Source organism: Rhododendron vialii, chromosome 6a (assembly GCF_030253575.1).
Source record: "Rhododendron vialii isolate Sample 1 chromosome 6a, ASM3025357v1".
Taxonomy (NCBI): domain Eukaryota; kingdom Viridiplantae; phylum Streptophyta; class Magnoliopsida; order Ericales; family Ericaceae; genus Rhododendron; species Rhododendron vialii.
The window spans coordinates 28,754,843-28,897,218 of NC_080562.1; the positions used below are offsets into that span (position 1 = coordinate 28,754,843).

The 142,376-nt window shown below is 37.5% G+C and overlaps 13 protein-coding genes and 1 long non-coding RNA gene across 21 annotated transcripts in view; 6 read left to right on the forward strand and 8 right to left on the reverse strand.

Annotated features, from left to right (window-relative positions):
* Positions 1-21,169: 21,169 nt before the first annotated feature.
* LOC131330069 (senescence-specific cysteine protease SAG39-like) lies at positions 21,170-28,467 on the reverse strand. Of its 2 annotated transcripts, XM_058363561.1 has the most exons (3): positions 28,360-28,467; positions 22,127-22,560; positions 21,170-22,024 (listed from the first exon to the last, which is right to left on the reverse strand). In XM_058363561.1, exons 2-3 carry the CDS (start codon positions 22,554-22,556, stop codon positions 21,432-21,434), a joined length of 1,023 nt encoding a protein of 340 aa, XP_058219544.1. In that variant the 5' UTR covers positions 22,557-22,560; positions 28,360-28,467; the 3' UTR covers positions 21,170-21,431. The 2 variants fall into 2 exon arrangements, with proteins under 2 accessions (XP_058219544.1, XP_058219545.1); XM_058363562.1 differs by lacking the exon at positions 28,360-28,467 and having other exon boundaries at positions 22,127-22,602.
* Positions 28,468-34,444: 5,977 nt separating this feature from the next.
* On the reverse strand, positions 34,445-35,741 carry LOC131330085 (uncharacterized). The gene has a single exon (XM_058363589.1). The coding sequence runs from the start codon at positions 35,515-35,517 to the stop codon at positions 34,939-34,941; it is 579 nt and encodes a 192-aa protein (XP_058219572.1). The 5' UTR covers positions 35,518-35,741; the 3' UTR covers positions 34,445-34,938.
* Positions 35,742-37,869: 2,128 nt separating this feature from the next.
* On the reverse strand, positions 37,870-49,916 carry LOC131330067 (replication factor C subunit 2). 4 transcript variants are annotated; one of them, XR_009200944.1, is made up of 13 exons: positions 49,732-49,894; positions 49,522-49,600; positions 48,860-48,939; positions 46,124-46,243; positions 45,961-46,030; positions 45,806-45,879; positions 44,855-44,975; positions 44,684-44,746; positions 43,510-43,569; positions 40,777-40,902; positions 40,596-40,679; positions 38,374-38,722; positions 37,870-38,266 (listed from the first exon to the last, which is right to left on the reverse strand). XR_009200944.1 is itself a non-coding variant. In XM_058363558.1 (12 exons), exons 1-12 carry the CDS (start codon positions 49,773-49,775, stop codon positions 38,618-38,620), a joined length of 1,026 nt encoding a protein of 341 aa, XP_058219541.1. In that variant the 5' UTR covers positions 49,776-49,916; the 3' UTR covers positions 38,331-38,617. The 4 variants fall into 4 exon arrangements, 3 of the variants coding, with proteins under 3 accessions (XP_058219541.1, XP_058219543.1, XP_058219542.1); XM_058363558.1 differs by lacking the exon at positions 37,870-38,266 and having other exon boundaries at positions 38,331-38,722; positions 49,732-49,916; XM_058363560.1 differs by lacking the exon at positions 37,870-38,266 and having other exon boundaries at positions 38,698-38,750.
* Positions 49,917-53,045: 3,129 nt separating this feature from the next.
* LOC131330071 (trihelix transcription factor ENAP1-like) lies at positions 53,046-58,662 on the reverse strand. The gene is made up of 2 exons (XM_058363565.1): positions 57,531-58,662; positions 53,046-53,439 (listed from the first exon to the last, which is right to left on the reverse strand). The coding sequence occupies exons 1-2, from the start codon at positions 58,378-58,380 to the stop codon at positions 53,426-53,428; spliced, it is 864 nt and encodes a 287-aa protein (XP_058219548.1). The 5' UTR covers positions 58,381-58,662; the 3' UTR covers positions 53,046-53,425.
* A 4,342-nt stretch (positions 58,663-63,004) lies between these two features.
* LOC131328594 (uncharacterized) lies at positions 63,005-64,109 on the forward strand. The gene is made up of 4 exons (XM_058361520.1): positions 63,005-63,208; positions 63,314-63,412; positions 63,531-63,611; positions 63,756-64,109. The coding sequence occupies exons 1-4, from the start codon at positions 63,005-63,007 to the stop codon at positions 64,107-64,109; spliced, it is 738 nt and encodes a 245-aa protein (XP_058217503.1).
* A 1,629-nt stretch (positions 64,110-65,738) lies between these two features.
* Positions 65,739-66,681, forward strand: LOC131328595 (uncharacterized). Its single transcript, XM_058361521.1, has 2 exons — positions 65,739-66,258; positions 66,300-66,681. Exons 1-2 carry the CDS (start codon positions 65,739-65,741, stop codon positions 66,410-66,412), a joined length of 633 nt encoding a protein of 210 aa, XP_058217504.1. The 3' UTR covers positions 66,413-66,681.
* Positions 66,682-73,728: 7,047 nt separating this feature from the next.
* Positions 73,729-82,712, reverse strand: LOC131330088 (protein LIGHT-DEPENDENT SHORT HYPOCOTYLS 10). Its single transcript, XM_058363592.1, has 2 exons — positions 82,015-82,712; positions 73,729-73,959 (listed from the first exon to the last, which is right to left on the reverse strand). Exon 1 carries the CDS (start codon positions 82,557-82,559, stop codon positions 82,041-82,043), a length of 519 nt encoding a protein of 172 aa, XP_058219575.1. The 5' UTR covers positions 82,560-82,712; the 3' UTR covers positions 73,729-73,959; positions 82,015-82,040.
* Positions 82,713-97,414: 14,702 nt separating this feature from the next.
* On the reverse strand, positions 97,415-102,896 carry LOC131330066 (protein CONSERVED ONLY IN THE GREEN LINEAGE 160, chloroplastic). 2 transcript variants are annotated; one of them, XM_058363556.1, is made up of 9 exons: positions 102,471-102,893; positions 101,692-101,741; positions 101,516-101,591; positions 101,333-101,428; positions 101,104-101,184; positions 100,907-100,998; positions 100,375-100,467; positions 98,876-98,944; positions 97,415-97,773 (listed from the first exon to the last, which is right to left on the reverse strand). In XM_058363556.1, exons 1-9 carry the CDS (start codon positions 102,798-102,800, stop codon positions 97,635-97,637), a joined length of 1,026 nt encoding a protein of 341 aa, XP_058219539.1. In that variant the 5' UTR covers positions 102,801-102,893; the 3' UTR covers positions 97,415-97,634. The 2 variants fall into 2 exon arrangements, with proteins under 2 accessions (XP_058219539.1, XP_058219540.1); XM_058363557.1 differs by having other exon boundaries at positions 97,632-97,773; positions 98,876-98,966; positions 102,471-102,896.
* A 3,509-nt stretch (positions 102,897-106,405) lies between these two features.
* Positions 106,406-107,479, forward strand: LOC131330097 (heavy metal-associated isoprenylated plant protein 28). Its single transcript, XM_058363602.1, has 2 exons — positions 106,406-106,481; positions 107,094-107,479. The coding sequence occupies exons 1-2, from the start codon at positions 106,415-106,417 to the stop codon at positions 107,477-107,479; spliced, it is 453 nt and encodes a 150-aa protein (XP_058219585.1). The 5' UTR covers positions 106,406-106,414.
* Positions 107,480-114,342: 6,863 nt separating this feature from the next.
* Positions 114,343-119,604, forward strand: LOC131330075 (14-3-3-like protein B). 2 transcript variants are annotated; one of them, XM_058363571.1, is made up of 7 exons: positions 114,343-114,578; positions 115,871-116,177; positions 116,440-116,527; positions 117,158-117,267; positions 117,350-117,498; positions 119,155-119,198; positions 119,282-119,604. In XM_058363571.1, exons 1-7 carry the CDS (start codon positions 114,515-114,517, stop codon positions 119,282-119,284), a joined length of 765 nt encoding a protein of 254 aa, XP_058219554.1. In that variant the 5' UTR covers positions 114,343-114,514; the 3' UTR covers positions 119,285-119,604. The 2 variants fall into 2 exon arrangements, with proteins under 2 accessions (XP_058219554.1, XP_058219555.1); XM_058363572.1 differs by having other exon boundaries at positions 114,345-114,578; positions 119,158-119,198.
* A 2,499-nt stretch (positions 119,605-122,103) lies between these two features.
* Positions 122,104-129,160, forward strand: LOC131330053 (bifunctional riboflavin kinase/FMN phosphatase-like). Its single transcript, XM_058363539.1, has 10 exons — positions 122,104-122,402; positions 123,030-123,216; positions 124,295-124,425; positions 125,098-125,167; positions 125,540-125,605; positions 126,494-126,648; positions 126,732-126,812; positions 127,102-127,238; positions 128,455-128,547; positions 128,759-129,160. Exons 1-10 carry the CDS (start codon positions 122,267-122,269, stop codon positions 128,927-128,929), a joined length of 1,227 nt encoding a protein of 408 aa, XP_058219522.1. The 5' UTR covers positions 122,104-122,266; the 3' UTR covers positions 128,930-129,160.
* A 2,927-nt stretch (positions 129,161-132,087) lies between these two features.
* Positions 132,088-137,586, forward strand: LOC131330089 (ubiquitin-conjugating enzyme E2 35-like). Its single transcript, XM_058363593.1, has 8 exons — positions 132,088-132,315; positions 132,501-132,528; positions 132,984-133,070; positions 135,346-135,404; positions 135,882-135,923; positions 135,997-136,070; positions 136,725-136,822; positions 137,358-137,586. The coding sequence occupies exons 1-8, from the start codon at positions 132,280-132,282 to the stop codon at positions 137,393-137,395; spliced, it is 462 nt and encodes a 153-aa protein (XP_058219576.1). The 5' UTR covers positions 132,088-132,279; the 3' UTR covers positions 137,396-137,586.
* A 1,789-nt stretch (positions 137,587-139,375) lies between these two features.
* LOC131330064 (uncharacterized) overlaps positions 139,376-142,376 on the reverse strand; it is an 11,685-nt gene continuing 8,684 nt past the window's right edge. For both annotated transcript variants that reach the window (XM_058363551.1, XM_058363552.1), the window contains 2 exons: positions 140,571-141,053; positions 139,376-139,819 (listed from right to left, as the gene is read on the reverse strand). In XM_058363551.1, coding sequence (XP_058219534.1) covers positions 139,649-139,819; positions 140,571-141,053 — 654 coding nt within the window. In that variant the 3' untranslated portion in view covers positions 139,376-139,648. The remainder of the gene's footprint in view (positions 139,820-140,570; positions 141,054-142,376) is intronic.
* The window catches only part of LOC131330116 (uncharacterized), a 1,669-nt gene continuing 436 nt past the window's right edge, over positions 141,144-142,376 (reverse strand). Inside the window, exons 1-2 of the long non-coding RNA XR_009200971.1 lie at positions 142,104-142,376; positions 141,144-141,687 (exon numbers count right to left, since the gene is read on the reverse strand). The exon at positions 142,104-142,376 is cut by the window's right edge and continues 436 nt beyond it. This is a non-coding gene — a long non-coding RNA (uncharacterized LOC131330116). The remainder of the gene's footprint in view (positions 141,688-142,103) is intronic.

Here is a 142,376-nt window from a genome sequence, read left to right on the forward strand (position 1 = left end):
ATAGATTCAGCATAACGTGAACACTCTTCTTGGAGGCTGTCGCAGCTTTCGTTGTAAGGAACAGTCGAGAACCTAAATTAATCACACTAAAGACCCCGAGGAAAAGTTTGCTCTATAACACTATTTACAAGAAAGGCAACACCATGGCATATATGCGCTCACCGACGAAAGCAAAAAAAACAAATATTGTAGTTTTTTTTTTCCATTCCCGATGCACTTTTATCATCATAGTGAACTGGTGTGGTTCCCAGAGACCTAGGCAAGTTGCCGAACCTCGTATATCTGTGTGTTCTGTTTTTTTGTTCCTCTTTCTCTTCTTTTTCTTTGGTTTGTTTTCTGTGACGATAGTATCTTAAGATCCTGAGTGTTTTTTTGTTCGTTGTGAGTCAAGCGCGAGGCTCCAATTTCCCATCACAAACATCTAACAAACACAAAGACTCCGATATCAAGTATTGAAAAAATTGCTCTATCAGCACCAACCTTGACGACATAGGTGATGGGCTCTCTAGCCAAGGAGATGGCAAAAGATCGAGGGGGACAAAATTGTAATTCTCAACGTTAAAATGTGAAAGTGCAATTGAGTCTTGCCTCGGATCATTCGACACCACGGCCGCTGTTAAATGTGCATGCATCTTTCCAAGGGCATCCGATACCATTGGAAGCTGGTGATCCTGGTATTCAGTCACAATCTAAACATAAACACGTACAGTAACTATATGTAAGTTCAATTAAGCTTCCATATATGAGAAAGTTTGATCAAATAAAAAGATCAGAATCTCTATCTCATGCACATGCACAGCTTCAGCAACCCCCTAAATCTTTGCATCCTTTGGCAAATGAAATAGAACTCCAAGATTTGAAAGCATGATATCTCATCATAGAGGTATTTAAGAGACACATAACAAGTCAACAATATTGTTGCGCCCAGGGGCGGAGGTATATGGGGGTGGGAGCCGGTGGCACGTGCCGGCCACCCCAGCCGGTTCCAAAAGAAAATTAATAATTTGCACTAAATATAGTCAATTAGGTACTTATAGGTGACCGAATAACTTGATTTTTCACTAAGATAATGAAAAAATAGCAACACAAGAATTAAACGGTTCAAATCATAACAAAAATTATATCAGTGGCGTTCATTTAAAGACCACAAGATAGTTGAATCAAGCCTTTAATCATTCTAACAAAAAACTGAAGTCCAAGACAAAGTCCATTTTTATGTATGACTTTTCTCTTTGTATGGCTACCAACAAGATGTAACATGTGTGCAACCCCAAGGAGTTCAATCGGTCTTGGCATGAGATTTAATAGTTTGCTCATTCCTAAGGCCTCGGGTTTGATTCTCGGGGTCTGCCAAACAAGTTTCTTAACTTGTACTACATTCGGGATATAAAATCTGCAACAAGCTAGATCTGAAGCTAAAATCTAAAACTTGTATCTACAACTATTGCAAACACGTGTTATATATAGATACTTTTTGGTACAAGCAAATACAATATAGGGAAATAAGATCCGAGACAATTGTTTACTGGAGTACAACAATATACATCTAAATGTAGGATTGAGAAACACTAGAGTTAAAGTAGTTTTAAAGGGTCTCTTTACTCGCATTCTGCTCGATTCACCCAACACATTGGGATTTCATCGTCTTGAATCAGTCGTTTGTTGGTTCTCTTGTCGTCAATTATCATGTTGATTAGAGGTTCCCTGCAATGGTCTCGGTCAGCTAGGGCTTCCCGGAACTCTTTGAGTCATCTTGGGATATTCAGTACTGTTCAGAAGCAATCCTAACTCCACATCTTGGTACTCGAGTGCTACTTCACTTTCATTTCCTTGTAGGTTGACCAGTGAAATTAGACCCAATAATACCCAAGAGACAACCAACAATACCACGCACTTATCAGCAAAAAAAACTCTTTGCCCGTTGTTGGCATATAATAACTTGAGACCACGACAATGGCTCTGTAGAGTTGAACGTCAACAAAGACTAGTATTGACAACATCAAAAAAGTCAAGCATTATACTCCAAGTATATAAATGGACTAAGCAACAATAATTAGAGGGTGCTTATGTGGACAATTAGGCGGCGCCTATCACTGGCCCAACAAGCGATGCTCAGCAGCACAAGTGCCCTACTTGATGAGGGCTCATAACAAGTGCCCCGCTTGATGAGGTTGCAGAATTGTTAGCCCCATTTTGGGATCTTGGGTTCATCCCACTACAATGGATTTTTATTTTTTTATACATTAGTTGTAACAATGTCTAGTGGATTTTTCTCTCTTTTTCACACAAGAAGGAGAAAAATACCTAGCTTTGGAGATGTGTTGATCTGGAGCTGATAACGGGATTGGAATACAAATTGAATTCGAACAAGCATTTCATGCTCGGATTATGTCCCATAATTGCGGTGGTAATGTTCGTTACTGTGGTGGTAATGAACTTTACCACTGCAATTACGAAACATAATCCCAGTATGAAGCGCTTGTACCAATTTGATTTTTATTCCAATCTCGTTATTAGCTTCCAGATCACCTTGAACACATCTGCAAAGCTGGGCATTTTGCTCCTTCCTAGGTGAAAAAGAGAAAAAAAAAAATCCACTAGACATTGTTACAACATATCAATAAAAAAACCCCATTCTAGTGCGATGAACCCAGGATCCCAAAATTGGGCTAATAGATTAGCAGACTCATCAAGCGAGACACTTGTATTGAGTGTCGCTTGTTGGCCTGTCCAGTGATAGGCGCCTAATTGTTTACATAGGAGGAGAAGTCCCTCTGATGAGAGTTTCCTTGCAATGGTCTCGGTCAGCTAGGGCTTCCCAGCACTCTTGAGTCGTCCTGGGATATGCATTACTATTTGGAAGCAATCCTAACTCCACATCTTGGTCCTCCAGTGCTACTTCACTTTCATTTCCCTTTAGCTTGACCAGTGAAATCAGACCCAACAATACAGAACAAACAACGAACAGTACCACACATTTATCAGCAAAAAATTCTTTAGCCGTTGTTGGCACCTGATCACCCAACGCCACGAATTTGTACAACTTCAAAACTTTTGCTCTCTCTTTGTAGAGGGATTTTCCTACGGACACAACGTTGGACAGAATCATGAGCCTGGCCTTCAAATTATCCCAAATATCTTTGTCGTTTTCAACCACTTTGTCACCCTTCTTGGCCAAATGGGTCAAATACAATGTTGTGCTCACAACAACAGTGAATAAGAACATAAACACCTTGCCCCAACTCATTGATAGTTTAGCTTGCATGCATATTTACAACACGAAATAGCAAGGATTTAGTTTCATCGCCAAAGCACCTGATTTCCTCGCGAAATGTATTGGCAAGGAAAAATTTACTTGCCAGTTTTCCTTACCTAAACATCGTTGCAAAAGGTATTCGCGAGGAAAAAAATATAATTCCTTGCTATTCTAACACAATTGGCGAGAAATTTTTTCCATTCTATATTTTTTCCTTGTTAAACTAAGGCCGTGTTTACAAAATAGGCGACGGATTTTTTCCTCCTTTGCTAGCGCCAGAACTCGAACTGTTGACCTCCTCTAAGTCAGCATTCCCTCCATTGACCACACCAACTTCCTTTCCAGTGCAAATTAAAGGTTTACAATTCTAAATATATAAACCTTTTGCACACCTTTGGAACATATTTTTCATTGCTAATTAGAATAAGGAAAGTGACAAAATATGAGGTTTTTTCACCAATTCATTGCGATTAGCGAGAGAACTATTTTCCCTGTTTGTCACATTTTTATTTAATAAATTTGATAATGATATTGAACTATGTAGTTGATTATGTGTTACCATCATGATATTACAAATACCTATGAACATAATTAATAGTGAATTATATATCAAAAATTAATGTGTCCTAAAAAAGGTGACAATATTTTCTCGCCAAAAGATAATATTTGGCAAGGAAATCTGTTTTTTCTTGCAAGAAAAAGGTCTTGCGACGAAATTGAATTTCCTTGGGGATAATGTACTTTTAGTGACGAAATCCATTTTCCTCGCCATATTTTCTCGCGATAGCCCTTTAGTGTTGTAGGCGCACCTAGCTCGTTGTCCGGGCCAGATTGTGTACACTTCGACTAATTCCAGGACGCTGAAGTTACCGATCAAGCAAACCCTCTAATGGCCCTAAAGTTTGGAATTTTCGGCTTCCATAGAATTCGAACATGCGATCTCATGAAAGACAATCACTTATTTGCTTTCTCATCCAGCTTGACTAAACCATTTGGGGTTGAATTGTCTGGTACAAATTAAGGAGTTGCTTTTCTATTTGTTCATGGGAACCTAGTGAAAAGAGGTAAACAAAAAATGAAGCAATAAGGTAATTTAGGTTCGAAGATAAACGATAATTTACTTTATTCATCAGCTGTATCTTATATAGAGATTGTAAACTAACTAGGAAAAATAGGAAATAGCTGCAAATTAGGAGATCCTTAAGACTAGGACAAATAGCTCTTATATAGAACTTGTAAACTAACTAGGAAAAATAGGAAAATAGCTACAAATTAGGAGACCCTTATAACTAGGACTAATAGCCTAATCATCAAAGTGATTCTCAACCACTGATTACTGTTGTTTTCGGGGTACTTTCGGAGTAAGTTTTCTTTGTCCCTAGCATTTCTCATACCTACAACGCCCGACCACAAAATAGGAGACCCGTAAGATTTGGACTCCAAGTTCCTACGGAAAATATTGAAAAGCTAGGACCACTAACAGATTAATCCAATGTTTTGAAAATAAAAGATAACAAGGCATAAAATAAAAAACAGAGGACTTTTAGGCTCGTAACATTATCTCGGCATGGGACCTTAAATAATAGTCTTCCGTGATTTCTCAGGTTAAAAAATGACAAATCATTTTTCAAGTCAAATTTGACACAAAAATGGTAATGTCATCTATGATCATCTCGTGATAAAAAATAAAATAAAATCTATGATCATCTCAGTTTATGACATGATTCTTGTGATCATCAAACGGTGGTGATGGATCAAACTCAAAATGATTTGACACCATAGATCGAGTTACTCTGTCAAATTTTGACTAAATACTACTGTAGCAAAAGGGGGAAAAAAACGCTTGTTTGAGAAGAATGACTAACATACCATTGAAGATGCTGAATTATTTTGAGTTTTGCAAATGCATTTTGAATTGTTTGACACAATGAATTAAATTGATGCACTACAAGGTTTCAAGAGGGAGAGAAAGGCCTCCACACATATATGCATTTGGAATTATTTGTAATTCTTGAGAAGGTATTCCAAAACGCTGTTGATACCGGCCATGACTATAATCAGGAAAATTGAAACTGATTGTCCCAAAGGCACGGCTCGAGGATGCCTGTGCCCAAAGGCACAACTCGAACATCGGCATTCAATAAATTGCTATGGCTCGAAATTTACTTTTTAGCAAATTTTAATTGTTTGTATTTAAAGGCACGATGCAATATAATCAAGATCAATTTAAAATCAATTATCCATTATTACTATTGACCATGACGAAGTTAGACCCAGCTGTTAGGTGAATGACCGAAAGAAAAGTAAACAAAAGATAGATATATATTTCTTTATTCTATCTAGGCATTCTTACAAACATCTTGAATGCTATATAAAATTCTTAGAGTTTCGAATGCCTAAAAAATTTTCAAACCCCAAAAAAAAAAAAACAAATTACTAATTGGGTTTTAAAGAATGAGTAAGAGAGAGAGTGTGTTTTGGAATCCGATATGGAATAAATATGAGAGAAAGATTAATTGATTTGCATCTTTTCAAAAATGGCCAACTGTAGGATCTACGCCGTTGGATTCAATGGACCACTCTAGATCGTTAGATTTATGTAGTACATAAAATTCAAAAAGTGAGCTAGCTTATTGTATGGATTTAATTTTATCATGACATACACACCAATGACTACCCGTCATGTTGCGGACATACACAAATTGTGAACTTATTTGCGTGCACGATCCTGATGATGTAGTAATTAACAACCAGCAAAGCCATCAAGATAGCAGGAATTTGAACCAATTCCACGATTTCGCTTTTCGTGGAGAGAGTTTGCTATGGATGCTGTTGTCGACAGGAACATGATGAAAAACACTCCGTTGAGCAACATATCCTTCTGGCGTGGTAACGTGTTACGGTTCCGCTCATGTTTGGCCGCATGTACGTTACATTGGCAACAGCTGACATGAATCACAATGATCGATAGGACAACATCAATTGCGAGCATACCCGCATCAATGAAAAACAGATCTTCATGCTTTTCCTGGGCCCTCGTTATCTTCAGGCTCTTCAGAAAATCCAGAAAAACAACTCCAGATGCGATGCATGTGTCGGTGCCATTCACATCCTCATAGCAACCCCTTTTCTTTTTCAAACAGCAGCGCTTTGCAATGACAATCAGAAGGAGCGCAGAACAGCAACAAGGATCGAACTGGGCCGCATCGATTATGAAATGATCTATTTCCTTTCCCATAGCCCTCGCCCTGCACGTTCAACAACCATTTGCAGATTAATTTCCAATGCGGAAGCTGCTCTCTCTCTTCGTAGAGGGATTTCCTACGGACGAATCAGGAGCCCGGCCTTCACATTAGCCCACAAATCGTCGTTGTTTTCAACCACTTTGTCACCCTTCTTGGCCAAATGGGTCAAATACAATGCTGTGTTCACAACAACAGTGAATAAGAACACAAACACCTTGCCCCAACTCCTTGATAGTTCAGCTTGCGCGCACCTCGTTGTCCGGGTCAGCTTGCGTGCACCTCGACTGATTCCGGGACTTTGAAGTTACTGACCGAGTAAACCCTCTAATGGCCTCAGGTTTGAAATTTTTGGCGTCCATGGAATTCGAACATGCAACTTCATGAAGGACAATAATTTATTTGCTTTCTCATCGAACTCGACTAAACCGCTTGGGATTGAATTGTCTGGTACGAATTAAAGATTTACTTTTCTATTGTTTGTGGGAACCATAACGAAAAGAGAGAAAAAAACGAAGCAATAAGATAGTAATTTAGGTTGACTGAGAAACCTAGGCCTCTGATTAAACACAAGTGTTGAAAGATAAACGATAATTTCCTTTATTCATCAGTTGCCTATATCTTATATAGAGATTGTAAACTAACCCTGGAAAAATAGGAAAATAGCTAGAAATTAGGAGATCCTTAAGACTAGGACAAATAGGTACAATGACCAACCAATATTGAGGTCGTGAACAAACTAGGAAAAATAGGAAAATAGCTACAAATTTAGAGATCCTTAAGACTAGGACAAATAGCTACAAACGACCAACCACAAACAAAATAGAGACCTGTAAGACTTGGACTCCCAATTCCTAAAAAAGTACTTAAAAGCTAGGACAACTAACCGAAAAATCCGTTGTTTAGAAAATAAAAGATAACAAAGCATAAAATAATAAACAGAGTACTTTTAGGCTCGTAACATTATCTCTACACAATATCCTCTTTATGAGCTTTATCCATTATAAGTGTGCGTGCAAATATGCACGTGATCTGTAGTATTTTTATTCGGCACGAAACCTTAAACAACAATCTTCCGTGATTTCTCAGCTTAAAAAATGACGAACCATTTTTCAAGTCAAATTTGACACAACAAATGGTAAAATCATCTATGATTTATGTACTCATACCAACGCATTTACCATTGTAGTGGATATGTGGCTCCAGAGTATGCGATGCATGGGCAATTCTCGATCAAATCAAATGTCTTTAGCTTTGGTGTCTTACTTCTTGAAATTCCGAGTGGCTAGAAGAACAACTCTTTCCATACTGGAGAGATCATAGAGGACCTTTTAAGCTACTTAAGTATGAAAATTTCTTGAAACAATGTTTACCACAAAAGGAAAAACGCATGACACTACACTTCATGAAAGAATGTAGTATTCCATGAAACCTTAAGTCACATGTTGAAATATTGTAGGCTTGGAAAACTTGGAGGGAAGCAATAACTTCAAATCTCATAGACCCCACACTAAGGGCTAATTTGGGTTCCATGCGGGAAATGATAAAATGTATTCATATTGGGTTATTGTGCGTCCAGGAGAATGTTATGGAAAGACCGACTATGGCTTCGGCTGTTCTCATGCTTAGTAGCTCCTCCCTCACCCTTCTGGTACCGTCAGTGCTACCATTTTTTCTGCATAGTTCTGAATTGGCTGTGTCGGGTCATTCTCTAAATCAAGTATCAGCTACTGAGTTGCATCGTCATTGAATTCTCAAGATGTGATATCAGCTATAAGCAAATCTTTTTGAACCAGGATGTGATTAATTTTCAACAATAAGCATATCTCTGTTAATTTCTATAAAAGGAATGCTAATTGAGTAAATTGACTATCATAATATAGCTCACCTGGCTGCTAGAATTGCTTTGCTTTGATGATCATTCTACCAAATCATAGAGGATTGATGTTTCCACCTTAAGCTGATGCACTGTCACGAGTCCTGAGTCTCATTAGAAGTTAATTTTGACAAAAACCCACCAATTTTGTACCTATTGGGAAAATTGCAGAACTTGTTTTTTGGTTACTAAATGAATCATATTTTGCTCATCTCATTAAATCCCTCATGAAAAGGGTTAACACTTGAATTTTCATGATTCTTTTTCGAGCCTATCTTCATTATCTGGAATTCCCCTGTTCGACGAAAGATCTGTTACTATATGCAATAATCACTGGTGCCTTAGTTCTAGAGATCATCGGTGACAATAAGAATCACTACAAGAAATTACACTATTCCCGACTAACAGTTTAGTCGGCAAAAGGTAGGAATTTAGTCGGCAAAAGTATTTCCTGACTAAAAAATTTGGTCGGCAATTTAGTCAGGGAATTGCGGTTGGCAAAGGTAATTACCGACTAAAAACCATTTAGTTGGCATAAAATGATTTTTCCCGACTAATTATTTAGTGGCTAATTTTAATTATTGTCGACAAAGTATTTAGTCGGCAAAATTATTCAGTCGGTAAATGTTTAACAAATTCTCGACTAATTATTTAGTCGGCAAATATTTAATTAATTACCGAAAATGTTTGATATATTACCGACTAATTATTTAGTCGGAAAATATTTAATAAATTACCAACTAATTATTTAGTTGGCAAATGTAACATTTATTATTGGCACATTACAGCTTTTACCAACTAAGTATTTAGTCGGGAAATATAATATTACATATTTTAAAACTAATTCTAAAATCTGCTTAGATTTTTTTTTTTTTTGGGTGATTCACAATAAATTAAAGTAAGCAACATCTATTCACCAATTTACTGTAATCAAGTAAGGAAATTCAAGTACAATTCATTCATAACTTCCATAAATAAATGGTGTTCACCAAAATACTTAATAAACGGTATCCGAATTCGCATAGTACAAAATAACAAAAAATCATACCACGAAAAGTGTACATAGCATCAAACATATCATATCCAAGCCCTAGAGCGCAAAATAATAGGAAAGTTCAACAGCGAGAAAACTAGATTATGGTAGAATCCACGGCAAAAATCTAATTTCTTCATATATAGTCATTAACGAGATGCCAGATACTCCAATATCCATGAAAAAAACAAAACACAATAATAAGACCCATGATATTGGTACAAACTTGACAATGGTACATCAAGGGAAGAAAAGAAACCTAACACCATGATATTGATACATGCACATACAACAACATTTCTCGAGTATGGGTTTAAGAATAAAGAGAGCCATCGCATAGTTCTACTACTACCAGTATTGTACCATTCACACTAAAACAAAACAACTCGATGATTGAACAAATAGCTCAACTCCCATACTTTGGTTAAAAAGCCGTAAAAGTCTATTGACTGTTGTTCATGCTCCCCTTCCACGAGTACCCCACTATTCTGACTTGTATGTCGATTGTCATGTTCAATAGTATGGAATCGAACGCCATTTGAAATGCACCCTGAATATGTGTCCATTAATGCATCAGGTCCATTGGCCAATGACCACAACTCATCAGTTGCTTCTGGAGATCCTTGATTCCGCAATTCATTCATCTGCATTAAAAAAAGTTCGTATTACGCTACACTAGATAAAAAACATTGCTTAATCTGAAACATGACTAATTCAATGTTCTATGCCTTACGTGCCCTTTGAACCATTGGGGGAAACTCTTTGTGTTGTCTTTTTGCAATATCAATGGTATTGTCACCCTCCAGCAAAGTCTTGTGTATCCTAGTTAACATGTACGATTAATAATAATGATAAAACATCAACTCAATTTAGAATACATTTATGTAAATACGTACTCTCAATATGGATCGACTTCAGGGCTATCGTATATGACAAACCAATGAGCCATGTCTCGTTGGTTGACAGGTACATTAGATGCTCTTTAGATTCGACCAAAGGGACGAACATTTTGATTGAATGCCGCTAACCCCATTGTGTGCTCACCACCATCATCATTCCTTTCTACGCGGTTAAACACTGTCTCAATTCCATTGAGATACATAAAACAAAAAGTTGTACATTCTTTGGATATGTAAGCCTCCACAATTGAACCTTCGGGACGAGCTTTATTGGTTACAAATCATTTCAGAACTCTAAGTAACCTATAAAAAAAATACCACTTTACTGTGTCATAAATACAACTATAAATAAATGACATAGTTAGTAGAATGGTCTCGCCATACCTCTTAATCGGGTACATCCATCGATATTGCACCGGCCCTCCAAGCCTAACCTCGTGAGGCAAGTGAATAGCTAAGTGTACCATAACGTCAAAGAAAGCGGGAGGGAATATCTTTTCAAGCTTGCAAAGTACAAGTACAATGTTCTCCTGAAGTTTATCCAAATCGCTCAGCTTCACTGTTCTTGAGCACAACTGTTGGTAGAAGTTACCAAACTCAAACAACGCAATCCCAATTTCCTTGTTCAAATAGCCACGCATTCCAATCGGGAGAATTCGTTGCAAAAGGACACGACAATCATGACTTTTAACCGATAGTTTACCACTTTGAGTGTTCATGCATTTAGAGATGTTTGCTACATAGCTATCAGGGTACTTGATAGATTTTAAGAAATCGCAAAAGCCTTCTCTCTCTTTCGGGGACAATGTGTACATGGCTCGGGGCTTCTCAAATGTCCCATTTGCACGCCTCTTTAGGTGCAACTCCTTTCATATTTCCTGATCCTCCATATCCTTCCACGCCTTTTCCTTATCCTTGTTCTTTCCATCTATGCCCAAAGATGTCCCCACCAAATTGTCACATATATTCTTCCCTATGTGCATAGGATCAAGACTATGTCGGAGATTGAGAAAAGGAGCATAAGGCAGCTCAAACAAAATGCTTTTCTTCCCCCAATTCAAATTGTTCTCATACTCATCCCTTTTTCTTTTCCTGCTCTTGTTTGGATGTTTTCCAAATGGCGGGTGTAGACACCCCAATCCGGACCTCGAAGGGTCTTTGAACGTCCCGATGATGAAATAAAGGAAGCAATACCTTCGAAAGCTTGGAAAAAGGACCCCTTCAGCCCAAAACCCCAAAATTCAAATCAAAAGTCCAAAAGCCCTGGACTGGACCTATAATACCACACGAAACACTTCTACACCGCACGGCATAATAGAATTCATTACGCCACACGCGGTCATGAGGTTAACCACACGACATTTTGGATAAAGTTCTGACTGGTTCAGCTAGCTGTCGGCCACGCCCACTTAAGTCACAGCTACAAGTTGGCTAAGCTGAAAAAGCACTTCTGGTCCCCCCAGAAAATACCTCCACCATTTGAATTCAAAATCCTTGGCTCTTGCCTATAAATACACCTTTTCACTTAAGAGAAATGGGCCTTGAACGCTCTTTCTCTCTCATCATGCTTTCACACCCACTCCTCACTTCTAAGCCTTGAGAAAATTTGCTCTAAAAACATTCTCTGGGCTTCTCCTTTCTCAAAGTCCCCCATTTTTTTCCTCATCACTAAAAGTAAATCCTTTTACTCACTTTAAGATCACAACTACCTAATATACCCATCTATTACACGTATTCACACATCTTTTCTTTCAACCAACCTCACCAACGCTCATTCACCATCATCCGTCCTCATCCAAGCTCAAGATCAAAGGTAAAAACCAAGTTTCCTTGGGTTAAATTCCGTCTTGACCCTGAGGGAGCTTCTTCTACTGTCAGACTTAACGCTCCATTGGTTAAGTTTTGACTTAAAAATCATTTTTGGAAAACAAAACAGTCATTGACCTGAGGGCACCACGCCGCGCGGCGTAGTGTACCACGCCGCGCGGCGTAGTGTATTCAGACGCACGGTCTTTCATCAGCAACTATTTTCTTGTTCAAACTGTCCGAATTAAATCCATCTTCTATAAGGCCTGTTTCTGTTGTTGAGGAAACCAGATGTCAATGTTTTCAGAACAAGATCACATCTACAAGCCATGGCCCGTTTTATAAACAAGGTTTTCTTGACCATTTTAAGTGATCAAACGTACTAAAAGTTGTTTTGCGCCCATGGCTTAAGGAAAAACGGTATTGTTCTGAAACTGGTCAGTGGCTGGATATTCCCTGATGTCTCTAACAGAGTCACGCACGGGATATCTGGAACACCGGGCGCTATTTTGAGCACTGATAACAGTCAGACAACAAAATAGGTAGACCGCATGGCATATCACAAAACCGTGCATGGTTTTGAGATAAGCCGTGTGATGATGATTCTGATCCGGACAGCTTGTTGTTTAAATATTTTCATTCCATGACACCATGCTCTTATCATTCTTGTACATATGGCACCACGCGCACGCCAATGTGATATATCTTTTCATGTCATTTCCCCTCTTACTTGTTTATTAAAGAGCTTTATTTTCCAAAAGGTCCATGAAAACTTTCCCATTTGAAAATGTTTAGTAGAGATCGGTTTCACTAGGCGAGAGAGGTGCTTTTGAACAAAACCTTCCCCATTCATAACGTGGCTTCTGGACCCAAAGTCTCGACGTTTTTCGCTAGACCAAAAGCCTTTTCCAAAGCGAATCATCAGTTTCTCGGATCATCCATCTCGAAAATTCGGGTGGCGATTCTCTCGGGCGCGCGCCGGTCGGGGAGCCCACAGTGGGTATGTCCCTAAATTAATTTGTTGTAATACTTCTTCGCCCGACAACTCCAAAGGTCTAGTCCTATCCTCAAATTTACCATTAAAGAGCTTGCTCCTTCGCCAAATATGGTGCTCGAGTAGAAAGCAACGAGCACCCAAATATCCAATCTTACTCCTTAATCTGACTGATGAGTTGTCCTCGTTGCAAATGAGACAAGCTAAATAACCCTTTGTAGACCACCCAGACATTATGGCATATGTAGGTAAGTCATTGATGGTCCATAAAAAACATGCACGCATTGTAAAATATTGTCCAGTGGAGGCATCATAAGTTCGCACACCATCCTTCCACAACACCTTTAACTCATCAACTAACAGGCGCAAGTAAACATCAATATCTCTTCCAATGGCCGATGGGCCAAGAATAAGCAACGACATGAAGCAAAAGGGCTCTTTCATGCACTTCCAAGGTGGGAGATTGTAAGGCACCATGATAACAGGCCACATACTATATGATGTACTCATATTTCCAAAAGGATTGAAACCATCAGTAGCCATTCCGAGCCTCACATTTCACGGTTCAACAGCAAAATCGGGAAAATGCTCATCAAAGTCCTTCCATTCCTGACCATCAGCTAGACGACGCAATTCCTTATCATCTACACGTTTGTCTTTGTGCCATCTCATATCAAGAGCTGTTTTCTTACAATAATATAGCCTTTGTAGTCTCGGAGTCAATGGTAAGTACCGAAAATGCTCATCGAAGTCCTTCCATTCCGCACATTTTCCCTCTCAAGATTAGGCAATCCATCGACATCATCATCCAAGATGCCACCAACAATAGACTGTTCCAACATATCATGCAATTGGTTGTCATCCTCAGGGACCTCCCGTCCTGTTTCATTCCCAATACCTTCATTGTGTTCGTGATAGTCGTCATATTGTGTTTGAGGCTGACGTGCAGGAACAGGTTCCCAATGGTACACCCAAGTCTTATAAGAAGAGTCAATTCCTTTTAGTATCAAATGGATCCTAACAACTTTATTGCTAAGTGTTTTGCTATTTAGACAATCAATACATGGACACCGAATCTTATCTTGTGCTCCTGAGTTCGCCATCGCAAATTCTATGAAAGATTCCACCCCTTGTTTATACTGCTCTGACCACCTATTTTTTATCGCCATCCAATCCTTATCCATTTCTTATGACCTATAAATAATTTTAAAGGTTATACAAGTCAATGTTCATGATAGAGTAATAAAACATGGTGGTTTGGAAGCATGCACCTCCAGTGATAATAATGTTAAGATTAAAACAAAATTATTATATGCGCTATTATGACGATCTAAAAAAAGAATTTTTTTGAAAATGAGTAATATTGGCATGTAAAACATGCAGAGAGGTGAAAGAACAAACTTCGGTAACTCAACCATTTTAGTTAAGAGAAGTATTTTGATATTCAAGAAACAAGATATAGTGCATATTTGTTATCCAGGGTACAGAGTTATTTGATTTTCTATGGCTGTGTTTGGATCAAGGATTTGTGCATGGATCGGTTATAAACATAAAAATAAAAAAGCATAATAAAAACACACCTTGAATTTGTCAAGGGAAACCCCTCAGAACATTAAATTTTGAAGTCACATCTATCTCTTGACTGTTCTTTCCTGCATACACCAGAACCATGACTTAACTCTACAGAATAGAAAAGGAATAAGGAAGCCGCGCACATTTTTTGAAAAGAACAAGGATGTAGAATCTATTGGACACATTCCACTAGAAGGCAAGCACTCACAGAGAAAAGAACAGAAAATAAGTAAAAAGAGCTTGTACAACAATTCAATGACCTAAGATCTAAAAGAAAAAAAAAGAAGAAGTGAGAAGCTTTTATGGGTCAGTCTAGACATCTCCTGAAATCCATATATACGAAAGGCTCCTATAATGTGAACATGCCTCCATACTCCAAAGTCTAAACACTGATGATTGTTTCCAGGCCAAATTTCCTATAACGTGAGAAGCTTTTAGCATGCTTTATAAAACATAAATTTCAGGTTAAGGCTCATAGTCATGGACTACAACTTGAACGGCCAATACTAATCTAAGCCTCATGTTATAAGTTTTTGATGTTGTACCATTTTTGTTCAGGCTCAAATAATAGGTCAAATAATGCATGAAATCCAATGGCCCACTGAGTATATATTGTGGGGGGTACGGTTAACGATTAGTGGGTCTAGGCATGGTCCTCTAATTCGCTCTTGCTCGGCACATGCGGTAACTGTCTTGGCCAACATTAGTCAAAACACCAAAATTCTATTTTGATTAGTCAAAAATACAACCTAAGCAAATGCCTACTCAAATCCCAAAACTCCTTTAAAAAGAAATCAATATCACAAAATCAATTTCACACATCCATATCAAATAAAAAAAAACTATCGTACATTTCTGTACAACCACTGTCAGAACTTCAACCATACTCCCACCTTCTAATTAGAAACTAGAACTGAAAACCCAGCCACCAAATTGGAAAACTCAGAAAACCCAAATTGATTTTTTTCGTTTGGAGCACTAAAAACCCAAATTGATTTGTTCATTTGGAGCACTGAAAACCCAGATCGTAGCGAAGAGAGAGAGAGAAAGAGTGAGTACCTAGCAGGAGCAAGCGAGAGAGAGACACAGCGGCTCGACCACGGCTGGAGATGCAAAGTCGGAGGAGAGGGGTTTTCGTCGGGGGGTTTGATTGACAGGAGCAGGAGGATCTGAGACCACAGTCAGAGGAGAGAGGGGTTTTCGTTGGGGGTGTGGCAACGGCGGCGGTGCTGAGCGGTGGAGACCGTGGCTGGAGAGATGGGTTAAGGACCATGGCTGGAGAGAGAGACAAAGCGTCGATTAGGAGGGGGTGAACTGAATGACAATGTGAGGGAGATTGGAAGTGTATAGCTGGATTGGTATGATAAGGTGCAATGGTGCCGATTTGTATTATAAAAGACTTGCCGACTAAATAGTTAGTCGGAAATTACCTAAATCCTGCCAATTTTTTTCGTGAAAATTTTAGATTGGCGCAAAAAATTGTTCATTCCCAACCAAAAATTAATTAGTCGGTATTTTTTGTCTTGGCCGACTAAATATTTAGTTGGAATGACTTTTACCGCGTCCAAAAACATTAAAGTCTTATAACACACCACCCGAGTCCCACTTGAGATTTTTTTTGTGTGATCAGAACTATTTCTTCTCTAATATTATCAGTTAGATCATTATTACTAATATTACAGTTGATTGTTTTCCATTAGACAATTGAACAAACAAAAAATACTATTTTTATAATGAATTCACGTCTCGAGCGTCCAAAAACATTAAAGTCTTATAATACACCATCCGAGCCCCACTTAAGATTTTTTTTTGTTTGATCAGAACCATTTATCTTCTCTAATATTATCAGTTACATCATTATTACTAATATTACAGTTGATTGTTTTCCATTAGACAATAGATCAAATAAAAAATACTATTTTTCTAATGAATTCACGTCTCGATAAAGGGATATTCTAAACCTAATTGAGCCGCAAATTTACTGGAATGAATAATTCAACAAGTGCAAGAAAATCAACGATCTTGATCGTCAAGATTGTCTCGCATCTTGTGGCTATTGCAATAACAAGTACAACATAAGAATTAGTTAACTATCAAATACATCAAACATATATATAGTTAAGCTAACTGCCGAATCATTTTTTTATAATGGTCGATCTGAACCGTTAGGATTTCACGTCTTACTTATTATAGCATTGTCACTAAAATTGGAGATCATTTGGTATTGGCGACCACATTATCGAAATATATTTAATGTGTTTGGAGACGTTTAAGTGTTATAGTGAACTAACCGAGCCCCGCCTGAGGTATTTTTTCACGATCGAAATCATCTATCTTTGATGTAATACGAATTTGAACATTCATACCAAGAATGAAGTTAACCGTACATGGATAGACACTTAATCGGACAACAAAATACTTTATATTTAAGAATTTCTGAACAACTAAAGGGGCTTCCTTGGCCCGATCGAGCAAAAATTTTACGAGAATCTTATGATTAAGAAGGGAAAAAAAATGAGCGGTAGTGATCAAAAAGGTTGCATCGCGATCAATGTAGTTGGAACAAATATTTCCTTTCTTCGAAATTTTTAAAAAAGGGGAAAAGTTTATATTCCATGACTAAATCTATTAATTGGGAAATGTATTTGATTTTTTAATTCGGATTAAATAATATTACCCAACTAAAATATATTTGGTCGGAAAATGTAATTTCATTTTTCTATTTTATTAGATCCAAAAAATGGTATTTACAGACTAACTTTACTTTTAGTCGGAAAAAAAAATATTACCGACTAAATTTAGTTTAGTCAGCATTATTTTCATCAATTACAGACTAAATTTTAGTCGGCCAAAAATTTCCCCAATCTGTCGTGAAATTTCTTCCTTTATGCCACATATTTACCGACTACTGTTTCGGCGACCAAAAATAATTAGTCGGTGATATTTTTACATTTTGCTGACTAAATAGTAGTTAGTCTCCAACTGTGTAACTATTGTCGACTAAATATTATTTAGTCGGGAAAATTAGTTAGGAATTGTGTAATTTCTTGTAGTGAATAGTTCAGCTTTTGATTATAAATCAATGAGACTCACCAATCTTGTGTAATCTTTCTAACAATAATTCTATTACACTTCAGGATTTTTTGAACGTTGTAAGATTTGTGGGCCTTCACATCTTTTTCTTCCCTTTAATAAGTTGGAGCAGAAAAATTTAAGGTAGTAATAGTTCTTTGTAGTTCTTGAGAAGATATTCCAAAAGGCTGTGGATACCATGACTATAATCAGGGAAATCGACACTGAATGTCATGGTAATTTTATTACTAGAGATCTCTGTGAAGTCCCAACGCATTTGCAGTTTAGAAGAATCGAACTTCCTTTTCACGTGGTTATTAATGGATCCATTTTTCTCAATCTCACCAAACCGCCATGGAAAAGTCGACGCTCGGATGTACGACAATTCTTCATTGATCCTACCATTGATTATTGTGTTCGATTCTCCTGTTTGTCGAAAAAACATTCTATAATATAATATTAACTATGCTTTTTCCGATAAAAAAAAAAAAGAATTACCTGTGCTTTCTGTAAGTTTCTTGACTGTAAGGTTTTCCATGTTCTAAAAAATCTAGGGACAGTCCAATTCCTGTGGTGCATTCTACCGTTTCACCAGAAGAGAAACCGGACATCGGGACATGGTGGTGTTGACAATAAGTTTCTCCAGTTTTCGTGCACCTGGGATCTTGAAGTTACTCTCTAGTGGCCCCAAGGTTTGGAGTTTTTGGCCTCCGTAAATTCGAACATGCGATCTCATGGAGGACAATCACATATTTGCTTTCTCATCCAACTTGACTAAACCGGCCGCCTGGGGTTGTACTGTCTGGTACGAATTAAGAATTTATTTTTTAATTGTTTGTGGGAACCCTAGTGGAAAGAGGTTAAAAAAAAAAATGAAGCAATAAACACATGTGTTCGAAGATAAACGTTAATTTCCTTTATTCATCAATTCCTGTATCTTATATAGAGGTTGTAAACTAACTAGAAAAATAGCTACAAATTAGGTGATCCTTAAAGAGTATTAGGACAAATAGCTACAAAAACCAACCACAAAATAGGAGACCCGTATGACTTGGACTCCGAGTTCCTACAAAAACTACTTAAAAGAGCTAGGACCAACGGAGTAAAAGATAACAAAGCATAAAATAAAAAACAGAAGACTTTTGGGCTCGTAACATTATTGGTCTCTGCAAGTGGAGTGGAGTGCGCGCAGCTGGTACCTCCCTTATTTTCCCATGCACGGGGTGCGATTTCCGTAAGCACCCATCCCCCTCCCGAAATCCTCTTGGGCTCGTAACTAGTTTTTAGCCAGCCGAGACCATTGCACGTGATATACTGGTGAGATGAAAAATCGCAGGCGTATCGGCCAGTTTCTGTTTCGTATCGATCTGTTTCTGATTCACATACCGGTTCACGGCCGCTACTTGACTGTCACGGGTGATTAAGGCAATTAGTTTGTTCTATAAAAATGATTTCAAAAAATTCACAACCGCTAGAACCAATTCCCATTCCACGTAACAGTTCACGGCCACTACTCGACCGTTACGGGTGATCAAGGCAATTAATTTGTTCTGAAAAATAATTTCAAAAAATTCACGACCGCTAGAACTGATTTCCATTATGTATACTCCTTGTACCATTATACAACGATCGTTACTGTTACGTTTCCCGAACCCATTTTTTAAAACCTTGGGAATTCTGCACTTGGCACATATTTTTCTGAGAAGCCTTGGCCAAATACGAGATTGGCAGTGTAATATATTCTTTTGAAGAAACGAGGTTATTGTTTTGTTCAATTGACTTTACAAACAAATTACAATCATGACTTAATTTTCATTTGGTAGCAGAATTGGTTTAATTGGTGCCTTTTGGAGGCTTCCAAAACTGGAGCAAGACCGGAGCGGAACCCCTTCGGCCGGGACAGCAGCTCCCCCAGTCATCTTGTATATCCCTTCTCTATAAAGCAAATTTCCAGTGCTGGGAATGACGCATTGATTATCATTACAGTTACTTGGTTGAGCTCTTATAGTTTAGAAACTCAACAATACAAACAATGGCTTCCTCGTTGAATTCTGTACTGGCAAAGTTGGAAATAGTATCCACGTTGGATCATGCTTCGGTTGTGTCCATGAGTTTATTCGTGGTTCTTCTTTGCCATTGTGAGCCTCAACCAAATTGGAAACTGAATGTACATGGGTTCATGGAGAGAGCTTCTATTCCTTCATCTCATTCTCGTAAACATTGTTAGTCTCACCGTTTCCCAGACGAACCTCGAAACCCTCCTCTCTTCCCTTTCCTCCTGAACCGATAGTTACGGGTTTTACAGCTCCTCAGTTGGCGAAAATCCAGACAGAGTTAAATGTTAATGCAATTGTGCTTTGCAGAGGAGACGTTGACCTCGATACCTGTCGTAGTTGTATTAAAAATTCCACTATTAAGCTCCCACAACTGCTTCCTAATTACAAGGGGGCGATCGGATGGTATGACTATTGTATGCTGCGTTACTCGGACAAGTCCATAAAGGGCATTTTAGCAACCGATCCGAGTCATGAAATGTGGAACGTCGGAAATGCATCGAGCCTGAATGAATTCAATCAGGCGCTGAGATGCTTGTTGGACGGTCTCCGCATCCAGGCAGCGTCGGTTGGGAGCCGCCGCAAGTATGCAACGGGACACGTCTGCTCCGGATTTTCAGACTATATACAAGTTTGCAACGGGACACGGCTGCTCCGGATTTTCAGACTATATATGGACTAATGCAGTGCACACCTGATTTGTCCGAAAAGGATTGCAACGATTGCCTCCAAGGGTCTACTCAACAGATTCCGAAGTACTTTGTTGGTAAGATAGGAGGGAGAATTTTGACACCTAGCTATAATCTTGGGTACGAGACCTGTAGTTTCTTTGCGGAGATTCCAGGTAGAGCATATCTTTTGTAACATTTATCCTTTGAATTATTCTTTCCTTAGTTTCACAAATAATAGACTTATGGGTTATGTAAGGTAAGACAAATCAAGCAACTTACCTATAGATTTAAAAACCGACTGCTACGTAGCGGTTTTTCAAACCTCCGGTACACCCTGCTATACAGTGTAGGAGATTACTCAAGTTTTTTACAAGAGAGACTATTTGGTCAATGAAGATATCCAGACGTTCTTCAGAGATTACTCAGTTTCGAATGCAGGTGTGTATTTGGGCAATGTATGTCTTGTTGTGCCCACGGATCAAGACTAAATACACACCTGAAGTTTTAATGAAGACATCTCCAAACTCAGGTACTCCACGGAGGACGTGTCTGAGTCGAGCCGGTGTCCAATACATGTTTGATACGGATACGGCGACTAGTTAAGCTGATTGGTTCTTCATAGCATCACTAGATGTGAGACAAGGTTGTACCCGAGGAAGAGTGTGTTGTTTGATCAGCTTCCAAACAACTTAAGTTTTGAAGACAAATCACTATAAACCAAATATGATTGTTGCATTCCCGAAAGAGAAACACCTAACAACTTACATGGATATCACATGAGAGAAAAAGGAAGAAGAGTTTGAACATGTCATGGTTAGGACAAGGGGGAAATGTATAACAATAACTTGCAAGGATCTCTAACCAAATTTATTTTTCCTCTCAAAAAAAAAAAAACAGCCATAGTAACAAGTGGTCTCTTATATCATAGAAGCTGTCACTTCTTTTAATATCCAAGTTTATGCTGTAGGGTATGAAGATTGCATTGCGATACCACAAAGGCCTTCTTTTGCATCAATATCCCTTTGCATACGCATGTTCCCTTCCTCACCCCAGCCTACACCCCATGAGTTCTTTACTAGCCAGTACTTGGTTCCATCGTCGCTAGTTCCATATCCAATAGCTGTTACACCATGGTCAAGGGCAATGCCACATTCTCCTGTAAAGACACCACTTGAGTAGAACTGAAAGTCAGGTCCTCCTGCATCGATGGCCACAGAGATTGGTTGGTTCGCAACAGCCTTCAACAAAGAACTCTCATTGTTTGTTGGGACGTCTTCATAGCCAGTTATCTTGGCTGCATGTTGAGCTGCTTTGTTTCTTTGGCATGTGCCATTAGTTCCGCTGTAAGGGTAGTTTGCTTCGGTGGTAAGGCCCTGATTCTTTTGGATAAATTGGAATGCATAATCCATGAGACCACCTTGGCAGCCATGATCACCACCATTGATGTCACAGTCAACTAGCTCTTGCTCAGACAATGAGATTAACTTGCCATTTTTCAATGCATTTATTCCTTCCACAGCTGCCACAGCAGAAAATGCCCAACAACTTCCTATACGTTGATTATAGATGAAGTGTTAGAATCTATATATGCAATATTTATGTGCCATTTTTTCCCCCCTTTTAGCATCATGACAAAGAAAAAACTACTAACCACAATCGCCTTGGTCTTTAACAGGTGTTACCACCCCTTCCTTCCTCCAATCCATGCACGATGGCGTTGCAGTCACATTTTCATATTTAAAAGAAGATGCTACTGTGGAATAACCATGGCTCTTGAATCCGTTGCGTAGTTTGAACTCTTCATTCGTAAGATCTGCAGATTGATTAACGGCAAGCTTATATGACTTGTTTGCGGCTTTGTTGAAGGATTCTATATACTCCACATTGTCCTTGAAAATCTTCAATCGTTTCTCCTCTTCCTCGGTATCCTTGCATACACGTCCATAATGAGCCATCCATTGCCTATGCTTCTCAGAAATGGATGCATCTTTGATGGAACGAGATGTAGCTTGAGAAGCCAAAGCTCCCAAAATGAGTAGCACAGCGAAGCCGATGCATTGGTACTTGTTTGTGGAAGCCATTGTACTACTAGCAGATATGACACATTGTCCATAAAATTTTATTAATTTCAACCACTAAGCAAGCAAAGAAGTAAACTAGCCAGCTAGTCTACAATTTTATACAAGACATGGATGCATGCAAAGAACAAAAGCTTGTGGAAAGAATGTAGAGATTGGTTTGTTTTGATAAAAACATATATATATATTAGAATTGACTGACTAATTATGGTATTCGTAGTTAAAATGTAAACAAACAGTTCATAATTGATGCCTACATTCCAAAACTATGTATTTTGCATTAGAAAACTCGAATGGTTTTTCGTCAATATAGTGATTAGGGTGTGTTTCACTAACTAAAATAAGGACTTATTTTTTGAATTAGAGGTGATGAATGACCTATCTCGTAAAGCGGGAAATGAGTACTTAAAAAATAAAAACCTTAACGGAACGTGGTCAACCCATGACTCAAGCCAAACACTATTCCCATATTGCCGAGCACTAAACAATATGCACAACCTAAACAACCCTTCACCCAAAGTAACGTCACTCTTCATTGTGAATTTGATTATACTTTTTTTTTTTTTTTTGAAACGGCAAAAAATTTATTAAAGAGAAACTCGATAGGGTACATCGAAGAAAGGGGAGGGGGACATCCAACCAATGGTTGAAAGAAGAAGAGAAAAGCAAGAAAAAAAAAAACCACAACGGTACAATCCAAAACATCATGAAAAAACCAGCTGCACTTGACAGCAAAAGAAACACCTCCCAAACACTCCAAAACCTCGGCCAAAACTACTGCAAAAAACCCCAAAACCAAACTACACCAAGCTTAGAAACAACTAACCACCCCTTCGAAGAGGCCCACGAAAAAACACCAGCAAAACCAGAACCATACCAAGATATACCTAAGTAGCAGACAAAGGAGACCAACTATCATAAGCACCCCAAGATCGCCCCAAAAAACCATACCCAACTACCAACTAGATCAACAATAGGAGAGCTCGATGAAAAAACACCATAACGCACTACAACACGAAAGGGCTATAGCGAGGATTTAGTTTCCTCACCAAAGCACCTGATTTCCTCGCAAAATGTATTAGGAGGAAATTTTTCCTCACCTATTCTTACACTATTGCGAGGAATTTTTTCCTCGCTAAACAAATTGAGATCCAAAAAAAAACAATCTCTCTACATCTTCAGCAACTCTCACTACTCGAATCTCCGTCCTCTTCTGTATGACACGGAACACTTACCAACCTAACCACGCTGCACTTCCAGGAAACAAGGGAACTTTTTTCTATATATTGTAGTTTTAGCATCTCTTTGCATTCTCCAAATTAGTTTCTTCAACATTAATTATGGTCTTTCGACTTTTTGTACTCTTATAGTATCTAAACTTTATTTGAACACGTTTAATTTTTTTACTAGCACAATATTTTTTTTTGTTGAAACATGTTACTCCCTCCGCCCCTATTTAAGTGTCTATTACGGTTCTGCGTGCCATTTTTAATTGTCTATATCTCTCAATGTGTATTGTTAAAAATATGCCACATGAATCTTGTTTGATAGATTGATTGGCATCCAAGATTGTATAATCTTGGTGCTCAAATCCTCTAACTTGTGGCTTTATTCTATTTAAGTAGTCGTTTTTATCCCATAATGCACGTAAGGTATTTTTGTGTGTGTTTCAGGTAAAACATGCTAATAAGGCAGTTTTGAACGCCAAGGGTTGTTCCGAGATGTAACCAAGTGTTCAAGTGCTCGGCGATACATATTTTATCGTCACCAGATCCTAACGGGATCATAATTAGCCTCGAAGGACGTTCGGTGGAGAAGATGGCGAGGAGCATGCCAAAGAGTTTCAAGCGAGGCATGAGCATGGAGGATGGCCATTGAGGGTATCCAAGAGATCAAGGCCACATGGCACACCTCCACTAAGTTCCATGGATCAAGCAATGAAGCGTCGAAAGGCCGACGGGACACCACAAGCCATGATGGGCCAAGCTTTACCTGTTCTGCAGTTTTCACATAGAGGTATCGGTACCTTGTTTTTGTGGTACCTGTACCATGTTGCTGATATGGAAGACAATTGCATTGGTACCGATACCTTGTTTTTGTGGTACCGGTACCAATGCCCTTCGACCAACTTTTTATGCTGAATTTTTCAACCTTCCATTTATGGAAAATTTCTACTTTAGGCATGTTTTTAGGATATTTTGGGGGTCTTTTCATCCTATGTTTGGCTGATTTGTAAGGCTTATTAATAGCCTTTCATGCCATATTTGGCCATTATGTAACTTCCTACACTTTAAGTCTTTTTATTTTGAGAGCTCCATAGTTATTGTCTTCCAAGCTTTGTCTTTAATTCTTCAACAACTCAAGTAAGTAGTGGTTGTATGTTAAATTCTCAAGAGTTAATGTTATAGCTACTTGTTGGATCTACTCATAAATCAAGTTTATTTCCGTTTGTATCGGTTAGTCATGTTTACCTTTCCAAGCATAATTTCTAGTCTTTTTGTTATGTGTGAGTAGTTGATTAGGTTTGGCCACGGAGTGATTAACGCCATATGACTTATGTTAATCTTGCCTTTCTCAACTAAATACTTGAGGTTCGGTATGGAAAATGAGCGTGGTTCGCCTTTTATGTAACAAAACTTACCGATGTTAATCTCCGGTGATCATGTGCTTGCTCACATGGTTTCAGAGCGATGTCTCGGTTCGTGTTTGCCAAGAGAGTAAAAGAGCTCGCTTGCTCTCCATACTTAATTTCTAGTCTTTAATGGTTTCATAGCAAAATATTCCGGTTGATAGCCTATGCCGTGCAATTCAACCGTGTTTTTGTTGAGAATGGTTCGATGACCTAAGTTTTGGGCGCTAAAAACTCCAACACCTTACCGCTTGTTTAATCTAGTTAAAACTCATTTCTAGTCTTTTTCATAAGAACATTTTTCACCTTTCAAAGCAAAACCAAAAGTTGACCGTTTAAATGCCGCAAACCCTAACATCTAAAAATCCTAGCAAGCTATAAAGACCATCCCTGTGGGAACGATACCGGACTTCTGGATATTATGCTGACAATGACCTAGCCCTACGCTCGGGGTAAATCAACCTATTTCAATGGTTAGGTTGGGACGAAGCATAGATCTCAATCATTTCTATAAGACAATGATTTTAAAAATATTAATATACATGGAGAGATATAAGCCTTTGAAAAATGACACGCAGAACTGTAATGGACATTTTAAAATGGACGAAGAAGTGTATTGTATCTAACTGACACTTTTGAAGGACTAATATAACATGTGTTATTATTTTAATTTTTTGATGGAATTATCCTAGTTCTTATGGAATGAGATTTTTGTCGTCATAAATTGAGATATATTTTAATATCAGATTAAGAATGACAAGAGGCATCACTCTCATTTTCACAATATGTATATGTATATATAAAAATATGCATGATACTACAAAATTGCATTTGAAATTAATGTTTAACATATTTTATCTGGTTATAAAGGAATATCATTAGAATCACCTAAGTTGGTTTAAATAAAAATTAATAACTATTTACAAAAAAAATTCTTTACAGCATGAATGCACAATAGATATGAAATAGTGTATTTTATATAGATGTTTTGAAAGTAGATTTATGATGATTTAACTTCGAGATATATTTTTTCCATACGACATCACTTCAAGATGTTTTTAACTTTATCTTCTGTTGAGTTTTTCTTTTCTATGGGATAAATCATTGATATCTATACTTCGACATATCTTTCATTGCTAATTAGAAAAAAGAAAAGTGGCAAATATGAGTTTTTTTCACTAACTCAATGCGATTGGCAAGGAAACTATTTTTCCCCGTGTATGACTTTTTTATTTTAATAAATTTGATAATGGTATTGAACTATGTAGTTTATTATGTCATACCATCGTGATATTACAAATACATATGAACATAATTAATAATGATTTATATATTAAAAATTAGAGTCCTAAAAAAGGTGACGAAATATTTCCTCACCCAAAAATTACATTTGGCAAGGAAAATAGATTTCCTCGCCAAATGTAACCTTTTGGCGAGGAAATCTGTTTCCTCGCTAGAAAATGCGACAAAATTGAATTTTCTCGCAATTAATATACTTTTAGCAACGAAATCTATTTTCCTCGCTATAGCCATTTCTTGTTGTAGTGGTACGACCGAACCAGCACAAGACACATCAAACCAACCCATCAATAGATACATCCCAAACCTTACCAAAAAACCGTACTTGTAAACACACGAATCGTATTGTAATAGAGTAAGACGAGAGCAAGGTCGAACTAACAAAGGATTGTGATTTTTTTTATAGGATAAGAAAACTAACCTAAATTGAATGGATCCCAACCTAGTTAACAAAAGTTAATTATGGTTTCTTTTTCAAAGAAAACTAAACAAAGCAATTGTAAAAATAAATAAATTAGCAATTTGTGGGCAAAATTTTTTTTTTTTTGATTAGCAAAAAAAGGGTTTCCCTATCATTAATAATATTGATACAAAAAAGAAACCATGTAATAATACACTAGGGAGCGTTGCACAAAAGAAACAAGCTCAATCTATCACTACAAATCACCTTACAATTTTTTGAAAATAGAAAAAACAGCCAAACCTGTTAGCAAGGAGCCAACGGGAACCCAAAGGGCCAAAGCCCAAACCCATACCAACGCCCAAACCCTAAACATACAGAATCAGCTTCTGTCGCCACCACAAGCCAGCCCAGCACTTCCCAAAACTGGATCTGCACCTACTCCAAACCGCCCTCACAATTTATCAAATCAAAGTGATGAAGGTTTCAAATCCACACTCATGCATTCATTATAATTATTGAGTGACTCTTATTTATTTCTTACTCTTCGTAAAAAATAATTTGGAGGTCCATTTCTATTACCATGGAAAATCGTATGTATCAATTTTTAAAACAAATCACAAAAGACACATAGTGCTTGAAATTTAAAAAAAAAATTGGGGATAAAATGGCCAAAGTAATTAACTAAGAATTCCAAATCATGATTGAAATCCCTATCCAGAATTATTAACTTAAATCATGAGTCGAAACGATTGTTCTATTAAACTATGAATTCGGCAAATAAAGGCTATATTACATGGATGCCTCTTCATCTATTGCCTTGTATCACTAAGACCTCCTCAACTTCAAAGTTGGAGAATGACACCACCTATTATATGTGTGCGCTCATTATACCCCAATAGCAAAGAACCCTACCGGTACACACGCGCGCGTGCACTCTCTCTCTCTCTCTCTCTCTCTCTCTCTCTCTCATGGAAAAGTTAGTCATCTCGTCATATCCGCTTCTCATGTGCTCGTATGATGCATGGGGGTGTTAAGTATTCGATTTGATTGCATCAAAGATTTATGATGAACAACATTAAATTAACAAAGTTGAAGAGTTGATATCGACAAGGAAGAGGTACTCACATAAAGCCCTACATGCATGGTTTATCGATATATGTACACATAATTTTGAGGCATTTTAGAGTTTGCTTGCAGTTTAGGATTTTGAATCATGCCAACCCTATGTATTAAAACTAGACTTTCTTTGAATTTTGTGTCCAGGCCGGATATTAATTTAAGGAGGGAGTAACTACAATGGAACATGAGGTCTCACCCTCTCAACCCTTAAAAGCTCATTCTCTCTCATGAAGTGTGTGTGTATATATATATATATATATATATATATATATATATATATATATATATATATATATATATATATATGCTCAATGCTCATGTAGGAATAGAACTCCGTAAACCAAAATAAAGCTTACAAATTTTTTCTTCTCTCTTTTCTTCTTTGTTTCAGCCGACGTTGAACTCCCGGCCGTGGTTGTCTTTGCTGTCCAATTTCAGCAAATGCGTGTGATGTGATGCCAGCTCCGATCTCTCTTTGAAAAGCCAATATATAATATAGCGCCGCTGAGGACAAGTATGTCGAAACCCCCTGTATTTACCGAATAAGCAAAACAATTCAACGTCAATTACTGCAATTTCCCACAAGCTTCCAATGCCAACTAACGAATCCACGCAGATGTCATGCCGTCATGCTTCCTTTCCTTTTAATCTTTGTATTTTTTATTCAACGATTTAGAAAATCTAGGTTGTTTAATTTTTTGCTGTTAACAAAAAAAAAAACTTGGTCATATTCATCATCACAAATAGGATTGGACATACTGTCACATCCTGTTGATTTCCTTTTTAGTAAATGTGATGGACCAATGGATCAATTTGACCATTGACTTGGAACTTAATTTAGAAGTGAGCTCATTCGAGTACATATTTTATGGTTATAGAGCACTGTCACGTGATGCCCCACATAAATTTGCGGTGAAGAAGAAGGTTGAGACACCACATGAATTTGCGATGGAGTTGGGGTTTGGATAGCATCTGGGGTGCCTTGAAAGGTGTATGACTGACGTCCGGGGCTTATGTGCCAACCTAGTTGAGATATTTTGTCCTTGGTTGTGATGTCGGGTCTCCTTGCTCCTTTTAGTCTTCGTATTCATTTTGTTTGAAATCTCTTTATTTGCAGTTAAATTTTTTTTTGAACTTTGACTTGTAACTTCTGAAGTGAGCTCGTGGACTATGAGTTTCGCTCAATGAAAGCGAAAACAAACCCCCTTTTTTTTTTTGTAGTACACGACGGCAATCCAACCTGCCATATGGAATTCCATAAAATCATCAAATGCTTGTCTAGTAATGCTAAAGTTAAAGGAGAGGCAAGGGAAGTTGAAATGAAGTCTGTTAAGGACAAGGTACTAGACAGAATAAAAGGTTGGAAGTGTAAGACAGTTAATCTGAGAAATTTTTTGGTGCCTGGTGGGTATATCCCATATGGTGCCCGCTCGGCACATCCAACTAGAAAAGAGGTCTAACAAAACCAGTGCTTTTGGCGGTACCTAAATTTGTGATGGCATGCGTGAAACTTCCAAAGGGCCTGTGTAAGTCCATCAGTTCAATGCATAGCTCAATTCTTCTGGAGTGGTTCAAGAGAAGCTAGGAAGATACATTGGCATGGATAATTGGATGGAACAAAATCAGTGAACACATGTGATTTTTTGTTCCGAAAATATCAGTGAACTTTTCCTTTGTGCCATGCCATTGCTTACGACTTTAGAATGGATACTCTTGGATGTTTAGCCCGAAGCATAGGGCTTCTAGTAGCTTGCAGAATAACTCCGTAAGTCTGAGATCATATCATAGGGAATCGGTAATAACTTGTTCGGATTGAAGGTTTTATGTAAGGATTGTGGCGTTTAGTCAGCTAACTGTCGGTTTTGCTTTGAAAGTAGAAATACTAAGGCGAAAAGCCTAGAAATGAGTTTAATGAACTAAAAGAGGCAAATCTAGGGATCATTCATCCCGTGACTTAGGCCATTATCAATTCTTGAATATAACTCAAGTGAGAGTCACGATCGCGCGCTCACACTCGGAAGATTTAGCTTTGAAGACTACGTTAAGTCAAATGATGTGATTTACCGGAATCGAATTACTCATTTGAACTAATTAATCGAACACGAAGGAGGACAGAGCTCCAATCATGCCGCACGCCAAGACCGCTTGTCAATACGACATCGAAAGAGTTAACACCCCTAGTTTAGCCGGAAATTGCGAAGTAATTTCAATTCCGGAAACCATACTTTAAGCCCGAGAGTTCGAGAACAAATAACAACCTAAGTCTTTGAGATTGATTAATCCAAAACTTAGCCAAAAGACTACTCACTCGTAGTTAAAGAACAAGGATTAGTAAGAAATTGAGACATGCTATTTAACAGATAAAAACTAAAATAACTTGATATTAACGAAGATCCGAACCGAAGCTACAACTTTAACACTTGACAAAATAACAAACTAACTAAACTTACTTGAGTTCTTGAAAAAAATAACTTGAAAAGCTTGAAAGAACAACAATGGAAATCCTAGAAAGTTAAAAGGCTTAAAGCATAAAAAATCTAACTTAGGCCTAAAACTAACTATTGGCCATATATGGCATACAAAGCTATTTATATGGCTTACAAATCAGCCTTACAAATGGACCAAAAGGTCCCCAAAATATCTCAAAAATTAGCCTTAAGTAGAAACAATCCATAATTGGAAGGTTGAACAATTCAGCTCAAAGTTCCGATCGCAGAGCAGAGGTATCAATACCTATGTTTTGAGATATCGGTACCCAGTCAACTGTTGGGCTCTGGAGTAGAAAGGTACCGATACCTAAGTTTTGAGGTATCGGTACCTCTACTGCAATTCTGCAAATTCTTAGCTTTTGGCCTCAGCTTCAGCAAACAACTCTTAGCAATTTACATAGCATCTTATTTTTTATTCCCTAAACTTAAGTAAAAACTATATTTTAAACATTTCTTTTACCTTTTCTTTATTTTAATTTATTTAATAAAAGTAAGAAAGTATCCCTCATTTGAAAACAATGGCATTACCAGAATTTCAAGATTCCAATTATATTAAAATATCAACCCCCCACTTTTAGTGTAAAATGAAAAACTGCACGTTTTTCTCAAGAGGAAATGACTCAAAACATGACTTTGTTTTTCAAATAGAACTTTGCAACTTTGTAGTTACTCTTAGAAAAATTAAAGGATTAATTACCGTCAATTTGTCTCGAAAATTGATACTTTTTTAAAAAATCATTTTTTCATACTTAGACAAATTTTCAGGGGCCGACAGGTTCTTCGGGTACTTGGAAGTACTTGGGACATCCATGGTGTTGAAATACGCCTTATTTGCACGTTTTACCTGAAACGCTTACAAAAATACCTTATGTGCAATATCGAATAAAAACAACAATTTAAATATATAAACGCTACAAGCTAGAGGACTTAAGCACCAAGTTTATACAATCTTGGGTGCTTATAGCCATGCAATCTCTTAGAAAGTGATACCTGGTGTCAATCTGCTTGCTACAATCATGGAAGATCGAATTACTGCTATCGCCGATTGATTATCCACAAATATTTTCATTGCTTTTTCTTGTGCAAAATATTTAAGCTCCATTAGTAAATTCCTTAGAGCATCCGCAATGGGGTTTGATATATTTGTGTGTTAAAATATTTGTTGAAGCATCCGCAATGGGGTTTGATATATTTGTGTGTTCAATGGTGTAGGCATGTAAAAATTCTAGCCTATCACAAATTGCCACGTGTTGCTAGGGCATAAAAATTGGCCAATCAAATGTTGCCAAGTGCCTATAAGTCAAAGTTTCATGGACGAGCCAATCAAGTGATGCCAAATGTCCGTGGTCAAAAGTCAGAGACATGTAAATGGACCAATCAAATGGTGTCACGTATCAAAAATGACACAGTTATTATTTTATCAAGTCTGACCAATCAAATTAGGCCAATTGGTGAATAATAATATATCTCTTTATATATAATTACCTTTTTCTAAGATAAAAAGAAAGGAAAGGTAATTATCAAATAATTATTATTCCTTTTAAATTCAATAAAGGAAATAATTAAAGAGATCAATATAGAAGGTTAAGATTGGAGTCTCCATCCCACATCCTTCTTATAAATAGAGGTGCTCTCTCTCATATTTAACCATCTGCATATTGAAGCATATAAGCTCCAGAGCTCTGAAGATCAAAGCCCTCAAGCCCTTCAGAAGTCTTCAAGTCTGCATCCGACAAGAAGGCTTCTTGTTCTTCAGATCAAAGCTTCAAAGCTCTGAAGAACATTCAAGTCAAGCCAACATCAAACAAAACGGTCCTTCAGATCAAAGCTTCAAAGCCCTAAAGAATGCTCAAGTCAAATCTCCATCATCAAATCCAAACTCCAGAACTTTGAAGATCAAAGCCTCCAAGCCCTTCAGAATTCACATTCATCCATCACACGCAAGCTTTTGGAGTTCTGAAGATCAAAGCTGCAAAGGCCCTTCAGAATATTTCAAGTCCACATCAAGCCAGATGTTCTTCAGTTCAAAGCATCCAAGCCCTGAAGAACGTTCAAGCCAAATCCACCAATCATCAGTCTCCTTCTACCAAATTGAAGAAGATCTCAAATACTGATTTGAGTCAACTTCTGCAAATCTGCATCTCCTTCAACCAAATTGAAGAAGATCTCAAAGACCGATTTGAGAAGAAGCTCCAAAGTTCTCAAGTCAATATCCACAAATCCGCCATCTTTTTCAACCGAATTGGAGAAGATCAAGCAATTCAACTTGAGAAGAAGCTTCAAAGCCATCAAGTCAAAGCCCGACAAAGTCGTCGTCATCTTCACAAAGACCGCAGAAGATATCGCCGTTCAAATCAAGATCAAGCTGTCAAGCTCTCGTTTCAACATCCAAAGAGAAGAATCAGAGGATTAATTTTCTTTGAAAATTGCATCAGAGATTGTAACCCTAAATTTCTCAAATTAATAAAATTGACTTATTCAACATCTTTCCGTCTTTTTCGTAGACTCGAATTTTGTGTTCAACAGATGGGGTTTGATATATTTGTGTGTTAAAATGTTTGTTGGAGCATCTGCAATGGGGTTTGATATATTTGTGTGTTAAAATGTTTGTTGGAGCATCCGCAATGGGATTTGATATATTTGTGTGTTAAAATATTTGTTAAAAAGTATATTAGAATAAAAATGAGTCCCATAAGTGTGTGTTAGACATTGATAACATAGAAGTGCATTAGAACACCCATAATGAATTTGGTAAATTTGTGTGTTAAAATATTGTTTGCTAGCATCTTTGCCAAACTTGGCACACATATTAGCACACTATAACACACTCTAGCACACAAGCATTATGGCACAAAAAATACATTTTTGTTTGCTAAGTCTTAGCACACACAATTAACACACTAGTTAACAAACCCATTACGGATGCTTCAATGTCTCACACATACTTGTGGGATCCATTTTTATCCTGATACATCACATGACATACACATGAAGGAGCAGCTAGCCACTATTCGGCCTCACAAGTGCAGAGACTGACACTCGATTACTTCTTTGAAATCCAAGTGAACGATGTCGCCTGCTCATTGCTAGCATCTGAGACTCTGATTAGTTTTCTTGTACGTGGAGGTAATGACATGAATCATTCATGGCTTTGTTCTTGAACTTTTTTTTCTTCTTTTTTATTTTTTTGTCTTTTTATTATCTCTTTTGCTTGGGGACAAATGAAGTACGGATTTTATAAGTATGAAAACAGCGTGGTTACGCTCTAGGAGGTAGGTCACTTTGGATTTTGTATAGTTCTTAATGAATTACTGCAAAACAATCTATTTTGTCAAATGAAAAGTGGGAGATGGACACACGATCGAGTCAAACACACTATGCCAGAAATGGTTATTTTGCCACAAAGTGTACGTTTTGGGACAAATATTTAGGTCCTCACAAAAATTGTCACTAATTTTATGGTTCCAAATTGGCTTAGTTTTTACCGTTGCTCCCCAAATTAAGTATTGACGAAAACTCGCAAAAGACACTTTGATTCCCAGTAAAATATTAGAGTCTATGTATTTTAACGGTCTCCTGAACTAATAACTCTATCCAACTTCACTGCATACTTTTTGACTTTTTCGCTTCTCAAAAGTTGTCCAATTTCAAATTAACTTATAAAGTGCCCTCAATGACGCCTCTTTTTTGCAAAATTATAAACTACAGGATGTGCATACTCTCATTGAATTTCGACAAAGTGAGGACCACTCCTGGAAAATCAAAATCTTTAAATGGTAATCATTGTATCCCCTTAATAAGTTTGAATTTCATACACAAACAAATAAATTAGGACGGAGAAACTGAGGAACTAACCATCTTTAAAATAGGCATAGTAATCCATCATTAAGAGGGGAGGAGTATTTTAAAAATCACTCACTCTCCAACTTCATAATGTCAAAGATGAAACTCATAACGTCAAAGATGAAGTAGAATAATATTTCGTACAGATTTTAGATAAAAGGTTCTACCAAGGGGCCGATCAGAAGAAAGTAGAAGTATTACAAAAGAAATTAATTTTCGCACTCCACTTATGTACGCAGGCGCTCCACAATCAGCATCCTATTACAAAGGGAGGCGTGGAGAAAATCAAATAGTCAACTCTACATCATCTTGCTCTATATACTAAGAGCTATTTCTTGCACCCAAGGCTTTCCTCACCACAAAGTGAGAAGCGAATCTCCTATAAAGTGTGTAAATTTCACACCAACCTATGATGAAAAAAGACTCCTAAAATAAGACAAAAATACACATATCCGAACCCACTTGATATACGTGGTTCTCCCACCGTAAATGTGAGGTACACACGTCGAACGGATTTTTGCACTTCTATCTGTCTTCGTAGCATTTTTGTCTGAAATATTGTACTCTTACAAAATATTTCACAATGGACTATTGTGAATTTCTCTAGAAAAGCCCAAGCCAGGCCCACTCATCATCGCTAACGGGCCGGGGCGAAGACCGGTGGGAAGAGAAGGATGATGAGGGTGAGTCACGGAACAGAGACACGGACTTCCGGGTCGACCCGGACCACCTGGACAGGGTTTCAAGGTCAGAAGTGTAATCGGGCTCAAAGTCGGTCTCGGGTTTGGGCCTCCGACTTCTTTTCTTATCACCCTTTCGCCTAATGAGTACCAAAGGACTTGGAAAGCAACTACCCGAACCAACATTGTCGGGTGGGGCAAAAATGGATCGGTCGGGTCTACTGCGTGGGGTGGAGCGGGAACGGGGCTCCAGAGGTGGATGGCGGAAGTGGAACCCGGAAGGTGGTGGGCTGAGCTTTATCGGGGTGGTTGGGCACGAACGGTGGTGATTGATGGATTGCTGTTTCTGTTGTTGGTGATGTTCGAGCAATGAACGGCGGAGATTAAACGAGGGTGATTGTTGTGGTGATGGGGATTGGTGATGGAGCTTGGGGACACCGGGTCGGATCTCCCACTTAAATGGGATGGCCCCTGGTTTCTTGAAAGAATCATCTATAGTCATCTCTCTCTCTCTCTCTCTCTCTCTCTTACTTGAGTTGTGTGTGTGTGATAGTGTAATGTATATATAGGTAGGATTGGAAGGGGGAGGAGAGAGAGCGAGAGATGAAGAAGATGATTATTGTTGGCCTCATGAGCGAGATTAGAGGCGAGGGAAGTGGATTTGTGTGGGCCAGTGGAGTGGAGGTTTGTGTGTCCATGCATATACTTTTCATCACTTGACTTTTGAAGGGAAAATAACACCAAAAGTTAGGTTTCATCATCGCATTAAATTAAGGGATTGGAGGGAACTGACTAATAATTCAAACATTCGGCATCATTACGTGGTATCTCAACCACCCATACCATTACATATTTACGTAGGTTTCATGTGTTTTATGTTGAATCTGACGTGAACAGAGGCGGAACTAAAATTTGTACATAATGGAGTCACACACCAAGAGCTATTAAAATTTGATTGAGTTTGGCAATAATAAAGGGCGAGAAATGATTTTTACTAGAAGTATTGAGGATTGTTTTGATAAATGTGGGGTTAATTGTGTGCAAACCTAATAAAAATGATACTCCCTCCGTCCTTTTTTTATAGTCCAGTATTTCATTTTGGGCTGTCCCTCAATAAGTGTCCATTTTATAAAGTTAGTGGGTAAAAGTTTGTGAATTTTCTATTTTGCCCCTAAAAGTAGATTCCATTTTGAAAAGTTAGTGAGTAAAAATGTAATGATGGTGTCTCCATCGAGGGTAAAGAGGGAAAATGGAGATAAAAATTGATGTGAAAGGTGTAATCATAATAACTTTCTAATAAGTTGGAGTTACGAAGTGGGATACTTAAAAAGTGACGGAGGAAGTAGCTACTCTTGGTGATTTTATAATCTCAGCAGGGTCACTTCTGTCTTCTTTCCTCTATTCTTGCTCGTGGATGTGTTACAGGGAAATTCCGGGATTATTCCGTGCTTTGGACATAACACAACAAAAAAAATGTGCGATATTCATACACTTCAATCGTGAATTCCAAACTTTTTGTGAATTGATTAGACATGCCTCTGGTAACAGTAATTTCTCTAGTCCATGAGCTATTCCTTGTCCATGAGCTATTCCTTGTGAGAGAAACTTATTCACAGCAAAGCCGTAAATAATTTATTCACGATTCCGCACAATCTCGACCGTTTATTTCAGCAATCAAGGGTTGAGATTGATTTTTAATCCGAACTGTTTAAAATACTTTTGAATATGTGCGATTGAGCGCCGTAAACCTTTATTCACGGGAAGCCCCGTAAAGAAGTTTTTCTGATTCCTTATTTCTGATGTCTGATTTCAACTCTTACTTTCGTTTCCTCCTCCTCCTCTCCATAGTCCATACCCGTGTCTGAAAAAAACAGAGGAAGATAGAAAGACTAGAAAGGCTCTCCAATATTGAAGAATATCTTATTCTACCAAGAAAGAAAATGGAGAATTTTTTTAGGCAGATAACCACTTAACAGCAGTTCAAAAAAAGAGATAACCACTTGCCTTGCCTTGACACGTGTTATCATTTGTTCGGCTAAATAAGCCAAATGGCTTTTTTTTTTTGTCCTTATTTAATTTTTTTGGAATTTGTTAGTAGTTTTTTGCCATCTTTTTGTGGATTATTGCTTCGTCTAAAAAGTACAAAATTATGATCGAAACTCAAATTATTTTGAATAAAGACAAAAAAAATTGGCTTATTGGCTTATTCAAAAAATTTAGGTTTCAATCGTAATTTTTTACTTTTTAGATTCCTCTCGTCAAGAAGAAGAAAATAATCCACAAAAAGTTGACGAAAAACTAACAAATGTGGAAAAAATTTGAATAAAAACAAAAAAATAAATCATTTGACTTATTTAACCGAACAACCGTCGTTTTATGTTGGCTCAAACATCAACATACGAATAATGAGCCCTACCATAGAGCCAACTACCTTCCAATACCACATGGCAAACACAACATTCGGATACAACTGTATTTCTAAGCCGCCTGATGCATGTGAACTCACGTGCAATGAATGGGTACATGAAGTGGTGTCCGAAGTTACGTGTTAAAGTTATATTCCTAGCATTACTCATATAATTGAGGCACACAAAAATTACTGCCAAATGGGGTTTAAATTTTGGAATGTGTTGCCAAATACTCTTGTTTAGAGCGAAAACTCTCGAGTCTGGGTGAAATTATACAATAGTCCAGGAGTACTGTCACATGGTACTCCGAACGACTTTACAACCACGTATTCATATGAATCTACCACTAAGTATATTGATCTCACAGAAACGTGTGATTGTAAAGTAATCCGGAGCACCACGTCGCAGCTCATCACGGTGTCTGTAATGTTTGGAGACAATCAATCTGAACACCGATCCAAACAAAGCTTGAAGAATCTAAGTTCATTGATTTGTTGAGCACATTATTGTTGGCAGAAATTTAGAGCCGACCGGATCACCTTAGTCTCTAAAAACTAGAGCTGTTTGCACGCAAGCCTGAAAATTCGAACGATAACAATCTAATTATCGGATCAGGGATGGGCTACATTTTTCACTGGCAACACCGATTTGAAGCCAACAGTGAATCCAAGATTAACCCAGAGGAACTTTCTGCAAAAGGAACACAATCATACTCCCAGCAATTTTATTGTCATGCGAAATTTAGAAGTCATGTCCAGATTGCACCGTACTGACTTCCCCCTGATGCAAAATCAAACCCCAGGCGAATGAGGCGATCAAAAGAACAGGAAATGATATGGATAGCTGATAAAAAAATAAAAAAAAAAGACGAAATGTAATCAGAAAATGAATGTAAGAGGAGCAGAAAAACTGGAAACCAAGTACAGTTTATCTGAGAAAAAAAAAATTACAGTTTATCATGGTCTGGAAATAGCGTCAACCCCCAGACGAATGATATATTCAGGAGCCAATGGAGTCCAGTTGCAAGCTTACACCTAGACAAAATCGAAGATTAAATATCCATCTTCAAAGATGGCAAACAAAAAAGAGGGAAAACCGTGTCTCATGAAGAGTAAAGATTACAAAATTTACAGATAACATATTCTGGACGGGTTTTTCCCTTCACGATTTGCTACAAAAGCTGTATCATAGTACCTAATTCTCATAAGAAAGTTCTAGTGGCATGTTACAAAGTACTCGCGTCGTAATGCTGGCCACATCCAACAGCTGCAAATACTCGTCAGCTCCATCTACAAGACACTGCCAACCCCACAAGGCAAAAGAATTACTGAATTATTTTTCTCTTTCGAAAGTTATTCAAGTATAAGCTGAAGCAAACCGATAAACCTAAATATTAAAAAACATAAGAATTGTAACCACTACTAGTTGATCAACCAAATAATCTCTCAGGCGTTTGTGTGTCTTGGGCAGGTGGAAATGCCCAAATCTTTGTGCACGATACCAGGAAAAATAAAAAATGAACATCACCAATATACAGCGAAATCTCTTCAAGTGGTCTTGAGTAACCATTTTCAATCAAGAAGACAGATTGATACGAGAGAGTGGCAGATCCAGGAACTTAACTCAGAAAGGGCACCCATCAATCCTAACGCTGACATTCTTTACCCAAAGTAACGTAAAATGAGATGACAATAAACTGAACCTCCATCAGTAAGCGTTCAATTGTACAACGTATATTTCCACAGAATCTTACAAAAATATGCACAAAAAACTAGGTATTGATCCCTAAACTTGCACTTGCATCATGGCTTTGTGAGAGAACAAGGCCTTATTTCATTTGTTTTAGGTTTAAAACAAGAGTTTTTTCAAAATTTCAAAATACTAGGGGCTTTTAAACATTTGGAGGGGCCATGACCCATGAGAACAATTTTCTGGAGAGATAATGGAGGGAAATTCCGGGTTATCTCCTAAGTTGGGAAAAAACTTATAAGTACATTCCACCTCAATTGATAACTTTCTAAAATGTATTTAAATACACGAAAATTCCCTACAATATCCCAAATAGCTACTATATTGTCCAAAATTCCAATAATATAGAATTTATAATAATTATTGAACTTTAAATCCTTTCCTTTTATCTCTTTTCTTCTCTCTACAATCTCTCCCTACCAAGTGAAGTACATAATGAATATCTTTTCTTTCAAATTTAAAATAGCATCAAGAATCTAACAATAGAACCCTGTAATAGATATTGAATTCCACGTAAAAGACTCAGAAAATGCAAAACATGAGGAATTTACCAAAATTCATAAAGTGCAAATGCTGATAAATTATCACGTAATCATCAATTTATCGAAGTTTTTTGTGAGAACTCACTATAAATGATAACTAGTCAATATGAAAGGATTATCATAAATTGATAAATATAATACCACATGTATTGTCAAAGATCTATGGGAGATAATTTCTTGGATATAAATAAAAGTAGAAACCAAAAAAATATATATATTAAAGCTTTCACCTCTTTTCGAACTTTTCAGAATCAATATGAAAACCATGTGTTCAGATCCGCTATAACGAAGTCTCTGTCAACCATTTCTGGAGCTTTTAATAAGATGAGGACACCTCATATGTGAAGGGATCCAACAGATGGGATGACGCCAACAACAGTCCCGAATTTGGTTTAATACAAAGGCATCATTCCCTGGAGGGCACAAACGACAGCCTTGTGGTTGCTCCTTTCTCATTTTTTACTCATCTTTTGAATTCACATCGCTTATCAAAACTAAAATGTATTTTCACTGCAGCAATTCTCCACAAACCACCACGGTAAAAATCCCATCCCCAAGACACGAACCTCCCTTGTCGCCAGTGGGTACCAGCCACTTAGTTTTTTCATAAGTCTATGAGATCCATTGAACATGTTAAGACCTTTATCAATGGTTTATACAAAGGTTTGTGTATTTGTACATTCATTTTCATCGAGAATCAATCAATTTCAAAATTCACAAGAATAATGCGTGATGTCTTGTTACTTGACTGGAGATTACGTCATTTACCAAACCTCATTTCAATATGATTAAAACATCAAAACAAACCAAAATGAAGAAGTTTTTCTGCTGAATGCGGAATACTGGGCTAGCAATGGAATGAATTGTTTAATGTCGCCAACCTTATCTGTTTCAGCCAACTTCTTGCATATTTTCGCTTTCTGCTCATCTGATATATCATCAGCTCCAACAATTACCTCAAACAACTGGAGCAAAAGTAAAAGCGGTATATTTACCCCTTCAGTTCTTTACGATAATTATTTGAGAAACATTGAATATCATGTACTAGTACTACTGTATTACCTGAGAAAGCATCTGAGAAACAGGATATCCCTCTAGAATTACATTATTGACTTCCTTGTTTACCACGTCAAAATCACCACCTTTGCAAGCTGCAAAAAGAGACTGAACAACCTCCTGGGGGATGACCTGATTAATTTCAAGTCCCGGGTCAGCAAATGGCAGGGAACGAAAATAAGAGGACAGACACTTTTGAGAAAAGAGAGTACGATCAAACGTTCAAAACTAAACACACTTCATTCAGTGGGATGTTAAAGGTAACAGGTAAGAAAGTGAAAGATTCCAGGCTTGAAATTGGTTGGCCACAATATAATCCCTTGCTATGGCAACTATACTTGAACAGCACAGGAAGCAAGAAGTTAAAGTTTGTGGACACATTTCAAAAAACTGGCAGTCACAATCTCAGCCATCCTTCCTTTCAAGTGAGATTGATAAAATCTCTTAAAGAGTTCTGTAAGCCTTAATGAAGCCACCATCCTATCTCATAACAATTTAAAGCCAGCATTAACAAACATAAGAGATTATTGATATTGGTTTTCTTGAAGCCTAAGTCGCCGCTCAAGAGTTGGAAAGTTATGGTTGGCCTTGCAATGGGAACAAAATGGTGTTTCTGTAAACCTAAGGTGAAAAAAGGATGCAGAGAAGCAAGAACAAGATTAATCAATTTTGACAGCCGAAATAGACCTCAATCATTAATTAACAAGAAGACAGTTGATACTCCTAGGCTCCTGGTGTAATCACCAGCTGTTCTCCAACATTCTATATGCTAGAGACACAAACCCAAACTCCCCAAAGAGTTCCATACTAGGTGAAGTGACTAAGAAAGCTTTGAAAGATTTCCTAAATCAAAAGACAAATAGTTTCTTTTCCTACCAGGCTTTTACTCTAAGGTGGGCAACCTTCATGCCTAGTCCAGGAGGCACCAAAGAAAGCCCAGAAGGGCAGGCTAGACTGCGGAAAATATCAAACCCCAACTCTGATGAGCATAGGACGAGACATAAACACGTCAAAGACATGTTTAAGAAGCATGTATAGGACGCGACATAAACACGTCAAGGACATGCCAATATGGTGATTTCCCAAGAACTAGGAAATGAGGACACAAGGCTACGAATTTTGCTTAACATCTGTAGGTTTTTACAAAGGTTGAGCACCTCTAGGCATTTTTTTCTCTAGAATGCTTATCTTCCAAACACAAAATATCACATTCCATCATTTATATGCAACTGCAATGTGCTTAACATGCACACAGTAATACAAAGTAACTCTGCAAGCAACGTTACAGACACAGGAAGAATAAATTAAAAAATGTACTTAATACGACATCTAAAAGGTAGATCGTGATTTTGAACTCGAACTAATTAACAAAAAAAGCAAACAAATATCTGCAGGGTATCTCAATCACCAAAGCCATCAAAATCAGTACAATACAACGATCCCACGGGATGTGTAGAAGCATGCAGTTGATCAACAGCATGAATGAGGGAATGCAATAGCGAGAGATAAGCAGAAAGTCCATTTCAAAAGTTACAACAGCGCTCTCTCTATCCTGTTCATCTCTCTAAATGTTTGTTTCTACGTATGAGACCTGTCTTTCTTTCTCTGTTAAGCATTGCAGAGGGAGGGGCGTCAATCTGAGGTGTGAGAGAGAAGAGGGGGGGTGGGCGGGAGCTGAATAGTTCTTTACCTGCAAGTGACTAATGAAGATTGAACAATTTGGAGTCAGTGCTATTTAAATGAGCGCTAATACTTTGGACATATTTTTTCGGAGTGGAGGGACACCTCTTAAGGGGACACGCTCAATGCACCAAAACTCAATTTCCTGAAGTATGAAATGGGCCGAAAGTGTCTCACACCAGCATGGTAGCCTAGATGAAGTGTTGGTGCTTATTACAACTAAACCATCAATTGTACCATAAAAGAAAACCAGAACAACAAAGCAGAGAACTCCAGATTATGACAAAAGTAGTGACTTCAAATGTCCCATAATCAGCTCGGAACTTCTAAAAGTTAGATTCACATATAATTTGTTAAGGCTATTAAGATGTTGGAACGCCTACTGAGCAAATAGTGAGTATGAAGCCAAACAAGGTTGTATCCCTCCAGAATAATCCAGATAACAATGAAATAAAAACATGCTAGGACTTCATTTTCACCATTAAACCAAGAATTGCACTAATATTTGATACTTTTTAGCAGCATAAATGCGGTTTGGTTCTTAACAGTTCTGTAAGACTTTCACCACTAGATTGATTTCATCCGGGGAGAAAGAATTGCCAAACTAACCCAAATCGGATTCAGAGTTATCCTGCCAGTGCCAAACCATAGGCCCATACCTAACAGGATCTAAGTTCCTATTTCAAGATCTAAGGCATGAACTAAGCAAAAGCAAATCTGAAAATTGATTTGATGGCTTCTCCAAAGAGTTCCTTGAAAAGCATATTCATGTAGTGAATACCTAAAACCTCCTTTCCAAAACTGGAAAGATATTTGCATTTCCGTTAATACATAGGTTACACAGGACGGAGGACGTCAGCAAAATGTATTGCTTAACCTAACATGAAAAAGCAAAAGCACAATGCAAACAATTCCTTTAAGTACAAACTGAGAGCACTCTTTCAAAAAAAAACTAATCATGCTAGAATAATTTTAAGCCGATCGTTCCATATCTTGACTCATAAAATATCTTCTCTATGTGCAAACTCCAAAAGCAAGATGGTGAAAGGAAAAACTAACCCCTGAAACACTGATTAAGTCCTTGGAAGAGATGGATGATCCGAATAATCGAGCAGCTCCCTACAACGATAATATTTGAAAAAATAAGTTATCGTGAAGAAATATCTATTATGCTGGACTTTGAAACAGAAGCTTCATCACACAAGCATACATTTGAGACAGCAACACTAGTACTAATGAAACAATGTTGTTTGAACTTCCTTTGGCTTTACGTTTTTTTGAGCAGCCCTTGATTGTATTTGTGGCCAAGGTACCTGAAATAGATGTTTCGCTTTATGCAAGAATATACCACTTACAGTAGTACCAAACGTTGATTGGTTCTTACTTCTTAATACAGTTGGGTGAGTGACCAGTCCATTGTTTTACAAAAATTACTTTATCATGTCAGGTGCAAGCATTGTCCCCTCACAGGCCAGCTCTTCTAACATGAAATAGCTTGGAAGCCACACAACCAAACCCATTCAAAAAAATAAACCAGTTGGCCTAAAGCAAACCTTCTTTTAAAAAGCTGTAATATTTCCAACACCATCCAGACTGGAAACCCGCTAAGCCTGTAAGCCAATTGGCCTAACCTGATGCAAACCATTTGACCTGTATTCCTGAGCTTGCTTCAGACATTGACATAGCAACATTTGACCAAGCCACCCGCTCCCATGTAGTCAATCCAGCTCAAGATTACTTGTCTCAAATCATCTAGCTGTATGCTGCTGTGCAATCCATACTACGTTTTCCACCCAATCCAAAAGTGCTCTATCAAAAGCTTCCTACTCCCCTACCACCAAGGCACCCTTCAATCCTTTCCATTCCTTCTACTGACTGTCTGGTTGTCTGGTTATCGTGTTTCTTTTGTTGACGTCGGACTATCCATCTCATATCATCTAGCCCAGAATGTTCAACCAATACTACAGCCCTGAATTTTGGCAAGTTTAAACTTAACACCATTCATATAAGAATGCCACCAAACCAAGATTCATTGCATGAGATTCATGCAAGCAATTTTAGTTAACACGGTAATGCAAAGAGGTCATGGTTTCACAACAATACACTTGGATCAGCGAAATACTCCAGTTACGTAACGATAACCAAAAGTTCTATCATAAAGCAATCAAAAGTATCAAAGATAACAGAAAGGAACCACACGACGATGTATAGAGAATGGCAAACCTAATCTTACCTGTAAGTACGTTATAGCCCGACGAAGATCACCCTGTGAGATGGAACTTAAGGTTGAAAGAGCCTACAATCGCAAAGAAAACAAAAATATTAAGAATGCAAAAATGAAGCCTGTTAGCAAAAGCCCAAACTCTTATTCTCCAAAAACAAACTTCTAATCTTGTATCCTTACCTCTGAATCCAGATCGAGGCCTTCCTCTTTACAAATATGCAATACACGACCAGTCATGATATCTTCTGAAAGTGGTTTGAACCTAAACTTTGCACATCTAGAAGCGAGGGGCTCTATGATCCTATAAAGAACAGGACAAAGTAAAATATAAAGTTCTCAAAGTTCTTCTTTTTGATCATTAAGGTATTGCGGCAAAATTAACCACATTTGCAGTGAGTTTGAGTTCCCCAGATTAACCATACCCTTCTTAAAATTGTTCCCCTCAATAATTAAAGGAATTGTCACAAAATTGCAAAACAGCTGAAACCTACGTATATTAGTATCCATTTTATAGTGACTAGATCAGAGCACCCCAACAATTAACACCACTTCTAAAATAGGAGGAAAAAAAATACGGGTGAGGTGATGCACCCAATTCACTTAATTCGATATCTTGTTGAAAGTTGAATTGAGTTGGAAAAAATCCAAAAAAGTTTGCAAGGATAGAAATTGTCTGACCTTGTCTTGTTTTCCCAAAAAGGTTACTCGATGTTTTTGCTCTTACGATGAGATACAACTGCAAAACTCAAAATTTTATCCTTCTCCAGGTACAAATGTACATGTGAAATGATCCTTTTTGTCATGTAGTACTGTTTAGTATTATGCATTTGCCGGGATGTCTTACTTAGCAACAAGAAAGATAGCATATCCAAAACCTTGCAAAACTTCAAACTGTCAATGAATAAATAAGGAGATGCAACAATCTCCAATGCATGACAAGAGCAAGTCTAAATGTATTTACACACGTATTCTTCCTTATCACAGTTTTTCTTCAAATCAGAGCAAAATTGCAAGGATAAATACTTAATACTAATAGTTGTATCACTCTGTTAACACCTCACAGAAAACAAAACGGTAGATAGGTAGGAAGGTAGGTAAAGCATTACTGGAAAAAGGAATCAGAAAAAGCACCTGCTGATGTAATTACAAATGAAAAAGAATCTTGTGACTCTGGAGTAAGTTTCCATGGTACGCCGCAAAGCATTCTGTAAAGTAAAATGTAAATCATTGAACGTTTAATTTGGAACAAGATTGAATTAGCAAAACCGTACAAATCACAAACTTGCCTGAGCATCTTCAGTCATGGAATCTGCCTCGTCTAGGATTATAATCTTAAAAGGTGGGCAGGGGTACCCCCTGAAGTAAACCAAAGGCATTCAAATGAACAGAAAGAAGCTGACACAAGATAAAATGAGGAGAGTAAACTAATCACAAGATAGAATCGTATACCCTTGACGTCCAGAACCCACAGCGACAGCAGCAAAGTTCTTTATTTTTGTGCGAACTACATTGATTCCACGATCATCACTTGCATTAAGTTCCAGCACTCTAGACTTGTAGAGTTCAGGTCTGGCAAACAAAACGGTGCCATTGAAAGGAAGCAAAACAACAGATGATGCCAACGAGTCATATATATTTGAAGTAGCAAAGAAATTTAAAGGAACCCAGCAAATATCAGGTATCAGAGAACATTGAGAAGGAAATTTTAGTAAGCAGATGTTAAGGTAAGATTGTTGTCTCTAACAGAAAACAAGAAGCCAAAGATTTCTTCAAAGCAAAACCTGAACAAGTACACAACCGAGCACCCAATAGTCACTATCATGAAGTAGTCAAAAGTAACCAAACAAAACGCAATCTTGATAGACATTCAGCTGGGCATGTCAAAAAACACACATTCATCGAGGGACAAAAAAACCGAGCCCATTCATCAAAAAACATGTTACAGAAAACAAAAATACAATTCGTTTAAAAAGTGCAGCTTTCTGCAAACATATAAATGAAGTTTCCATATTTCCACCAGGTTGCCAAACTGCAATTCTGTCAGGGTATAAAAAGAAGCCCAGTACATTGAAGAGACAATTTGTAGGGAACGGGTATGTCAAATATTTAGCCTGCACAACACTCGATGAGAAGAAAGTTGTCTATCCTAACAAGATCATCCATAGTCAAGATTCTTTCCAGCACCAGACACCAATCAAGAAATGATACTATGAAATGAAGTTCAAATGCACATTGTTTTGTTCCTTGAAGAAACTCAAGAAGACACTCACTAACCAATAGTCCATGAATGTAGATTTTAGACTCTTTGAGGCCTTCCATGGCAAAGAATGCAACACGATATGAGAAACACAGATTTTTTCTCTCTGTGTTCTTTTAATGCAACGTTAAGAACTTCAACTTAAGAAGACTCAACCGAGTGGACAACACGGAGAAGGTGGCCCTGGGCCAACTTTAAAAACATACCTTCGGCTGAAAAGGGCATAAAAATCATATATACTTCCTAGCCTTGCATGGCTAATCCGTGGTGAGAAGCTCAACCAACCTTGCTCCATCTTTCTCCAAGTAATACCCTATTGAGGCTAAGACTAGTATGTTATCATATCAGGGAATCTTGCCTTTAAAGTCTTTTCACCACATTAGCATATGATACCAATGTCTTACTCTCCATCCACAACAAAGTCTCATATCACTAATCACCCTGGCATTGAAGAAGGAACCTAATAGCAAACCCTACATAGAAGGCAGTCAAGGCATGTAAGGAACCCAACCGCATTATTACAGAACCAAACCAGATAAGCCACAGGTCCACAACCAGTAACTCCACTACCAATAAACTAATCATTTCTTCACATACTTCCCGCCTTCATCCTTCGTACCGATCCCCTCTAGAATCCCCTCAAGATCATTCTCCTAACAGCCTTAATGACCATGAAGTATATCCTAGATCCAAAGGTAACCCCGTTACAAAGACCTTGCTAACTGTAATAACCGGCAAAAGAGAGAAAGGTCCCCTTTACTAATACCCTGCATTATGAATATCTTAAAACTATTCAACTCCTCTTTCTCTTCCTTGCACTATTCTTGCTCTAATCAACAGATTCAAATTTTCGATTCAGAGTCCAGATGAAGCCTTGTGTTCCAATCAATAGGCGTAGCCTACATGAACACTTTTCTTGACTGTGACATGTCAAGAGCCATACAATCAACCAAGTTTAATAAACTCTTATCCTTTTTCCTGCGGCATTCCATGTCAATATCAGCATTCCCCTCCCCTTAGCATTTCCATTAATTGTAATATTATTTCTTTTCTGTAATGTTGCATCTACTTACTTTTTCCCGTACATGACCATACGGAATCTTCCACAAATAAGAAAATTCACAAGCCTGGCAACAGCTACTTCCTAATGAGACCAAAAATGCCTTGACGATACATTGAACTTAGTCTACAGGGTACAGGACAAGACCAGTAAAAGTTATTAACTACACCATTCATAATTCTACAATATTCAAATGATCTGGAATCATATAACAAGTGCAATACTCAAGGTATAACCACAAAAATACACCCCACCAGATTTTAACAGTCTAGAACCATTTATCAATTTTGTCACAAATCAGATGTAATTCTGATTATATAGTTCATAAGCTATGTAGCACGGACACTTCACAGAGGTCACATACCAGTGTCGGACACCAACACTCTCCGGACACGTGTCTGACACTCAAATTCAATGTGTCCTATTTTTTCTCAACGCTTTCTGGTTGGACACTTCAGGGACACTTTAAAAAATACACTAGACACTCTCGGACACTTGGAAAACAAGTCGAGGGTGATAAACAAAATACTAACATATAATTAAAACTTAGGGAAGTCGGAAGTCGTATTTTTTGTGTGACAGATGATGGTTTATTGGTTAGTAAGACACGTGTAATGAAATGCTCTACGTTGAAATACTTTTGTGGAGGACATAATGATGAATAAAATTTGAAGTATATGTGGTGTTGCACATTTACAATTAGAGCCTTACTTGTTTTAGTAATTATTCATATAATTGTGTACATTCATTTTTTTAAAACTAGTCACGTCCTCCAATTTTTTGAAATTTACATGTCGGAGTCGTGTCAGTGTCGTGTCACATGTCCTTGTCGGTGCTACATAGTTCATAAGTGTGCATAGAGTTGTACCCAAAAAGCTGGTGGGCTATGGCAAGGGCTGTTGTGGTTTTGCCTGTACCGGGCGGCCCGTAGAACAGCATATGTGGGCACTGCAAAATATCAAAGCTGCGAAAATCAGAATAAGCATAAATTCAAAATCATGGATAAAAATTGCCTGAGTTTTCTAATTCCTCCACATCCATTAAGTTCACCAGATTGAACTCTGATAGAAGTCAAGGGAGGAAAAAAAATACCAACCCCAAATGCCATTACTAAATTAGGGTCCTCCATAGATGAAGGAGAGCAACGTTTATGTATTCACAAAACCTACACTAGAACACTACTACACCAATCAGTCATGTGAGAATCCGGGCTTTATCTTGGATATTTCAAAAAACATTTGGGTCAAGTAAACAAATTTACTTTTCCTCGTCAAGAAGAATCAAAAATCTACAAAAGTTTGGCGCAAACTAATAAACACGGAATTATAAGGACAAAAAGCCCAAAAAACTAGGAGAAACACAAGAAATAGTTCACACGGGACACAAACAAATCAAAGACTGTTACAAAAGGTTTCGTCAAGATTTGCTCTCCTATACTAGACTAGCCCTAGTTAGTTGATAATAACTAGGGTTTTGGACTGGACATGAACAATGTATGCGTTGAACTTGGAACAGTAAAAACCGACTTACGCTGCCGGTCTCGAGAGTGTTAGTGAGGACGCGAACGACCTCGTCCTGGTGAGCTACGTCCTTCACTTGCTTCGGTCGACTGGCGTTTCCATCAGAAAACAAACCAATAAAAAAAAAATTGTCAATTTTACAGCCAGTTTATATCAGGGTATATAGTATCTACAATACGCTGTGAACAATAAGGCGAAATGAAGAGGAATGATGATTTACTATTTCTCGACCCATTGCTGAGAGCTCTGTATTACTGGCGCCATTTCTCTCTCTCCCTCTCTCTCTCTCTCTGTTCTCTCTCTCTCTCTTTCGGGGTGTTCTTTCCCGCTTCAAACTTGCAATGGAGCGTAGGGTGAGACCGGCTCCTCTCCCCCTTCTTAATAATCAGGACCGTTCATATTTTTTAGTTCACGGAGAGCTTCAAATATGTTGATCGATGATTATCGTTTAATATGAGTTTCGAAACAAATTTATTTATATTGCAAAAATTAGTCAGTCTCAAATGAGGAAGTCTTTATTTTAGTTAAAATGCGGATCTCCTCATTTCTCTCATTTTCCGATCGAATTTTGATGATCCGAGCCGCTCAATGTGTTCAGAACGTGATTTTAAGGGTATTTGCGAGAAATCGGCAAAAAAAATGACCGGGAAGGGCTTCATCCGAGCAGTTTTTGTTTGAACTGTTCGATAAAAAACAAACAAAAACTGCTCAGATGAAGCCCTTCCCGGTCATTTTTTTTGTTGATTTATCATTGGTACCCTTAAAATCACGTGCTGAACACATTGAGCGGCTCGAATTATCGAAATTCGATCGGAAAAAGGAGGTCCACATTTTATTAAAATGAGGTGGTCCTTACGGGAGACGGACTGTTGCAAAAATATATATATATAAATGAGTTTTGTTTCAAGTGTTGCAATCTAATTTTTTGTAAGATAGTAATAATATGTTCCAAATGTGTTACAAAATCATATCAAATGATGTTCAAGAAATATGAATTTTGGCGTACTTGGTATTTATTCTCAATGAGCATAACAAAATGAACTGTCTCTATTAGAAGTGAGATAGTAAAAAAAAAAATTATGAGCCAAAATTAGAAAGAGTGTTCTCTCCGATAGTTAGAGTCTCAGACTGGAGCCGAACTCCCTTAGGGTATTTGCACCCCATTATAACTCTTTCCTTTTTTTAACATAAATCCCATTATTATTATCTTTTATACATAAGTGGGGTTTAGCGGGGGTGTTAAATTTAACACAGAAAAACCTCCAGAGGCTATCCATAGCCCCCAAAGCCCTGTCTTCGATGGGACTCGAACCTTGGTCACCACTGCAGAAAGAGAGAGGAGCAACCAATTTCACTAGTAGTGGTTCTCAACACCCCATTATTTACTCAATACACGCTTGTATAATGGGGAGAAGAGCGCCCTCAAGTCCGACTCGACCTAGATTCAGTTTTCTCTCCGTTCCAATTTGGGTCATTTGTGGGCACTTCCCAGACTTGCAACAATTATTGGAACTATTCACTTTTTAAAATTCGCAGAGAGCATCAATCATGTCAAAAATTAGATTGTTCAGCTACCATTTGATATGACTTTGAAATGCATTAAGCTTCATATAATTGTGTCAAATATGTTGCAATCCAGTTTTTTAAAACGATTTGCATTTTAAAATTATATCAAACGATATCCGATCAAATTGATTTTTGACATGGTCGGTGTTCTGAAAGAGGTCTAAAAAGTAAACTATTTCGATCATTGTCGTGGACCCAAAAAAGCCCACAAACGGCCCAAATTGAACCAGGCTGAACGAAGAGGAAACTGGGTGAAAGCCGAGTACAGATAGATAATGTGACAAATTTTAAAATTTGATCCGAGTTATTAGGTTAAAACAAGAAGAAAATAAAATAAAAAAATAGAAATCCTTTTGTGCACAAAGCCAATGGAACCATGCCAACTCTGCCTTAGTTGCTTCTAAGTTTTTTATTTTTTTTGTCAAAATGTTAAGAGTTTCCATTAATCGGAGAAATAGTACATCACGAAGAGCAAGATCCCCACAACACAACGGGCGAATCAAACCACAAGAGAGAGGCCAACATGAAACCACCCTACTCCCACACACAAACCTTCTAGACACAACATTCGCTGTAGAAAAAACGCACAACCAAACCAAAGGAAACGCCCGAAGGGGAGAAAACAGCTCCATCAGGGATGGGAAACCAAAAAACAAACGCAGCAGAGAAAAACAAACCAAAACCCAAGTTATAATAGCTCTCGTTAATCCACCTAATTACCGTCTATATATTGCAATTCTGTATGGATTCGACCTTCCATATTCAGATACACTACTTCAAGGAAACAAGTCCCAGTCTTATTTTCGGACAGTGTTTTACTTTTAAAATTAGTGTAGTGATTTTCACACTCTCTATTTTGATAAATATATTGTATTTTTTATCCTTTAATGAAATTTTTATGTGTAATTTTTTTACTAAATGACAAAAAATGAAGTGCATTTATCAAAAAAAAGAAGTATGAAAATCATTTACCTTGAATTTATTACTTTTTGGGGTTGTATCAACGAGCTAAACATGGGTAGTTAAGAAAAAGAACTAGAGATGAAAACTTCACTAAATTTATGTTTTCTATTTTTTCGGTATTTTTTATTTTTCATAATTTTTGTGTAGCTTTTTGTCAGGATTTTTGATATTAATCATCTGTCTTGATGAGAGGAATCATAACAATAAATTTGTGGACCATATTTGAAAAAAGTTCATATTAGGCGACAAAATTCCAAAATACTACTATTGGTATTGATTTCTTCTTTAGTAAACATTTTTTTTAATCATAAGTTTTTACATTTTAGACTCTTCTTGTTAAGATGAATAATTAATCCAAAATTATGTAAAGTGAATCTAACAAAATTTTAGAAAATAAGAACAAAAATACCAAAGTAAAAAGATACTAAAAAAAATCAAAAAGTGACCAAAAAGCTATTTTTCTACAATATGTGTGGAAGGGCTTTTTTTTGTGACTAAGGCCGAACTTGTGTGGAGTTGCACTAACTGATTAAAAGTAAAGGATACTAAATTTGGTCAATATCGATACACACCAGCCAGTGCGAGATTCAAAACCTTGGTGTATACTAAACTACCATGTTCCTATTTCTTTAATGTATTTTTATTCTGTCAAAAAAAGAAAAAAGAAATGGAAATCTTTGGATCTTCGTTCTAATTGCATTGTGATATACTAAAATTGGAAATCTTTGGATTTTCATTCTAATAATATGTGTGTTGACTTGTCGGGCCCATTACGAGCCCCACGCAAATGATCACAGCTGAATCTAGATTCTCAATGACAAATTGAAAGATTAAATCAAACACTTTACAGTTACAACAATTCGATTGAACTGATTTTTTACAAACTAACTGAAAACATTATTTTAAAACTAATGAACGGCTCCTATCTTTTGCTCAAATCTTTTGCGTGGCTCCACACACCCATCTATACACAATCTATGCGCCACGGGTCGATAGACAGCCGAGTTCAAAATTTTAACACACAAGTCATTTCACAACAAAATAGAATCGGACAATCCTTAACAGTAGTAATACACTTGCCAAAGATATTCCGAAGCACCCAACAAGAAAACAAATTACCCTACCGGTTGACAAAACCAGAATATATACCCACCCCCTCTATTCTTAATTCTGTAGTTTCCCAACAGCAAACAGAAATGAAGTATCACAATTACGGAAGCATCATCCAAACTTCACAACCTACTGCTACTCATGTGATATCCTCGTCCTGCAAAATCACTAGTAGCATATATCTAATGTGTTTTCAGGGGCTAAACAAAATATCCTCCTACACCTTCCATCAAGTTTCAGCATCACTCGAAAAGGTTTTCTTCCGACATGATCGTCTACAAATAACTGTCTGCAACACGGAGAAACGAAATCAATGTCAAAAGTTCCAGTCTTGTTAACAAATAGTATCATAGAAGGTTTCGACGTGATAAGAAAAAAACATGAAATTGTAACATAGTAACATGTGATGGCACAACGTAAATATCGACTGAGAAGAGTAAACAATATGCAGGATATATGAACGATGGAGTAACCTGAACAAGGAAAATCAACCAGGGTCCGGGAGTAAGCACAACATGATGGAGAATTCTGAATCATATTTAAATGAATCAAGACATCTAAACTCATTTTGAATGAATCAATAGTCATTGCTTTACTCTCTTCTTAACTTCAACTATTGTTGTGTTCTTGAACTACCCTAAGTGCTTGTTTTATCTCAAAGTTCTACAGAATAAAGAACGAATATTAGTCCAAAGTATCTTAATTGACAATAAGAACCCTTTTGTTGCTTGCATAGTACAAGCAACTATCTGCTATATTAAATGGTTGTACTGTTCAAAACAAATACATTAAGGGAATTGATATTCACACTCCATTTTTTGTTATCCACACTCCCTTTTTTGTCTTTTAGCAAAAAAAAAAAAAATACACACTTTCAACACTAAAAAACAAAAAAGGGAGTGTGAATATCAATTCCCATTATAACTATCAAACCCAACTTTTTCCTAATCAAGTAGGATTCGCTTCTCTCATCTTGTACAGTGTACACCACTCTTAGTCTCTTACCATCCATGTTGAACAACATTCTTGAGTTTTCATAAACAGAAAGAATCGAAGTGAGGCTACTAAGAATATTAGGAAAAGTGGAGAAGACGGGTGATACACAAGTCAAGCACATTTTTTCAACGCATCCATGGATTGTTCCACGTGTAAAAAGTGTAAGACAATAGAGTTTTTCAAATTATCAACTAAAGCAGAAAGAAAACAAAAGGAGACCAAAAAGATTGAAACGCGACTGCAATTACATTTTGCTGAAGTTGCAGACATCAACTTCCATGTCAACCAATGGGCCACATCAGATTCAACAACGGGCACTTCTTCAGAATTCATAGACACCTCAAAGGAAGTAGTTCACATAATTTGCACAAACTTCGCGCAAAGGCAACTTGGGGAAGGGGTGCAAGAGGCAAACTCAATTTTAATATCGTGAAAATGACGTCCATCCAAAATTTTGGGATTATTAGGCGTACATAGATATGTCAAGCACCAATCGAAAAAGATATAACGTCAATATCTGTGTGCTAATGCAAACTTTAATAATCACACAAGTAAACATATCAAAAGGAGTTAAGAATATCATCCCAAAAGCAACATTGCAAATCCATCTTATTTTTTCGCATCACCGACAAAAGCAGAGGAGGAAGATATCAACAACAAATAAAATGGCCCATAAGTCTCAAAGAAAAGAATACTGGAGTTCCACAAAACAAGAGTTTCAGGTACAAGAACTATTCCCTTCAGCTGTTAAGACTTCAACAACATGATTTAACAAGTATCCAATAAACTCACATGTAATAAGAAAGCATATGCACTACAAATTATCGTCACTAAACACTATTCTTTCATCAATTGTGACAGAGGAAACAACTCAAATATCCAAGGAAATAATTATAAAAAGAAAGGCTATTTGGACAGTTGGACCTCGACATCCATGAAATAAAAAGGATGCCATGACAGAAATAAGAACAAGACCACTAGGCAGTAGCTTCATCGTAGCTTCTCTAATAACACAAAAACAACAGAAGCTCACATTTTATAATTTAGCAAGTGGTCAAAAGTCATGGTTTCAATTTAGGCAAAAACCACTAAAAATAAAGGAATATCCCATACAGAATTTCATCAGACTTTTGTTCTGTTTGACATAGAAGAAACTTCATCATAATTTTGGATTGAAATTGAGCTAGCTCGTGGCTTCATCCCAATTCACAACTTCCCAGGAAAAAAGAATGCAACAAAAGCTCTCATTTGTTTTTCAGGTGATCAAAAGTCATGGCTTTAATTCAAGCATGCCGTGATCACCAAACATCAAAATGAGAAAACAAATTGCTAGAAACCCTTTCTTCAACAAGTCAACAACCAAAGAACTGACGTCGCAATTGTCAAGAGCTCAAAAGGCATCAGAGCATCTCCATTCTCCAAAGTCCAACCTACTCTAGGCTAGAGAATCAAAAAATTATGATCTGTTAAAAAGCAGTTTTGGAGTATTTCCCTAGGGCCTATTCATGCCAACTCCAACCCAACACTCAATTTCCTCCCCGAATTTTCAAAAAACTCACTCTAAACTTGAACATACCCCACTTTCCTTCTTAAATTTCTATTATCATTTTCTAGACTTTTGTTTAAAACATTCAATACTGGTCTCATCCTAAAATATATGCACCATTTGAACGTTAACCAATTTATAAATGAAGTTTCCACCACCTAGAATAGACAATATCACAATACATGATCATACTCCATTTTCATCTTCATCCTCAATATTTTGGGTATCAAAACTCATCCTCTCAACTAGAAGAGAGCTTTAGAGGACGGATTAGAGCAACACAGTACTCTTAAATAGAGACGTCGAGGATGGCTTGGAGATGCTATTACACCTTCCACTTGAACTGACTCATCCCACGCCAGTAAATTATGCTCATCACTTTAAAACCTCAAAAATTCACTATATGAGAAACATATAATCAGTATATATAAATAAATTAGAGAGAGGGACTAATATAGCAGAAGAACTCTTCAATTTTTATCACTATTTAGTTTCTCAAAACAAGACTAGAAAAATTCCTGTATACTATCTGGAATTGATCTAAATCTTGAGTTATGTTCACCTTTTGTAACCTAAGCATTGACGGCTGACACTATAAGTAGAACTTATAAAAATCCCCATCTAGCCTCTCTTTCTAAATTTTCCATGCCTTGAGATGAGCAGAGCTAGTGTGCCTTGCAAAATGGCATTCCAAAATTTGTCACAAAGCAACCTTCCACATTATAAGTAGATAAGTAACTGATAAACTAAAGTTGGCATCCTGCTTGTAGAACAATATCAAGAGAGGCTTTCTTTATGTTTGGCTGGATGCAGCTTTCTTAAACACCTGATGGACTATATCAGTCTTCAGAAGTAACAAAATACTTGATTCTCCAGCATGAAGGTAAGTTATTTCTCATTATAAAGTCTATGCCAGCTACCAACGTCCTCACTTCAGATTAAACTAACTTTGTACATCCCAGGATAACCATTCCACAATTTTGCAAGCACAAATTGTCCAGCGGTAATAACTAACAACCTCCTTTACAAGGAAAGAAAGTTCAAACTGTTCTATTTAAGGACATAGTACTTATCAAGACAAAGATGAACCCACACCAACATGCCAAAACAACTACTTTGAAAGTTTCACAACCACCTACGCACAAACAGTCTGCCAACCAATTGTATAAAGTTGAAAGGGTTTTCCGAAACTGTTGAGGAGAACCACATGAGGGCCTCTTCGAACCTATGTCATTTCCCTTGCGAAAGTCTCAAAATAACCATGTCCAATCCTAGCGAACCAAACCCATAGCCAAGTAATGCCTGTCAAAATCCTGTGACAAGTTTGGCACAGGATTAGGAAGCTGACGCCGAATTCTCTCTCTTTCTCTCTCTCTCTTGGAGCTCACAAAGATGGCACCAGCCAAATTTTCTCTCACTATCGTATATTGCTCTTAACAATTGGAACAACATTTCCATATTGGCAATAATGACTTCGTTGAATTCTATTCAGCACAGGCTCGCTCACCCAAATTCTCACTCACTTTCTCTCTTGGAAGTCACAAAAATGGCACAAACCAAATTTCTCTCACTCTCTCCCTAACAATTGGAATCCATTTCGACGCTACAGCAAGTCAACAAAATAGTTTTGGGCCATGAAAATATGACTATAATACTCCCATGTCAAAAGAAACAACACAAATGGCTTGGTGCAAAGAGACAAATTAAGAGAAACATCTAAACACAATCCAAGACTCCCAAGTCCAAGACACACAATAAATGGCCTTTTTTCTCCAACTACCAGCATGCATTTAAACCTTGAACAAACAAACAAACATCAGAGAGAAAAAATTTCTCACCAGATTCCGAGCTCCTCTGCTTCCTCTTCCCCCGCCTAATCTTCTCCATCTGTATCTGCGCATCCATGAAGATCCTCATCCTCTGTACCTCTAAGTCCTTAGCAAACTGCATCCTCTGCTTCTCCAGCTCCACCATCTGCCTCTGCTTCGCCTCCTCCACCCTCCCGTACACCTCCCCCACCCTCTCTATCGCCTCCGCCACCCCCCGGTACCACTCCGCCCCGCTCCCCTCCTTCTCGCTCCCGCCACTCGATTCCTCCGCCTCCTCCCCCTCCTCCTCTGCCTCCGCTGCCGCGGCAGCCGCAGCCATCGCCGAGAAATTCCTCCTCACGATCGCCGAAGTCGAAGCGGCCGGCGCCGGCCGCTTCGACCGGGGACCCACCGGAACCGTCCACTGAGGCATCTCCGGAACCGGAACCGGCGCCGGCGGGGTTTTCCGACGAGGCGGTAGGGGCGGCGAGGGTTTGTGGGAGGGGCCGATGAGGCGGTCGAGGCGGGGAAAGAAGGGCCAGTCGCTGACGTAAGCGCCGCCGGCGTCATCGGAAACCCTAGCCTTTTCGACCTTGTACTTCTTCTTGAGGGTGTCGATGCGGTTCTTGCACTGGACGTCGGAGCGGCGGGACTTCTTGGTGTGGCCGTGGACGGCGTTGACGGCGTCGGCGACCTCCTGCCAGTCGTTGTGGCGGAGGTTGCCGCGGTTGAGTTCGAGGTAGCGGCCGCCCCAGGCCCGTACGAGCGTGTCGGTGGCGTGTTCGGACCAGCAGTCTTCGCGTATGGGTATGGAAGACGGGGTGCGGGTGGGGGGAGGGGCCGGTGGAGTGGCGGTGGTGTATCCGACGGCGTCGTCCATTGAAGACGGTTTTGGTGGTAGTTTCGGGTTTGAGAGTAGGGGAGGGGGGAAGGTTTGGAGTGTGTCGTCGGTGGAGAGAGAGAGAGAGAGAGAGAGATGACGAAGGACGCGTGAGGAGAATGTGATGTGGGCGATGTGGGCGAGTCAGGAGGTGGTGGTGGTGTTACGGTCGGGTCGACGGGGCATTCTTTTTTTGCGGTTTTTATTTTTTTGAGTTTTCGCGTGCGCGCCGACGAACGGGCGAACGAGGGGGAAATATTTCCTTTGGAAAAACAAAGAAGCAAAATGCTACTACTACTAATTTTTTAATGCTCTGGGATTATCGCCACGTAATATTTTAGATCATTTTATAATTATATATTTTTGTAAGTTTTATACACGTAGTGATAGACCTTACAGAAATGTGTAATTGTAAAATGATATGGAGTGCTATGTGACGGTAATTCCGAAGTATTCTGAGTATGGATGTATACTTTGGTGTATAATTAAGTGTAGTTGAAGAATAATCGAAACTAGAACCAGTCTACTGGCACAGCAAATCTGTGCACAGAATGCGCACAGATTTCTATGGATTTCTGTCTCATACAAGTGATTCGAGCCGTTTATATGTTTAAAATATTTTTTCAAGGGCCTCTACGAAAAATCAGCTCAATCCGATACTTATAAGTGCTTGATTTAATCGTCTATAGATATCGGATTGACGATTAAATTAAGCACTTATAAGTATCAAATTAAGTTGATTTTTTGCGGAGGCCCTTGAAAAAATATTTTAAACATAATGAACGACTCGGATCACTTGTGTGGGACCCTTAGTGGGCCCTAAGGTTTTAAGGGGGTAAACTAGAAGATTTTCTGTTGAAACTACAAGATGGACCCTAAGGTTTTACCCTAGCAACAAGTCTGACCTTATGTTATTAATTTTGTGATACTCCCTCCGCCCCGTAATGTTGTTCCTCTATTCCATTTTGGGATATCTCATAAAATTAGTCATACTCAAAAAATCAACCAAAAAAAGTGTTCGGATTTCCAAAAGTTAACCTTCATAAATAATTGAAAATAACATTATAAATGAGATTTCAGGGGTAGAAGTGGAAATCAATGCTCATTTTAAAATGAGACATGCATTTAATGTTTGTCCTCTCAAAAATTTAAATCCCAAAAAGAAACCAACAATGAAGGACGAAGGGAATATTAAACCATACATTTTCCGGGTGTTTGGGAAGCTCAATTTTGCATTTTTGTATTCTACTTATTGCATTGTGGGTGTTTGACAATCCAATTATGAAAACCCATTTTGTAAAATCCATTATCAGATCTTAACAAAAGAGGGCAAAAGCCAAAATGAGGTCCTAAGAGCATCTCCAGCCTTAACCCATTTTAAGACTCAAATTTAAAAATGGGGCAAAAATCACAAAAATCTCTCTCCAATCTTTGACCCAAACCCTTCCCTATTTTGGGTTTTACCCATTTTTTTGCCCAAATCTGAGACAACTTTTGCCTTGATCCATTTCTTCAACGGCTAGTTAGAGAGAGAGAGAGAGAAAGAGGGAGATGTGTAAAATTTGGGTTTGATGGTTGAAAATGTGTCTACCCAAAATGGGTTTTTACCCAAAATTTGACTCAAATATGGGTGAAGGCTGGAGATGCTCTAAGCTCCTTTTCCAAGTTTCCCATTTTTCCATTTTCGCGCAATTACCAAAATACCCATACTTTTTTGACTTATTTATCACTTTTTGCCCTGTCTTAAATTTTTCTTATCTTCCTCACTTGTTACCAGAAGGTAGACGCAATACACACACAGAGGAATTTTTCTTATCTTCCTCACCTTTAATTTTTTTTTTTTTTTACTACTTTTAACACAATAATAAAGGCCCAAGGCAAAAAGAAATAAATATTTGTACACCTTTTAAAAAATTAATAAAGGCCAAGGGCAACTTGGTAAAAAATCAATCCATAATTTATTTTCATTATTCATTTACCAAACACTACTATTGTTTCAAAATACATTCTGCACATATCTCTCAAACACTCTTTCATTCTCCAAAACACATTCTGACTATAATCCAAAAAGCCAAATAACCAAAAAAACTGAAACTGAAAAGCCAAAAAGTAGGTTCCTAAACACTACCAACCCACTATCTATGATGTTCCACATTCCAAAATAAGTACTTATTTTCAAACTTAAAAATAATGGGTTTACAAAAAAAAAAATTTAATTTTTTTTTGCAAAATTTGATAATCTCAAACAAGATTCATATTGTATATGTTTTTATTTCAATAAGTCTTTTATTTTTAAGTTTGAAAATTGAGAATAAGTACTTATTTTTTAAGGGGGTAAACTAGAACACCACCTTAAATCACTTTCTATTTCCGTTAATTGGAACTAGCAGAAAAAGCTCGAAAAGCTTTTTGTTTTTTCTTGAATTTTTCTCAAAATACTTGTGTAAAAGTCATATTTTTATACTTTTCATATTCTTTTTGTCGAGACAAACCCATTACATAAAAGTTTGACGCAAAACTAACATACACAGAAAAAATTGAATAAGAACAAAATCAAAAAATTATTGTCAACGACTTATTACTCGGTGGAAACGCCCCATAAGCAAACATGGTGAGAAAGGGACAATTATTCTGCCATCACACCCATTAAATGAACATGCTAAGGTAAAGGAACAAAAAGACAGTTCAGTTTGCAATCCAAATCTTGCATTTTCTCTTTAAAGATTGAAGTATTTAGAGGGTGTTTGGATGGCTCCTTTTTACATTTTCCACTTCTCATTTTTGGGTTTTGGGTGTTTGGCAGGAAGAGGCAAAATGGATTTTCCATTTTCTTGTTTCTAAAATAAAACGCAGAAAGAGGCTCAGGAGCTTTTTCAATTTTCATTTTCCCATTTTGGAATCCTGCCATGCCAAAAAGACAACCCTACCCTCTCCCTTTTGGGATAATTTCCACTTTGCCCTCGTTTTTTAACTTTATCTCTCAACTGATTTTCCTTCACCTCACACCAGTTCTTCACATACCACACGAGAAGAGAGAAGACTGATCCGCAGACGACTGGAGCTTCGACCAAAGTGGGGAAATCGTTCACCTCTTTCATGTTCTTGCCTCTTGTTCAGGTATTTTTTCACCTCCCCCACCAGTAATCGTTCCTAGGTTGTCTCTTTCCAATTTCAGATCTGGAAATTTTTTTGTCGAGATTTAGATCTGGGGTTTGCATGTAGAATGAAGTACCCCAAGTCTTGACCACCTCTCTCCTCAAACCTCTCCTTCTTCTCCTCCACCTCTATCTTAAAACCCAAACCCCCCAAAAAAAAGTCCAGGAAATCGTTGTCCTCAAAGTTTCGAAAAATCTCTCCTCAATCCCTACTAAACCGTAAGTAATGTGTTGGGAATTCGTGCATGATTAAGTTTTTTTGCTGGTAAAACCCTTCATTCTGTGACTCAATCTGAGTTTTATGTTGTTGTCTAATGTTTGATCTTTCTTGATTGAGATCTGGTTTATTTTCCTGTCCTATTTTTTTTCTCAACCTTTTTTTAGATCCGACATATTTAAGCAATGAAATACTATGAATTTTGAAATGGGCATGTGCTTTATATGATAGATTGCTTAGCCTTTGAGTTTCTGTGACAGTTGTAAATATCACAAGAAATCGTGAACTAATAATATATTGAATCATTAGAGAAGAGATGCAGGTTACAGAATAATAATATCTGGTGTTGCTTACAAAGATTGATGGTTCAAAAAGTAAAAGTGGTTTTACGAATACAAAACTGGAGTAGAGTTTAGGATGACCAAACGCCTTTTTTTTCCTTCTTTGTTTTCAAAAAGGTGAAAACCAAACTGGTGTGTTGAAGGATAATGTCATCAATGACAATTTTTTTCACGCTGTTTGTTGAAGGATAATGTCATCAAGCAGTAGTTATTACAAAGGCAATAATGAGGTCAAGAAAGGGGTTAACAACACCCCAAAACTCGTGTATATACCGATGGAATGTCGTTGTGGGATGATGACTGAAATTAAGATTGTCGAAGTAAACTCAGATATGAGGGGAGAATTGTATTACTCATGTTGTAAGCCAGTTAGAGAGAGGTGTGGGTTCTTTAAGTGGTGTCTACCTGTGGGGTGGCTAAGCACTGGAAATATCGGCGGGTGGGTGTTTAACAAACCTGCCTGTACAAGTGCCACCACTAACAGTGATGATGTTGTAGCACATGAGAGAGAGGTAATGATGCTTCGCCAACAATTGGAGCATGTGTCTAATGAACGTACCTGTGTAATCACAAGTAATAGTGATAAAGCTCTAGCAAATGAGAGAGAGGTTATGATGCTTGGCCAACAATTGGACCATTGCTACTTGCTTACAAAAGGGTTGATCATGTGCTTCCTCCTCGCAATGGTGGTCATCATCTTCAAATGACGTAGTAGTTTGTTGTACTATTTGAATGACTTTTACAAATATATTTTATGGCATTGTAATTTTAACTTTCCCATTTTTGATCATGTTATAGAATGTTGTATTAGGGGATTTGTAATGTACTTAATGAAATTATGTTTGTTTCTTTTTTCTCTAATGCTTTGGCATTGGATTCCTATACTTGAATGCATCTTGTTATTTACTGATATGGAACCTATGTTTATCTACGGCATGTGTTTATGTAATAGTGGAGACATATCTGCGACTCAAACTGGTGCATCCACGGGCAAAACCCCCTCAAGTGTACGTAGTAAAGCAATTTGGGACAAAGATGCGAGGGAGTGCTTCATCCTCATATGTGTGGAAGAGTTGGGTGGTGCTAACTACAAATCAGGAACCCAACTTACAAAGGTTAGGTGGACCAACGTTGCCCCAAAATTTAATGAGTGACTGGGTAAGAATTGAAAAAATGAACAACTAAAGAATCAGTGAGGTGTGTTGAAAAAAGAGTGGCAGCTGTGGAAGAACTTAGTGTTAGGTGAAAGTGGATTGGGTAAGGATCCTGACACTGGTGCAATAACAGCATCAGATGAGTGGTGGGAGTTGAAGCTAATGGTACTACGACATCCCTCATAACTTTCCAATTTTCTACGGTTTATATTTGTTTGTGAATATTTACAACTTACAAATATAGTTCATGTTTTAAACTACAAGTCTTTTATATATTTTGCAGCGACATCCTGATTGCTATAAGTTTAAGCTGAAGCCCTTAACATTGGAGGAAGAAATGCGTATTCTTTTTGGTAGCAACACAGTTACTAGGGAGGGATCATATGCTCCAAATTCATGAGTTATGCCAAGAACCCGAGAGTGACCACCGGTGGTTGATGTGGAAAACATTGACGAGTTGTTGGATGATGATGCAACTCAAGAGTTGGTGCACCCTACAAAAGTGCAGAAACAGGTGGCTGTTGATGGCTTTGCTACAAAGAAAGGCAAAGGGAAAAAAGGTACAGTCACGTCAAGGCTTGAAGCCTGTATGCAACAAATATGTGATTCAACTGACAGTGCTAGTTCTCCATCTGTCCAGCGTGTTGCTGCTGAGATTCCTACCATGAAAGAATGCGCAAACAAGTTGTCAGAGCTTCGTGAGTTCAACGAGGATGCTGAGTTATGGGCACAAGGCTTTAACCTTTTCAAGAATAGTAAAATCCGAGCAATATTCATGTCGTGCCCTGACGATCTTAGGATGTACCACTTCATCACCCAAGAATTAAACAGAGCACAAACAGCAGAGCTTGCCAAAACTTGATTTGCACTTGCCCCGTGATAGTTTAACAAGTATGGTCCAAACACTTGGCTAGTTTATTTGCATGTAGTAGAACTTGGTGTTAGGTGTTATGTTGTTTGAGTTTGCAAGTTGGTTTGGATGGTGTTTAACAAAGATGTTTATGTTTTTTTTAACTATGTTGTTGCAACTTTGCACTTGTGGTATCTGCTGAATTTTTCTGATGAGTTATAGATTGTTCATGGTTTAGATGGTGTTTAATTATGCTGTTCTATTATTGGTTCGGTTACTTATGTAGCACATTTGTGTATCTTACGGCTGGACACTTGTGTTTTCTTCAGATGATGCTGCTGTTCTGTTGTGTCACTGTTCTTGCAAATCCAGATTTTACAGTTTCATTTGACTGCTCTTTACTGCTATTGTTTAGTTGTTCTACTATGGTTGTTGTTCTGTTTTGGGATGGCAGCCCATTCCTGTTTTGCTACTCAAACTAGTTGTTAGTACTGCTGCTTCTGTTATTCTATTAGGCTGGTTTGGTATGTCCAGTTCAGCAATTGAAGGGTTTTACTGCTTACTACTACCCACTGCTTCTATCTGTCATGGCCAACACTTTCATTTGGTTGCTATTTTGAGGGCTGCTATTCTGTTTAGTGTGGTTGCTATTCTGTTTAGTGAGTTATAACACTTTCATTTGGTTGCTATCGACCTTTTGATAGGCAAGACTGAGTAGCTTAGCGTTTTCCAGTGTTGAGCATTCTGGTTTATTCTGTTTTGCCTTGCTGTCTATGGGTAAACAAATTCATTACTCAAGCATGTGACTGAGACACTGGGTTATTCACTTCTTATCGTCTGTGACCATGCGTGCATTTAGAAAGCTAAACTAGTGAAAAGCCACACTCACCTAAATTTACGCATGTCCTAACAAACTATCACTTGTCTATTGGAGTGCCAGCAGTGGTGATTAGACCTTTGTTGTTGCATTTAAGTTCAGCCCACGTCTTCGCTTATATTGGACACATCGTATTTTTCTTGGTTTCTCATACGAACACAATTGACTGAATTGGTGATCTCTGTTCTCTTCAAATTCTGGTTTTCAATAAGGGTGCAACAGAGATTCCATGAGTTTTCTGCCCGTGATCACTTTGGTATTGGGCATTTCTATTAATTTTCTTGTTCTACATATTTGGTTTTTATATACACCACTTATGAGTTGCTGTCATCTTCTATACTGTAACTCATTTTTGTTTTGTTCCTACAACAGGCTCTGCTATTTCCATGTATGTTCACGGGGACCTATTCCTTTTTTGGATTGTATTACCCCATCCACATATTCACCACTTGTGACTTGCTGTGGCAGAAGTTTTGATGTATTTATATTTTTTTTAATCTTCCTTTTACAGCTCAGCTATTCCCATAATTGTTCACGGGGAACTATTGCTCGTTTTGTTTTCTTCATTTCACTGTCTCATATGACTTTACCTTATTTTTTTAGACCTCTATATATATGCAATATCGACTTAGCCAAAAAGAAATACCATACCTTTGCACCAGTCCATCCTTTATTTATCACCCCAATATCATCCTTTGTTTTCCCCATTTTACTAAAATGGACAGAGACGGAGAATACGACTATACGATATAGATGATGAAGTTATGTATGCTGATGAAGACCCGTACTATGTGGATGAATACAATTGGGATATATACTCTATCGGAGAAGGATCGAGTGTTTCCATCCCCAAACCTCAATCAAGGCAGCAGCAGAGACTAGATGTTGCAAGGCAGCAGAGGAGAGCAGATGCTGCACAAGGCATTATAAACATCCACAATGATGCGTACATGGGCAAGGAACCTTGTCGTACATCCGCATTGACTGGTGCGGCGTGGGTCGCTGAGTTGAACGTGGGTCACCCTAAACGTATGTATCAATCATTTCGTATGAGCAAAATCAAGTTTTTCACACTTTGTGAGTTACTGGAGAGCAGGTATGGGTTGGAAGAGGGGGAAAGAATTTCGGTGCAAGAGCAGGTAGCTATCTTTTTATGGATTGTGGGCCAACGAGCGAATGATAAAAATGCCCAAGAGCGTTTCCAACATTTAGGGGAGACGATATCTAGGCGTTTCCATAATGTACTACATTCCTTTAATGCCATGGCTATCGAGTGGATTAAACCTTGGTCATGGCCTTGCGAAGAAGTGCATTCGAAAATAAACCTTGGTCATGGCCTTGCGAAGAAGTGCATTCGAAAATACTAGGGAACAACAGATACTACCCACATTTTGCGGTAATTTTCTACCTAAATTTTCCCCATATCCACTTTTTGTAATGTCATCTGCCTAATTTCCTTCCTAATATTTCGCATTAATACATGAACGTATATTGTAGAATTGCATTGGAGCAATTGATGGAACTCACATAGAGGCCCATCCTGATCTAGAGCAGCTATTGCGATAGATTGGTCGGAAGGGATATCCAACACAAAACATAATGGTGGCATGCGATTTTGATATGTGTTTTACTTTTGCATTAACGGGATGGGAGGAAAGTGCACACGACACAAGGATATTCAATGATTGCTTAAGGAACCCAGATTTCAATTTTTCGGCCCCACGAGGAGGTCACCAACTATTGCATCCCGTATAAGTTTTTAATATTTATTTCCATACTTGGTTCTCATAAAATCGACAATGAGTGCATATGAGTTTTATTTGGTAGACGTCGGGTATCCAAATACTCATGGTTTTCTAGCACCATACAAATGTTGTATATATCATACTCTCGAATGGTGTAATGGAGCTGTACCAAGGAATGCATATGAAAGATTTAACAAAATACACTCGTCCCTTAGGTGCACCATCGAAAGGACTTTTGGAGTATAGAAAGCGCGTTGGCCCTTGGTATGCGACATTCCTGTTGGGTACACCATGGAAACGCAGAGAGATCTTGTAACTACAACAATGGCCATCCACAATTTCATAAGAAGGAGTAACATGCCCGATATTCCTTTTGGCTTCTATGATCGGTGACCTAATTTCTTGCCTTCAGATGCTGGTGTGGAAACTACAGCATCTAATAGTCAACATGGAAACGTGTTCGTTGGTGATGATCAGGACATGAAAAATGTAAGGGCTTTAATTCGGGATTGGATTGTCGCTCACCGTATCCGTTAGATGAGTTCTTCAGTGTTGTAGTATGTTTGTTCAATTTCTATAATTTTTTTAATCCGAATTTCTGTAATATTTGGTGTTGTAATGTATTTTGTACTATTATGTTTGTTCAATTTCTGTAATTTGGTTTAATCAGGATTTAAATAATATTTTGTGTTGTAATGTTGTAATGTTTGGATTATAAATTTATGTAATGTTATATTGTTTGGTTTTTCCATTACTTTGGTTTAAACTTCATTATTAATTTAATTTATAATTCAAAAATATTTTTGATGGAAAAATAACAGCAAACAATAATTCAAATAATAAAACTATAATTAAAAAAAGGGGGGACACTTTCAGTTCATGTACATAACCAATTTCGAAAGTAAATTTTTTAAAAATTGATTAAAATATTATTTATATATATTATACACCATTATTAATAACCGGGAGCAACATAGTAAAAAATCAATCCATAATTCATTTTCATTTCATATCTTCCAAACACTACTCTTACTGCAAAATGCATTTTGCACATATCATCTAAATACTCTACAAAATACAAAATACATTTTGATCATAATCTCAAAAGCAAAGAAGGCAAAAAGTTGAAAATGAAAAGCCAAAAAGTTGGCTCCCAAACACCCCTTACTTTTTCTATGTAGACAGTAGACTATACTCCCTCCGTCCCAGTTCGTTTGTCCAATTTCGACGTATGTCCCTTTTAAAAAATTATTTATATCTCACAATCTATAATGTTTTACATAATTTCAAAAACATCATATTTTAGATCTAATTGAGATCTATCAAACAAGATTCATACTGCATATAAAAAAATTATAAATTGAAATATATAGACAATTTTGTAAGAGGTCTCAAATAATAAAAATGGACAAATAAATCAAGACGGAGGGAGTATCATTTTGGGGGAACAAAAACCAGAACTATGGTCTTGTGGTTGCAGTAACAAAAGGTAGTGGAAACTAATTAAGTGATATAGATGTTTAATGTGTTTTTAAGAAGTTTTAGACATGATGTTGCAGAAAGAATTATAAATGATGTAGGAGAGAATGATGGGAAGAGAGAGGAGAAATTGAAGTGAAAAATGAGACATAGTTTGATTTGTTATTGGAACAAAGACTTGGGGTTTCTTTTGTAATTTTACCACATATTTTTGAGTTTCTGCTCACTCAACTTGGCTCGGCTCAATAGGTTTTTGTTAGGAGTTAATCAAATGAACGGATGAAATAGATTGTAATAAAAATAAAAGAAATAGCTTTTATTGGTTATGTTATTTTAAACGTTCTTCCTATATGATGTGATCTAGTTTTTGTTTTTGTTTTTTGTTTTTATTTGTATATGGCCCATGATTTTTAAGAGAAAGCCCTTGAGGGCCAAACTATAGAGTCTAGTTTGGATCCAATATAGGACCCAATTAAATCCATTTTTTAGGGAGGCTTGGTTCATTTAGGTATATCCATTCTTTTAAACCAACTATAGGGGGCTTGGGCCATTTAGATTTTATGGATGAGGGTATGAACCCATTCCATTAACACTTTTTTTTATTTTTTTTGGTTTTGTCCTTATTCAAATTTTTTTTCGCGTTTTTTAGTTTTGCGCCTTGCTTATTTACTTTTCTGATTCGGACACAAACGCAAAAAAAATTCAAATAAGGAATTGCAAAATGTCCTTAAAATTCCTATTGAAACAAGGTCTATGTCAATTTAATGTCGGGCACTTCAAGATAAACGTATCTTAACCAAAACGCTATCGACTGTAGCCACACGGTGGGGATGGGCCGAATAGGTGCCACCTATCCAATTTCAAATCAATTTTTTTTTTCACACTAGTTTAATTTGATTAGCCACGTACGTATGGCTATTTGGACTGCTTTATATTTTATACATCTTATGTGAAAAATCATGTTTTAAACAATAAACAATTTGAATCATAACAATAACAATAGTATCTCAATTACTTTTATTTGAAAATTACGAAAGAATTGGATTAAACTTCTATTGTTTTAATAGAAATTAACTAAAGTTGATGATAAAATGTAACTGTGTGAATTTACACATAACTTTTCTCAATCCTTTACACTTTTTTTTATCGGCAAAAGGAATATTTTATTAATCTTTGAAGATAATAACAAAGATTAAAAGGATCACGGACACACCGGCAAAAGCCACATGAGATCCTCACCCAAAAGAAAACAAGAAGCCAGCAAAAAATACCACAAGAAACATGAAAGCCTCAAAACAGCCCAACAGCCTAACACCAAAACATCTACAAACCAAAAGAAAACAACCCTAAATCCGAACAATTCAACAAACTGAAAGATATAGAACCAACTCAAAACCGCCAATCTATGGAATTAAAATTCCAGAGAGAGAGAGAGGCACCATCCTCGAAGTCATCATCATCCTCCAAACCCGTCCGTGTCTTCCTCCAAATTGTCAAGAGCACTGTTTCTTTCTTCTAAATTGGCCTCCTCCATTCAACATATTTCTTTAAATTAAAACTTCTCCCCCCTCTAAATTTAATGCCTAAAGTGGTAGACCTAAATTCATGGCCTTTGGAGCTCTCTTAAAAAGGATGGAGTTTCGGTTTTGGATGTCATTGGAGGATAACGAACAAAAGGGGACTTTCTTATTTTTGGGATTCAATTTTTCGACCTTGACCCCAAGCTCAGCAAGAAGCTTCTTTTTACTAATCTTCCTCTTAGATCTTTTCACCCTCCGTTCCATTTTCTGAATAGTATCAAGGAATGATCTACCTCCAAAAGAGTTACTTCCACCTCTAGAATGCTTGCCAGCCATAAACCTCATAGTATTGGAGGAAAGACTTTGCCCCTTACCTCCCACTTGAGAAATATTTGCATTAACCCCTAAAGGTATAGAAACATCCATATGCTCCGCAATCCTCTCACCACTACTTGGATCCATCCGTCAAATCATGATTTTCAATAATCTTTGGAGTCTCGCCCACTGCTAATTCTTTTATCTTAATAACAGCCAAAGATTGAAAATCATTATCTAAACCATTCCCGGAAACACCTTCAATAGTCTCTGAACAACCACTAAGCTCCTCATATCCCCTTCATCATTCCATGAGCTGCGATAATCAACATTGGAGTTTAACCAAAGATCCCCTATGTCAATATTTGATGGCCAATATATCTTCGGTTAACTCTGATTTTCACAACAGATCCGTCAATAATCAAATCAATAACTTCATCGATTTTATCCATAATCTCAGTCACAATCAACACTCTCTTCCTCTATCAACAAAAGCCAAACATTTTTTAGTCTTCTCGTCAAGAGCCACGACATCCCCCCATAAACCTCCAATAGAAAAGAATTTTTTTACGTCGATCCCAAACATTAATAGGAAGCCCAAAACAAGTGAGCCAAACAGTCCTAGAAGGTGGGAACACTCTGGCCATCTCATTTACGAAAGGAGGAGACAAACCAATTGGAAAGAAAGAAAATGCTTTTTCTCAGAGAGCGTTTTATATATCTAACAAATTCTTGGATTGAAGAGTAATAACAATGTATAGACCACCCATAGATCTGTCCTGTATACCCTCAAAACCAATACTAGAGAACAAGTTTTGAACCGCTCTATTAATGGATTGAAAGGATTTAAGTTTGACAATAGCAGTACTACTTTGAAGCCAAGAACATTCCCACTTCGGCCACAGCAATTGACTTATTCTTAGCATCACCATTCAAATCGTTAGCCTCTCTAGCTGCCTCCGAATACGATTTAGGGGGGCGCAACAATCCGACCTTGCTGGACTGGTGGTTTTCGAAAAAGCAGAGTTTCCTTCGTTTTGTAAACTGTTCATAAGAATCATAACCACCTTCCCTTTTTTGTCAAAGGTTACGCACAGTATCGCTACTACAAAAATAGATAAAGACCTCAGTTATTTGGTGTGATCTTTCACTTTTAATTTCGCATTCAAAACCGTGGTCTATCAAGGTGTAACTAAAAGTCTCTATCTTTTAACCACAGGATAAAAACCGTGATTAAAATTCATTAAAACCGTAACTAAAAACATAAAAACTGTGATTAAAAATGACAAAACCGTGACCTTTAATAGCTTAACATCTCAGTTTTATTATAAAACCGTGGTTGTTTAGAGAGTAATAATCTCAGTTCTCAGTTTCTAAAAAAACCGAGATTAAAAAGTGGCGTTTTCCTAAGGGAAAAAATCCCACTTTATTTATCCTGCTGGGAGTTTTGCATAGAAGCTTTAACCAACTGCACCACACAGACTTTTCAATATATAATTGAAATATTTAATATATAACATATGCGTTTAACATTAAAATATATTTCAAACATCATTTTGAACCTTTAAATATTAAAATTAGAAATTTTGATAAACATGAAAGTTGTAGCTCTTTGTGTTATTGTTCAAACCCAATTTGAATTATCTCAATTAATGGAGTTTTGAGCATAGAGTTATACTCGAAATACATTTGGCGACAAAACGCAACCTTCATAAATTTTGTCACCAAAAAGGTACCCTTTTGGTGACAAAATATATTTTCATTGCCGAAAGTATCCCATTTTTTGACGAAATATTTTTTTGTAGAATGGTTGAGAGTGACATTTATTTAGGGGTATTGCGCACGGAGTTGATTAAGGGGTAAGCAACTTTCAACTTTTCCTATATAAGAGCTTTCATTTCAAGTCTTAAAAAAAATGTGATGTATTCTCTAACTTACTATTTCAGTTTCTAGATGATTGAGATTAAAGGTTCTTTTTATCTCAGTTTTTTCGAAATGAGATATATTCTTTCATATACAATCTCAGTTTTTCAAAAACGAGATCTATTCTTTAAGTTACAATCTCACTTTTAGATTATTGAGATTAAAAAATCTTTTCCTCTCAGTTTTTTTTGAAACGAGATATATTCTTTCATATATAATCTCAGTTTTTTGAGAATGAGATCTATTCTTCAAGTTACAATCTCACTTTTTAGATTACTGAAATTAAAAAATCTTTTCATCTCAGTTTTTTCTTATAACTGAGATTAAAATTATAGTCCATAACATTTTATTACGCTTTTACAAAAAGTGAGATCTTTTTAGTTTTTGGACCGTGATCTTTATACTATTTTGTAGTAATATGCAAATAGGACTTAGTGTTGTTGCATGCTGCCTCCGAATACGACTTAGAAGGAAACGCAGTTTATTTGCAACAACACTAAGTCCTATATATTTGATGTGGGAACTTGTCTTTCCTTCTACTAATCCAAACTAACTAGCTAGGATTTGGAAGATTACGCATTAAAAAATTTCCAACGTTCATGCATTTGCACAGAACCACATTTGGAACCCCATTACCATTCCCACCACACACATACGTTATACAGACACACACATTGATGAGTGAGACTAAAAGCCCAACTATTTTATTATCAAGTGAGGTGCTAGGATTGGAGAGAGGGAGTGAAGAATGGAAAGGTGTGACGAAAAAGGTGAGAGAGGCATACGAAAAATACCAGTAGAGCTGATAGAACAATCGTTTTTTTTTTTTTTTAATCTGCAAAAACGCCCCTCGAAGCTTCATCTCTTTTTGGAGATCGAACATTTCTTTAGTACCGGACATTGGGTATGAGATATTCTTACTCTCAAAAATTGAAGCTTCGGTACAAAAAACCACCGGAACTAGTGTACTACTAGGGGGTTACTTGTCAGCAACTCCTCAACCCCTCTCTGCGAGGCTTTCGGCATCGATCTATGGTGATTGATGATGATCTTGCTTTTGATATTTGATGACCAGCCCACGGCAAACCTGGATTCTGGTGACCACCTTCTTCTTCTCTTACTATAAAAATATCCATCACAAAAACATAGTAATGTTTGATCCGTAATTAGCTTTTCAAGCTCCCTATTTTATAATTAACCATATCTATTCATGGCCTACGAAATCTTTAACATAATAGGAAACAAATAACAAAAGTCCAATCATAATTGACTGAAAGAAATTACGAAAATTTCCAAAAAAGAATTTGAATGTTTGAATATTATTGATGAGAATATTATTGGGCATTGACGCTCTCACGCTCTCGACCCTTTGTATGTACTCGAGGCTTATGCTAGTATTTAATCATATATCTACGGTTGGTTTTGTTGAAAGATTCTCATCTTGATTATGTAGATTAAGGTATATATGTTGCAACGAGATAAATAAAATTTGAAATCATGTCCGTTGATATTCGATAAACGTGATTTTTATCATAGTTAATGTTCTCTACGAGCTATAAAAAGCTAACGGTTCTAATCATCAAAATGAAACCGGAAATAACCCACAAAATGATGACCGTCTAGTTCATCAAGTGGACTTGAGAGGATCCACCGCCAGGAGGATATTACTACAACTCCAACGCCAGGAGAATAGTAATGCAAAGTGCTTTTGCCAGACACTTAAAGCGTGGTTGATCTGTGTAGTAGAAGTACAAAATTGACATTTTGAGAAATATACAAAAATCGCATATTTAAGCATATGAACCTAGCTTGGCTTATGCAAAGAGCAAGTAGGATCTTCAAAGTTCTGAAATAAGAAACAAATGACAACGAGAATTATACATATGAAAGCCCCGTAGTAGAAACTATATATGTATTAGCTGAGGGGAAAGTAGTAAACGATCGACGAAGGGGAACTTCAATGGCCTCATTTCAATCTCTATCATCGATCTTCCACGCAATTCCTGCATAAGCAAGAATACTATCCGTTAAATTTAACTGAATATAAATGAATAACAAGATTGGATTCATTCAAACTATAGAGGAGAATTATTGAAAGGAGCTTGAGTCTTGTACAAATGACAAGGCCTTTTTTGATTGACCATATTAGACATAGAATTTTATTATAAATTGATGATGATACTAAATGCAATAATTAGGGGTGCAACAATTAGCTAGGGCTGGAAGAGTATAGTTTGTTGCACTACCAATTTCAAAAAGTTTGAAATCTATAGGAATCCGTTACTTTTGGTGCATACTTGTGCCGACAAGAGATACTGCAGATATGAGTGTTTGATATGTCCCAGACACGATGTTGTTATGTACTTATTGCCCTTGGCTTATATAAATTGTACAGGTGCAAAAATCACTTCCCAAAAACCTAGTATGATAATTCTACTTGTATTATACTGTTATTAAATTGTTATTTGTACGATAAATTAAACATGGCCAAAATGTAGTTAACGGCATCTATTGAATCTATGATGTATGTTCAAGAAGATTAATCTTTTAAACCGGTTCCTCCAACCAGATTTAATTGTGAGTAGGACAAAGAAGGCGATGAGATGAGCATTGAGCTAGGCATGCGTATTTTGTGTATATTTAGAGCGAGAAATTAAGGTCTATATACAATGACAGACGAGATCAGGAGTGGTGAGGTGCATGGTTTGTGAATTAAGTTAGGAGTTAGTTAGTTAGTTAGGAGTATTCTTGTTCTACATATAACAAACAATTGAAGAATACTACTAGAGCACGAGGAGATATCAAGATTTGATAAATTACCATAAATTTTGAAACCTAGAGAAATACACTAACACAAGACGAATTAGGATCTAATTCAACTAGCTAGTGTGTTTCTCACAACACAATAAGGAAATGAAAATGTTGATGTCACGGCGAGTGTTCCTTATATGCTCAGCTCTCACAGATTTAGCCATATCAAGGAGGAGAATCTTCTACTACAACATTGTGTCAAGGGGATTGATCGGTTTCTGGTTTCGACAATGCTTCCACCATGTCATGTACAAATGTTTCAGTCACGCATCGACTGGTTAGGATCCATATTTTCCTTACTTTTCCGACGATCCTAATAGAGGAATTCGATTCTGGTGGTGGTGGTGGTTGTAATACAAATAAAGGAGGAATTTGATCCTCAAATTTTCAAAAATCTAGTTGTCAAGTCTGGGGCAAAACAATCACACTGCTTTATATTGCTAGCTAGCTATCACAGGCAGAATATATCTTGAATAGAGTTGTGCCACAACAATTGTATGGTGGTTTTCTTAGGGTGCGTTTGGTAATATTTTCAATTTTCAAACACCTTTTTTGTAGTTTTCATAGTTTACAAAAACTCTAAAAAAAATTATGAAAAACAAAAAAGTAGAAACTTGTTACCAAACAAGTTTTCTTCATTAGTTTTCAGAAAAGTAAAAACAAAAACTGAAAACAAAGAGGTTACCAAATGCCCCCTTAACTTTTCTTAGAACTTTGGAACTGGTTTCGCTAGTTGACCACCTCAGTCTAATCAGTTAGCTATGTCCTCAAGTTAGCAAGTGGCTACAGTTTTGCATATGCTCCTCACACTTCTTATCAACCAATGGCTTATACTACAGCATGATCACCATCAGCTTCTCACAATTGGTTCTACACTTACTCAACATCAGCTAGCCTTACAGTTCAGGTGATCACTATGGAGTCATGATTGGGAATGGCACATCTCTATCTATTATTACCTACTCTGGTAAAAGTCTTCTTCCTAGCTACAACCACATGTTGAGTTCAAACTAGCTAAATCATGTGTTGAATATGCCTGCTTCAACATGCATGTACTGGTTCTTAATTGGCATTGATTCCTTTTGTGAAGAGGACCCTATAAATGAATAACAAGATTGGATTCATTCAAACTATAGAGGAGAATTATTGAAAGGAGCTTGAGTCTTATATAAATGAGAAGGCCTTCTTTGATTGACCATATTAGACATAGAATTTGATTATAAATTGATGATGATACTAAATGCAATAATTAGGGGTGCAACAAATATTAGCTAGGGCTGGAAGAGTATAGTTTGTTGCACTACCAATTTCAAAAAGTTTGAAATCTATATGAATCCGTTACTTTTGGTGAATACTTGTGCGGACACGAGATACTGCAGATATGAGTGTTTGATATGTACCAGACATGATGTTGTTATGTACTTATTGCCCTTGGCTTATGTAAATTGTACAAGTGCAAAAATCACTTCCCAAAAACCTAGCATGATAATTCTACTAGTATTATACTGTTATTAAATTGTTATTTGTATTATTATAAATTAAACATGGCCGAAATGTAGTTAATGGCATCTATACTGAATCTATGATGTATGTCCAAGAAGATTAATCTTTTAAACCGGTTCCTCCAACCTGATTTAATTGTGAGTAGGACAAAGAAGGCGATGAGATGAGCATCGAGCTAGGCATGTGTATTTTGTGTATATTTGGAGCGAGAAATTAAGGTCTATATACAATGACAGACGAGATCAGGAGGAGTGGTGAGGTGGTTTGTGAATTAAGTTAGGAGTTAGTTAGTTAGGAGTATTCTTGTTCTACTTATAACAAACAATTGATGAAGACTACTACTAGAGCAGGAGGAGATATCAAAATTTAATAAATTACCATATATTTTGAAGCCTAGAGAAATACATCAGCACGAGACGAAGGATCTGATTCAACTGGCTAGTGTGTTTTGTCACAGCAAGTACGAAAAGGAAATGAAAATTTGATGTCAGGGCGAGTGTTCCTTATATGATCAGCTCTCACAGATTTAGCCATATCAAGGAGGAGAATCTTCTACTACAACATTGTGTCAAGGGGATTGATCAGTTTCGTTTCGACAATGATTCCACCATGTCATGGATAAATGTTTCAATAACGCATCAACCGATCACGATCCATATTTTCCTTACTTTTTCAACAATCCTAATAGAGGAATTTGATTATGGTGGTGGTGGGTTTTAATACAAATAATGGAGGAATTTGATCCTCAATTTTTCAAAAATCTAGTTGTCAAATCTGGGGCAAAACAATCACACTGCTTTTTATTGCTAGCTATCACAGGCAGAATATATCTTGAATAGAGTTGTGCCACAGCAATCGTATGGTGGTTTTCTTAGGATGCGTTTGGTAATCTTTTCAATTTTCAAACACCTTTTTGTAGTTTTCATAGTTTACAAAAACTTTATAAAAAATTATGAAAAAAAAGAAGTAGAAACTTGTTACCAAATAAGATTTCTTTATTAGTTTTCAAAAAAAGTAAAAACAAAAACCAAAAACTGAAAACAAAAAAGTTACCAAACGCCCCCTTAACTTTTCTTACAATTTTGGAATTGGTTCTGCTAGTTTACCACCTCTGTCTATTCAGTTAGCGATGTCCTTGAAAAATTTGTGAACAGATACTGCACTTTATTAAAATTGAGACTCTCTCTCTCTAACCCTAATCTCTTCGCCTTCTCCTCACAAACCAGCCACCGGGGGGGGGGGGGGGGGGAGGCATTGTCTCTCCACTCCTCCTTCTCTCTCTAGCTACCTCTCTTCCACCCTAACCTTCCCTTTTCGCCTCCTCCACCTTCTACCTCTTTGTTTCCTTTTATCTCTCTTTTTTTGTTATTCACAAATCGTACGGCTAGGTAGTGAAATGGCGGCGACGACGGTCCTCAGTGGCAACTAGCGGTTTGGTCTCTGGGTTTTGCCGTTTTTGGGAGCTGTTCCGGCGGACGGTAGCAGTGCTTTGCGGGGTTTTGGCCGATGCTTGTAACTGACTACGGGTGGGCTTCTCCAGATCCATCTTGTGTGTGCTGATTTCGGTCGGTGGGTCATCATTGGGGTTTCTCGATCGCCGATGAGTGATATTGGTTAGATCCGGTTTCCTCCGTCTCGTTTCTCCCCTCCTTTTGGCGGCTCTTCCGATCCAGTTTCTAGCTCTGGTATGTCTTCGTTCCTTTGTCTTCTCCGTCTTCGATCTATTTTTTTTCAACCCCCTACCCTCCTGTGCTTGCTCCCGTATCTCGGTCATTAGTCTACCCATGGTTCCAGGTTGGAGTTTGCTTCTGGGCTCTCTAACTTTTGCTTAACGACTTGGGTTTTTTCGGGCTTGAATGGAGCGTCCAGCATTGGCTCCCACCATGGTTGGGCAGCCCAGTACTCGCCTAACAGCATGGTGCAGTGTCTGCGATAGTTCAGTCTCGCTCTGGGTTTCGGTTTTCATTGCCGTGGGTGGCCTATGGTGGCTTGGTGGATGTCGGTAGTGTATTTCTGGCGGTGGTGGTGGTGGTTCTGTCAGATGCGGTGGGCGGCAACAGTATAGGATTAGATTTTGGGTTTTCTTTTGTGATGTGCTTCTATTGTTGTATTTAGGTTTTTTGGCCTTTTGGGGTTTATGTTGTTTATTGCTTTATCTGGGCACTTTTGACCCTTAGGTATTGTATTGAGCTTCTACCCTTTACTGTGTTCAAAGTTTTGGTTGGAAACTTTCCCTCTTTTTCTTAATAAATTGCTATTTCGCCGTTAATAAATAAAAAAGAAGAAGTTAGCTATGTCCTCAAGTTAGCAAGGGGCTACAGTTTTTGCACATGCTCCTCACACTTCTTATCAACCAATGGCTAATACTACAGCATCACCATCAGCTTCTCACAATTGGTTCTTTGGCAGCGGCAAGGGCGGAGACAAGGGTAGGCTGGCCTAGGCTATAGCCTAGGTGAACTTAAGAAAAACAAAAAAAAATTAAATGTAAAATTTTAGCTCATCAATTTTAGCCTACCTCACTTTCTTGTGCATTTTATGATTATTTACATTGAAAGAGAACTTGTTAAAGATATCGACTCAGATTTGGATAATAAATGATCTCTACTCATTAAAACATCGTAGGGCACAATTTCAGTAGGGTGCAAATTCAATAGTGTATGATTTCTTGTATTTTTCTTTCATTCTTTTTGAACATTTACATATCTATATATATGTACAAGTTTGCTGGACATTAATTATAAAACTCTTCTTAGTTCATGTATATAAATTTTGTGTTAACCCAGAAGAGATTAGATTTCTGGTTCCGCCATTGGGCAGCGGAGCCTATGCTCTTGCCCCTTTAACCTTCTGTAATCTTGTCCTCGATTAATAAAATTCTCTCTTTTTTGTTGTTTTAAAAAAAAACACGTGACAAACGATTTATCTACACTTACTCAACATCAGCTAGCCTTACAATTCAGGTGATCACTAAGGAGTGTCATGATTGGGAATGGCTGTACATCTCTATCTATTATTACCTACTCTGGTAAAAGTCTTCTTCCTACAACCCACATCATGTACGTTGAGTTCAAACTAGCTAAATCAAGTGTTGAATATGGCTGCTTCAACATGCATGTACTAGTTCTTAATTAGCATGCATTGATTCCTTTTATGAAGAGGACCCTATTGGAAAAATTGGGGTCTATGCATGCATGTACATCCTGCCACACATGTAATTAAACAACAATTTTCCAAGCATTAATTCAAACAATGAAGTACTGTTGTTATTTTATCGTTAAAGTATATATTGAGGGCCTTAAGAATGTAGTATTAATCTGTCCAAATCTCTATAAATATGTACGTATGCATGTTTATGTTGTGAGGCGTGGGAGAGAGAAGAGATTAGAAGGGAGAGACCAAAGGAGAGAGCTGATCGAGCCAGAAGAGAGAAAATTAATTAAACCAAGATATCATATTTGAGGAGAAATATTTATGAAATTCGTTTCAAAATAGGTGTGCGCAATTTGAACCCTTTCTCCCTATAGCTAATAAATAGTATCAACATCAGAGCACGGGTGACAAATTCGAGGTTTGAACACCTATTTTGAAAGAAAGGCATGCAAGGGCATAAGTACTGACAAAGATGGAATTTGACCAACAAAGGCAAGAAAGAAAGGACATGGAAAAAATTACAATAAGAGTAGAAAATATAAATAAATAAAAAGGAGAGGAGAGAGAGCAAGACGCGATAGAGGAACAGAAATGGGGGTTTGAGAATTTATGTAATTCGATTCTGTGGGTAGTATTTTTTTCCCCTCGTTAAAAGAAATTTCTGTGGGTACGTAGTTATTAATGGTTAGTGTGCAAATTTTAACCCTCTCCGACTAGCAACAACTAATCCAGTTGGACCATTTTTTTTTTTTTTATCGGCAAAAGCAAATATATAAACATGAAGTATTACCATAGCTATAAAGGAAATCTGATGTAGAACTCCAAAATTAAGAGCTAAATTAGGATGTCCATTAATTAAAAAAAAACATGGTTTTGAATTGGGAATAAAGTTGGGAGTGCATGTTCTTGAAAGACAAAAACCACCACTCTTGATTTGATAAATCATCTCCTCTCAAAAAATGAAAGGTGACAAAAATGGAACAACTGTGAATGTCCCACAAAATCTGATACACACTACGTGAAATCTAGTAAAGGTACAAAAGACACTCACAAATGGGGATAAAAAATTCCGCAATTACCCTTCCAAAAGAAAGAGTAATAATTATAAGTGGGGGCATTACTTGGAATGGGGTCGTTGGCAGGGAAAGGGTTTAATAAACTTATAGTTTCCCGTACACATGGGAGATTTGAAAGAGAATACAAAAATGATTGCATGGACCCTGGCCTGAACTATTTTATTAAATTGAATAGATTTGGAAAGAAACCTTAAATTAATTTTTTTTTGGACAAGAACCTTAAATTAATTAACTACTCCATTTATTTAGGGGATAGGATTAGATTTTGATTATAACAGCCTTTTAAGTGTTTGGTACCTAAAATGACGAGAGATTATTGATTCACAAGATCTGCAGCCTAAATTAATCCAAACACTCTTATATTTTATATTTTGATCATCTCATAGCGCGGTTTTTTCATAATAGAGAGAGATTTAAAAAAAAACAAAAAAAAACGTACACATCTCTATTTAGGTGTTCTTATAGTTTGAACCCATTGAATTGCCTTAAATCGACAACGTAATACTTTAAAATCCATAATAACATTAATCTTGAATTCATGACTTTGGTACAAAAATTCATAACATTCGGATATAAACTCATAACACTGTATTCTAGGCATTTAAACAAATGTTATGAATTTCTATGCAGATGTTATGTACGAATTCTACAACATCTTCCATTTTTTTTTTTATACAAAATGTTGTAGAATTTTAAAACTTAAGATCTTCCTACCCTGCACACACGAATAGAGATGTGTATTATATCAATGAGAGAGAGAGAGAGAGAGAGAGAGAGAGAGAGAGAGAGAGGATTCATCCTACTAGCACCAGGTATACATTTTTTGATGGTAAACCATGTGAGAAGTGTATTTTCCCCATGGGATATGTATGTCTTTTGAGAATTCAAGGAATGGCCATGCAAAAAATTCCAAGAAACACAGTACTCCTCTAAAATCTTAGAAGTGGTCGTGTTAATTGAGCTTTGCCAATCTGAGTTACTGTTCCTCTAGGGTTTAGTACAGGAGATAGACCATAAAATCCTCCATTAATTCTCAAAATAGTTCTATTACCCAAATAACAAGATTCAACTCGACTATATTCATACACACATTCATTTAATTTCTTCTTTGAAAAATCACACCAAATCAACGGTCCAGTAAGTTTAGGTTTTTTGATCGTCAAAAATAAATTTATTAAGGAAAAACTCGATAGGGTACATCGAGAAAAGGGGGAGGTGTAGTAAGTTTAGGTTAATGCATGATTGCTCCTATGATTTTATATCTTTATTATACAAGTATATATGATCATCTCTACGATTGGATTATTTACCCCCCCAAAAAAAAGAATCTCTCCTATTGGATTTGTAAACCTATGAAATTGAAATCCATGCCTCTAGTTTTTGCCTTTTAACGAATACCTATAGTTTAGAAATATGATGCCGTTCTCCTTGTTTCTGTAGTCTTTGTAACAATTTCAAAGATTAATAAAAAAAATCGTCATTCAAAAAAAAGTAAGCATATTAAAGAAAATTTACCTGTTTTTTGCCGGGCAGCCATAGAGTCAGGAAAACCTCATCATTGAGCTCGATTCGTCGTCGGCCGCGCCTTGACTCGCCTTCTTCTTTTTCTTCTTGTAAGGAATCCCTCTTGCCTTCGCCTGACACTCCTTCACCTCCCTCAGATAAACACGAATCGCGCTGCTAGCAAAAGGGTTCATCTCAGGCGTCCCGCCGTTCTCCTCATAGGCTGCCCGGAGGCGGCCAATGAGGGCATCAAGGCTGCCCCAAGCTTGTCTGAGAGGGCAGGTGCAAGGAGCGGGCGGTTCGGGCTGCCCGTAGAAAATACAACCTTGTAGGTGAACCTTAGTCTTCCCGAACTGGTCTAGGTATCTAAGGAACTCAAGTACATGGTTGCTAGTGCACTGGGATAAGGAGACCGGCGGCCTTTGATTGTTCAAGTACTGGCCGAACGTGTTCCAGTCTCTTCTCTTCTGAGACTCGTACCGGCTCGGTGTGGCCGGTTGATCGCTGGGGGATTCGGACGATCCCTCGGCTCGATCTTTCCCTCTGTCGATCGACATCACTGGCGAAACGCCGATGATGTTTGATCAATCTCTCTCTTTTCTGAGAGTCAAGAAAATAGGTAAAAACACTTAAAGTGGTGGAGGGTAGGAGGAGGAAGAGAGAAGGTGGGAAGATGAAAATGATCACATCATGGGCCAAAGTGAATTGACATGCATTGGCCCAGTTGAAGTTGCTTTCTGTTCCTCCTCTTTTCTTCATCATGGATTTTTTAATTTGTTTTTTTTTTACTCTCTCTCTCTCTCTAATAATATCATTAACATTCAATGTATTTCTCTTGATACTTATAATTATTGTACCCTTTTGTCAATATTATATATCCTTTACCGTTTCGTCAAAGCACAATATGACTCCTTGTGTCTTATGCCTAAACTCCAAAAAAAAAAAAAAAAAAAAAAAAGAAGTTCTATTCACTCACTTTCAAAAATGAAAAAAAAATCTAGAAATATATATATAAAGTAAAAAGGATAAGCTACGCAACTGAACTCGAGGAACCCGTTCTTGTATTAAAATGCTTAAATTTTGAATTAGCTAGCTACTGAAAGGGTATAATGTGAATAATCTTTATCTTAGTTTCTATTTTTGGGGGTGTCCATGGGGACGCGGGGGGCTGTTGTCCCCTTGGGGACAGCAGCGTGCTGCTGGCCCATTCCGGTCTCATTTCGATGATCTGAATCGTTCATTTTGTAGAGCTCATCGAGTAGAACAACTATGCAAAAAATCAGCTTAATTGGATATCATTAAGTACCTAATCGGAGCCCATATAACTCTCAGTCCACGGGTTAGAGTGGATTTGATCCAGTGTTTCGGATCTATTCTTTTTAAGATAAAAAGGTTCCGATCAGGTACTTAATGATATCCAATTAAGCTGAATTTTTGCATAGTTGCTCTACTTGACGAGCTCTATAAAGTGAACGATTCAGATTATCGGAGCGAGACCGGGGTGGGCCCCAAAATGGGGTGCAGCAGCCCCCCTCCAGGATTGGGAGACGCTGCCAAGCAAGGGTGCTTGGCAGGAGTGCCGAGCGCATCTCGGCCGTCCAAAAGTGTTTTGGACGGTCCGGATGTAAAGGTACCGAACGGATTTAAAAAAAAAGAAAAGGAAAAGAAAAAAGATGTTTCGATCCGGGCCGTTGATTCCGAGATGAACGGCCGGATTGGCCGCTCAGCACCTGCTCGGCAGGGGTGCCGCTCGGCAGGGTCCCCGGGTCCGTCCATGGGTAAGGTTAATTAACTGGGATGATTATAGGAATTAAGCACTACGTAACACACACACACATACAGAGAGAGAGAAAGAGAGAGAGAGAGAGAGAGAGGTAGGTCTCTATAATTCAGGCTAAGGCATAATGTCAGGTTTTGGGGAGCATGCATGTATCCTTTCATGCACATGTATATATGCTTGCTTGCTGATCGAATGGTCATGCAAACGTAAGGGGGATGAGGTTTTTCTATCTGATGCAACCAATGTGGATCACTTAATTAAAAGTCTCTTCTAAACAGCGTTTCTGAATATTATTTTATGAGTCACGCTACTCATCTTTAACAGTACTTTTAGAGGTAAAATTGATTTGTATCTTAATATAGTTTATTGTCTTGCAGTACCTTCAAATGTAAAAGAGGTGTGGGTTGATTTGGGGGTGGAAGAAAGAGTGATTGAGACTTTGAGAGGGCATGAGTTGTAATTTAGTTGAATGGTTATGATTTGTGTCCGGTTGAATGAGAAAATTTTGGGGCCGAGCAGGCACCAGTTAGGGGTGTGCAAAAAACTCGCAGATCCATGAACCCGACCCAACTCGAAGAGTCTCGGACAGGGTCGAATATGTAGTTTGGAGGGGTGCAAGTTTACTTTCTGTTAAAATTAGATTTTGGTTCGGAGTTAGGGTTGGCGCGTTGCTTACCCGTGGGGTCGGACCCGACCCGACCAATCCAAAGGCTAAATTTAGTTTTTTTGATGACCCGACCCGAAGTAAAGAATTGGGCTTGTGGACGGTTTTTACCACATGTGCAGTTCGGTTTGTGGGCATAAATATTCTTACCTGACATGGTCGGGGTCGGGTTTTGGGTCAAAACCGACCGGCGCACACTCCTAGGCACCAAATGGTGCCCGAACAGCACATTCGGGCTATCTATTTCGGTTTTGGATGGTTCGGATTTGAAGAGAGAAAAAAGGAGAGACAAAGAGGAGATCGAGAGAGGGCTGGTTTCAATCTAGGCTATCCAAGATACTTTTGGACGGCCAAAATGGGCTGCTCGGATACCACGTGGGCATGGCCATGTGGTAGCCACCTGGCACTCAAAATAATAGCCTACGTATTTGTATGCCTATGTACAATTAATTGTGGAAGATGTGACCCATCTGGTTGTACCCCTGGTTTTAAGAGGGAGGTCAATCTGGAGTTCGAGTTTATGGAAAGACGTTGAACTGCTAATTTTTCACTCACCCCCCATTGTTTTATAAAAATAAGAAATAAAAGGCTTATTTACCTTTTTGATCCTTAAGTATTTATCAAATGTCATTCTTGTCCCCAAACTCTCAATTGCATGAATATGGCTCGCAATGTTTAAAAGTGCTTCAAAATCGTCACTGACACAGATACCATTTGTTTTGGTCGTCAAAATAGGGAATCTGTTGTCATTTTACCTACACGTGTATCTACTTTGTTGGTCCCAAATTTTACGAGTAAACAAACCAAACATCAAATGAATTCAAAAACAAATACAAAATATAAAAGATAATTAAATTTCTAAAAGTAATGATCATTAAAAAAAATATAAAATTATTACTTAAATATCACTCTTCTTGCATTTTTAGCGATAAAAGTACTAATTACACAAGTTATTTTTTATCCCCTATAAATTTTGCTTCGGGCTCAAGACCGAAGCCTTCCTCGCCTTGTCTCAGAGATCGACAGGTTGTCAACGATTGTGTACGTAGCATGCATGACAATATATCATTAACTACTCATTTCGTTCCAAATTATTTGTCCGGTCTGCAAAACGATAACTTAAAAATAATGCAATTTTTTAAAGAAAAAATTTAATTTTTTTCACAAATTGAAAGAACTCTTGATATCTAATAAGTTGATAAAAAACTTTTGAATTTTTCTTGCAAAAATTGTATTACTTTTAAAACTTTATTTTGCGGACTGGACAAATATTTTGGGACGGCGGGAGTATGAACGAATCTAAGGTAATTTTGTTCTACAAACTACGCATTGGCCAGAGATGATCTCTTATTTATTATTGTAGCAATATTTTATCTTGTAAAGGGCAGTGCAATTTGATCATATATATATATAGCAATTGATTAAATTAATCTTTCCAAAAAAATATAGATAAAATAACAAAATTATGTTTGATAAAACGTTGGCTCTAAAACCAAAATTTGTTGTCTTACTTGTCATAATTTAAGAGTGAGAAAATTAACCTCAGGTGCACGTCAACTTCATGGAAATTAATGACAGCCAACTAATCCCAGAGGGTGGTGTCCCACAAGGAAGATGGAGCCCTCCATAGCCGTAGGATCCATAACAGATGGTCTAAGTGATACTATTCAACAGATGGTCTAAGTGATACTATTCCTGCAGTGTACGCACTGTGTACCTATTCGTATGCTGAGAAAAAGCAAAAATGGCAGTAAATTCACTTTCTATGATGATGAGTAAAGAGAGTCATATTAATGAGTAATGACGCAAAGGCAAAGCTTCAACGCAAGAGCAGAGTTATGCGGTTGGTTGGTGGATTTACTTCTCACATATTTTTTTTTTTCAAAAAACTTTGGACACTTTCACTATTAAACGAAGTTTTGAAAATCACATACTAAAACGTTATGAATTGAAGATGTATGCAATTTAAAAATGACACGCAATTTCAAAAGTGTCTAGCATTATGGAATGGAGGCCAGTAATTAATTAGGATTTAATTCTTCGAGTTAAGCCGCAAGAAAAAATATTTTTTTATAAATTATCTAGTCTTTGCGTGGATTGCTTGCCTTTGACCGAACCGTAAAGAAGATTAGTTAAGGTACGCGTAAATTAGTCAGAGACCCCGTGTGAGACCCCAAGACTGGTAAGTCCCACATCGGCTGTGAAGTGGAAGTTGATGTGGTTTATAATGAAACGCGACGTTATACTGTATAACTTGAAATTAACCTTTTGAGCCACGTGTTTATGCGAATGGTTAGCAGGTCAGCTGGAATAGGTCGTTACAGTTGGTATCAGAGCTTACACCAACCGGAAGTGTAGGGCAGGTCCTGTGATGAGACTTGCTTAGGCGGGTCCGACAAGTGAGTAGCTTAAGGTGTTTTTCGTGCTTGGGCGGGTCCCACATAGGATGAGCCTGAGGTGCTTGTCGAGCATGAGATGAGCTTGAGGTGCTTGTCGTGCTTAAGCGCACCTGTGCTACATCACTTGGTGGGTTGTGATGAACCTTGGGGCGCAACGGGGACGTTGCGGTCCAAGTGGGGAAGATTGTGAGACCCCAAGACTGGCAATCCCACATCGGCTGTGAAGTGGAAGTTGATGTGGTTTATAATGAAACGCGACGTTATACTGTATAACTTGAGATTAACCTTTTGAGCCACGTGTTTATGCGAATGGTTAGCAGGTCAGCTGGAGCAGGTCGTTACAGTTGGTATCAGAGCTTACACCAACTGGAAGTGTAGGGCAGGTCCTGTGATGAGACTTGCTTAGGCGGGTCCGACAAGTGAGTAGCTTAAGGTGTTTGTCGTGCTTGGGCGGGTCCCACATAGGATGAGCCTGAGGTGCTTGTCGAGCATGAGATGAGCTTGAGGTGCTTGTCGTGCTTAAGCGCACTTGTGCTACATCACTTGGTGGGTTGTGATGAACCTTGGGGCGCAACGGGGACGTTGCGGTCCAAGTGGGGAAGATTGTGAGACCCCAAGACTGGCAATCCCACATCGGCTGTGAAGTGGAAGTTGATGTGGTTTATAATGAAATGCGACGTTTTACTGTATAACTTGAGGTTAACTTTTTGAGTCACATATTTAGGCGAATGGTTAACAGATCAGCTGACGCGGGTCGTTACACCCTGGACCCTCGAACCGAAAAAAAAAAGGCTTCAACGTAATTGGGAAGAAGGTTAATAACAAGAGAGAATAATTAACTAGCATATATACTATATAGGATTGAACGATTGAAGCCTGTAAAAACGAGAGTAATTATTGAAAAAAAATAAGATAATAATTAGAATTTAAAATCCAAAACTCTTAAACAAACAGGGTATGGATTGTATGTAGAATCCGGCTTGTCGGCAGTTTGCCGAGAAACTGCATTTGCCTCTTTTTTTGGGCACTTACAGACTCAATTCCCGTTCCTACTTATTTTCTTCGAACTGCTTAATTGTGATTTAAAATCATATTAATTTGATATCACTCTGTACATGATCTCAAAATAGAAAAGCAACTTGGAATTGAATTTTACTGATCAGTTACGATTCAGTGTGTGCAAAACCTCGATTCGATTCATTTTTGTATTCCGTTCAAATATAGATTGATATCCTATTAACATGATTTTAAACCACAATTATGCGCTTTTGAAGATTTATAATATGAACGGAGCTGATTTTCGGACGGTTCTGGCAAGTGGCAGGAAAAGGCCAAATTGCACCCATGCAATTTCTTGGGAAACTGCCGACAAGCTGAATTCATGTTGAGTACTACTATTTGCACCGACGGTTTCCGTAGGGAAACCGTACCGACGGCCACCGGACGGCCAATCCGAGCCGTCCAAATTTTTTTAAAAAATATACATATATACATGAAAAAAGGGTGCTCGGATCAAGCACCTTACACACCTCGGATGCCGTTGATTCCCACCAAGGCCCCCTCGTTTTTTTTTTTTAAATTTTTGGACGGCTCGAATCGGCCGTCTGGTGGCCGTCGGTACGGTTTCCTTACGGAAACCGTCGGTGCAGATATCTTTTCCGATTCATGTTTGTGCAGTTAAATTACATTAAGGATAGAGTCAAAGGGGACAAGTAGTGAGAGTCGTTACCTACACGGTTTCAAATTTGTTCCATATATACAATACTAGTTTTATTTACCACCAAACTCTACGATCTATGTGGCCCCTCACCTCTCTAGGTTTTTCACAACAAAATTAGAATATAGCTAACGCCCCGTTTTCTAACACTTATAATCTAACTTATTTAGCTTATTCGGTTAAAAAAAATGTTAATGAATGCGTTTGTTAACGTTTATGAATAATTACTTATTTAGCTTAATTTTCTAGTTTGCTAGTTTAAGGTAAAAAAAATATTTTGGGGAACAACTACAGGATTTCCAAATTCACCAAGTTATGGCATAAGAAAAAAAAAATTGAAACGGCAAAAAATTTATTAAGAAACTTAATAGGGGTACATCAAGTGGAGGAAAGTGAATGGGGACCCAACCAAAAATTAAACAACACTTAATGAACTGAAGTCCTATCAACGGGACAAACCCAAATGCCTATGAGTCTTAAAATACTCAGATCAGACATATAAGGCACAAGCAAGAGATAGAAGATCCCTGAGTCTCCATGGTGCACGACCCATGCATACTTTACTATTAAACTATGGATTTAATTATAAGCCTTTTAATTACTAACTATGGATTTAGGGCAAACTCACCCGCAGTCGAACTTAATTGACAGATTAGTCCCAAGTAAAAACCAGGGTTGTCGGGATGCTGGCTGTCGATCAAGGTATCACGTGGTTTGTGAGGCTCTGGAGTGGAAAACTTGTGAATCTAGACCTCCTGGTTATTGTCTCTATTTTGGGATTGATAACCCTCTTTTGTATGCTTATTTCGTATGAATGAAATTTCCTACCATTTTGGCGAAAAAAATAATAATAATAACGGGGTTGAGGCCCGAGAGGGAGTTCCTGGGTCGGAAAAGGATCCATTTCTTTTATCTTAAGCCCAAATTGTTTTTAAGCAGAATATTAGCAGTATTCTCGGACAAGATCCATGGGCTATTATATATCAATACTACAAGATCATTCTCCTCCCTTTTGGGTTCCCCATTATTAGACCCCCTACTTTAAGCAATTTTCAAAAACACCCCCCTCATCTTCAAAAAGTGACTCCCTCACCCCCTAAACTCTCAAGTGAAATGATAGTGAAGTATTTTTGTTTTTTATATTACAAGGGTTGTGAATGAAAGTGAATAGTACTATATATATTACCAAAAGTAGAAGCCGACTAGTAAGGTACAAACCAAACACAACTCAACCGAGATTCAAAAAGTTACTCCATTTTAGGCAAGTTTTAGTTCATTGATTTCCTCTCTGTCAAGTAAGGATCAATCATAGGCTCTTCAGGAATCTAGGCAATTTAGGAAAACATTCGATTTTGTCTTGGTTTCTTCCATTATTCATAACTTTGTAGGATTGGTACAATTAAGCAAGCTATATCATAGCTTAAAAAAAAAATTACTGGGTAGTTTTTTTTGCTAGTCTAGAGTTTACAAAAGTGATAAAGGTTCAAGTTGAAAAAATTAGAAAAGATATATATTTGCGGTAGTATTTGGATCTAACGTACAATGAAGACTTGGTACAGCAATATAATGTCTGGCTTTGTCAGCAATATAATGTCTGGCTTTGTCGAAAAGCACCCTAAATAATTTCTTTGATGATTAATGAGCACTTTAACGCCAAATCTCCCCTTTGTATTCCAAATAGTTTTTCCTATCACAAATTTGAGAAAGTAGCTTTTAGATCGCACATAGCTCTACGAAAACCTCTCTGAAAGTGTTATTTCACCAACTCCGTGACATTTGCAGTAATTAAAGCCAAAAGTTTTTAGGCACGGGGTAAAATCTCGATTTTATTGATATGATAGAAAGGTGTTGAACGCAAGAATTTCTCAATGTTCAAGCCAAACGTTCAATAATCTCGATTCGTAAGGATACATGGCAATACTCAATATCTCCATGGATCTAATGGTTTTTTTTTTTTTTTGGGGGGGGGGCGGTTGGGTTTGTGATCTTCTCACTACCGACTTATGAAGCGACAAACAAGGTTGTCACCCTCCAATATTGCTCATTTTATATGTTTTCTTTCTTAAAAAATTCGATTTTGGTGTCCTTTGAGAATATTTTCTCTTGGCTCTATGCCCCACAAACTTTTTATTGACAAGGAAAGGGGTACTAATTCCATAAATGTAATAGCATGATTGGTCAAGAATTGGGGCCACCTTAGCTTTTGGCTCTTGCGGAGTAATCATTTTAAGATTGATCATAGCATGAAGCTGTTGAGTGTTTTTGCTACAACCCTCCGATCGACCCCAATTATGTGGACGAAGTGTTGTAGCATTGTACTTGTTCTGCGACTGATCAGTGCAAGTCTGGTACCCCGTGGCCTTCGTCAGAAAATATTGTCTTGTTACATCAAGCCACCATCTATAGAGTACCACAACGCATTTATAACGAGACCTAAACTAAAATCCCACCACATGCGGGGTGGTGTTAGGACTATGTATAAAATAGCTAGGATTTGGTTTATATAATTTTGGCCACGTTATATATGTATTGGGTACTTTCGGATGATTTACGTACGCAAATTTGCATCTTGTAATGCTAGTTATCGCTCGCTCAGAAATTTAATATGTTTCGTTTATATGCCCAAATTCATCTATATAGATTTTCAATGTGGGACATTGGGCGTTACACACGTAGAGACGGATGTGTGTAAGGTTTACTTAAAGGGAGTATTTAATTTTAATTTTAAGGGCACTCGCATTTGGCTCCCAGTTTAACTTTTGTCAGTTTTATCAGCTCCTGCAAACCTCAGTCCAACTTTTGGTTTGAGATATCCAGAACATGCTTAAATTGGAAGTGATCCGTTCATTTTTTTTTAACAATTCTTCTTTACCCTGCGAATTGTCACTTTCCTTTTTCATCACTCTAGGGCTGGTTGGTTTTCCTGTTATTTTCTGTTCATAAGTTGAATACTCTTGTTTTGTTAGTATTTCTTTTGATTGGGTGTTTCGAAAAAAAAGGACATTTGGGCTCCATTTGTTTGGACATAAAATATTTCCCGTTTTCTGTTGTTTGGCTAGAAAAAGGAGGAAAATATTTTTAAAGTAAAACATTTTGCACCAACGGGGTGAAATAGCTTTCCTCTAATTTCGGCCGTAAGTCATTTTTGCCGTCCCCCCCCCCCCCCCTCAAAATCACATATTGCATTCCATTCGTCCCCCAAATCATATAATAGATCGGAAACGAGAGAGAGGAGGAGGGGAGAGAGAGAGAGAGCGCTTACTCGATTAAAATATTTCTAAACCAGCAATCTACTACTCCATCCGTTCCATATTGAGAGTCCACATGAAAAGTCGTGCCATGTAGTATTGTTTTGGAAAATATTTTTCATGTGCCAACTAAACACTGGAAAATAAAAGTTTAAAGTTTGTTTTTCTGAAAAAAATATTTACATGAAAAGCATTTGACATTGTAAAATATTTTACATCGAAACAGACAGAGCCTTGAATTGGGGGTTCGTAAGAGAAAAACAAATTACAATCTACATTCACGCAACCAGGACGTACGCATTGCAGCCACAACACAAAAATGTGGCCTTTACTAGTAAGAGTTCAGGTTTGTGAAGTTTTTGAATCTAGGTGGGGAAAATTAAAACTAGTATCAAGCGGTGAAAGAAATTAAAAGAACAATAAAGCTATTGGCACTGACGGGTACCATATCGAAAATGGACTGACGGCTGCACTGGGCCAATTCCGGCCATAGGACGGTTGATCCGAGCCGTCCAAAAATTCTATAAAAAAAAATGACGGGGCTTACGAGAGAATCAACGGCATCCGATGTGTGTAGATGTTCGATCCAAACACCCCATTTTTTTTGTATATAACCCCATTTTTTCGTATGTATTTGTATATACGAAAAAATGGGGTGTTTTGATTGAACACCTACACACATCGGATGCCGTTGATTCTCAGGCTGGCCAACTCGTTTAATTTTTTTTTATAAAATTTTTGAACGGCTCGGATTGTCTGTCCAAAGGCCGGAGTTGGCCCGGCGTGGCCGTCGGTCCATTTTCGATATGGTACCCGTCGGTACCAATAGCACTACTCTTAAAAGAAGATGTGGAATGAATAATTAATGAACTAAAGCAGACTCATTTTAACACAACCTTCTGGTAGCTAGCTAGAAGGTTGTGGAATTAATCCGTTATGATAATTAATTAAAGGTAGACCCATATATATATATAGTACTGTTATTGAAAACCTCCTTTATTTCCAATTTTGGCTAGCTATCAATTTTTTATCCCTTTTCTGCAGGCCCTTAAATTTCTACTTCTGCTCTAACTGGAATCCATGATTATTACTCCTGTTGTGGATATTATGTGATGATAGACTTAAAGTCCCTCCCTCTCATTTGCTGGAGTACTCAATGCTGTCAATTCTTACTTACTTTGCCCTTTTGATGATTTGATGTGTGGGTTTGGTGATTTTTACCCGGCCCCTAGTTCGTTGAAATAGTTTGATGAGCTAGTCAAATTACTAATAAATTTAGTAACCAAACTATAAATCTAACTAGACAAAACCCAACTAGGGCTACAGCAATTGGTGTACGTTAAATGTACAGATTGTGGGGGACTCCACACTAATGATTGGAGTTACTCAATTTGTTTAAAATATTATTTGGGTCTTTGCGGAAAATCTGCTCATTCGGATATCAGTAAGGACTTAATCAATGCAATCACTTCATGTCATTGTGAATTCAATAACGAGAATCGATCAAGGCTTTACCGATATAAGAATTAGCTGATTTTTTTAAAGGTGCTTTGAAAAATGATTTAAAAGATGTTTAACTATCGAATAAAATAGGTGTCTTTGCCACTCGATACCTGCGTATTGATGATCACTATTCTAGTATTCATCTCTTCAAAAGGGTTAAGTGTATGGCTATGATTAACATCATCTTTAAAATTGAATGTTGGAAGATTTGGAGCATGTTGGTTGTGGGGTGAAACATGGAGCAATTACGGAAGTAATTGCAACTTAATTCCTTAAGGTAGCTTTTTACACATTCAAGAATTAGTATGTGGAAAATTCTAAAATCAGACTAATGAGCTGACAATAACAAATGTGTGAATATGTATTAAAAAGTGTAAAAAAAAAATACAAATGAATACATGTTTTTCTTGAATCGAAAAGCATCCTAGGCACTCTCTATGATGCGTATGAACGTGTGAAAAGTAATCATTTCTGGTATTTTTTTAAGGATATTTGTCGCATAGTTTTAGCAAAATAGCTGTCCAGAAATGATATCGATCTCCAACTTCACATCTCCAACTACTCTGACAAGCAAAAGTTTGCCGATGAGGTAAAAACTCAATTAGATCCATTGATGTGATAACCTACCTTGTCTACCATTATTTTTTTGTCATAGTCCACTATTCAATGATGTAATTTACACCGATGACCGATATACTCCTTACAAAATAATTAAGCTTCATCGGAAAGCATCCTAAGCACTCTTCTATTGCGCACTAAACGCGTTAAAGACGTACCTTCATGACCTTTTTTTTCACAAGTCTAAATCCACCAAGGTGTGACAATAGCTCTCTAGGATATGAAATCTCTCCAACTTCGCTTCTCTAATAACAACAAGAAATGAAAAAGCACATCTCAACTGCCATGATCAACAATGGCCTAATTCACAATAATCACTTGTTACATCACTATATTGTTACCAGAAGGCATTCTAAGCACTTTCTATGCTGCATAATGAATGCGGCGAAAACAAGCCTCCCTAACGTTTTGATAGAGTTCTTTGACCAATTACGAGAATGGATGTTTTACGATCCCAGTAAACTGTAACGATAGCTGTCAATATAGCATATCGCTCCAATTTCGCATCCTCAATATTATATTTTTAAGCCGAAGATTTAGGTAATGAGGTAACACCTCAACCGTAATCGAACAACAGAAAATTGTTGAACGAAGAATTGCTATATATACAAGCCACTTTTTGTTAATGAAATCCCATTTCAATCATGTGGAGGTTCTTAAAACTTATGTTAGTATTAGTATTGTTCCATGAGCTACTAAAAACAATGGAGCCCATGGCAACATTGCATAAGGGTTTTTTTTTTTTTTTTGGGCATCTTATTTACCAACTAATAAAGCGACAAACACAGGTTGTCACACCCCCATATGCTCATTTTCTTGGCTCTTTGATTAAAATTGCTTTCACAAGAATCGATTGGTATTGTCCTTGAGAATATTTTCTCTTTGGCCCTATGCTTCTAAGTTTCAAGTGACCCAAACCCTAATACCCCACAAATCTTTTATATTTCGACGGTGAAGGGTGTTCGGATTAATTTATGTGTAGCTTAACTAACTCATTCCCTAGTCTGGTCAAAGACAGGTCACGCCGGAACTAGAGAATTCACAATAAATTATAATTTCTTGTTGTCTTTTACCCTAAAAACCAAACATTGATCAATTGTTTAAGAAGCAAACCCGTCAGCCAGTTCCCAAAATTTTTTTTTACTACCATATTAGCATGGAATGGTTTGTTGTCCCCTGCAGGAGACAAAACCTGTTTTAATTCAAATGATTGGACAAGAACAGGGGGCCACTCTGCTGTTGGCTTTTGTGGGTAATAATAAGAATAAGACATGTCATGAGTTTGGTGAGTGTTTTGCCTTTGCTCTGTAAAACTCTCAATTTTGTACACAACATTTTGCAGGACGTATCTGTCCCCAATCTGACACAACTAATATATGAACAGAGTACATTTTTCTACTGGCAGATTTGAGTCGAGTCCAGGACTGAGCCTTGAGTTTAACTTGGGGTTAAAGGTCGTTTGATAGAATTTGCAAACTGGTCCAGTTGGTTAGGAGTTTGTTCTATGTTTATTAAGGTCTTGAGTTCGAGTATTTGCTTCTATTTACTAACATTCTAAGATCAAGTTCAATGACAAACAAATGGCTCAAGCCATTCGCAAAAAATGTCAAAATTAACAAAAAATCATACCCCAATAGGTGGCCATTTGTGCTGCCAAAAAATGGCCGGGCCATTTCCAGTCATTTTCACCCAAAATGGCTAGGTCATTTTTGCCACATCATCCAAAACCAACCAACAGTCCTTCCCTCTCTCTTCTTCCCGGCAAAATTGTGCGTGTGTGTCATGTGATAATCGTCGCCTCATCTTCATGCGATGAAGATGAAGATGCAAAAATTTCTTCTGCGAGAATTATTTTTTAACTTATTCATTATAGAGAATAATAGAATGTTAATAGTAGTATATTCAGAAGAAACATGTTTTAGAGTTTTTTGTTTGTAGAGATGAGAGATGGTAGATAGAGAAGGGTAGATGGTGAAAGTTAGTTAAGAAAAAGATACAAGGGGAATAATTAAAAAAAATGGCTCTGCAAATGACAATGCACCATTGGTCCTACCAGTGTCATTTTTTGGCCAAATGACACTATTCATCGCCATTTAATGGAAATGGCTTAAGCCAAAATGGCCCACCATTAGAGTTGCTCTAACCTACGTTATATGAGGTTCTTGCCATTCCTAAAAGGAAAAGAAAAAGCCGTTTGATTTGAAGGGGCTTAGCTAGCATTTCCCCAAGACAAAGCATAGTGATTGTATTTACTTCTTGTTGATACAGGAAGAGTCAGACTGAAAGGAATTAAACCAGGAAATCTGATCCTCACGAATTGGCCCTTTCATAGACTATCTTCACGATCTTTCGAAGTTCATTGTTGTTTATTGGGTTACGATTCGCATAAATGGTTGATACTTTGAATGCACAGCCCATTATATGGGAATTTTGTCTTAAATTTTTTGATTTATTAACCCTCTATTTCCATTCCGTGCTGCGTGAGGGGAAATGTAGGAAATATTATTTCCACCTTTGAGTAGACCTTTCAAAATGTATGCTCACATCTTAGGCACTCTGGAGGTTCCATAGGGTGAACTCAACGCTACTAAACTCACAACAGATGCTCTTATATGTAGACAAAGAGCAGTGCTGGTTTTTGGGTCCTCTGATCTAAAACAAGTCCTCACGATTATCAGTTGAGTTGGAGCGTTGGGATAGGTCGGGCTCCATTTGGGTCGAGAAAATCCCTTATGGGTCTAGAACATATATGAGTTGGGCAATCCGGGTTTAGGAGAACTGGGCAGTTGGTCCAGCCGTCGTGTATCAGTAGCAAATACTACATGGGATTACTCTTTAATCCTCTTTTCGCCCTAGCCGGTTGGTCATATTCTGTCTGTGTGCTCTTCTCTCTATGTTTATGTACTGGAAATCTACAATGTTCTGAAATATCTATGAAGTTCTGTCTCATGCCCAAAAAAACTAGAAGGCAACATTACGTCCCACAAATCTCAACTGTTTTTTTGCTAAGAAAATGATAGTAATAATGGTCAAGGAGCCTATTATACACTATTCTTATGCACCAAGAACAGGGATTTGTGGAGAGAGAGAGAGAGAGAGAGAGATGATCTTCATGATAAGCGTGCATATCTTATATTCATTGAGTTCTCCTAGAGATAGCTTGCCAAACTTAGCAATTAGCATTGCCCCACTTTGGCAGGGATTTTTAGTTCCACAATATTTTCACGATTCCGACTTCCAAAGCCATCCCCCAGCATGGTTTTATCCTGAGGCCCAAACAGTGAACAGTGACTTTGTGGATCGTGAATTAAGTTACCTGGGAATTGAAATTTTTAGTTTATAGAGCCCTTCATAAACAACTTCCAATTACATGCAAAAGAAAATCTCAGATCGGTTCTCAACATAAAAGTTCATTCAATAATCCACTCAGGTTCACCAACTATTTGGATTCAATTTCACCATTTAGCATATTGTTTGATAGAATTTCACCAATTAGCATACGTTTTCAATAAACTCAAACTGTTTAAGCAATGGATCGATTTCACCGGGAGTTGTTACACAGCAGACAAGGTATGGTCATTTGACCTACAAGTCGTTCTGGAAAGTATTCAAGCCTTTACATGCTAAATTTAACCACTTTGATTGGCAACTGTTGAGACATATAGACATCAGAAAAATGAAAATAACTGCTTGTACACTACCTCTAGTCTTGAGTCTTTTCCCCAACTACAGGCAAAGCCTCCTCAATAGCTTGGATAAATGTGGCAATCTTGTATGTGAAGAACCCCACTAGCATTGGTATCAATTGTAGTTGCATGAATCCATACTCTGGAACAAGTATCCTGCACGAAACACAGCTTCTCAGAGGCTAGGAACCAGATAAAAAGCACACCTGAACTCACTCCCATGTGTAAGCAGTTGTACTATGTAGTGTTTAGTATTACCTTTCAGGTTTTGCGCAAAAAAGCTGAAAACGATAGCTACTCAAAAGTTGAGTTTTAGACACAAATTTCAGGATAGCTTTCCCAAGCAAAAAGTCGAAGCGGCAGTTTGCAGCAGTAAGACTTGAAACAAGGCATCATGCCTGGAAAGGGAAGGCCTCAACCACCAGGCCAATCGTTCGAAAAGGATGAGGGGGAGGGGGTGTGCAACTTTCTCAGCAAACCATTCCAGTTTATAGTGATGCATGCATGCATGAATATAAATAGCAAGCCAGTTTTGGGAACCCGAAGTATGATCAAATTCAGAAGGCGTGGGTTACACGACACTTATTTTCCAAAACCTGATGTCAATACCTTACGACAATATCACTAAATTGTTGAGTACAGCATGAGATATCTAGTGACTCAACCTTGTGGCAAAGCGGATCACAAACTCTTCAGTATAAGAATGCAGAAATTCAATTCTTTTCTTTTCTGCTACCCAGATAAAATTAGAGAAACCATATTTTGAAATCAAGGCTGCAGATGGCAACTATTGCTAAAAGTGAACTATGGATCAAAAAATGCACAAGGGAGTGAAATTTGATATGAAATGAAAAAAGAGATGAACAACATTAACAACGAGGAATGCAAGCCCATATGTTAAGCAATCCCACCATACTAATAGTGAGGGGATTACTAAAACCTCATATCACAAGGTATTGTACATCTCATGTTTTCTGGGATTGTTTGTCCAATGGATATGTTATCTCTCCTCTAACTGTTGCATTAAAATGCAGTCCCTGTGGATTTATAGTTGAATCCATGTCTAATCAGCCCAATCAAATGGGCTCAGAATATAGCAAAATAGGATCGACAAAGGGGAAAAGGCAAACAAGAAAGTCAAGGAAGACAGAAGTAACAGAATGAATCTATGGTTATTTGGCTATTTGCATAGAAACAGCCAGTGGTGGGAACAACGAAGCAGCATATTGCAGAAAGCATGCAAGTTTAAGGGCTTTACCCGTTCCACCGGTTATAGACCATGACCAACACAACAGGAATCAGTAGTCTTGGTTGCGCAATTGCTCCCCTGCAATAAAGCATATGCCAGACTGCTAAATTATTGAAAACCAAAAAGTGTCGTCTATGACTTCAAGATATTTAAGGCCAAAAAGATAATACAGAACCCCAGATCTGTACAAATGAAATCTAGTAGTTCAAAATCAGATTGTGCACACAATTGTTGTACAAAAAGGCCAATTCAAGGGTGTCAATTTAGCTTTGCCTTGAGTATCTACAACAAAATTGCAGCCGAATGTATTTTAGCTTCTGTTAAAAAAATACTGTCAAGAATTTTCTGGGATGTAGGTCTATTCTTTATTGATCCATGAACTTCATTTTCCTTTTTATAAGCTGTGCAAAGAATCTATCTTCCATTGAATTAAGCTGGAGAAGGTGGATAAACAATTGTATACTGTTTCACATTTAAAACACAAGCACATGAATATATGCATTCCAAAAATCTGCCGGTTCCTGTTGCAATGTTCATGTCATAATTTCTTCCGTCTTGTTGGTCACTAAGATACCTATAACACAGCCCTAATTTTTCTCTCAAGTCTCAGAAGTTTGAGAGCTCTGTTCTTATTCATTTGGTCTCTCCTTTCACATTTCAAAGAGTCTTCATCATATTGGGTTACCTCCATTAAAGGGGTGTAGCTACATCTAAAGGAATCAGCTTGCTAAACCTCATATGGAGGAATATTCTCAACTTGTCTTTGGGTAGTACTAAGTTGCACTTTTTGCCATCACAAACTTGCACATATGTCTCATGGCGCTACTAGACATGGGAGGGATGTTTGTGCTAGGTTTGAGGCATTGACAGAAGTTAAAAATTCAGTGCTTCTATTTGCATGAACTACAGTTGTGGGTAAAAGATAAAAACCCTTTCAGTGGATTGTAAAGGTTTGCGGTAAATTTAATAACTCTTTGTTGGTTCTGTGGCTTTCTAAGTGGCTTTAAGAATGCCGGTAGTGGACGTAGGCAAGTAGCCAAACCACTAAAAAAAACTTATGTCCGTCCTGCTTAAACATTCATTCTTCGTCCAATTACAAAAACCATTCATCTTCTTACTGACTAGTGTAGGGTTGAATGTATGAGATGCAATGATAGGAAAATCCCACATGGTTGACTTCCACTACATTTGTGAAGATTGAAAAGGGTAGATCAGATTGATCCCAAGAGGGATGGACATTGAATAGGCTTGATGCAAAGGAAATTGTGAAAATCCACAAAATTCTGATATCAAAATGGACATCATTTTATCCATTCCAAATAGAGTCTAGCAAGACTTTGACTTTATCCACTAACTTTAAGGTGGTTATAATCATAGAGTACAATGACTGTTTGATTCCTAACTTAAAGTATAAAATTGGGATGTAGAGTAACGCACTCAGTAGCTTTACAAAAATCACATGCCATCGGCTAAAATCTTGCTGTCAAGAGGAAGAATGAATTGCTTACTTGAGGACCCCACTGGCTCCACCAGCCATGGAATCAATACTACTCCCAAGCATACGCATATAAACCAAAGAACCAAGCAACCCCGCACCATAGCTGCACACATTGAAATAACACAAAAATCAATCCTAATATCCTATCGTACATAAAATGATCTTTAGATACCCTTCTGTCAATAACAAACCATCAACTCTCAATCTAACTTACAGGGCGTGTACAAACCACAATAAGGACCTTTGAAATAGAAATAACACTGTATTAAACAAAACGAAGGAATGAATAGACAATTTGGACAAGAAAAGGCAGGATAAAAGAACAAATGGTCTCAAACGCAAACAGGGTAAAAAAAAGGAACTTGAAAATGATATTGCACATCTGCAAATAGCATTGCTTTTACAGTAGATGTGCAGCCTCCATCAACCAACTTAATAAGCGCATAATTGGAACACCACTTCATTCCAACAGGTAAGGATTAAAAGTATTAAAAAAAATCAGCAAGGAAAATTTGGAATAACAGCACATCTACGATATTTACCTCACTGTAATTTCAGGAGAATAAGAAACATAAGCTGAGACTAGACCCAGACCACCAACTCCCAGGGTGAGGAACTGCAACCTCTTCTTCAACTGCACAAGCGATTTTGTAAGGCAGGAAAACTAATCATGAAAAGATCTGATTAATAGTACACAAAAGGTCACCAACATTTATAGATCCAAAAGCCCTATCCGTACCTTAAAGTATTGTTCCCTTGACTGAGCAGCCAATACTTTTGGGTCTCCTCGAGGTCGCCTTACTTCCCGAATCATCACATCCTACAGTACAGAGATCAAGGAAGACACCGAACTCAAAAACATACTTGCCATAGGTTTTAGCTAATGAAAATAGCACCCCAGCCAAGAGGACGTTTAGCAAAGATAATAGCATTTGTTAGACTGATTATCCAATCAGGAAAATACTCACACTCCCTCCGGTTGCAGCCTTAGTGGCTCTATTCCACTTCTCTTGCTCGCGCCGCGTTGGTGCTGGTTTCCATTTTTGTAATGTACTGTCACTAGCCTGACAATGATATGATTCTCAACTAGTAAAGAAGAATAAAATGAACTATAGAAACAAAAGCAATGAAGAAGTAACAGTTGAACGTACTTGAACTGCCTCAACTCCTTCCTCTACAACAGGTTTAGATGGCGATGTCAGCTCTTTGCTCAAATCAATTTTCAAACTGCATGCTCATATTGCATGTGGTATTAGGGGGTTAGAGAGAAAACAAAAACACTTTCCAAACGAACTAATTAAATCTAGCAAGAGAAATGAGAACATACTTATCAAGGCTCATAACTCTGGTCAAACTAAGAAAACCAGCAGACTCTTCCTGTTCACATAACACCCATGAGTTCTCATAATTGAAAAAAAAAAAAAAGAAGCTACATCAAGACAACACAACAAAACCACAGCAAGGATTAGAAAAAGGAAAAATCCTAATGGACCTCTACTGCTTCCAAACATTGTCATCCAACAAGCATGATAACTGCTGAACTGATATAATCATACCAAGAAAACAGTTCCATAACTAAACTCTACACTCTGAACCATCAGTCAGCAACAAACAGGAAACTATTAGATTGGACTTGCTTCCCTTGATTGGGCACCCCCTTCCCCAGCCTTCCCAAACTCATTTCACAAACCTAGGAGTATAAGATTTGAAAAAGAAAATAGTTTCACACCCCTCTTTTGAATTTCTCTTACTTTTTGGAATATTTCTTATCCCCAGTGGATATAATTGGCCATTCTTGATAGCAAGAAAGGGCTTGCCTCCATTGTGGAAGGTTGCAAGGTCGAACCCCATGAAAGCAAAACATTCTAAATGTTGGGCTAGTTTGCCCAGTCGGTAATTCCATGGCCCAATTAGTCAAGGTGCGCGAAAACAAGGCTGGAGACCCAATTATTAGAAACAATTTCGAAGAATAAAGATAATTGGCCATCCTTGCAGTAAGCATAATCACTGGTCACTAAACAGGCAAAACCCATTTCATTTCCAAACCAACCAACCATCAAAAAACACCACTGACACCAAATCAAGCAACATTCAACAGGAACGAACCTTAACAGGAGGAAATGAGGGAACTTCAGAAGGGTCCTGAATAACCCGTTTCATGTGACCCATAAAGTCTTTGTTCCATATATACTCATCGGAAGTGAGTGGGTCCTCTCCCTCGCCGCCCCAGTACTTTCTGAGCTTGGTCGTCGTGGGCGGGCCGCCGTAGTCGCCTGGGGCCATTCCGGTGGACCATTTCTGAGGCTTCTTCTTCGGCAGTAGGATTTTGGTCGGTGGAGTTGTTGTTGAAGGGTCTTGGGATAAGGGTGTGTTTGTGGTGGTGGTAGTGGAGGTGGGTGTGGTTGGAATGTAGATGCAGTTCAGAATTACTCCCATTTTCTGTTGTTGCTACTGATTTTTTTTGGATTGGGTGGTTATAGAATTTGAGCTAGGATGGCATCCTCCCCGTCCAAATTTTGAACCGGATGAAACAATTCAAATTTGGATCATATATTAAAAAAATCAGAAATGATATTGGTACCGACCTCCCGGTACCGAAATCGTACCGCCGGCCGCCGGTGGGCCGTCTCCGGCCACCGGACGGCCGATCCGAGCCGTCCAAAAATTAAAAAAAAAAAAAACGAGGGGGCCTACGCGAGAATCAACGGTATCCGAGGTGTGTAAGGTTCTTGATCCGAGCACCCTTTTTTCGTGTATATATGTATATTCCCGCGAATATACATATATACACGAAAAAAGGGTGCTCGGATCAAGCACCTTACACACCTCGGATGCCGTTGATTCCCGCGTAGGCCCCCTCGTTTTTTTTTTTTAAAATTTTTGGACGGCTCGGATCGGCCGTCCGGTGGCCGGAGACGGCCCACCGGCGGCCGGCGGTACGATTTCGGTACCGGGGAGGTCGGTACATGTAGCACTACTCTAAAAAAATCAATGGTTCAAATTTACTCAAGAAACCTCTAAAGAAATCAATTCTTCTAGCAAATGGTCTTTAAACAGATTGGAACTATTGATTGCATTACTAAACGGATCAGACTATAACTATCTCCTCTGATCTAAAAACATGGAATGGAGAGGATCCGTTCCAATTTGGGTTCCGCAATGTTGTTTAGTTTCAAAGAATTTAGAAATATCTGTGGGATGATTTTTTTTGGCCGTTGATTTGGTTTGTGTTGGTTGGTATTCAACCACGAATGCTTTATCAGAGAAGATTTTGTCAAGGCAAGGCAACGAGTGCTGGTTACAGAATGAACTAATGCCAAACTCAAGGCCCAGGGCAACGGCGAGTTGTAGAGAGGCCGTCGAGCCCATTTCGCAAATTGTTTGGTTTGGGTTTTAACGGAGGCTTTGGGGTGACAAAGAGATGGACAAAATGAGAGTAATACTAACTGGAAACCATGTACAAATGGAGAGATTGGTTTTAAAGACCCAAAAACGAATACAGTCAAATGAACATAATGGAGAAGTCCTTAAGCAATACGGTTTTATTTGTGGTTCATAATTCTTTACTTTTTAAATTTCTCTCGTCGTTACAAATTAATAATTCACAAAAAGATAAATTCAAAATTAGCAAATGCAAGAAAATTTTGAATAAGGACAAAAAAAATAATTTGGTTCAATTATTTAGCCAAAACACCCCTTAAAGAGCAACTCCAACTGAAGTTGCCAAAAATGTGGTGGCAATAGCTAATCTGGGTGGGAAAAGAGCCGAATTACCCCTCAACTTTTTTTTCATACTCAATGCAATGATTTAATGAAGGTAATCGGGTAATTTATCACATTACCCAATTTTATCCACTCATATAAACTACTATTCAAACCAAGTATAAGTTTACCCACATCTTAACTACCCCTTAATTATAACATATTCACATTTTAACCATCATTTTTTCTTGTTTACTCAAAACCTTATCTGCACCTGACAAAATGAGTCAAGGGGATAAGCTTTCCCCCCTCGCTTCTCCCCCTTCCTTCCCCCACTAGCAAAGATGCATGCACACTTCTTCCTTCTCTCATTCCCTCCACTACCAACCACTGTCCCCCAAAGCCGGCTCTAAGTCTTCTGGAGCCCGACGTGAACTTTTTCAAATGAGGCCCTTTATATAACTCACAAATAAAAATTAAATTTTTAAAACATATTTTAAAGAAAATGCTACAAGTCTCCAAAACAATAATAACAAAAAGCTAGATAATCATTTCATTAATTCGAAATATATTACTTAAACATCACTCTTCATGCATTTTTCGCGGCAAAAGCAGTAATTAAGCTCTCTTAATAAAATTTAGCCACCATATCTTTTTCATTAGAGAGCATAAGTGAGGGCAAGGTTTGTATTCTTTAAAGAGATTAAGATAAAAATACTATTCTTATTATACAAAATATAACCCACAAACGATATATATTAGTACATCTTTTACCATTATATTTTGGGCCTTTTGTATTGAACTTCGATCCATTAAAATTGGGGCCTAACATTTTTCTACTAATTTTATATCTATATATATAATACAATGGCATATTTATTTAGGGGCCCATAAAAATAGACAAAATTTAGGAGTCTGATGCGGCCGCATATTCAGCATATGCCCAAAACTTGCCCTGCTCCTAACAAACCGGCCTGGAGTCTGTAGCATTTCGGTGGCCGGCGGGTGTACCACTTTGTAGCCCCTTTTTGCACAAAGTGATTTATTCATGAATATCACTCCAATGGTCCTATCAATTCTCCCTTACATAAGTTACATTATCATATTCCCAAAAGCCAAAACTCAACTAATTAATTACTCCCTATAGTAGTAGTTTCTAACGCTAGTACGTAGCCCATTTAATTCAAAGTTTTACTCTTTAAAACATATTCACAGTCAACTTATTTCCTCCCATGAATGCCAATACCGAGGACAATCGATCGCGCGGTGCATGCATGTGTACTTAACTAATATTCCGGAACTAAAGAATTTAATAATGTTAATGTTTTCAGAAGACGTAAATAATTAAGTTCCCTATTCGTGGATCGATCTTTGTACATAAATTATATATAGCTATTGCTTTGTGCAAGAAGTCAACTCGATCGATCTATCGAGGCCGCGATGGAAGCTCTAAATTGCCGGAGGAGACATAGCTAACATGGGTGTGGATGCCCATAAATTAAATACCTCATAATTTGCAAGTGAAGTAGTCTCTCTCGATCTAGCTCTCTTTTCCCTTTACAAGGGACCTCATCTCTAGCTAGCTTCTAGCCAAAGACACATGAAAGAGCTAGAAATAGTCGGTGGGGGACTATTTCCTTAAATGTTACTACTAAATTAAGTTGGAAGGTACATATCGCATACACCTAGCTAGACGAGCTGGAGGGAGTGCCCCCTATAATTAAGGTCTATATAAGAGATCACACAGGACATAAAATTTAAAGAAAAGGGACTCATCGATCATTTGTTCATTTTGCCTAAACCTCGACAATTTGCTAGCTATAGATCAATAAAAGCAGCTGCTTTCATCCATCAAGGAGTAAACCTCCACAAATTTCTAAGGTTACAAGAAAGAAGAAATATGACGGTAACTCTCTCTCTCTCTCTCTCTCTCTCTCTCTGTATTATCGTTTCATTGTCGATCTCTCACTATTAATTTTTCTGTTACTTTTCTCCCGTTATTTTTGGATTTTTGTAATATTGGGAGATTGAGGGGGAGATTTGACTTTTTTAACGGCGCTACAAGAGTGTCTATACTCTTTGAAGCTATTTCTGTTAACATCTATAGGCTCCACGTAAGCCGATGAATGTTTAACATAATTTAATACCATGTGAGCCGATGAATGTTAACACTTTCCAAGCTTTATAATTTTCCAATGTTATCCTTTTGTTGTTTCGTTTTTTTACAACAATACAAGTTTCGTTTATTTGCATCGGGCGCCAAAATTAGATCACATGCATAGAATCACCAAATGAAAATACCGTAAATGATCAATTGCTTAAATTTGTTGCATGTGTAGACTATTGAGATGCGTGTTCACATGGATTGCGCTGGATGCGTGAGCAAGATTAGGAAATCCCTTCAGAAACTCAAAGGTACCTACCTACCTGATCATGCCTTATTATTCCCCATCTCACTTTGCTTTATGTACGTGTTTGTTATATGAAAAAAAATAATGGTGTTTTATCCAGTTTTTTTTTTTTTCCTTTTCAGGAAAATCAAATTAGATGGAACCCAAGAACCGTGTTATTTTAACAACTATTCACATAATTTGATTTAAACCGAATGATGCTATTGATTTGAATTTTTCTTGTTTTAATCGGTAGCATCGATCGATCATTCAGTATAAATTATGTGAACAGTTATTCTTGTCCTCCTATATACTGCATAAGAAACAAGTCTTGGTTACGGTGAAAAAACAATCGAGTAGAACGGTCGAGTAGAGGATTATTCAAGTTAGAAGAGGAAAATTAGACAAAGTCTAGAAAAAATATATATGCAGGGGTTAATTAATTACTTGATTACCCAAGACTATAACTTTAGCTTAAATATATATACACAAGGTTTAAGTTTAGCTATTTCCATTAGAACCTGATCTCATACGAGCTTTAATAATTAAGCCAAGCATGAGTTGCACCCGAGTACGTAATTTCATTGTTAGTACTAAACTAATTAGAGTTATCTAATGTCTACCTTTTTGCATTCAGGAGTGGAAGACGTAGATATCGACATGGGAATGCAGAAGGTGACGGTCACCGGATGGGCGGACAAGAAGAAAGTACTCAAGACAGTTCGAAGATGCACCGGTCGGAGGGCGGAGTTATGGCAATTCCTGAACCACCCTGATCATCACTACGATAATAACTTCACAGACCACTACTATCATCAGCACCATCACGGTGGCTCCACCACCACCCACTACGCTCCGCAGCCGCTGTCATCTTCTTACAACTACTATAAGCACGGATACGAACACGACTACGGCCATAACCGGAGTAATAATAATCACGTCTCTAGCCATCCCACACTGTTTGGACATCAAACAGGCTCTGCTTTCAGTGATGAAAATCCTCACGGGTGCTCCGTTATGTGATTGGGTGACATGTTTTTCTTTTCTTTTCCTTTTTTCTTTTGGTAAAAGCATTTATTATACTATGCTTTTTTAATCAATGTATTACTATTTTTCTTCATAAACATGTACTCCCTCCGTCCCTTTTTAAGTGTCTTGCTTCGTAATTTTAACTTATTAAAAAGACATCATCATTATACCTTTCACATCAACTTTTTCCTCCACTTTCCCAACTTACCCATCATCATTACACTTTTACGCACTTACTTTTTAAAATGGAATCTACTTTTAGGGACAAAATAGACAATTCACCAACTTTTACCCACTAACTTTACAAAATGGACACTTATTAAGGGACAACCCAAAATGGAATACCGGACTATAAATAAGGGACCGAGGGAGTATTGTTTTCGGATTACCATTAAATTTCTGCATATATATATATATATATATATATATTATGAACTGTAAAAATGTTTCTGAAACTTTATACAAAATAAATTTTTTATTTTTTTATTTTCATCCATTTTTTTTTAATTCCCCTCCCCCAACTTCATGTATGCTTTGCCAAGTTTTCTTCAATAAATTGTTGCCAATAAAAAAAATTATCCAAAAGAAGATTGTTTCGTAAAATTATGGGCCGGAACAATATACCCACTCCCACTTAGCGGCATTAACAATAAGCTTTTCTTTTGTTTTTGCCAATATTGTATGCATAAGCTAGAATACTAAAAAATTAGTAAGAGCATCTTCAATCTAACACCCTCCAAATCTCTATTTTAGAGGATCAAATTAATCTATTTTATTTGAAAAGTAGATTTAGAGGATTATACTATTTATCTCAACTCCAACCCAACACTCTATTTCTCAACTCCAACACATATTTGGAGGAGATCCTTTATTTTTTCCTTCATCCTCTATATTTAGAGGATCAAAGTTCATCCTCCCAAATGGAAAAGAGTTTTAGAAGATGAGTTGAAGAATATTTTTCCTCCAAAATGAAGAAATGAAGTATGGATTGGAGATGCTCTAAGTTAACAATCAAAAAGGATTCGATATTTTTTCATAAACTTGAATCCGGACTTTCCTTTGAAAGCCAAGAAGCTTGGCCCCTCTCAAAACGAAAACCATAGGAAAACCTAAGAGAAGTGCATCCATGGTGTACAGAGCGGCGTGCAGGATCCACTTTCGGGTACTGCACTAGCGATCCAAAGAGGTTCATTAACTTTAAAATATTTTTTTGAAGTGCCCAATGAAAATTTAGCTCGATCGAATAACTGCAATTGCTTGATTCCACGTATCAATTTTTCGTTTAGAATTCAGAATTCTTGTGTCCGGAGTGAAAAATTGCTACACTAAATTAAACACTTACAGTTGTTCAATTGAGCTTATTTTTTATGAGAACATTTGAAAAATACTTTAAAATTAATGAACAATTTAAATCTTTGTTCGAGATAGAAAACAAACAGAAATGCTATACACACATACAATCTGTGCACAGATTGTGCACAGATTTTGTTGTGGGGCCCACCACGGGTCCCACACAAATCATCCGAGCCGTTCATTAAATGTAAAATATTTTTTCAAGGGTCCCCGTAAAAAATAATCTCAATCCGATACCTATAGATACTCGATCCAATCGTATAACTTTTCATTATCCGAAAATCTGAATGAAAAGTTAGATGGTTGGATGAAGCACCTTTAGGTATTGGATTGAGCTTATTTTTTACGGGGACCCTTGAAAAAATATTTTACATTTAATGAACGGCTTGGATGATTTGTGTGGAACCCGTGGTGGACCCCACAACGAAATTTGTGCACAAAAATCTGTACCGGTAGCAGGATTCGAAAACAAAAGTGCTATGACCTATGAGTACACCGGTTGTGTACACCATTTGTACACTGGCTATGTGGCACTGGCTGAACCCAGTAAAGGGCCCCACCTCCTCCTCTCTTGCAATTCAAAATTTCACCCAAAAATTGCCCGAAAATTTGACCCCAACTTTACCAACTCAAGCCCACTTTATCTCTCTTGACTTTTACTCCTTCCTCGACCCCATTTGCATTTCTGGAATCTTTGTATGAGACAGAAAAAGCAGAAATGTTACACACACAGCAAAGTGCATAGATTTTTTGTGGGATCCATTACGGGTCTCACACAAATAATCCAAGCCGTTCATTAAATGTAAAACATTTTTTCGAGGGCCTCCGCAAAAAATCAGCTTAATCCAACACCTATAAGTGCTCGATTCAATCATCTAACTTTTCATTATCCTGAAATTTGAATGAAAAGTTAAATGATTGAATCGAGCACCTATGAGTATCGGATTGAGCTGATTTTTGGCGGGGGCCCTTGAAAAAATATTTTATATTTAATGAACAGCTCGGATTATTTGTGTGGGACCCGTAGTGGGTTCCACAAAAAATCTGTGCACAAAATCTGTGCACTTTTGCTGTGTGTAGCATTGCTCAAAAAGGACGCGCGCCAATCTGTTCACCGTCTGTGCAATCTTGTCGGTAGCCATGTAAGAACGGAATTAAAATTTTACCCCAGCAGTGGCAAAATATATATTAAAAAAATAAAAAAGATGCATTACAATATTAATAGTTATCGACTCTCGAAAAAAATAAAATAACATAACAAAAATTATAGTAAATGATGTTTATCATTTGCACATGGAGTACAAAAAAAGACTAACTTTAATTTTTTAAGTTAAATTGTTTTACAGTTAAAGTGGGGAGTTTTTTTTCTCTTTAATTATACCTCATCCTTAATATTATTTCATTTTTTGGTCTCCTTTGTTGAAAAAAAAGAAAGAAGTAGATTTAGGACTAGCATGTGACAAAAAATAAGAAAAAAATTCTATCGGTAGCGAAATTATATAAGTTAAAAATAATTTGTTTTTTTAATATATAATAATTATATTGTTTAAAAATGTTGTCGTGGCGACCCCGCCACTAAACCCCCTATTCCATCATTGTAGCCGTGGACGGGTCGCTAGTAAAAATTCGGAAGTAGAAAAACTGGTGAAAAGTAGTTTCCAAAAGGGTCAATGGGTCATCGATCTGTTTAACAGCATGATTGCAGTATTTTTAAAATTTTCACTCACCTCCCCTATGATTTTTTTTACAAACAAACCTCCTATCAGGTTTTTGAAATTGCCCTATCCTCCCATGTCAGCCTTGCCAACAACACATGTCAAATTTATTATTATTTTAGAAAAATTTGGAGTGAAACAATGAAAGAAAATGTTTAGAGCATCTTCAATGGGAAATGTCAAATATGACGTGAACAATGCAACGGCTACTTTTGACAGCTTCAAGCCTTCCAATCATATTGAATTTCCATATGCCAATTCCACATGAAATTGAAGGTAACTCTTAATATGTCAATTTTCACATCAACATAGTGGCATGCCAATTTTTAAAATCTAACCGTTTGAATTTCAAAAGAGTGTCGTCTATTTTTTTTTTCTTTTAAGTTTGACATAAGGGTTGACATTAATGGCAAAAATTTGGCATAAGGGTTGGAGAGAAGATTTTGATGTCATATTGGAGATGTCAAAATGTCACATAAGCCTTCAAAAAAGTTTGGCATCTCCAATTTGAAGTCAATGGTTGGAGATGCTCTACGTTGACATGAGAGAGGAAATGTAAAATGACACACAAGAATTTGACATCTTAATTGGAGTTGCTTCACATGCCAATTCTTTCACTTGGCATGCCTTTTGACATCCTTGGTTGGAGATAAGGATAACATATACCTCATTTGACGTCTCTAACACCTCTCTCTCTTTCTCTCTCTCTCTCTACACACACACTCTATATGAAATTTTTGCTCGACCAATTTAAAGCCATATATTTGATAATTTTTCGTTTTTCTTTGTGAAAATATTTGAAGCTTCATAAAAAAAGGGAAGGGATTCTATTCTTTTGTATTTATGGCTACATATATGTAAATAATTCAAATTTTCCAAATTTTTTTAAGCAAAATAAAAAAAAGAAAATGTTAATACATGTATATTTAAAACCCAATGTATATAATGTGTGTTTTGAGTTTGGAGACTACTTGTATGAGAGATATATGCATATATATGGGGGATTTATTTGGACCTGAAGTTATTCTTCATATCCCCATGTTTTCTTTATAGATGGATCGATGGACTAATTTAATCACAATCTTAAAGTGCACCTATCTCGAAACCTTTTTGTCTTCATACTCAGACATACTCTACATCAGTCGCCACCCAAACCCTCTAGCCACTTGAACTAATTCTCTCAACATGAATACTTAGAAAATAAAAAATAAATGGTGTCTCTAATAATAATATTAGGTTTGATGTTGATCTTTTTTTTTTTTAACTGGGAAAAAATGTGGGGCGACCAGCATAGCAATCTTCATTGGGCATGACTATAGAGGCTTCCTACCCGCTGCGGAATGTTTGGTTCGAGCCATAACTGTTGTCCGCGAGGACAAGATGTTACCACAACACCACCTAAGTACAAGATGACAAGGGAAACAAATCCCCTATTCCTTTGCCACTGACAAGGCTCGAATGTGAGTTTTGCCTGAAAATGAAGGAGGCTTTTACCATCCAGGCTACCACCATCGGTGGTGTTTGATGTTCATGTTGATCAATGGCTTTTCACTCATGAAGCGCATCAGGGTTCATGAATGTGTGAAAGCAAATTAAGATAGATGTCGAGGAATTGAAAAATGGTCGGAACACATCGTGGAAAGAATATTACAACTAAGCAAACTACAAGTTGTTAACACCAATAGTCCACCAAAAAATAAATGAAAAATCAACAAGTGCAAAAATATTTGAATAAAAACAAAAAAAATAATTCAAATAGATTATCTATCTAAACAACCCCGAAATATTCTTAAGAATTAAATAAAGTTTTAGACATGCCGGATGGGACTTAGTTCATTTAATAAAGAGAAAAGTTCAAAAAGATATTTGTTCAGCACATTTATAACTATAATTTGCCTAAGAGAAAATTAAAAAACAACAATGCTACGAACACTTCCACACGCACACTCACAAAGAAATTACACGAAACTCTATTTTCTTGCCGAACTCTCTTATTGCTTTGACTCAACTCAATTTTCTCACAAAAAAATTATCGAGATTGGTTTTTCTATATCTAAAATAAGGTAACAACTGTCACACTTGGATTTATATTAATCATTTCGCCAAGGTGTATTTTTTAAAGTATATGCATATACACGTACGTATAACGAAACCTATAAAAAATACTCATTTACAGTTATTCGGACAAATAAGTCACTTTGGCTTATTTTTTTGTCCTTATTCAAATTTTTTTCGTATCACTTGGCTTATTATCATTTTAATTTTTTCGTCTTTATTCAAAAAAAAAATGGATTTTGGTCAAAAAATTTTACTTTTTAGATTCCTCTTGTCGTGAGGATGCAATAACCCCCAAAAAATGATAATAAGCCAAGTGATACGAAAAAAATTTGAATAAGGACAAAAAATAAGCCACTTTCGCTTATTTGTCCGAACACCTTATTTGTCCAAAAGGGAAAAAGGAGACAATGACATCATACATATCAACAAAAAAAAGTAGCAACACTTTTGGTGTGCCAAATGGAAGTACTGTTGGTAAGATATCTAAGGTCCCGTTCCAAAAATCTTCTACCGGCGAGTATTGTTACTTCACACCACGTCACTGTTTGTAGCTGTATTAAGGCTCCGTTTTAGAAACCTTTTTTAAAAAAATAGCTTATTTCACATTTTCAAACTCAAAAATAATATAAACAAAAAATAATTTTCAATTTTTTTTTCACTGTTCAAAAGATTTCAATGAGATCTATTAAACAAGATCCATATTACTAAAAAAATTATTTGCGTAAATATATTATTTTTGAGCTTAAAATTGCCTTTGTAAAAAATAATTTTTAAAAAATATGTACTTATTTAAAGTTTTGGAGCGGGGCTAAGAGTATTTCCAATCCCAACAAACAATGATGCAAGATTTTCACCACAAAAAAGTGATGATTTCAAACTTATGAATTTTTTTTTTCCAATTATTCTAGAACCACATTCAAAGAAACATACATCCACACACATAAGTGTGTGGGCTTCACATGGTAGAGTGTGCAGTATGTGTGGAGCCCATAGTAGTGTGTGTTATGTGTGTGGGCTTCACATGGTAGAGTGTGCAGTATGTGTGGAGCCCATAGTAGTGTGTGAAGGCCACACACTTGTGTGTATGGATGTGGTTCTAGAGTAATTGTTTATTTATTTATTTATTTTTTTCACTTTTCTCTTTTGAGTTTACTTTTTTTAGCTCGGTCATGGTTGAGTCGGTACAAATTTATGTACCTTTTTTTTTTAGAAAAGGAAAACTTAGTACTTTGCAAATTAGAATGTTAAAATTCTTGTAAGAATTCAACCTAGTCAAACACATGAAAGAAAGTAAAAGGGGGAAAAAAAAAAATCATCATTTCTCTTTCGCTTTCGTACGTTCTAGGCTTCTAGCCTTTAGGCCCCATTTTCCCTAACTTTTTTTTTTATTTTTTATCTTTATTGTTTTGTGTGTTTTGTTTATTTTTTTTAAAATTTTGTTAGATTCGCCTCATATTTGTAGGATTAACCATCCATCTCAATGAAAGTATTCTAAGAAGTAGAAATTTATGATCAAAAGAAAAAAGACTTTACTAATGACAAAAATAATTCAAAGCAGCTATCTTTTTTGGGTCTAAAATGTCATCTTATATGAGCATTTTTCAATATCAGTCCACATTTTTATAATTTTCTTTCGGACTTTAAAGTAAGAAAAGAGGAAAAATGGGGAAAAAAAAAAAACAGAGATAAATACATAAATAGAGTACCGGTTTGATATTCAGAAACTACAAAGGACGTCAAAGACAATAACGAAAAGATTTCTTTTTCTTTTTCTTTCTGCTCTCATCCGTCCACCCATTTCTCTCTGCTCCAAAATCGCAGTCCCGAGAGAGACACTCTTCAACTCCGGAGAGAGAGAGAGAGAGAGAGAGAGAGAGGAATCCAAAAATATCTCAGATCGGCCATGGCTTCGCGCGAGAACTTCGTCTACATCGCCAAGCTCGCCGAACAGGCCGAGCGCTACGACGGTTAGGGTTTCTCTCTCTCTCTCTCTAACCCTATATGACTCACTGGATCCCAGTATCTGAACTTTATATCTTAACTTCGCTCACTGTATTTCACTGCTATTTGTTTGATTACTTAGAAGTTCTGCAGAAATCACATGAATTTGAAAGTAAATGTTTCGATCTCCTCTGAACAAATGGTTCTGAACCCCAGTATCTCTGTGGATCTCAATCCTCTCCCGCATAATTACACTTGTATATGTTTGATTACTGAGAAATTTTACCAAAAGTAAACTAATTATAGAAAAAGGAAGATATTTTGATTTCCACTATACTTGTATTCAGGAGCAATGCTAAGAAACAACTTTAAATCTCAACTTCGGACACCGGTGTCTGGAACCGTTAGATCCACATGGATTCACATCTATCTAATGGTTCTGGACACAGTTGGGTTTTAAAAGTGTGTTCGTAGACTTCGTGTCTATTTAGTGATTTTAGTTTCTTTCTCGCTAACCTCGATGCCTCACTAGATCCCAATATCTGAACTTTTTCTCTTCACTTATCTCGCTTAATTCCAATTCTATGTATTTGATCAATGAGAATTTCAAACGCATAGAATTGGAACGAAAGTGGACTAAAGTGGAAAAAATTCACTGCAGTAATGGTTAATTACGCTTCTATACTTCTGAATTCTGATTAAGGAGAATTGAACGAAAATCAACTAAACAAAAAAATATTTTGACCTCCACTGTACTTATGGTTACCATTTCTTTCTCTTAACCCAATATCTCCTGAGATCTCGATCTCAACTCTCACCATGCACTTTCTCACTTAATTCTGTTTTTGGTCTGTTTGGTTACTGAGAAATTGTAAATACAAAGGGAAGAAAATATATCTCCAAAAGCTAACTTACATAAAAAAGAAAGAATAATAATCTCAGATTGCGATCTCACTCAGTCACTCGACTTTGTTGACTAATACTAACCTTCAGGATTGACAATCAACTCTCCTTTTCCTCAATTTCTCAGCAACCAAACTTAGTGTTACCCTTCCTTGGCTTATCTCTAATATTTAACCTAATTAATGTTATGGTAATGGCAACCTAAGTTTTCCACCTATTTGAGCATTTAATTTTTCATCAAAATTTTTGAAATGAGTTTTGCGATGAGTTGGGTAGGTTTTTCAAAGATTTAGTGAAGTGCCATTGGAGTGATTCGTTTCCAATCAAGCTTTTAGCCAAATTTATGCTACGTTTGGGGAAAAAGAGTAATGATAGGATATGGCCTTACATATGGTTTTGGTTATAACTTTGACAGAAATGGTTGATTCGATGAAGAAGGTTGCAATGCTGGACATTGATTTGACCGTAGAGGAGAGAAATTTGCTCTCTGTTGGGTACAAGAATGTGGTTGGGGCTCGGAGAGCGTCTTGGAGAATTCTGACTTCAATTGAGCAAAAGGAGGAGTCTAGAGGTAATGACCAGAATGCGAAGAGGATCAAGGAGTATAGACACAAGGTTGAAACAGAGCTCACCGATATTTGCACTGATATCATGAGAGTGATTGATGAGCATCTCATTCCTTCGTCGTCCAGTGGCGAATCGACTGTGTTTTATTACAAAATGTAAGCAATTTATGTTTTATGCTTAGTTCACATTTGGTTGACAAGGCTAAAAGCTGGGTGATAATCCCATCGTATGAGCTGACTGACTAGTAGTGATGGGAATAACAACACCGCATCTCAAGACATTGTATATCTCCTTCTCCAATTGGTGCATTCAAACCCTATAAATTAAGTCCAGCTCCGTGTCTAACGGCCTATCAAAAGGATCCTTACTTTATACGTTGTTTCTACTTGTGTTTCATGGGATTTTTGGTGGTTGTAGGAAAGGTGACTATTATCGGTATCTGGCAGAGTTTAAGACTGGTAATGACAGGAAAGAAGTTGCTGATCATTCAATGAAAGCATATCAAGTAGGCGATCTTTCATTGCCTCCATTTATTATCTCATTTTTAGTGTGTGTTTGTTTGTTGAGGTACTTTGTTGTGGGTTGATTTCCCAATTTCCATTGCATGGTGTGAATGAAGAAGTTCGTGCTGAAATTATTGTGCATTTTTTTTACTGAGATTATCTTCTCTGGCAAATATGTCCTCTTTGAAACATAGCTGTTCTAGATCTTTGAATAATATTCTAATGGTATACGTCCATTTTCTCAAAACAATCTTACTTCGCCACCAGATAATAGCTTCCTACCCACTGGATATTTGAATGCTAATTATGTTGTCAAATTGGAGTTGATTCCAGATGTTGTTCCTTCCATCACGTAGTGAGTCTAGTGACTTCCCTTGCAACTTGTTTCCTTGGTGGTGTTGTGAATATCCACTGTCCGTTGATTTTCTATCGACATGTTGACTTGAAAATTAGAGTTAGAAGGAGAAAAGCGCCTTCTGAGTATCATTTGAGTTTATGTAATGGCTAAAGTTTTATCTTCTTTAAGCAAGAATGTAGATTTCATAAAAATTGCTCTCTCTCTCTCTCTCTCTCTCTCTCAGTATGTTTGTGTCACATTGTCACTTATGTTCTCTGTTTACTTCTGATTGCAGGCAGCTACCACCACAGCAGAGGCTGAATTGCCTCCTACACATCCCATTCGATTGGGTTTGGCTTTGAATTTCTCTGTCTTCTATTATGAGATTTTGAATTCACCTGAAAGGTTAGCAGGGTGTTTTATTTGGGGTTGAATGCTGTAGAAACCTGTATTTATGTCTCAGCTGATGTGGAGCTTCCTTTCTCAGGGCTTGTCATCTCGCAAAGCAAGCTTTTGATGAAGCCATTTCAGAGCTTGATAATCTGAATGAGGAGTCATACAAAGATAGCACCTTAATTATGCAGCTCCTTAGGGACAATCTAACCTTGTGGACATCTGACATTCCAGAGGATGGAGGTAGGTGACTAATTATCATACAGTAGGGAAAGAGTAGGGCAGAAAAGAGAATATATAAACGAAAAATGGAAGGAAAGAACACATAAAATTTGTTATTTTGAACTTTTTCAAAACGTATCAGTTGATGGGTAGTTTTTGATGGATTTGTTTTAACTGAATAGTGGGTTTTTTTTTCTGTGTATTGTTTTGCTTTCTCAAAATTAAAAACTTACTTCCAACCGAAAAAAGTCTCCCAGAAAATTGTTGGTTCACATGCTTATCAAAAAAAAGAAAATCGTTGGTTCACATCAAGCTAGTTGTTGGAAATTGACATTTGCCATTCAAGACCATGGTTTTCTTAACAAAACAGCCGTCCTCATTTTATTGTTGAGCTCCGAAGGGATCTGTGTAGATGATCAGTATGCTAGAATGTGTTTTGTGGTGAAGCTCACATTGGGAGATATGTATTATATTCTAAGTAATATTTGTGGATTCTCTTCATATTCTTTTTGCCATTCATCAACCTACAAAAAGACGTTGCTAAACTTATGGAATAGAAGTAACGTTGATGTGCCCGTCATTTTCTCTCGTTTAATGTCTGAAATCTTATCTTGCTAGGCATACTAAGGGACTAGTGGGGGCTGACTTCGAAGAATTTGCTCGTTTTTCTATAACTTAAAGAGACTTTTCAATATCACCCACACACTAATCTCTTGAAAGATAATACTCGTACTTGTGGGTTTGATTTTGTTTCCTCAAATTGCCAGTCCCAGACTCCCAATGGTAGGGGTGTCACAAAACCCGACGGACCGAAAAAACCGACTGATCTGTTCGGTTTTCAGTCAGGGTGATGGCGGAATTTTTTCGGACTCGGTCTCGGTTTCCTGAAATTTTTGCCAGACCGAACCAAACCAATCGACTATATATTATATATATTTTACATATATATATATATTCTTTAAATTAAATGGAAATTTTATTTTCAGGCGGACCGAAATCCCCAACCGAACCGAACTCAACTCCGGTTGGGATCGGTCCTAGAAATATTTGGACCGAACCGAATCGGTCTTTGGAAATTTTACCCCGAACCGAAACGAAATCACCCCTACCCAATAGTATTTATCTCCCTATCAAATCCCTACAATACAATTACTAATTTCTCCTTTCTCTTGCAAGTACTTTATTTTTTTTCCCCAATTTGTCTTCAAACTCTTTACTTCCCATCTATTCCATTCCAAGTGCTTCTCATCCTCCACTATCAATTCCTTGTGACCCCTCTTGCCAATGAGAAGCCACATGCTCAGCTACGGTGACAATGGAAGAGAACAAGGGTAGAAACCATACTAATATTCTCTCTTCCTTAGTAATGACCGCAAAAATAACTCCTTGGACTTGTCAACCACCCAAAAAAGAGAGAAGAGGTTTAAACTGAAATAAGCAACTTATTAGGCCCTTGCCTTATTGTTTGCTTTATTGTGAATGGTACTGGCAGAATTATCCTTTTATTTAATTTATATTTACAAAGCCTGCGCTTTACATATAGTTGGGTGATATAGCAAACAATTTGTTTATTGAGGAAAGGGATGAAACTAAACTACTTTTTCTCTCAAGAGCCTTTTACTTTCCAATCCCCGACTCCTAACAATTTTACTCTTTTGCTTCCTTGCTCTGCAACAGAAGATGCCCAGAAGGCTAAAGCTGGTGTGGCTGAGGATGCAGAGGTGCGTAACTGCATTTCTTAGCCTTTCAGTTTCCCATTTCACTGTTGGGTTCATCAGTTAATATTAAATTTGTCTTTCCGCAGTGATGACCTGATGTGCGTATTCAGCAATAGAGGATGATGCATTACACCCTGGGGCCTGGGGGGGCCGTTATTATAGTTTTTCTTTTTTCTTCTTATTTTTTTCTCTTTTCGGTTGTCATATTATGTTGTGTTTAATGATAGGCATGATTGCTGGATGTAATGTGATTTGCATCCCCCGAGCTTTTTCCTCTTGGTATGACAGTTGGAGAATTGCTTTGGTTGCTTTAAGAGGTTTTCGTTTAGCCAGTTTGCCAACGATGAGTTGGAGTTTCTCCTGTTTGGTATTCATCAAGCTTATATATATCATATGTACTTCTACCGAATGTTGAATTTTACTGCTCCTGTATTTTACTTTCTCCTACTCCATATTGCTTTGGCTAGCTGTTAGTAGGATGATACCATACGTAATAGGTGATTGTAATGAGCGCAGATTTTCTGGAAAGTTTCTTTTGTTTGTGCTGGTGGTTCCGATTGAACCGACTCAAAAACACTGGAGCTTATACGCATACTTTTTTGTTTTTTTGGATCTTGGAATTTTGAGAAGCGAAAGGAAAATCAAGATTTTTTCTATATATTGTACCATGAGAAAGATGTTTTTGGACATGTATCTATTCTTCTCAACTTCCTTACCAATTTCTCCTTCGTTTTATCTTTCTCCCCTCAATATCGAGATTCCAGCGTAGTTCGAGTGGTTTTGACTATTTGTTCATAGTGAGATCTCACATCGTTTGTTCTGAACTTCGGCTGAAAACTGGTGATTCAGAAGCTTTTGAAGTTCTGTAACCTGCTTTAGCCATTGGTTTATTTCTGTTCTTCTTACCGCGATTTTGAAGATCCACTTCGCTCATTTTTATTTATTTATTTACGCCCCCCTCTCTGTGCGCACGTTCTTTGTTCCTTTTTGGTCTCTGTAAAACCCTTTTCCTGTCTGTTGTTTCGTTGAAAGAGTCATCTTACTTGTAACATCCGCCAATTAAAAATGGTTCTCTTGTAGCCCAAATCCTATATGCTAAACCAAAATGTTAAATAGTTTTTCACACTTCCCCTGTTTTGTGGAGAAATGATTTTGAAGGTGGAAATACATGCCGAAGTGAGTCCTGTTTTTTCTAAAATGTTTGCCACCCGAATATAGACGATGAATAAAATAATATCCCCGATTGTATATCTGCCTGGAACTGAATTTAATAACTTCACCTCTTCCTATCCTTATTATATCTGCATTAATATTCGGCTTTTTTACAAAAATACCACATTTTTTTGTAATTCTATATCCATCTACTCATATCAGCTAAATACAAACCAAGCATATACTCATATACATATCCCATATTGTATAAATTGCTCAAACAAACTATCTACAATATATTTCCCCTCATATACATGCTCTTTTATCATCTCCCTCATACTATATCCACCAAAAACTAATTCGGTCGGCAAATGGCCCATTAAGGTTGTAGCTGTGATGAGCGTTTTTTTTTAATAAGAGCTACAAAGAATATTCACCTAGTAAATCGATCCCCCTCTCTCCTCATTTCTAGGCAATGTATCCCTGATTAAACGTTGTCTTCATGATCAAATAGAAAATGTCTTGAAATTGTTATTGACGCTATGGTAGATTACAATTGTTATGTAGAACAGTCACTGTTCACTTATTTAAATTGAGACTATGTTAACAGCTCCTTTGGATGGAGTGATTTCGTGAGGAAACAAAAAAGATAGGATTGTGGTTTCTAGCCAAATCACTTATTTAGATTGAGTATGTTGGTGAAAAATGAAGAGAAAAGTACAAAAATAAAATCTTATAATTGACTCCACCCCTTTCTCACCCAATCTCATAAAAAACAGTGAAATTGGGTAAGAAAGGGCTTCCCTTTTTTATTCACCATTCAAAGAGACTGTAAGTTCCGACGTCACGTGCCTTTAAGCATGGAGATTATGTTGCTTTCATGCGAGGACCACGCTTGGAAGAAGCAAATGTGGAGTAGGACTCTTCATTTAAAAAGGGGAGAAAGTTGGTTTACAATTTTTTGAGGGATCGAATATAAATTTTTTGGAACACATGTGTTGTCATGTACGGGCAGGGCCGGCTCAAGGGTTTTTAGTGTCCAAGGCCTAATTAAAAAAAGATATCCTTAAAGAATTAATACTTAACAATTTTTACAGCAACTATCACAATACGAGAAAAGCCAAACCAATATAAAGTTCTACAAATCATTACATATGAACACAAACCCAAGTAGTAAAAATATTTCATTCCATTGGGTTAACTTATTACCTTCAATTGGGCATTTTTTTCTATTGGACTTAAAAAAAGCCCTATTTAAACCCAAATAGTAAAAATATTAGAGTGCCCATAAAAAAATTTAGAATTTTTAGAATGCCCAAGGCTCATGCCTCTTGGGCCTTTGGGGGTGGACCGGCCCTGCATCCAGGACTCCTATAAATCCTAAAGTTTGGCAAAGTAGGTATCACAGCATGAGGAAGAAAATACCAGTGATTTTCCTTTATGGTTGCATCTTTGAGTCTTGCGGTGGCTAAATATTTAAAACATTGGAACCTTTATGGTTTACTCAGTTTCTCTTTTCAGATTTTGAAATTATACAAAGTGCGCACAAGCCGCAAGCTAGTCCAACCATTATTCAAAACATTGGGACCTCTATGGTTTGATCAATTTCTGAAATTATCCGTAGTGCGCGCAAGTTGACCATCCGACTATAAACATTACTGTTAATGTCCAGGACTCCTAATTGGAACCCACGTGTTGTATGATTGAGGCACTAGAATAATATATATCGTGCATATGAGAATATGCCCTGCCTTTTATATACGTCATGGTACACCACCAGAAGCAAAGCGGGAAATCAATCTCTCTCTCTCTCTCTCTATTTGCTGAATTTGCCTCCTTTGTGGAGCTTCTTACGCTACCAAAGCACCCAACCCAATTGCCTGATCAGGAATCAATTCTTGGGCAAGATCCTATTTAAAATGCCACCTTCTTTCTCTCACATTCACAAGACCAAATTGGGTTTTCCAATGAACAACTTCAATTGCAAAACCCAGAATTCAGAAGCTCCTATTGCTGCTGTGATTCTTGATTTGGATGGTACCCTTTTGAACACAGGTCTGTAATTCCTACTTGTCTTATATATATATATATTTGAAATGGGTAGTTCCTATTTGTATGAATGCATGCATCTCCATGTTGTATACAAATGTAATAGGGCTTCAAAGACCTCCAAAAGGCTATTCCTAGATTTCTATACACTGTTCCGTTAACTCAAATAAGTACATATTTTTTAAATTAAAGGTGGTGTATTGTGAGAGAATAACATGGTTAGTAAAACCGGGAAATAAGTATTTAAAAAATAAAAATCTCAACGGAATGAAGCTTAATTTATTTCTTAGATTCTAAAAAACTAAGCTATTCCCAATCATCTTCTCCTTCCTCGTAAGTTAATTAGCCACCTCCAACATGTTCTTTTTTCCCCTAATAATATTAAAAAATAAAATGGTTAACTGATCAAGAAACTTAACTACTACTAATTAAATTTGTCTTGATAGATAATTTCCATCTATAATGTATAAAAAACTACACGCGAAAAGTATCTTGGCCTGTTACAGTCCAATTATTGTTTCCTGTGCATGCAACAGGGCTTGTATGTGCAATACATGTATGTATTTTATTTACTGGAATGTATTTTATTTTCTGGAAGCATTTTGTGATTTGTGTGTGTGCGTGCACGCGCAGAGCAAGCTACAAAGGGGATTTTGGGGGAGTTTTTGGCAAGATATGGGAAGGTTTTGGACAGGGAGAAGGAGGATAAGAGATTGGGAATGATGCACAATGAGTCAGCCATTTCTATTGTAAAGGACTATGACCTTCCAATCACACCTGATTGTTATACCCAAGAAATTATGCCCCTGTACCAGGAAAAGTAATCTCTCTCTCTCTCTCTCTGTCTTGTAGTTTTGAATCGTTTATAGTAATTGGTTGGTTATGGAAAATTTACTCTCACTGGAGATTTTCGTTAGTTTGATTCCGGTTTAGGGTGTGTTTGGAACTTATGGAACGAACGAGACAAGATATTAAGAACAAGTTTACGGAAAAGTGAGACAAGATATTAAGAACATATTTACGGAAAAGTTGGTTACTTTATTTTGCTTTGTCTTTGCAAAGAAACTCGTGCAGAGAAAGAGAGTGAGGAACTCTCTCTCTCCATGGTATAGTCTTGTAATTTTCTAACCATTTAATAATAGTACGAAATGATTTTGGAAATATGACTTTTACCGGTGATTTTGTTAGTTTGAGGTGGGTTTAGGGCGCGTTTGGAACTTGTGGAAAGAAAGAGAACAAATCTGTTTAAAAAGTTGGGTACTTTACTCTGTCTTTGCAAAGAATCTCACAAAGTGGGAGAGAGAAATCTTAAGGGATGAGAACCACACACTTTTTTTTTTTGATAATAGAACCACACACTAGGTGTGGAGATTCGAACCCTGGCCTTACGAGGTTCAAGTTTTTCGTAACTGGTTAGCCCCGTTGGTTTATGCATTCGCCAGGTTGAGACTTTAAATTTACTTTAAATTTTGTCTTTTAAGAGTTTTAGAAGTTTCAAACTACAAGCTAGGTAGTTAGATGTGTCCAAAGATGAGTAGTATGTCGATCTCCAGAAAGCATTTTTGCTCACTTTGGTGCTATTTCTGATTAAGATTCTACAGAAAGATACAGGATAAACTTACCACTTATTCCCTAGTTAGTTACTTGTTCTCTAATTATTTCTTGTCACATGTAAATACAAAACTTTTATGCAAATCAAATCCAAAGTGGTTGTGTCATGTACCTCTTGATAGATAAAATCCACAAATTTTAACATGCTTCAATGTTCTTTAAGTTTTTTAGGTTAGTATGCTAATTAAACTAATGCATACTCCCCTAATTTTAGTTGGTTTTAACCATGGGATTATTGTTAGAGTAGCATTGCAAATGTTTCTTACTACGCAACTGCTTTCCTGTAGATGGGTGCATGCAAAAGCACTCCCTGGAGCTAACCGTCTTATTCAACATCTCCATAATCGTGGAGTTCCTTTCGCACTTGCTTCGAACTCGAAGCGGAAAAACATAGATGCAAAAATCTCTCACCAACAAGGTCCTTTTCTTGTTGCTTTGAAGTTATTTTCTTCTTTAGACTTTTTATTGGTATTACACTATGGTATTGTTAGCATAGTCATGCTTCGACAAGGTTTGCTTTGTAGATTCAGAATTTTGTTAGGTGCCCATAAACGTGGCAATGGTGCGAGTGTTGGTGTTACAGGCCCTCGCCTATTACTAATAGAAGTACATTTGTGTTGTTGAATGGTTGAGCATTTTTTTTATGGTCCTTGTGAAAACTAATTTCCGTGCATCATCACAAAATTTTCTAATCTAGTGCTTGCCCAGATTGATGCCGTAGTGGGTTGAGAATGCATCAAATTAGCATGTTCAAAATTTTCTTGTTTTGTTAACCTCATCTGCAAGTATCTTTGAATTGCTTCTTCCATTATCAACTTTTGTTTAAGCAAAAAACTACATGGTGAATGTTGGAATGCTTCCCAAATTCTGGGTTTTATGTTTATTTCGTGGAACTCTTTGACAGAAAAATGAATCAAAACTGTGGATCTTACCACTCATCCCTCTCTCCTCCATGGTAGTAATTTTTTGGTTTGATAGCTGTGCTGTAATTTAGCTGTGTTGTATGTCTTGCATTTGTTGCATTTGGTCATCAAAATTTTTATGTTCAGCTTTTCCATTTACTTTAGTTTTGTCCAACTTATTTCATTAGGTTGGAGAGAGCACTTTGCAGTAATTCTTGGAAGTGATCAGGTCAATGCAGGGAAACCCTCTCCAGACCTGTAAGTGAAGAAATTTTAAGCAATTTTTATTTTATTTTCAAGTAGTAGAATTTGGAGGTCCAAATCCATCTGTTATAGTGGAGATATCCACTCATTGATTGTAATGAACTCAACAGCATTTTTTCCTCAAGAATCTAAGAGTATTTATGCCTGACAAAAATGCATTCTAGTTCTACGTAAAATGCTTCAGTTTTTACTAAAACGGTAAATCCTTAAAACACAGGCGCATGCACTTGGTAGGCCTTATGTGCTTCAGGCTTTGGCCTCAACACTTTCCCCTCTTTCTCTCCTAGCAAAAATATCACTATTTATCTTTCGGAGGATGATTACTTAGTATCAACATATTCTTCTCAAAATGTAACTGGCCATCAGATTTCTGGAAGCTGCAAAGCAAATGGGAGTAGATCCAATTCACTGCCTTGTGATAGAAGATTCCTTGTAAGTCAACCTTAAACTTATACTTTCCAGAAATCACTGTAAACCATTTGTATTATCAGAATTTATTGTCGACTTATTATGCAGCAATATGTGTACTTTGTGTATGTCCCAATAAGGCTAACCAGAATGCCATTGTGTTTCTTTTCCCAAGTAATAAATTGCATCCCCTTCACGATCACGGTACTATGTGATTTTAGTTGAAAAGTAGTCGGTTTTGGTGCTCAGAAGATCCTTCTAACATGTTAGTATGATGCAAGGAAATGACCAGCGTCCATGAGTTGTGATTAGTGCCATTTACTTTCCCTTTTCTTTCCTAGGCTAATCAAAAGTAATGCCACAACAAGTCCTTATCTGTTATAGTTTTGAGTTACTTGGATGTAACTAGTTATTGTGTTGCATGTGAGCATGTGAGTGAGGTGTGACACGAAGAACTCGTGGTAGGATTATCTTAGCTGCTTAGTGTCTTGCATCCGCATCAATATCCATACTACATGGAATAGTACAGGTGGAACCATCATTTTTCAGGAGTCTTAATTCTTGTAACTTGCATGCATTGTAGCTTCCATGGCAGCCATTGCAAAATACATTTCTAAAATCTTATGGCACAAAAATTTTTCCTCGATCAAACCCTACAGAATGATGCCAGTTTGCTAGCAGTTCTATTTAGGTCAGTTTTGGGGCGAGGTAATTTATCGAACTATTTGTTGCCATAGAGAAGATCCACATTTATAGAGTAGTTTATTGAGTTCTGTTTGGCAGTATGACTGAAATTTCTGATGTTCAAAAAAGAGAAAAACCAATTCATTTTGGAGCATCTACATGGTATCCACCTTTTATTTGGAGACATTTAACTGCTTTACCTAGTAACTCATATTATCCTTTACATAGGGTTGGGGTTAAAGCAGCAAAGGCTGCTGGAATGAAGGTAGTGGCTGTTCCGTCACTTCAAAATGCAGCTGACCAATATTCCAATGCAGATTCTGTACTTCACTCACTTCTAGAACTTCAGCCCGAGTTATGGGGTCTCCCACCATTTGATGACTGTATAGATCTTTCAAATTTGTCTAACTTCTTGATCTTGACTCTGGATTGCCTCGTCTGATGCTATTTAATTTGCTGATTGCAGGGGTGGATAAGGCATTGCTAATAGACGAGCCCTTCTATTTGAAGGGTTGGAATAGCAAAGGACTCCTTTGTCTATCTGAAGGTTTAAAGAATAAGTTTTCCTTTTCAAAAGTTTCATTATGTACAAAAAACGCATCATAGTTGAGGTTGTAAGCATGTGCTTCACATGGTTTTATATCTCATGAAAAGATACATACCATCGAATCGTAACCTGATGCTTGCAATGGCAGTGTGCTGTGTGCATTTAGACATAAATATTATTGATCTCGCAAAAAAGGTTCATCGAATTTCGTGTACATTTTTTTGGTAGTTCTTGATCATACGTGAAAATAAATGCTACAAGTTACTCAGAAAGTATATTGAAAATCCAGATAGTGAAGAATCTGCTCTTCCGGATCAACTTTTTGGGCTGTTCTTCGGTTGGGCGAAATTTGATGCGCACGAGGTCTTCAAAGTTGTGGCCAGAATTGGATGGGACTATGGTTGCTGCACGTGTAAGAGAAAATTTGTAAGTAATTATCCCTGAACAGTTCCCCTTGAAAGCGATCAGTTTTGTAAAGCAGTATTTGGATTTTCTGAAAGTCCAACTCTTTTAAGTTGGACTTCATCCTGCTTGATAGACTTTGATGGATTAAAGGCATGGAGATCCAATAAAGCATGGTTTCGCCCATAGTTGTCAAGGGCGAGAGGTGCACTGAAGCGCAATGTCCTGTTGGGGCCTAGGCAATAGGCACAAGGCGCGCACACCTTTTTGAAGCGAGGCACACTTATGTGGAAAAAATTATAGGAAAAATAGCATACACAATACTTCAAATAATAAACGCTAAGCTGATGAGTTTTAGAAAGCATAGCGTCCAAAAGATACATAGAAACATCCACCAAATGTCAAATGGGCATTGATTCTCTCAGAGAGAAGAAAGAGATCGACTGAGAGATGGGAGATGATAGAGATTGAGAGGTCGACAGGAGACTGGAGATGTCAACTGATGAGATCGACTGATGAGAGATGAAAGAGTGAAGGTAATAACTTAACCTAGCTTGATCCTACGGCTGTGATTAAAAGTGAAAGAGACGCGTCTTTTTCTCTCCTAGGCGCGCGTTGGCTGCACTTCATTGAAGGCGCCTCGCCTTGGCTGAGCCAAGTCGCAACCCCTGCGCCTCATTGCACCTTTGACAACTATGGTTTCACTTACTTTTAGAAGCTAGTAGAAGGAAATTGGAAAGATGAAAATCTTTTCTATTTGGGTTAAAGGAAAACTTTCATTTTCCTTCTAAACACATATAAGAGGGGCATTGAGGGGAAGTTCTAATGTGAGGTTAGTAGAACAGATTGCACATGTAACAATAATCTCAAATGATATCCCTTAACTTTCTCTCTACTTTAAGAACATAGGAAGCTGACAAGATTTTTTTCTCCCCTGTTTCTTTCTTTCTTCTCTTTTTGTGAGACCAAATGTAGCATAATTCATTTCCGAAGGACAAGAAAGTTTGTGCCATTAGGATGACATGTCGGGGTTTACTACACGATGAAGGACATTTCTGTTTCTACTCTTTCGTTTCTAGTCCTGAAAGCCTCACGCACAAGATGCTGTTATCTCGTCCCAACCTATGCCCTCTTCTTGTTATGGAGTCATGGACATGCTAGACTGAATGTTCTCTCTTGTTTTTTTGGTTTTGTTTTTGTTGTTTGAATATACTCATGGTATTCTCATTGTCTTTTGCAGCTCATACATCTACTTGACATAAGCAATGAGCACATAAGTGAGCAAGAGGTGCAAATCTTGCTTGTTGGCTATATTCAAGGACTGAGTAAAGAGGTACTTAATGTCTATAAAAAAGTTGAATTGTTACAGTCTCATGTAAAAGGTTTTAGTTGGCCTCAACTTGCAACTACTCTTGATCACGCTTTATCGTATGACAATAAGGATTTTCCTCAACATTTGCTTATTGAATTTCTCGTGGCTATGGAAGTGAAGTAATGGCTTATATTTAGTCCTATTCTAAGCGGCAGATGTATTCTGTGTATAGGAAAAGAAAGCTATTGACACCGAAATACCTGAACAAGACAAGTCTGTCGCTCGTGTATCATTGGATTTACCTGAGTTTACACATCATACATCTATGCTGCTCTTCCCTGAAGCTTGCCTTGCAGATGACTACGCTGCCTCTGATGAGAAGGAATACACATTCAGTGATTAGATTTGTTATGACTTTACTGTTTCCACAGCGATTGGATTAGACTATCTGATATGATTGATTTATTGCTGGGAACAATTAATACCATCTGCTGTATCTTGTTCTTCTGTAATGAAGTTATGCTATTTCCCTTAAGTGTAAGTAGGAGGAGTTCTACTTGGAAGACTTTTGGATTAAGGTGACAATAATTGCGAAGAAAAGATGATGTTGGATCTGTTGGTTACATTTGATTCATTGTGGAGTTCACTAGCTGATGTTATTTCTAGTGGTTAGGGTAATATCAAGTGCCAAGTGTGAGTGACGGCGTAACCCTAAGGGTTGGCCTTGTGGTCATGAAGGGTAGGGTTTGCTTCCTCTCTAGCAAGTATTATGAACTCTTGTAGGGCCAGCCCATACGAGGCTTTGCCTCAGCTTTAATTGGGATCCATCTAGTGGACTGAGGGATGGGTCTCTCACTGACTAGTCGTGGTGCGTGCAAGCTGCCACAAATATTCTGAGTTAGTGAAACGATTTTCTGAGTGACAATGTAGTATCACTGTTATACGTAGTTTGAACTAGTTCAATAGATAAGAAGTTGTTCCATTTATCTCCCTTCATCACTAGATGTGCTCAAGCCTCAAACCATTGGGCATATATATATATATATTTATTTAGAAAGAAGTTAGATATCCTACATATAAGGAGTAAATTCAGTATAAGTGTGATACCATAATGGAAGGAAATAAAGGATCCCGCGTCCCTGCAGTGAGGGAAACTCACTGTCAATTGCAGCCCCTCAAAACGACGTCGTTTTGATCGTTTTGAGGGCATTTGGGGGCAATTTGAGAATCACAGCTAAACAACACGTGAGCCCTCCCAGCCCCACCCTCTCCTCTCTCTCTCTCTCTCTCTCTCACCCAGCCTATTCTCTCTCTCCTCTTCGTTTTCTTCTCCAAGGACTAATGGAAAATACACTAATGGAGTACTACAAATACACTAATGGAGTACTACATAATGAAAAATCGTTTCCCTTATCTCTGATTTAGTTTTTTCATCATGCAAAAGGATTTTACCAGGGAAATTTATTCTGAATCAGTAACTCACATGAAAAAATGAGTCTAAGAACTTCATTTGAGAAGGGAAGCATTCGATTCTTGTAAGTGTGAAAGGAGAGAGAACCCGTTTTATGTCCATGAAGTCTTGTGTTCCTTATTGAATCCATACAAATCTATTACTCAGAAGTCAGATCTTCTTTCTTTACTTTTTTTTTTTTTATCTTCTTCTTTCATTACTTAGATCTGTAATTTGTCTTCAAATCAACTGTTTAATTTGATTACGCAGATTGTTCTGGTTCTTCTTTGGTAATATTTGTTGCTCATGTACCTCTTTGGAGCAGACGGAAAAAATTTCATGGTGTTGAAGTGTGAGGTGGAGGAAGAAAAGTTGGAGAAGAACACAGAAAATGACAAAGGGGTGTTGGAGAGAGAGAGAATGGAGTGGGGCTGGGTCAGAGCCTGAGGGGCTCACATGTGATTCTCAAAACGCCCTCAAAACGACGTCGTTTTGAGGGGCTGCAATTGGCAGCCAGGGAAACTCACTGCAGGGACGCGGGATCCGGAGATGGTGGTACTGATACCTCGATCCTACACCTTGTGCTTATGGCTTTTGTGAAAGAGAAAACAGAATGAAAGGAAATTCTAATTTCATGCCTTTAGTTCTTTAGTTCTGGAATGGAGATGCTGTCAAGCACTTTCTGTAAAGCGGGTGTAAAGCGGCCGATTGATCTTTTCAGAAATGCTGGATTGATGTAACAGCACAAACTTCCAATAAGTTAGACATGTGATTCTAGGCCTGTCAATGGGCCGGATCCGATCCGGATCCGACAGATCCGGATCCGATAAGATACAATCCGATCCGGATCCGATAAGACTCAAATCCGATAGTGAGAATCCGGATCCGAATCTGAAAAATCCGGATCCGATCCGAAAATCCGAATCCGATCCGGGAACTTTTTTTACTTCAAAATTTTAGCCAAAAAAAATATTTTTTTCAAAAAAATACAATTTTTTTTTTTCAAAAAAAAATTATTTTCAGAAAAAAAAATTAAAAAAATAAAAATAAAAAATAAAAATAAAAATACAACTTCTTAAACATTTTTTTTTTCAAAATAAAAATTTTACTATTTTTTTAAAAAAAATTAAAATTTAAAAAAAAAAAAAGTTCGGATTCGGATTGATAACGGATTTAATCCGATCCGATCCGGATCCGATCCGGATCCGTATTGAATTACCGGATCCGGATTATCGGATTATCGGATCGATGTTATGTGGAAAAATAGAAAAAGTAGAGTAATTAAAATGAAATTTGAGGCATGACCTGCTATGAGTGGGTTTGTGTTTTCATTTGTTCTAGTATTTGTACATGTGTTTGGGCTTGTAATGCTAAAGATACCTTTACCGAGAAAAAAAGAAGGAAATTTGGGGTGTATGTGAGTCAAGTACTTGCATTTAATACCGTGCCTGCACAAGTCTTTGACTCTTTTTTTTTTTTATAATTTGTCCAAACATGCTTTTACTGTACCCAAGTGTATCCTACTAAATAATTTCCGTTTCAAAAATTAAAAATCTTGTGAGAGCTAAATATAATAGTACGACTCTTCAAATTTGGGTCATTTTCTTGAAATCAAGGTGACCTTTTTTTTGATAGGCGAAAGCAAGGTGACCTTAAATAATAGCTATTTGGTGTTGTTAAAAAAAATATGACGGTTTGGTAAACATACTCTTCTGCAACATAGGTGCTATTGAGATTGTTTGTCACCTTACGGATAGCTATTTAGTGCTAGAGCGCAATAGTATCTGCCACATATATCAAATAATGTATATGCATTTTCCATAACTTAATTAAAAGAACTTTATAAGTACTAATTATTCTTAAATTCTCTCACAACAATAGTGCAATGTACATCATAATTTAACTAGTTTTGCCACTCATTATGATCTGAAAACCTATGTTTTACAATCCCTAATTCATAAGCTAAAATGTAGTAATTGACTCCCAAACAACCAAATTGGAAAACAAATTATTATAAATTGTTAGAAACGAAACCAAAGAAGAAAATTCTCCATTTTTTTCCTCTTGAATTTTCCCCCTTTAGTACTGGGAACCAAACAGACCCTTGACAACTTGTGAAATGCAGCAAAATTTCCACAAATAATTGAAGTTGTTTTAGGTAGCGTTAAACCCTTCGCCACCCAACTCCGCCTTTTCTCTACTTTTCTCTCTCTCTCTCCCTCTCCCTCTCTCTCTCTCTCTCTCTAAAGTGGTATACCGAAACAACCACCTGCTCTTCGGCCTGAAGCCTGACAACTGATCAAATGGCAAACAGCAATTTGCCTCGAAGGATTATTAAGGTACCCCTCGATCCCTCTCTCAATTTCCTCCGTTTCTCTCTCTCTGTCTGTCTCTCTCTCTCTCTCTCTCTCTCTCTCTCTCTATATATATATATATATATATATATATATATATATGTGTGTGTGTGTGTGTGTGTGTGTGTGTGTGTACGTGCATCATTCAATTGACCTGATTCGTGCATCAGGAAACGCAGCGGCTTCTCAGCGAACCAGGTATTCCCCCCCCCCCCCCCCCCCCCTAGCTTTGTTGTCGTTATTATGTATCCCGTGCTTTGTGTATTTGTTCTTGTGACTTTTCGTGAGTAAAACTGAAATTTGAACTGGAAATACAAGACTTTTCTGTCACGGCGTTAGTTGAACCGTTAAAAGTTGTAGTTTTATCTTGTGATGGTAGGACAATTAGAGATTCTAGTGTTTTTTACCTACTGTAGAGTTAGGGTGCGTTTCCATTATTGGACTACAGGCTGATGACAATGGTCAAGTTGTTTCCACTAAATGGTATTTTAGTTGATGTATGTGAGGAGAATGACCTGCCTAAAAATCTGTGAAAATATGGGCTTTGAGTCTATTTAGTTTAGCGGAAACGCTGCCTTATTGGGACTCAAAATTATTAGATGGTGATGTTTTTTTTCCTACTATTCTTTATCGATTGTGTGATGTAAATGCAGCACCAGGAATCAGCGCTTCACCGTCAGAAGATAATATGCGGTATTTCAATGTGATGATACTCGGTCCGTCTCAATCTCCTTATGAAGGTATATCTAGTTCTCTAGAGTTGCGGCTTTGAGTGGAAGGCTTTGTCGTAATGAAACTACAATGTTGTTCGTGCCAAGTTGCTTCTTGAATGGATCGATCTTTCTTTATCCTTTTGTTGTTGGTGATGGATATTTGGTTAATTCTGCAAATTTGTGGGTGGTGTCAGAATCTTTTTTGTGATTGTATGTGACTTGACCTGTTTGCGATGTATGTTGAGTGCTTGAAATGATAAATTGAATACTACAGAAAAAAGGGGAATGCGAAGTTCTCTTTGTGAAAGATTATCGGTACACTTTTTGATCCATCACGATACTTCACACATACAAATGTGGCAAGGACGATAGGGTATGCATTGATCAACTGTGTAAACTCATGAATTTTCACATCTTTAGCAAAGAACCCAAGAAACCCAGGTTATTCAGTGCTTCACTAATGCTCCTATGTGCCAGTCTCATTGCTGCTGGAGATTTTGATTGAAAGATGTCAAAATTATATTTTTGCCGCTTTTTTTGTTTGGGCACCATCATAGTTGGATTTGGTATTTGATCTGAATGGTATAGGTGTATGGGCAAGGATATGTTTGGCTTGCTCGCCATTTATGACCCGGATTTACTATCTGAATTGTTAATTTCAATGTTTTATTGATCTTTGCCGAGGAATTATTGCATCTTATGCTCACTTCTTTTGGGTTACAGCATCAAGCCTTTTATACTACATTCTCTAAACTACAGGATACTGTGTGTCAAGGCCGTGGGAACCCAGTGGATTGTTAGGTTTTGCTTAATGACAGTATGCCGATATTATAGATGATTGATCATTGTTTGAGTGTTACCAAATCAGTTGATCCTTATTTAACTGGTGTGAAGAGTGACAATGCCCCTCAGTGGTTATGTGGACAATTTTTGTTTTTGTTTTTGGAGATCTAGATATTAGGAAGTTAGAGTTGGAGTCAATGATAACGGATAGGATGTAGTTGATATAAGGGGATCAAAATGGTCGGCTAGTGTTTGCAGACTTAAATTATAGAAATTAGAGTTCTTACGTATGGAAGATGATCTTGATGACGGGATTGGGTTATTCCCGAAGCTATACAAGAGGACTTTTGCTTGGTTGCTGAGGTTGGATGGATGCCAGCTTTATTTGGCAGTGGACAGGGAGGGCTCAGAGAAGCTGTCTTGGAAGAGGCTTTGGTAGATGCTCAAAAAGCTTGAATGGTGATAAGCCTAGTCCAGGGATCTCATTGACTTCTCTGCTATGCTCTCTGTGTTAATTATGCTGGAGGATGTCTTTGTGGTTATACTAATGAAGTTTTTTTTTTTGTCTGGGGAGTCGAAAGAAGTCTAAATGCTTTTTTTAAAGCTACCAGTTTACAGGGCTTGATTTTATAGATAATCCAATGTGGACCTATGGCATTACCTGTTCACATAATGGTGGTGTGGATATTTGAGACTATAGCTTATTTGCTGGTGTGTGAAATTGTTTACCAAGAAACTATCCTCTAGGTTTCTTATTTTTATCACACTTGCAGTTAGGTCATTAGGTGTACAATTGGTGGGCTTTTGCATGTAACTCATCCTTTTGGTAGTAAATTGAGCGTATATTTATGGTTTACTGCTGACTCTTGTTAATTAGATTGTTCCAATTTTCTTGTCTAAGGGACTCCAGAATTGATGATTTTTGAAATTTGGTTTCTCCAACCCAAGCTAGGAAGATGCAGAACTTATAACGAGGATCTTGTATGGGAATTTAGGATTTGGAAGTTGAAAAAACATCATGCCTGCATGCAGTTTCTCCTCCTTTGGGCTATTTGACATGCTTGGTGTAACTAGTCATGCTGGCCAATTAGAAGTACTTCATGACTTCATGACTTCATGTGTTTAGAAGTTTCATGAATAGTATTAAAAAGAAACAGTTCTGCTTTTTCCTTTTCAGATGGAATACCCTTGGTGGCATTGATTGGCTTTACACAATTACACCTATTTGCACTGTGATGATACTTGCATTTAGAAAAGCTGAAAAATAGTTATTTTGTCATGCTTTTGCTCATGACATATTATTTGTTCAGAAACTAATGTGATTGTGGTAAAATGACTTGAAGTCGGAACTCTGCATCCATTGAAAGGGCTTTATTTATGTTTCAGCTGTCTTACATTGTTTCTTTGCAATGACTCGTCGATATTGTCTTGCTTCAAGAATACAATCATCTGTTCCTCCTTTTTATTTACCTCATTTTGGTTTGTGATGCTAATCTTCATGAAATCTTCATCTCCTCAGGAGGGGTATTCAAGTTGGAATTGTTTTTGCCTGAAGAATATCCGATGGCGGCTCCCAAGGTATGTAGATGCATCGATATATGTTGAGCTCTCTATCTGTTTAAATTTTGCATTCAAGCAGTTGTTTGTTATGTTTATGGGGAGGCCTTTATGTACTCTGCTTGTTGAGAGCTCAAGTAATGCTATTTGACTTTTAGTTATTACCCTTTGTCCTGGAACGTGTGCTATGATTTGAGAGATAGAGTACACACCAAATATTTTTGATGACTGCCATGCATAAACTGGTTTTTACTTATGTTTCAAGCTTTGATCCCTTTTTCTATTGGCTATTGCAATTGAAGTTTTTACTGTATGGTTCAAACAAATCAAATCTGCTATGCTCCATGTACTTGGTTCTTCATTGTAAGGCTCCTTATAGTCTAGTCTCTTGGAAGATAGTGAGCAATTTGTTGTTTTTTAATACTTGTTGGGTTTCAGATTATTGTTTAATTTTGATCCCAATTTTATTTCTTCTGATTGTTCTTTTCCCTGTTGCAGGTCCGCTTTCTGACCAAAATTTACCATCCTAACATTGACAAGGCAAGTTTTATACTCTTCCATCCAATTCTTCATGTCTCGTTAGTCTCATGCTAAGAAAGCAAACGTCGTGCAGCTGGGAAGGATATGCCTCGACATTCTTAAGGATAAATGGAGTCCTGCCCTCCAGATACGCACTGTATTGTTGAGGTGATACACCTGTTCTATGCTCCATGAGTGAAGTTCTGCTTATTTCCTTTGCTTTTTCTGTACGGTATATCAGTCATTCTGCTATAACCTCCAGTCAACAGATCTAAGCCAAGACATGGCTTAATGAACTGAAAGCGGAAGGCAAAGAGGCGAGTCTAGCAATAACAATGACTCACTCCATCCCTATTTGTTTCTCCATTTTCATTACTTTGGGGATCTCAAAAAATCGCATGTGTTTATATTCTATTTAATTTTAGATGGTCTTAGGACTTTGTCTACACTAAGTAATTGAGATCTTTCAATTGGTGGAGAAAATCTTGGGTGCTTGTCAGTTTTGGTGGGAAATGGAGCTCGTTTGGACGATTTTGCCCCTCAAACAGAGAAGGGCCAAACCTTAGGGGTTCATCCAAAGTCCAGCACGTCCTAAAGTGTAACCTGTAAACTGGACCTCTGTTTCACGTCCAATCTCCTTCCACAAGTCTTTGCACTACAAAATTACATTAATTGTTGACCCGATTAAAGGCACCAACTCTTGAAAAAGGACAAACAAAGTGGGAAGATGGGGAGTGTTGGCATTTTAATTGGTGTGGTCTCGTCAGCTTCATGCACAACCGAAAATCTGGACACCGTATTTTGTTTTGTTTCATGAATCAGCATCCAAGCTCTCCTGAGTGCTCCAAATCCGGATGATCCACTTTCTGAGAACATTGCAAAGCACTGGAAGACAAACGAAGCCGAAGCAGTTGAAACAGGTAATATCCATACCGTTTAATTTTATGTATTTTATCAGAAATGTTGCCCCAATAGCCCAGGAAAACTATGTTCCTGGATGAACTGTGCTATCCACACAGACAAAAGTTGCACAGATCCTACACAGATTTCATTGTGGGTCCCACACAAACAATCTGAGCCATTCATTAAATTTAAAACATGTTTTTGAGCGACTTACAAGTGTTTTTTTGAGTTGATTTTTCGCGGGATCACCCGAAAAACTATTTTAAATTTAATGAATGGCTTGGATTATTTGTGTGGGTCCCACAATAAGATCTGTGTAGGATCTGTACATCTTTTGTCTGTGTGGACAGTCCTTTCCTTCCTGGATAGTTTGTATGGGAGGATTAATTTTTAAGCCTCAGTCATACAAGGAGTCGCCCCTTTTCTTTTTCTCATTGATAAATCTACTCATCCAACATTTATATCCTTCTTTTGTGACGTTTCTCTTCACAATAGCTTGATGCGGTTCATTAATTTGTTTCGTTTGCTGCTTTTTTAATTGGACTCATGCAGCAAAGGAATGGAGCCGTTTATATGCAACTGGTGCATGATTATCGGAGTCCATTACCAGCAAATCTCATTTCTCCAATGTATGTTAATTGAATTGTTGCCTTTGGTCTTGCAATGAAAATGAAAATGAAAAATCGTCTATGAACAATCTAAATGTAATATTTGCTAGACCTTCAGTATGTGTGTTGATGAATTTCGTGTTTTGTAATACATGCTGTTCAATATTGTGCTATCGTCTCTAACTTTAATGCCCATTTATTGCCATGTTTTGCATATTGTCTGTCATTTTATTATGGAGGCTTGTAAGTTCAAAGCAACGACTGAATCTTGCGCAGGATTTTATACTAATGTGGTTGAGTTCCCCTTTCAGTTTTCGTGTGATATGCTTAACTACTTTTGCGTCTGTATTATTCTCTCGACAAGACCATCCTGGATAACAGATCATGAGAAAATAACTAAAACAACCTATACTCATCAATCAAATTGAAATGGTCGAAAGAGAGATGCAATGTTTGACCATCGGGTGTTGTCGGATGCAAAAATTTGACTGTAGTGTCGTCATGAAGTGCCTAAGGAGCAATTCAAAAAGGAAAAAAAAAAGAAAGAAGTAAAGTTGGAAAAATAAGTACACATTTTTTTCCCGAGTATATCAAACAACAGTTAACAATTTCTACGCCTACCCCTAAGATAGAGGAGGAAGGAATGCCGCTAAGCAGCATAAGTGGGCTAAGCCGCAAAGGAGTCATATGATTGGGCTGCAGCCGTGGGTTAGAAAAAGAAATCACCTTTACTGAGTCATGCGGTCATACACAATTCTGTATCTGGTAGCAACTTTATTTATGTGTTAGAATATAAATATTATAAAAAATGGATATATAAAATAAAAGATGCTCCGTATTGTATTTTAAAATTTGTAATGCATAAGGTAATAATATATGTCCACATTAGCATGAGTCCACGTGCTAGGGCCTATGCGAAAGGGAAATATAATAAAGGCCCTGCATGAGACAAAACTCTAAAAGCAGAGCCGGCTTAATATATTGACTAATCTGGGAGATCAATCCCACTATGCACTAGTTGGGGATCCATTGAAAACCAGGACAAAGGTTCATATGGATTGGCCCAGCATAGGAATTTATAGCACATGAGTGAGAGTTGAACTCCGGACCAGAGGCTTCCTAAGGCCCTTGGTTGCCAGGTGAATACCACTACGCCAATCTACCACTACGCCAAGCTAGGAGTTCTTGTTTATCACTTCTCACATACACTGTGCAAATTAGAATAGATACAACAACTTGACATAGTTACGGAGAGTAATCAAATGGAGCAACATAATTAATTTGGTGAGTCTAATTCTGGAAATTTTGCCAAGGCAATCGGAGAGCAGTAGTACCGAAAACAAATTCCAGGAGTGGTATGCATTCTGATATAAGTTTTTGGTTCCATATAAACCCCAAAGATCACTGCAGAAATCAGTACAACCACCACCTCAAAGCCCTATTAGTCCTAGCTGGATGCAAATGTGGCTCAGTTGAGCTTGCCGCGTAAGTAGCCCGCCACCATTGTGAACTGTCACATTTTGAAGTAGTTTGGGTTTCAATTTGCGCGCAGGAGAGAGAAGCAGAGGATCATACAACCCGTTGTGGCACTAAACAAACTACTCGGGGCATTAGCACCACCCAACATTTAAGTTAACAGATCTTTTGACACGAAGAAATAATATGAAACCTGAAAGGTTAAGAACCAAAACCCATACGATGCTCATCCCTAGCTGTTACGACAGATTTGCCCAAGGAAAACTTGCAGTTTAGCATCTTTTTTTTAGAAATAGCGTACAAATTGAAATAGAAGGGAAAGAGGTGGATTTTATAGAGATCCTTGTCTAACTACAATCTGTAACATGAAAAATTCTGAATCAATCGTGTTAAACAGTTATTTCAAATTCTTCACCATATCTAGAGTTCATAAACTTCAACGTTGAAACCCCAAGCCTAGCCAAAATCAGGCCTATTACATTGAAATTTATGAAAAAATTAATTTGAAAATTTGAATGTTCTTGTATATGTGAGATAAGTTCAGTAACCAATTCATTTAATTACACATCAACGACGAAATAAGAAGCCGCTAGCATCTCCTTTCAATTCTGAGCTGTGTTTTACGAACAGAGAAGCGAGAAAAAAAAGAAAAGAATAAACGTGTTGTAAAAACAGTGTGACTAACATTGAACAACAGAACCTAAATATTGGAGCATTTTCCGGTTTCTGCAATAATCTTATTACGTTTTTTCTTTTTATTCATTTGAGAAAGAACTTCCAAATCTCTCTATCGGTCACCTCTTTGACTAAATGTGCTCCAAAAATGCCTTCCTCATCCATCAAACTTCTCAGGTGCCGAGTCGCGTTGTTGAAGCCGACGTAATTCCTTTTTGTGGCCAAGAATACAACTCCATAGGGTGGCCTCAAGCACTGGTGATCCAAAAACCAGAGGAAACAATCAAACAACAGGATCAAGAATACACGAGACATAAAGCTTATGAAAATAAGCTTAACAATAACAGGAAATTGGAGACAGAATGCTAGAGAAAAGAAAAAATCCACGGCAAAATCGATCACCATCTTCATAATGGCAACTAAAAAGTAACAATTGACCAGGAAAAACTTTCATTTTCCTCAAAACATCTAATCTAACATCCATAAATCCAAAGTGATGCAAGAAACCACACAAGATGGAATTCTAGTTTTGCATGGTGGAAATAAAGCTAATGCTTGTTCGCCTCTGGTGTTAAACAAGCTTAATCAGAATCACAGGCACGTAGACATTATTCCCCGAATTTTCGACATTTGACTTCAACTGGCATCAAATGTCCAAGTTTGTCCAGATTAAGTATCAAGTTTACACCACCGAAATTCATCTTTTTAGCTATTAGATTATCATAAACTTTTGCATGTTCCAGCAAATTTAATTTGCATCTCCCATTGACGGAAAATAGGCCAGAAATGTTTACTTCAGCAAATTTGCATTTTAATCAAATATCATAAGAATTAGAGAACCAAGTGTCAAAACTTTCAGGACAACAAATTCAAATAATCTATGCCCTTTTTATAAATTGAGTTTCCAGTAAAATAAGGAGGGATGATGTAGATGTTTATTGTCAATGTTGCTTTTACGATGTATATATCACACATGAATTAAAAAAGGGACAGAAAATTGACCGACCTTTTTTATGAGAGCATATAGCTTCTTCAAAGAGCTCAACGAGTACGGAGTCTCCGTCATCAAAATAACATCATAACCGCCTTCTTCCCCTTGCTCCGTTTCACTAGCCCTCTCCCATGCCCTGCTTCTCGACAACTTCCTCGATCTCCTAGAGGAAGAAGATCCATGCCCTATAATACTCCCATCTTGACTACTAAAAGCATCCATGAAATCCTCCTCGGAAAAGCTGACGCTTGTTGCCGTAGGAACATCAAATCCAGTATCGCTCCTCACTGCCGACAATACAGTGGGGAGTTCTTCCCAATCCCCGGCGTAGAAATGAACTGCCGGGGTAAGACTTTGCCTTGATGGAGTCAGAAGGGGGCTCTCCGGCTGTCGAATTTGCCTATCTCGAGCCTGCTCGAGATTGGCCAGTACATTAGGGATTGTTGTGCATCTTATAGTTTCTGCATTCAGGTCTTGAAAGTGCACTGTAGCTGCTCCCTGTAATGGATTGTTACCGGATGAATTAGAACAAGTTCTTTATTAGACCAATGAAAAGAACAAGTTGATGTCGTCTTAAATCTGTTATAGTCAATGTGGGTTTTTTTTGAGCTAAAAGTAAACGGGTGGAAACAAGTGTACCCTTGACACAATACAATCACGGTCACTGATAACATTTTATAAAAATATTGAAGGCCGAACGCTGAAACAATTAAGGTAGTGTTTGGTTCAGAGGAATGATTTAAGCAAGGAATGAGTAGGTTATTGTTTGACCTTCCAATGTAATGGACATTCACCTAGATTCTAAATGATGATTCCCTTGGTAACGTATATACTGTGATTTTTCAGTGAAAACAATTCATTCCAGCTTCATTCCAATAAACCAAATACAGTGTAAAAGCACAATCTCTTTAATATGCTACCATATAGGAATGAATGAAACGGGGATAAAACTTGTATAGAATAAAGGCACGTCCAGTTTATTATCCAATGCTGGTTCCCTGGGAGCGGTGGATTTGGTACAAAGCTAACCTTTCACGTAGTACTCACAAAGTAGGCCAAGTTTTAACCATGAAAACTAGTGTCCCCCTATTAAATTTTTTATCAGTTTACTAGTCTGGATTGGTTATCAACTCTTTATTTACCCAAAAATGCTACAGGGACCGATTGTGGGGGGACCGAATTCGGACCGACGGCCGCCGGCGGGCCGTCTCCGGCCACCGGACGGCCGATCCGAGCCGTCCAAAAATTTTAAAAAAAAAAACCGAGGGGCCCTGCGCGGGAATCAACGTCATCCGAGGTGTGTAGGGTGCTTGATCGGAGCACCCCTTTTCGTGTGTATATGTATAATATATACATATACACACGAAAAGGGGTGCTCCGATCAAGCACCCTACACACCTCGGATGACGTTGATTCCCGCGCAGGGCCCCTCGGTTTTTTTTTTTAAAATTTTTGGACGGCTCGGATCGGCCGTCCGGTGGCCGGAGACGGCCCGCCGGCGGCCATCGGTCCGAATTCGGTCCCCCCAATCGGTCCCTGTAGCAACACTCTTATTTACCTACTCGATTCAAGTGCAGCTACAAAGGAAAATACCATCAATATAAGTGCTCCAGCCTCCAAGGGCATCAAAAGCACCCAAATTTCTTATAGTGGATTTTGTACAAAGGTGGAAAGCCAATAACAGGAGGGGTCCCCCATGGTACAAAAGTTGGGACCCAATTACAGCAACAGACCTTAGGTCTTTAACTGGCTAAATGTTATAGCCGGTCAAAACTTTTCTTTCTTTTTTTTTGGCTAAATGATGAAGTTCGAACTCTGTGA

Excerpts from the sequence above, each read along its gene's own strand:
- LOC131330069 (XM_058363561.1), bottom strand. The coding sequence starts at position 22,556 with ATGGCTTCCACAAACAAGTACCAATGCATCGGCTTCGCTGTGCTACTC. Across the intron at positions 22,025-22,126 it reads TAAAGACCAAGGCGATTGTG|GAAGTTGTTGGGCATTTTCT; the intron begins GTTAGTAGTTTT and ends ATCAACGTATAG.
- LOC131330085 (XM_058363589.1), bottom strand. The coding sequence starts at position 35,517 with ATGACTATAGATGATTCTTTCAAGAAACCAGGGGCCATCCCATTTAAG.
- LOC131330067 (XM_058363558.1), bottom strand. The coding sequence starts at position 49,775 with ATGGCGCCAGTAATACAGAGCTCTCAGCAATGGGTCGAGAAATA. Across the intron at positions 49,601-49,731 it reads CAGCAATGGGTCGAGAAATA|TCGACCGAAGCAAGTGAAGG; the intron begins GTAAATCATCAT and ends TGGAAACGCCAG. Across the intron at positions 40,680-40,776 it reads TTTCTCAGATGCTTTCTCAG|TTGTTTGAGGTAATTGTTGG; the intron begins GTAATACAGTAG and ends CTTTTGCTCCAG.
- LOC131330071 (XM_058363565.1), bottom strand. The coding sequence starts at position 58,380 with ATGGACGACGCCGTCGGATACACCACCGCCACTCCACCGGCCCCTCCC.
- LOC131328594 (XM_058361520.1), top strand. The coding sequence starts at position 63,005 with ATGGAACCTATGTTTATCTACGGCATGTGTTTATGTAATAGTGGAGAC. Across the intron at positions 63,209-63,313 it reads CAGGAACCCAACTTACAAAG|CTGTGGAAGAACTTAGTGTT; the intron begins GTTAGGTGGACC and ends AAAGAGTGGCAG. Across the intron at positions 63,612-63,755 it reads TTCTTTTTGGTAGCAACACA|AAACAGGTGGCTGTTGATGG; the intron begins GTTACTAGGGAG and ends ACAAAAGTGCAG.
- LOC131328595 (XM_058361521.1), top strand. The coding sequence starts at position 65,739 with ATGTATGCTGATGAAGACCCGTACTATGTGGATGAATACAATTGGGAT. Across the intron at positions 66,259-66,299 it reads GGCTATCGAGTGGATTAAAC|CTTGGTCATGGCCTTGCGAA; the intron begins CTTGGTCATGGC and ends TCGAAAATAAAC.
- LOC131330088 (XM_058363592.1), bottom strand. The coding sequence starts at position 82,559 with ATGTCGATCGACAGAGGGAAAGATCGAGCCGAGGGATCGTCCGAATCC.
- LOC131330066 (XM_058363556.1), bottom strand. The coding sequence starts at position 102,800 with ATGGGAGTAATTCTGAACTGCATCTACATTCCAACCACACCCACCTCC. Across the intron at positions 101,185-101,332 it reads AGGCTGCAACCGGAGGGAGT|GATGTGATGATTCGGGAAGT; the intron begins GTGAGTATTTTC and ends TCTGTACTGTAG. Across the intron at positions 98,945-100,374 it reads GGAGCCAGTGGGGTCCTCAA|GGGAGCAATTGCGCAACCAA; the intron begins GTAAGCAATTCA and ends GCTTTATTGCAG.
- LOC131330097 (XM_058363602.1), top strand. The coding sequence starts at position 106,415 with ATGCGTGTTCACATGGATTGCGCTGGATGCGTGAGCAAGATTAGGAAA. Across the intron at positions 106,482-107,093 it reads ATCCCTTCAGAAACTCAAAG|GAGTGGAAGACGTAGATATC; the intron begins GTACCTACCTAC and ends TTTTGCATTCAG.
- LOC131330075 (XM_058363571.1), top strand. The coding sequence starts at position 114,515 with ATGGCTTCGCGCGAGAACTTCGTCTACATCGCCAAGCTCGCCGAACAG. Across the intron at positions 114,579-115,870 it reads ACAGGCCGAGCGCTACGACG|AAATGGTTGATTCGATGAAG; the intron begins GTTAGGGTTTCT and ends TAACTTTGACAG. Across the intron at positions 116,178-116,439 it reads ACTGTGTTTTATTACAAAAT|GAAAGGTGACTATTATCGGT; the intron begins GTAAGCAATTTA and ends TGGTGGTTGTAG.
- LOC131330053 (XM_058363539.1), top strand. The coding sequence starts at position 122,267 with ATGCCACCTTCTTTCTCTCACATTCACAAGACCAAATTGGGTTTTCCA. Across the intron at positions 126,649-126,731 it reads TCTCCCACCATTTGATGACT|GGGTGGATAAGGCATTGCTA; the intron begins GTATAGATCTTT and ends TGCTGATTGCAG. Across the intron at positions 128,548-128,758 it reads TTCAAGGACTGAGTAAAGAG|GAAAAGAAAGCTATTGACAC; the intron begins GTACTTAATGTC and ends TTCTGTGTATAG.
- LOC131330089 (XM_058363593.1), top strand. The coding sequence starts at position 132,280 with ATGGCAAACAGCAATTTGCCTCGAAGGATTATTAAG. Across the intron at positions 132,316-132,500 it reads TGCCTCGAAGGATTATTAAG|GAAACGCAGCGGCTTCTCAG; the intron begins GTACCCCTCGAT and ends TTCGTGCATCAG. Across the intron at positions 133,071-135,345 it reads GTCTCAATCTCCTTATGAAG|GAGGGGTATTCAAGTTGGAA; the intron begins GTATATCTAGTT and ends TCATCTCCTCAG.